Source organism: Zootoca vivipara, chromosome 3 (assembly GCF_965207765.1).
Source record: "Zootoca vivipara chromosome 3, rZooViv2.hap1.1, whole genome shotgun sequence".
NCBI classification, from domain to species: domain Eukaryota; kingdom Metazoa; phylum Chordata; class Lepidosauria; order Squamata; family Lacertidae; genus Zootoca; species Zootoca vivipara.
The window spans coordinates 94,900,903-95,031,302 of record NC_142586.1 but is presented as its reverse complement, the minus strand read 5'-3'; the positions used below and the strand labels follow the sequence as shown (position 1 = coordinate 95,031,302).

General features: G+C 43.9%; 3 protein-coding genes, 1 long non-coding RNA gene and 1 pseudogene across 5 annotated transcripts; 2 read left to right on the top strand and 3 right to left on the bottom strand.

Annotated features, from left to right (window-relative positions):
• Positions 1 to 15,842: 15,842 nt before the first annotated feature.
• On the bottom strand, positions 15,843 to 17,041 carry LOC148686355 (uncharacterized). The gene is made up of 2 exons (XR_015949138.1): positions 16,778 to 17,041; positions 15,843 to 16,164 (listed from the first exon to the last, which is right to left on the bottom strand). It is a non-coding gene; the product is annotated as an uncharacterized LOC148686355 (long non-coding RNA).
• Positions 17,042 to 17,347: 306 nt separating this feature from the next.
• On the top strand, positions 17,348 to 60,037 carry PPP2R5A (protein phosphatase 2 regulatory subunit B'alpha). Its single transcript, XM_035111284.3, has 13 exons — positions 17,348 to 18,501; positions 36,457 to 36,653; positions 43,498 to 43,599; positions 44,963 to 45,055; positions 46,022 to 46,152; positions 48,724 to 48,783; positions 50,358 to 50,466; positions 51,847 to 51,900; positions 54,777 to 54,827; positions 55,117 to 55,236; positions 55,317 to 55,444; positions 57,590 to 57,691; positions 58,719 to 60,037. The coding sequence occupies exons 1-13, from the start codon at positions 18,348 to 18,350 to the stop codon at positions 58,873 to 58,875; spliced, it is 1,458 nt and encodes a 485-aa protein (XP_034967175.1). The 5' UTR covers positions 17,348 to 18,347; the 3' UTR covers positions 58,876 to 60,037.
• Positions 60,038 to 60,679: 642 nt separating this feature from the next.
• Positions 60,680 to 86,416, bottom strand: PACC1 (proton activated chloride channel 1). 2 transcript variants are annotated; one of them, XM_088666713.1, is made up of 8 exons: positions 86,349 to 86,416; positions 76,931 to 77,030; positions 76,090 to 76,293; positions 74,039 to 74,193; positions 72,973 to 73,115; positions 65,928 to 66,072; positions 64,063 to 64,167; positions 60,680 to 61,824 (listed from the first exon to the last, which is right to left on the bottom strand). In XM_088666713.1, the coding sequence occupies exons 3-8, from the start codon at positions 76,199 to 76,201 to the stop codon at positions 61,663 to 61,665; spliced, it is 822 nt and encodes a 273-aa protein (XP_088522839.1). In that variant the 5' UTR covers positions 76,202 to 76,293; positions 76,931 to 77,030; positions 86,349 to 86,416; the 3' UTR covers positions 60,680 to 61,662. The 2 variants fall into 2 exon arrangements, with proteins under 2 accessions (XP_088522839.1, XP_034967176.1); XM_035111285.3 differs by lacking the exon at positions 86,349 to 86,416 and adding an exon at positions 83,537 to 84,009.
• On the top strand, positions 84,994 to 89,532 carry NENF (neudesin neurotrophic factor). Its single transcript, XM_035111286.3, has 4 exons — positions 84,994 to 85,176; positions 86,153 to 86,213; positions 88,176 to 88,279; positions 88,559 to 89,532. Exons 1-4 carry the CDS (start codon positions 85,015 to 85,017, stop codon positions 88,733 to 88,735), a joined length of 504 nt encoding a protein of 167 aa, XP_034967177.1. The 5' UTR covers positions 84,994 to 85,014; the 3' UTR covers positions 88,736 to 89,532.
• Positions 89,533 to 101,009: 11,477 nt separating this feature from the next.
• Positions 101,010 to 101,439, bottom strand: LOC118083158 (protein S100-A6 pseudogene; annotated as a pseudogene).
• Between the last annotated feature and the right edge of the window lie 28,961 nt (positions 101,440 to 130,400).

The following is a 130,400-nucleotide window of genomic DNA, read 5'->3' as shown; positions in this document are numbered from 1 at the left end:
GATTCTGGTGGGGACTGTTCCAATCTCAATGCACCTTTCAAAGTCAAAGCAAATTTAGAAGGATCAGCACAGGCAGGTGTGAGACTCGTACAAGAGAAATGCTTGTTTGTTTGGAGAGCCCAAACTTTTTGTTCTGAATATTAGAAACTGGTTCAAATTTCTAATTGGCTGTGAAGCTCCATATATGTTATTGGGTCTCATGATAACCTACTATTTTTTGAGTTCTTGGGAGACACCTCCGTTGATTTGAGCACCTTAGAGAAAAGCTGAGGACAACTGTAAACAGCACTTTTCCTATCCCCCCCTCTTCTTCAAGAGTCTTTTCCTTGTCTCCACTTATGCAACAGGGAGCAAAGCCAGCCATGGGGGCAGAGACTCCTTTCCACCTGCTCTGGGCCAACACAAGAAGCTTGTTCTATTTACTCTGGCTTTGAGCTAACCATCAAGACAACAAACCACAGAAAGAATATCTGCCTTTCTAGTGGAGGGGGAAACAGCTGTAGTTAATGTAAACCATGAATTAGAAAGCAAATATTAAAGACAGATGAAAGGTAGCTGAAAATGTGAGTGCTTTATGCCAATCTGTGAGCATGATCGGTGTCAAAAGCCAAAACATGAGTTTTTGTTTTTGTTTTTAATAGAGATAGCAAAGCTATGAGGCAAAATATAAAAGTAGCATTGTCTGTTTGCAGATTTAAAATAAAATACTTTGTTTCTCTGTTTTGAACACAGACCCAACGATAACACTGCGGCCCCTTGTTCAAAACATGAGAAATGACGCTCAGAGTACACAATGAAAGACAATCAGTCTTTAGCTGTGCTTAAATATTCTGGACCTGGAACAAAATGTCCTAATACATCTCAAAACAAAACCGCCTAGCTTCTAACTGACTGGCTGCAACAGGTGGGATTTCTCTTCCGTTCGAATGCCCATTTATTAAAAAGGAAGAAAGCAACATATTTGCTGCTCTGCAGGAGCTGGTAATTGTGTAAACAATTGCGACTCTCAAGATTTGATCTTTGGGGCTGGCAGGAGCTGACGAGTGTGCCCTAAGGGCAGGGGAGCTGGAGTCTGACTTAGGATGGGGGGCAGTGGTTTGTGGGGCCTTGTACAGCCACGAGGCACGGATCAGAGGCAGGGGAAGCTTAAGAGCGGGAGGGTAGAGCACAGGATCGATGGGAAGAAGAGGAGGCAGAGGCAAGTCAGACAAGTGAAGGGCCAGGTGCTTCCCCACCCTCTCCTGCAGCACTGTCTCACAGAACCAGGAGGGGGCTGAAAAGGGAGGAGCTGAGGAAGCTTCCAGGATGCTCATTCTCCCTCCTTTTGCAGCCAGTCCTGCCACGATGACATCTCCAAAAGGCAAAAAGGTTTTATAGCCTTGGCTTGAGACTCAAATCACCCTAAAGTCTCTGCCTGTGGTGTGGATGAGCTCGAGGCTTGTTCCAGCACCCTGTCCTGTGTAGGAATTTCAAACGGGAATAAAGCATGAGTTGATTTCGCTCCATGTATGGTCCTGTTATAGATTTATTTCCCTAATAAATTAGTCCTATTCTAGAGTTCAGTTGAACCCACAAGAAAACTTGTTTCAATGTGGGGCAATAGAGTCCCTAATCTTTAGAGAGAAGCAATAGGGGAAGATTATGCCTGTTCTGTCAGATTTACCTCAGAACACCGATATTACTGCTATTAAGCTCATTTCATGTTTTAATTCGGTAAATACACTGTCAGAAAACATGTCAAAGGAGGGGGACTCTATAATTATTTATGGGAAGCAGAACTAGCCTTGCTGTTCTTTTCTTCAAACAAATCCCAAGTACAATACACTAAAATACAGCAGCAGCCAGCTTTGGTATCTCCCCTTAGGCTTTTTCTGAATGTTGGCAGAGGCTGGAGGGAGTGGCGTACATAAAGTCACTGCAATCTGTTATGAGCAGTTGAATGCCTATTAAGTCTTCCGTTAAGTTTCATTTGGAACAAAACAAAATGCAGCCAGCAAGCAACTTGCATATTCTTGTTTAGCAATACGGACGAGAGGTCTCAAAGGTATTCGCCCCGAAACCTAGTGCGAGACAACTCCAATTTAAATAATATTAATATTTGAGGCTTCAAAAGGCACTGAGGGCTGCTGAGAGATGAAGGTATGAAGGTTGAAGGGAGGTGAAGCATTCTTATTCTGGCCCAGGGCAAGCCGCCATCTGTAACTGTATACCGGCCTATGGGGAATTAAAAGAGACTGGGACGGGTGGGGGCAGGGGAGAGGCCCAGAATGGTGAAATTCTGGCCAAAAGTCCATCCTCCAACATTTGCCATATAAAATTAGGCATGTTGTGTCGTCGTGAGAGAATGTACCTCCCCACAGTGGGCCTGAAAGTGAACATTGGGTTGGGGGGGGGAGCAACTGACAGGCCGCCATTTTGAAAGGCTTCATTTCAAAAAATTCCTTAGCATTCCTCCCTTCTGATTAGAAAGCATATATTTACGTATCTCTTTTAGATGCAACTACCGGTAATCCATACACATTTCAATCTGTGATATAAATTTGTTTCCAAAACACTGTTGTTTTCAAATCGATATACATACACACAGCTTTCCCTTTGCTTACTATCTGGAATTGCTGAGAATTGTGAACAAATTGGAGTGTAGAGAAAGGCCTCTGATTCACACATGGACACACACACGTTACTGCAAATCTCAATTCAGCTGTAACTCTGTGAATGCCCTGTAAGTGTGTGTGCCATTTTGCTTTAGTCAAAGCAATGAGAGCATAATTGTAATTGGAACCGCTGTAGGTTAGCCAGCCTTACTGTCAGGTCACACCCTGCCCCAACTAACTCCGGAATCCGGTGCTGTATCTAATGCAAGCTACACCCATATTCAGACATTAAATCAAGTCATCATCGCTTGTGACTGAATAGTACCCAACAGGCAAGGATACTCTCCCTTAATTAAACGAAGTACTCCTCTTTGCAGTTGTATGACAGATATATAAAGATAGGCTTGATTTATATTGCCTTAGCCAAACTATTCACAACAGCTTTAAACTGAGCTATCTTGTTTAATATCCAAATGTGTTTTCACATAATGAATAACCATTGACTTTTACCACTAAGCAAGACAACTCCTGCAGGTGCTTCCTAAGTACTTAGCAATTACCCCTCTTCCTGCGGGTGATGAGTCACACCTCTCTAAAGTTCTTTTGTCTAGTTTGTAATGTAACCCAGGACTGTTTGGATTGGCAGAGAACCACATTACTACCGGAATTAAGAGGCTGGTGCTCAAAACTGAGGGTGTGATTTTCCTTTAAAGAAACTGAGCGCACACAGCCTGTACGGATAGTTTTGCTATCTAGGTTTGAACCCTTCTGCCTGCATAAAATGTATCAAAGAAAACTCCCTGGACCATGACAACCTGTGTATATTGTATCCTTTAATATCTAACATGCTATTTTTGTGTGCGTTGGCCTGTATGCCTAATGTTATGGTACATGTTTCCTCTAGTGATCTGCTTTGCTTTTGTTTAACCCATTTTGCTTTGGGGGATTCAAAAGCAGTGTCCTAAGTCCACGTATGCTTCGGTAAGCTTTGTTCCAGCTCACTTTAATGACTAGGAAAAAGCCCTTGTGCTAAATGGGCTTAGAGTGTCGGACTAGGACTTGGAAGGCCCGGGTTCAAATCCCTACTTGGCCAACAGGTGATATGCTGTCGCCCTGTTAACATTTTCCTCGATCCTCCACTGGCTACCAAATGAAGGAGCATGAATCCTGGATGTGATGTCATGTCACACATTTAAAGGTAAAGGTAAAGGTACCCCTGACCATTAGGTCCAGTCATGACTGACTCTGGGGTTGCGCGCTCATCTCGCATTACTGGCCGAGGGAGCCGGCGTATAGCTTCCAGGTCATGTGGCCAGCATGACAAAGCCGCTTCTGGCAAACCAGAGCAGCACATGGAAACGGCGTTTACCTTCCCGCTGTAGTGGTTCCTATTTATCTACTTGCATTTTGACGTGCTTTGGAACTGCTAGGTTGGCAGGAGCTGGAACCAAGCAACGGGAGCTCACCCCGTCACAGGGATTCGAACCGCCGACCTTCTGATCAGCAAGCCCTAGGCTCAGTGGTTTAACCACAGCGCCACCTGGGTCCCTGTCACACATTTATTTTACTATTAATTACCAGCAAGGCATGTAAGGGAACTATGTCATTGTCTCATCCTCCACATGTACTGGTAGTTAAGTCCCCAAGATCTTGTTATGTGTGGTCTCTGTCATTTCCCGACGGAGCTGAACTTAGCGCAAAACCCGGAGCTTCCGATCAGTGTCTGTCCTTCTTAAAAGGCAATGCATTTTGGGGTTCATTTTTCATAACAATCTGCATATAATGAGCTTCCTGTGTGATGATGAGGGACAGCACTGTGCGTATAAAAGCAAGCACAATGCCTGCTCTGTGTTTAGCTGCAGCCAACGATGTCTTTAATAAACACAATGTATGTGGACAGATTTATTAATAGGGAAGGAAAGAAAGAGTTAACAAAGAGCCCTCCCTCCTGCTCCAGTAAAAATAGTTATGGTAATACATCTTGCATATTCTTAACAAAAAATGTCTGTTTGTTTTAATTAGGGCTTGTCATCTAAATGCCAAGGAGAATATAAACAGTGGTAAATGGGTTACAAGCTGGGCTACAGCATCACCTTAGGCTCCAGGACTGCAATTGACTTAATGCAAGTAGACTTCTGCACCTGTAATGAGCAAAAGGCAGAAATGGGGTCAAAGAGGGACAGACCTTAAAGCACTTATGCTGCAGTTTATCTAGGTGGGTTTGCAGAATTAGGAACCCAGGTAGGAAAAAGCCCTGGTTCTGTTAACCCTTTAGAAACGGATCAGGCAGTGGGTGATTGGAAAGACTAGGTCTTTCCATGCTCTATATTTTCTGCCCCATGTTTAAACTGCATGAATTGGAAGACGACGACCGAAAAATGTCCATTAATCTGAGAGCGTTAAAAAAACCAAAAAACCAAATTGACCTCTGTGGTGGAAAGGCTGCCTGCCATATCAAGTATATCACATGTTCCAAAAGACCTCACTTTCAAGTCTGCTCTTTTGCTTGACAGTGAAGGACACATTTTATACAGTGCCGTGGAAAAGAGAGGGGCAAATTCCATGCTGGGGGTCTTTAGGAAAGCCTTTGAAAATAAAATTGCCAGTGCTGTAATGCATTCATATAAATCTACAGTGTAACACAGTCGGCTATATAATTCTGGATACCGCACCTCGAAAATAATATTATAATGCTAGGGAAAGGGCAGGAAAAGCTACCAGAATGACCAAGGGGCTGGAGCAATTCCTCTGTAAAAGTTACAATATCTGTAGCTTTTTAACTTGGAAAATACCAGTTACTGAGGAACATGAGCAGGAAAGCTTGACCTGCTTGTGCGTTTCCATAGGCATCTGGTTCGCCACTATGAAAATAAAATGTTGGTTAGCTACCCTTTGGTCTGATCCTACAGGGCTCTCCTTATTTTCTTATTGTAGTATATAATGCTATGCATTTGACATGTCTGGGGGTTTTTTGGGTTTTTGTTTTTTTAAAGCATTCCCTCCAAGAGCCATGTTTAGTATTATTTCCTGTAGGCAATTTGTACACTAGAACACTTTGGGTTAAATGGCAGAATAAATACGAGAACTAAATAAATAAATACATGCTGAAGCCACAGAACACTGGCCTTGTTATCTGAGCTATTTTGGTTTCATGATATTATTGCGCAACAACAAAATGTTCTTACTATATTTACCATAGAAACATATTAAATCTCAGTCCTTGTTAAAAATAAGATTTTCTTTTTCTTTTTCTTTTGGTAACTCATTACATTTCCATAAAAACAAATAGCTGTTAAAAGGCATTAGCCTTCTGAACTAGGCTCGTATAAACGAATCTTCTTTTCTGCCTGATAGTGTGTCAAAAACGTTAAAATGACTTATAGTCCACAGCTATAAGGGAAAAGATCAGTGGTTAAACATGTCTGATTTTTGCAGTTAATTCAAATGGAAAAAAGAATCCAGGTCATTGGCCTTTTTAAACAGGCCCCCGTGGCGATATTTACTCCTCCATAAATAGCACAGTCACATGAAATACAAATGGCAGCTAGTAAAGCCAGCAAAACAAAAGAACTAGTTTGCAGACCCAAATGCAAAATGTCGCAGTTAAGAGGATTAACTGAGCAATCTTACACCACAATTACATCGTGGCACAGTAAATAACGGGAAATGGCACAAAAGGGCAGGCACACACCCAGGATCCATAGAAACAAAGACTGTGTCATTGATACCTACGGTATATACAATACACACACACACACACACAGCCAATGAACTGTGGTCAGTGGGGACACAGACTCATACAGGCTCCATCACAGCACACAATGTGATGTCACAGCACTCCCAAACCATCAGTCCCAATGGCACAGGCAGCAACAACCCCATCCTTGAAAGCAACAATGGGGAACCTGTGGCCCTCCAGAGGTTTTTTGCACGGTCAGGCGGAGTCCCCCCAAAACCCCTGAGCGGAATAACGACACCAGACAACGTTCTATGGGATTAAAATTGGCCACAACTTTATTAAGATTCAGATGTAGGGAGACCTTGGCTCAGGCATTTGGCGTTTATCCTTCCCAGCCCCCAGCCGGGGGTCTGGGTAATTTCAGGGTTATCCAGCAATTGGGGGGTGGGGGTTTTGGGCTAGCTCTGGAGAACATATGTTCAAGCAGATAGCCTGCTCCCCTTTTCGCCACCGCTGGAGGGGGAGGGCAATGACAACCTCTGGGCGTATGGTCAATGCCTCCCCCCTAAACCCCTTTAACGAGAACCCTGGTATCACCGCCACAATGGGGGCAGGGGGTCACCTCCCCCATGCCCCCTCCCCACTTTGGTAAATGACTCACGGATTCCGCCCAAGGCCTGCAACCGCCAAAGTTGTGACGAATTGCTACGGGAAAGGCGAAACCTGCCAATGCAGGGAAAGTCATTTCCGGCCCTTCAACAGCGGCCTTGTCGTAGCAGCACCTGCATGCGTGTTCGTCTGCGGAAGTAAAGGGGTTATCCTGTAATATAAGCAAATATTTTGGGAGTGGAGGGTGGGAAAGCTCTGGAACCTTTGGCTGCTTCCCAGGTATGTCTCGCCTTCTGCTGTGTGCACTGGATGGTTACCTCCTCCTACCTGGCCAACCCCCCCTGGCAACACCTTCCCCAGCTGGATTGGACGGCTGGCTGTGTGGGCGGAGACCACAGGTACCCAGCCCGGGAAGGTGATGCCAGCCTCCGAACTGCTGAGGGCTGCCCCAGGGTTCCCAGGGACTGCGTGCGACCGCGCAAAATGTGCACCCCTTTTTATATGGGGAACGGTCATTTTGGATTCCTATCAATCGAAGGCATCATTGTGATGAGTCTGGCGACCAGCTGGCTCTCCGACAGTCTGGAAAGCCATAGGCTATAAAGCAGTCGGACTTAGACTAGAGTGTAAGGGACACAGATCTTGTTCCGACGCTGACTATTGCACAGAATTGTGCCTCACGTGTTACCTCACGAGTGAGCAGCAAAGAAGACAACTTTGCAGCTGCGTTGCACCTTCAAACAACTGACCAGTGGAGCTCTTTTGGGTGGTCCAAGGGTTGTTGACTCCCCACTGAGGGGGAAGGACTTCAGGAGCCATTCCAAGACCTGCCGTGACCAACTGGCTGTGGATAAAGTTGTTTGGCTTTGGAGGCACTTTGATTCAACCGCTGTTTCATTTCTGACCCAAGTGCCTAATGCCTCAGACTGTGATGTATTTTGGGATCATTTTCAGCCTCTACAGACTGATGAGGCAGGTGAGATGCTCACGGACCTGTGTAACCTCTTGACCCCTGCCCTTCTTGCTTTATTAAATCTAGCAGAGGGGGCTTGAATGGTGGGGTTCAAGGTATGAGGTGGTACTTCTAAAGCCACTTCTAAAGAAGCCAGCTTTGGACCCATGGGTTTGGACTACCTGCTGACCCAGAAAGGTGGAGTCGTAGTGGAGCAATCTGCAGACATTCTTGAATAATATAGATTTTCTGGACTCATTTCAACTTGGGTTCATGCCTGGTCATGGAACCACATTGGCCTTGGTTGCCCTGATGAATGAATAGTGGCGCATCTTCCATGAAATATATTGCGTTCTGCTGGCATAGTGGGGCTTCCACTGTATCCTAAGGCCCCTCATCTGGCATAACTTGAGTACAGAAGTCCTCTGTATTTGAGCCCACTGCATGGCTGGTGCTTCATGAATGTGTTCAGCTCTGTGGGAAGCTGAATCAAGACAGCTTTAGTGTTTCATCTGCACAAAGCAGAATGTAATAGTAGTATTCCTTTTTGGGGGCTTGAGAGCCCGAGTTTCTTCTGTAATATCAGATTTTCTGTGGTAGTAGCAACTGATACTGCATTTCTTATCATCAGGATGTAAGCCTATGTAAGCACTGTATTCATGAGTGGTTCATAGTCAGTGTTGGAAGGGGGAAGGAAAAACCACTTGTAGGTACTGTTTAGCTTAGTCTTTTAGACTCACCAGCTCATTTTATTCTTACTGTTTAGCCCCGACCTTCTAATGTTTCACCATGCCCCAGTTTAAATAAATGTATGTGAACATTTACATTATATAATGTATTCCAAAATCTGCTCTGAAAGCCACATGACAAGAAGCTAGAATACAGTATAGGATGCTTTTTTCCTCTCCCCAGTGGTTGTGAAAAATCCTGTTTTCCATCACATCTCATGCAGGAAAGATAAGTAGAAATGTGTGCATTGCTCATCATATTATTCTTTTCTTGCATATGCAAAGTGACAGCCGTAAAATGTCTGCAGCAAGCTGTTGACTGTAGTCTATCATGGGTTCAGCTGAGGCAAGCTGTGATTTGGTGGCATCTATTTATCATGAGGCCTGATTTACATTTGATGCTGGGAAAATGTAACTAGGCAGTAGCTCCATATAGAAATGAGGTGAGATTCTGTTCATGTTTTAATGCAAACAAGGTTTGCATGGTTCATGGTTCTGTTCATGTTTTAATGCAAACCTCCCTAATTCGCACTTCCCAAACCAAATGGCAGCTTTTGTTTGAATGTCACACTTTTCTGAATTTGCAATATAGCTCTCCAACCAAAACAAATGTGTAGGGGGGAAAAAGGTGGAAATGTGCAAAAAGGAGTGTATATTAGTGAAAATAGTGTACAACATACAAAATTTTGTGTGGAACTATTTGCAATAAATAAATAAAATCACAAACTGATAACAAAAAGGGGGCAAACTGAGCATAATATATGAAAAATGAATAAGACAGAATCTGAAATTAAGAGATTCGCGAGTCTCTACCTCCATGCAGTCATCATCTCATTTAAAGTAAGTAAGTCATGTGGCACCGGCATACCAGAGTTCCATGACCCATGTGGGAACTCTTCTGTTACGCTAATGCTGAACACATGGCAGCTAATGGCAGAATTTAAATGAGACACCACCAGCATGGAATGTGACATGTGCATGTCTCTCCCATGTCCAGAATCATTTAAAAATCTTTTCTGTATGTCTGTTTAATATAGGGCACTGAAACAACACACTATAGAAATAATTAACCACTAATGATGTCTGCTCATCTCGAATCAAAAAATGTCCAAATGAACCTGGTAATGGCATGAAATATCAGAAACTTTGGAGCCACACTTCTCCCTCCCAATATATCAGCCTGAAAAGCGAGATGAGTGCCACACCCTACAGTCACATTTGACTGGACTTAACCGTCCAGGGGTCATTTACCTTTACCTTATACAGTGGTACCTCGGGTTACAGACACTTCAGGTTACAGACGCTTCAGGTTACAGACTCTGCTAACCCGGAAATAGCACCTCGGGTTAAGAACTTTGCTTCAGGATGAGAACAGAAATCGTGCGGCGGCGGCACAGCGGCAGCGGGAGCCCCCATTAGCTAAAGTGGTACCTCAGGTTAAGAACAGTTTCAGGTTACAAACGGACCTCCAGAACGAATTAAGTTCTTAACCCGAGGTACCACTGAACAGAACAATAAAGGTAAAGGTAAAGGTAAAGGTAAAGGTAAAGGTAAAGGTAAAGGTAAAGGTAAAGGGACCCCTGACCATTAGGTCCAGTCGTGACCGACTCTGAGGTTGCGCGCTCATCTCACATTATTGGCCGAGGGAGCCGGCGTATAGCTTCCAGGTCATGTGGCCAGCATGACAAAGCCGCTTCTGGCAAACCAGAGCAGCACATGGAAACGCCGTTTACCTTCCCGCTGTAGCGGTTCCTATTTATCTACTTGCATTTTGACGTGCTTTCGAACTGCTAGGTTGGCAGGAGCTGGGACCAAGCAACGGGAGCTCACCCCGTCACAGGGATTCAAACCGCCGACCTTCTGATCAGCAAGCCCTAGGCTCAGTGGTTTAACAGAACAATAATTTTACATAAATGATAGGCAGTCCCTGTGTATCCTAAATAATGGAGACTTTGTTAATGAGATCCACTGCATTTGCTTTGTACTGTATTAGTTTTGTTCACCGGCACTGCATGTTTTCCAGCTGGAGATTATTTCAGGCAGGTATTAAACTCATGGTAAAAGCTTGCTAAGAAGCTGACAGGATGCTAACCATTAAGTTTTCTGTTAAGACTGGTTTCCTTTTTATGCTTTAGCAAGTTTCTTGAAATATCTGTGCTTCCTAACCCTTCTGAGACAGATTAGTTGACATACATCATTTTCTTTTGTGGCTTCTGCACATTACAAAATTGCTGGTTTTCTACAGATTCCAACCCCCCCCCCCCAATAAAAGGCAATAAGGACTCATATGTATTGTCCCAGTATTGTCTTTCAGGTCCAGCCTCTAAGCTCCTCAAAGCAACCCTGAGTGAAGGAGGCTAAGAAGCATTGATCCAAGTCAGCCATTACAATCATGGCTCAATATACTGTGGTTTGTGAAGCTGAGATTGTGGCATCTGCATCAGGTCTATGACTTGCCTGAGGCCATTCAATGAACTTTACAGCAAGATGGAAGAATTATACTCTCAGCTTCCCACAGCCAAGCCCCACTGTCACCACCCTGGGTTGCTGGCTTCTGTTGTCTTGTTTTTACAAACAACAGAGATGGTGAACTACCAAATATGTCCCTGTCCCTGTTCAGATTAGGGATGGGAAGAATCTATTTCTGATCCACACAACTTCTGCTTGTGTTCACCCATCAGTAGATTTCATCCTGCTTTCGCATTAATCTGTAATAAAGAAATATGCACAAAATGCCCATTTAAATACATGTCGGTACATATTTTCTTTCAAAATACACATTATTGTTTGAACTTTTGGTTTGTGCAAAAGCAACTGGATAATTAAGTTATGATCTGCACATTAGTCCAGGAGATGCATATCAGAGTTTGTAACATCCCTGTTGAGGCTGACAGGAGTGAATACTCCACACAAAAGAATTTCCTGCATATAGAAAACCTGGCAGGGAAAGGGAAAGGCTTGGAGAGAACCCATTTGGCTGCCCCTGCTTTATCTGCTGAAGGTCTAGGCAGCTATGTAGTTAAAGGTGGTTGTAGAAAAATCACTATTTTAATTCTAAATTGAATAATATACCTTTATTAAATTTAACAGATTGTCAAATGATTCTATATCTTTGATGTGCCGTTATGGGTTTCCAAATTACACCACATTGTTGCAGGTGTCCTGGGACCTTGAAATACCGTGTTTCTCCTAAAATAAGACGGGCCTCAAAAATAAGCCATGGCAGGCTGTTCAAGGGTAGAATAAATATAAGACATACCCCGAAAATAAGCCGGGGGGGAGCAGGTCTGGATGGCGCCAAGGAAGAGGAAAAGGAAAATGAAGTTTCCTGTCGGCGCCCAGAAACAGATGTTGCTGCCCCGCCAAATCGCCCAGCAGCGTGTCCCACGTGGAGTCACGACTGACCAGGAGCCGGCAAGAGCTGCAGCAGGACCCTGCGAGAGCCGCAGGTCCCGGCAGTACAGCGCGCCGAGCCCCGACCAAGCAGGACCCCACGAGGGCTGACCCGGGAGAGCCGACAACAGCGCGCCGTGTCGATCCCTGACCCAGCGGGACCCGGCGAGAGCTGTAGCGTGAGCCGCACGAAGCCCCGATTGAGCGGGAGCAGGGAAGAGGTGCAGTGCTCGCCGAGCCCCGACTCAGCAGGACCCGGTGAGAGGCGCAGCACACGCCGCACCGAGCCCTGACTGAGCGGGAGCTGGCAAAAGGTGCAGCGCTCGCCGAGCTCCGACCCAGCGGGAGCCTGAACAGCGCGCCTCCCCGAGGTGAGAGCCGGTGAGACCCGGGACCCGGTGAGAGCCAGCAACAGCCCGCCCCGACTGAGCAAAAGCCGGCAAGCGGTGCAGCGCTCACGGATCCGAGCCCCAACCTTGCCCACTTTACAAAATGCATGGTTAATAAAAAAAATACTTAATAAAAAATAAGACATCCCCTGAAAATAAGCCGTGGTGTGTTTTTTTTTGGAGGAAAAATAAATATAAGACGTGTCTTATTTTAGGAGAAACACGGTAATTGTAAACAGTCAAGGGCCAGGATAGTCAGGGTACATTTGCTATTTATGTACATGACATATTCAGTTTTATATCTGTATGAAGCGTTTGGCATATGAGCGTTCCACAAAGAACTATTTTTAAAAATGGAATGAAGAACCCCAAAGAGAATAGCCACAACTGTAACTGACAAATGCACACTCCTAAAACTGAAATATTTCCCTGTAGTAGTAGTTTGTTATTTACAAATAGGTTTCAGCACAATCTAAGCTGAAGGGCGATCTTACTTAGGAGTCCCTAAGTTCCTCCTAAGTACCTCCTGATCTCAGTTCCAATCCCTCTATCTCAAATCCTAAGATGCAAGGGGGAGACAACAGATGGTCTCTCGGACAATTTGTTCCAATGTTATTTAAGGACTCTCATTTATTGAGTGCCGGATAGCCTGTGCAATTTGCAGTGAATGAGACAGGAGTCTTGCCATGCATTTGAGCAATAGGATAGTCCCACTTGTGAAAGCAGACTGAGTGCTCGTGAAGCCAAACAAGTACAGTAGCAAAAATGTACACCAACATTTCATTAACTTTTTATGCTGTTTAATTTGTTATTAAGTTTGTTGACACATAAAAGTAAATGCACTTTTATTTAATTTCCTTAAAATCAATGAATCAAAAGGGGCTGCAGCTTATTGTTAGAGGATCTGCTTTGCATGCAGAAGGTCCCAAGTTCAATCCCAGGATTCTCTAGAGCAGGCATGTCAAACCTGCGGCCCTCCAGATGTTTTGGCCTACAAGTCCCATGATCCCTAGCTAGCAGGACCAGTGGTTGGGGAAGATGGGAATTGTAGTCCAAAACATCTGGAGGGCCGCAGGTTTGACATGCCTGCTCTAGAGTCTAGGTAGGGCTGGGGAATGACTCCTGCCTGATATCCTGGGAATTTGCTTCCAGTCACTGTAGACAACCCAGAGGTAGATGGACCAATGAGCTAACTCTGCAAAAGGCAGCTTCCTATGTTCCCAAATATCTTAAAGAACTTGAGGCAAAATAGACAAATATTCAATGTTTTCTTCAATATCAACATTTTTAAGAACAAGAAATCCAAGAGACTATCCTGATTTCACAGTTGCTGAATTATGAGGCAGACTCCCTTTGGAGTTTGTGGACTGTCCTTCACTGCAGGTTTTAAAGCAGAGGTTGGATGGCCATCTGCCGTTGCTTTAGTTGAGATTCAAGCCTCAGGGTCCCTTCCAACTCTACAGTTCTATGATTCTAGGCTTCCAGAGAAAGGTAGGAAAATATAGTGAAGGGAATGACTGATGGGGAATTTGTGCAGTTGGAAAAACAGCTTTTTTTTAAAAAAAAAAAAGCCCTGTGACTGGCAACTGATGCCTCTGGCTCCTTTGGCTGATGGCTGGGACCAGAGAGGCCCTTCTTCTTGCTTCTGCAGGGCAACCAGCAGTTGGGAGTGTTCTTTATGACAAGTCCTCCTTTGGTCCACTGATAGGGCTAGGTAGGTTTCCGTCTTGCTGTGATGCTGTTGCTAGAAGGCAGGGGGAGTGGCCTCCCAGTGCCCTTGTCATTATCTAATGGCAGAGGGTGCTGTCCTCAGGTTCATATTAATAAATGTATAGAAGAGAAATTTTCAGCAGGTGGAGCATTTCCTGTCAAAGTAGTGCAGCAGCAAATACTATAGCTTCTAAGCTATTAAAAACCCTGGAGCCAATACTATAATCCCGCCAAAAGGTAATAAAAAAGGTAGTGTATAAATGGAACAGTTCAGGCTTTTTTTTCATAAACAGTTACCCATCATCATGATCACAGTATACAAATGCATCAATTTCCTGACACAATCTTGCTAGTGTGGCAATTTTCCAAACTCCACTCTGACCACTTAAAGGCATCTGTTAGTACTGAGAAGGAAAGAGTATTGATTTACATGTGCATGGCTGAAAAACTGAATCTTTGACTTCTCATTTGTTCGCTCAGCGGGAGCAGAGGTTTATCTCTACTGCACCACTCACAGAGATTACCTGCCTCACAAACTGCTATTAATTGGTGATCATATTTGAGCAAGCACATGAGTTGTCCTTTAAAGAAGGCGTAAGGCATGAGAAACCGCATGGGAAATTGGACTTAACCAGTAGGCTGCAGCAATTGCAGGGATACTGGTTTCAAAGGAACGGAAGGGTCAAAACAAAAATTTATTCCTAAAATTAAATGCCAGTTATTTTTAGGATTAAATAATTATTTGCTGGGTCTTCTTTTCTCAACAATTTGGGAACCACCCTTCTTTTAACAAGATGAAAATTGAGGATATGGCATAATAAAAGGCCGCGGATGCAAAGCCATAGCAAGGACAGCAAAGACGTGTTAAACCTTAGGGGGTTTAACATTCAGATTCAGCATCTCCATTAACAACTTTTGAGGGAAGGAGAGTTATGTTGATGGAACCTCACTGAGGTGCAGACATGACAGAAGCAAGGAATCTTGTCTCTGTTCCAGAGTTCTTAATTGATGCAGTAATCTAATAAAGAATCTGAAGTAGGATTGGCTGAGCAAAACAGACTAAAATTGTTTGACTGCACAAGACTGCAGGCCTGCAGCACAGTTGAACAAGTCTCTGCACAGCTTCTAGAAGTTGATGAGATGCTGCATACACAACAGTAATGTAGGCTCTTGAAACCACTACACAAGCTTCTGAGCTGCACGGTGTCTATGATTAGATCTTAATCACATCTCCTTGAATGGGAGAATTAAGAACGCTTCACACATTTGTTTGGAATATGGCATAGCAATTCTTTCTCTTCCATGCAAAGGTGCTCAGGTGTGAAGAACACTGCACACATGCATTATAAATGGTCAGTTAGTAAATACAGTCTCCCAGAATGTGTAAACAAGACCCATCCTGTGTGTATGTGGCTTTAAAGAGAAGCTCACGGCTGCTATTCCTAACATACCAATAATGAAGCTTCAAAAAGTTTTCCCCTTCTGAAACAGCTGCTATTTGCATACTTATTTCCAGGCACTGTTACAACAACACAAACTGAACCTCTTTCCATAATTTGGACTGCTATGCCTCTCCAGGGCTAATACACTTTAAAAAGTTGTATTACAGGCCAATATTTAAGAGGTCAAGCCTTTCCCTCCTGCCTCAAGAAATGGGCTGAGGGGACAGATGTGAAGGTCCTATTACACCTCACCCAGGGAATTTTTTTAAAGGTGTTTTTTTTCAGAGGACTTTTTGCAAATATTTCCATCTTAAAAACTGACATATTTTGAAGGACACTGGATAAAAACTATTAAGTATGTTTTATTTTAAGAAGTACAGCATTAGTGCACTGGCAAACACAACACTTCAATCCAAAATGAATTTCTGTAAAGTATTATGGGTGCAGTAATCTTCGTTAGAGGAACATGCAGGGCCTCTGTCGCTTCCGTCTCCTAGTCACCTTTGGTTTAGTCTGTAGATACTACTACGGTAGCAATCATCCTGTTTCTGCTGCCCTTCTGACCTGTTCCCTCCTTTGTGGTCAACCTTTTCACCTTGCCCCTTGAAGGACACAGACACACTGCTGCAGAATGGGAAACAAACAAAGCAGCTTCTTGCTTTGTTTTGCTGGGGATAAAAAAAAGGTCAAAAGGCAGTGGGGCAGAAACTGCAAATAGGGGTGTGAGCTTTACCAAGACCCACAGAAGGAAGTGGACTGTGTGGGTATATTGTTATTACTTGGTACATCTATAGTCTTAAGTTTAATAAATATGCCGAAGGGGACAATTTTATTCTACCCTAGCTTTGGAACAATACATGTTATGTTGCTAAAGCAGCAACATATATTTGGGGTTGATAAGTATTGCATATATGTTTGTGGAATGCTCTCCCCAGGGAGACTCACCTGGCGCCTGTGTTACATATTTTTAGGTGCCAGGCAAAAACATCCCTCTTTTCCCAGGCCTTTTGCTGATCCTATATATATATATATATATATATATATATATATATAATTATTATACCCCGCCCATCTGGCTGGGTTATATTTATATAAAAATATAAATATATAACACACACACACAATTTCTCAATTTTTCTGTTTTGTGTGCACGAAAAAGCTGTGCGGGGAGAAGGGGAAATGGGTTTTACTTCACACAGCTTTAAAGTTTTCTGGAAATGTTACATCTCCTTAGGAGCGGTGGGGAAGAGGGAAGACAAAAGTTAGTAACTGACTGCTTACCCAAGAGTAAGCTCTACTGGTTGAACAGGGTTTACTTGCAAGTAAAGATGAGTAAGACTGGGCTGCTAAAGTTTCTTGTGGACTCTCCCCTCTCCCTCCGGCCGCTAGGGACCCAAAAGCCAACAACGATGACCTTTCCCGGAAGAGCAACCCAACTTCACAACCCCCGAAAGCTGCCGGGTGGGATTCTTGCCCTCCTCGCGCCCCTCTGAGCTCCCACCTCAAAACAAACCAACGAAAAAGTCCTGATCGCAACTCGTCATTGGCTGCCCGCTCGTCCCGCCTCCGCTAACGTAGACCCAATCGCGTCCGTCGCACCACACCCCGCCCATGACCTCCTCGCATTGGGCAAATCCTGGTGTCACTCGCCCGGTCCCCCAGAGGACGCGTCGCTTGGCTTCCAGCTTGCCCCGCCTAGCAGAATGCAATTCGCCTTAACCACCGCCACCACCCGCCCCGCCGCCTCTCCGATTGGCTGCTGCGCTCCTGTCAATTACCCTCCGGCCAGTGTCCTCCAACTGCTGTTCCAACCGCCTCCCTGCTCCTGCTCCCCTCTACCTCCTCCCCTCCCCTCGCTGCTGGCCCCGCCCCCTCCTCCGAGTCGGAACTCAGCTGCCCTTAACAGCGCGCTCGCTTCCAGCAAGTTGCGCGCCGCTTCTCGAGTGGAAGGTTCGCCGCCTCCGCGCCCCTCCCTCCCCCGCTGTTACGTTGCGCGCGGCCTCTGAGGAGGAGGAAGAGAAGCGGCGGCGGCGGCGGCGGCGCTGGCGTGACAAGATGTTGGCGGAAGAGGCGCCGGGTGCTCCCGACGGTGGCTGAAGAGGAAGCTGCACGGCCCTGGCCTCTCTCTCTCCCCCTTCCCGCTCCGCCGCCGTTCTTCCCTCAGGAGTCGCCGAGAAACCCCGGCTCATGACAGAGATCGCCTGGCGGGGCGGCCCAGGCGACAGCGAGCCTGGCTGAGGCGGCAGGGGGCGGGAGAACAGCGCCTCCTTCCTCCTCACGAGACCGCACGCCGCAAAAGTTTGCTGCTCGCGGGCGGGCGGCGAAGAGACGTCGCTGGCGGGAGGAAGAATAAAAGTTTCCTCTTCTGTTTTTCTCCTTCGGCGGCTCGGCTGATTTGGAGGACGCAGCGGGGGCGGGTCTTTGCTGCGTGCCGCCCCCCCCCTGGTTTAACCCTCATTTGGTCTCTTCCTCGGAAAAGTATCCATTATTTGGAAACCCCTTTTTCTTTTGGGGTATCGGATTAAGTGTATCCCCTTCCTTCTCAAGGGTGTCGGATTAAGAGCCTGTCTTTGAGGTGTTGGATAAACAGCCTCCCCCCCGCCCCTTGGAAGGTGTTTGGATTCTTCCCCCTTTCTTGGTTTTTTTTTTGGTCTTGGAAGACCACCACCCCCCGCGGCCCCTAATTCCTTGGTGCATTGGATTAAGTGTCTTCCTCCTTCCTTGGCTGGTGTTGTCTTCTCGCCCGCCGTCGCTTGCTCTGCCTTCCTTCCTCCCCACCCCCACCCCCCCGGCGTGATTATATGCTTCAAGGGAGAGGCGATCCCCCCTCGTGCCTCCTCTTTTCCCAGCCATGTCGGCGACAGCGATCTCCGCCGCAGAGAAAGTGGACGGCTTCACGCGGAGGTCGGTGCGCAAGGCTCAGAAGCAGAAGCGGTCGCAGGGGTCTTCGCAGTTCCGCACCCAAAGCAGCCCGGTGGAGCTCTTCCCGCTGCCCCAGCTCAAAGGTAATGTATAAATGTATATCCCAGGGAGGAATCGAGCGAGCTGCAGCTCACTTAGCCCCAGGCTACAGGTGCTGCTGCCTTCTGCGGGAAGAGACTTCCTCCCGCCTCTCGCTGCCGCCTACGTGCTGCTTGCTTCCTTGTGCCAACCCTCTAAATTTCGCGGCAGCCCGTTTCACTGCCCTCTGTTACTCCATGTTAAGCCGCAACTCTTGTTCCGAAACTTCCTCTCCGCAGCCTTGTTAAAACCCTATTATCCCTTTCCCCTGAGAAATATGGTGCCACAGGTTCGCATTTGAACAGCTTTCAGGGGATTAGCTGCTTTCCTGTTTTGAAGACCTTGCACTTTTAAGGGCCTTGTTCCCTGAGCTGCTGGGATTTCATGCTTTCCTGCCCTGCCTTAAGGAGTTGGCGATGTAAAATGTTGGCTTCTTGATGCATTTGTGGGTAGTACCAGGGACAAAAGAGGACCCCCAGGCCAACACTGGCTGGGAGCATCAAGGTTTATGGCATAATCTGCAGAACTTGCTCAGAAACAAGGTCATAAATTTTAACCTGTCCTCCCCTTCCTCATTCTTCTCTGGGTTTTGTGTAATCTCCTCCAGGATCTGTTACTGTTGTTTAAATTAGTGTAAAAAGTATCATTCCCTTTAAAATTGTGGTACTGTGTTACTTTCACCCCCTGGAATTAGAGTGCTCACATGATTAGTTAGGCTTCCAGAAGTTCATAGTAGTAGTGTTTAGCAAGTGTGCAAACTGTTTTTACCAACTCTGATGCTAATTTGAAGTACTGGAATTCTTACGTGCAACTCAACACTTGTTTGGCTGTCTAAAAAAAGTTTTTCATATTTTTTTTAAAAAATGGGGAGAGGATGAAGAAATGATAGTTTGAGCTGAGAGGGGTTAGGACTGACATTTGTGTAGTGTTGTGTAATGAGTTCTGTTTGTTTTTTAATACTACCAATATGAGCAGTATTGAGACTTGCACTGTACTAGCATGACTAGAAAATGAATAAAATATCACGTCTTTTGAAGGGATATTTGACCATCCAAAGATGTCACACATTCTGGCAGGGTATCCTATGCGTTTCAAATAGTGTCTTGAGCAGGTGGTGCTAACTTAATTATTTCTAGTAGTTGAACAGGAAGCCCTTTAAAAGGCAGAAGAGAGAGGCCCCTGTGTCTCTTCTTTAGATTTCTCTCTCCACATCAGGAGTGGGAAACCTGAGGTTCTTTAGATGTTGCTGGACTAAAATGCTCATCAGTCCCACCCAGCCATGGCAGGGTTGTTGGAAATTATAGTGCTACAACATCTGAACATGTTCTTCATCCCAATTCTATGTTTTCTACCAACTGGAATATATTTTTGGATGGAGAAAAGTAGGGTGAATTAATTGAAGTAGGAGGGGGATAGGACTAGCTGAAGCGAGTTTCTCACATTATCTGTGTACAGTCATACTTCGGGTTACGGCCGCTTCAGGTTGCACGTTTTCGGGTTGCGCACCACACTGAACCCGGAAGTCCCGAAACAGGTTACTTCCGGGTTTCAGCGCTCACACATGTGCAGAAACACTAAATCACACTTTGCGCATGCGCAGAAGCACCAAATCATAACCTGCATGTGTGCAGATGTGGCTCTGTGGGTTGTGAACGTGCCTCCTGCACAGATCATGTTCGCAACCCGAGCATCCAGTGTATATACTGCATGCCCATCAAAAACGATGACTCATAAGGCAGGTCCTGAAACTTCAGTTGGTGATGTTTTCCAGCTGAAATAATTTCTAAGGTAATTTTTTTTACTAAACTAGAAACTGTTGGAAGGTAGCGATACCTGCAAATTGGATACCAATTTATATAATTAGCAGCATACACAATATATAGGAAATGTATTTATTCTTTTGTTTAAAGTAGTATACCACCTTTCATTAAAAAATATCTGAAAGTGTTCCAGAATAAGACATTAAAATACAATAAAAACAGGAGCAGTGAACTCAGGATAAACTAACCATGTTGATACCGGTAGTGATGGTAAGTAAAATCCTCCGAAAGATATTCTAACAATATCAAGTCCTAACAACTTGGGCCCAAAGTATGTGAGGTATTGTCTGCTTCCATATCAACTTATCTGAGTAAGATCACCCAGGGAGACTCTGCTCTTGGTGACATTACCAAAAAAAGAGTTTGAGGGCAAAGGTGCATTGTAGGGCCTTTTCAGTGGTAGCCCATGCGTTGTGGAGTGCTCTCACTAAGGTGCGTCTTGCACTGATACTGTATAACTTTTTTGTCATGTCAAGGTGTATCTCTTTGCCCAAATTTTGGTGGGGTGAGGTGTTGTTTTGTCAAATTTATCTAATTTTGAGTGGTGCTTTTTTATTGTACAGATAGCGCCCATTTACACGGAGTTACGTTCTGAGACACTGCACACGTCAGTGAAATCATATATCATTGAAGCCTACAAATACCCTGTTCTGCCCCCACCACACCCTTTTAGAGACATTTCAGTGATGTCTTTATGAAGTTTCTGGGTTGCTTCTGCGTTCGGCGTGTATACAAGGTCGCACACATACTGAATTCACATAAATGGCTGTCTGTATTTTTTGTGGATTTAAGTATTGTATTTTTTAATTGTATGTAACCCAACTGGGGACTTTTGAGTGAAGGGTGGGTAAGAAATTAAACAAACAAATAGGTGTGGAGAGAGATAGTGAGGGAAGGAAAGAGAGAAGCAAGTGCCATAGCAAGAATATGTGCAAATACCTGTACTAAAACCTTGTGTCTGTAAGAGTGGAGGACTTTGGGCAAATGTACACACTACATCACACATATAGAAAAAGAGAGAGTGTGTGTATACTTCCTTCTACTCTGTGTATGTGCCAGTTTATTGTCTTTGTCAACAGTGCACACTGGAGAGAGATGGAGCTCCTCCTCCTCTTGTCTTGTAACTACCCATGTTTCTTTTCCACATACCCAGCACAGAGATACATTTTCCTGAATTTTATGTGAATTGTGGGGAAGACGGGACAGTCTGTCTTCACCTTAGGTCCTGGCAACGTTTATTTCACTGTTTTCTGCAGGTCAGAGAGAAGAGGGGGTCTCCTTCCTTTCCCTGTTAGACTTCTACCAAAGTAGCAAGGTGTTGCTCACAGCTTTTCCAAAACGCCATTGGTAGGGAGATAAACCACCTTTCCTTTCTCCTTGGCTCTCTTCATGTGCCGAAAACCTCAGTAAAAGAGAGAAGAGAGTGGTTGATGGTGACTTCAAGTAGTAGTTGGCAATTAAGCCTAACAAAAAATTGTAGACAACTGAGCATGCTCTACATATTGAGGAATATTTCCAGGTCTTGGGACATTGTTGTCTTCCCTTTTGTCATTCTGAAGTATGTGCTGCTCTAGCTGGTGATACTACAGGTAGTTTGTGGTCTTTAAAATGCATGACAGATAGCTGTTATTGGTTATCTTGTACAAGTTATTTGTTAAGGAGTGCCTGGCATAAATTATCAGTTTTCATTCTCTGTAAATTGAAGGTTTGAAGGAGAATAATAGATGGATTGTCTTAAATATGCTTTTTCTATACTAAGTGTTTATAAGGAATAGAATTGCAAAGCAAATTGAAGGACCTTGTTCAGATATGTATGGGAAAGCACAAGCACAATGGAACTTATCCCTTATTTTGCTGATCTGCAATTTATGTGCCACATTGCAACAAGTTTTTTAACAGGACTGTGCAACATATGACCCACTTAGCTGAATCTAATCCAGCAGCTTTGTATTGTGCCCAGTGGGTGCTTTGTAACTTCCCCTGCTTTTGCAGTTCTGGGCAAATGGCAAAACTACTTGCTGTTGGACTTCATCCAGGTGGTGGACAAGGGATACTAGTTATAATCATGTGATCAGATTTGCACTATGATGTGTGGGCACTATGGACTGGTAAATACTAGACGGGAAACCTATCGAACAGGTTTTTAAATTTCAATACCTAGGAGTTTATCTCCAACACAACATGGGTTGGAAAGCACATATTGCATATACCCTAAATAAGGCCAAAGCCCTTTCTTTCGCGCTTTTGCGCTTTTTCTTCTCTGACGGGGCTCTCCACGTTCCATCCGCCTTGAAGGTATTTAACAACAAAGTGATTGCGAAAATGACCTATGCTGCCCCACTATGGGGGGCCGCAGTAAATTTAAGGCCTTTGGAGGTAATCCAAAATCAATTCATGAGACGTCTATTAAAACTGCCTCAGTGTGTCAGTAATTCAGCCATTCGCTTAGAATTAAAAATCTCCTCTCTAGAAACTATTTTCTGGAGGCGTATTCTATGCTATTGGCTGTCTCTGTGGTACAGGCTTCCGAATCGTTATTTGATTCAATGTCTTTGGCGAGACGAGTTTCCTAGTCCCTGGGCAAAAACGATCCATACTAAAATTGTGTCCTATGGACTGTCCCCTTCGGACTTGTTGAAACTAGACCTTGCCACAGCTAAAAGAACCCTCAAGCAAAAACTAGAGGAGATGGACCTCCAGCAAAATGTCATAATGGGAAGTGGTACCTGTTCACCATCGAACCTCGGCATAGTGCCCTCCCCGCAGATTCCATCTTATTTGACATCCCTATCAGTCGCGGCCCATAGGTTTGCCTTTATTAAGGCAAGATTTAATGTCTTTCCTTGCAATGTTGTGAATAATAGGTTCTCGAAAGGCCAGAGTTCAGTTCTGTGTGCATGTGACAACAGATCCATAGAATCCCTCCATCACATATTATTCTGTTGCCCCTTGCACATGGTCCCTCGGACCAGATTTTTATCCCCCTTAATATCTGAAACTTTGGATAAGACTTCGGAATCCCAGTTAACATATTTGTTACAGGATAACGAGCCAAGTACATCACTCCCTGTAGCTAGATACCTGATTGCAGTTCTATCCTACAAGAGGAAAAATGGGTTAGTTTATGATTATTGATTTTTTTTTTGCCCTAATGTTTGATTTATAGTGGTGACCAGATGATCTAAGTGATATGTTTTACCTTGTAATTGTAATTTTATAATATTTATAGGGATAGGATTTTTATGAATGGAATTGATTTTGTTTACTTTTGTTTTGTTTTGTTCTGTTGTACGATGTACATTGTTTTGTGTTGATAACTTGATATGGGCCTATGGCCGTAATAAAGTACTGTATCACTGTATGGACTGGTAAAATTAGGGGAGGAACTGCTTTGTGCATTTATATTACAGGGCATACTAAATTGGGGCTATTATGATTCCATTTAAAGCACTTGCTAGGTTTACCCTTATAATTTAGACTTAAAATGTTACTGTCATTTTTGGTCCTTGTTTGATACCTATAGAATATCAAATTAAGAAAGCATGTTGCTGAATGAACATAGAAGCACACGTGCACCATGCCACAATGTGCTGACGTTATGATATGATGATGTCACGTGATGGTGCATGCGCTTCAGCACTACGGCGTAGACTGGACCAGGACATTGGAGCAGAGGTGCAGGCCCCAGTTCAGTCGTTGCCATGGTGCCAGAGCACAAGAAGTAAGGTGGTGGTCATGGCGTCTGGCATGTGGTGCACAGAGGCAGCCATGGAGGTGACACATGGTGGCCGCGTTGTGTGGAGGCGACCATAGAGACAGACGGGGTAGAGACTGGGCACCCACAACAAAAACCCTACGGTAGGAAGATGGTGCCTATGTTAGATTAAATACCATTAGGGAGTTGATTTCATAAAGTACTGCACCCAGTGGGAAATCTGTAGTTAGCACCGTGGAAACATTCAGATTTTCAACTCTGGAAAAGAAAAAGATTTTTTTAAAAAAAACACTGAAATCAAATCTGTTTATTTTATATTGTTTTCAAATGAGGTTGACTCCTGGTGGAAACGTATGCCCTTTATAGTGAAAGGATTGGAAGTATGCCAAAGAATTTCAAGATTTGAGAGAGGTTTTTGAGGCTCAGTTTTTTTCCAATTTAAAAACTGAGTGTCCAAATATGGATTCAAGAATTTGCGTGACAGAAGTGTTCCGTACCTCTTCTACTCTCAAGGGAGATAATTCTGATATAATTGCAAAGCAGTTATTTTAACCATAGTTTTACAGTGGGCAAACTTTTCAAAAACTCTTATCAAATGCTGTAGTTTGATAAATCCATCTGGGCTAGATTAAACTTAAAATGTAACATGAGTATTATACTAAATCTAGTGTAACCTAGTTAACCAGATAGGTGTTTAATGATTTCTTAAAATGAGACACTAGGAGAGGATCCAGTGTAGTGCTATGGAAAGCATTGCATCAACACAAGCATATCAGCTTGCCAGACAGAACAACCCCCCCCCCCGTGCATTGTTTTGGGGGTTCTGCTGACTACCCCAAGCCACTTTGGGGCAGAATGGAAGGAGGGAGGGGGGGAAAGCCCCATTGTGCTAGCACAAGTCATTACATGGCCTTTTGCTAGCAAGACTTACGGTATTCTTTGAATCTCTGCTTGTGACCTCATTTGCCTAGCTTGGTAAGCCAAACTGTGGCTTGTAGGGACTGCGTAAATATGCAGGATCCCAGAGAGGAGTGCTTAGTTTCTCTCCAGTCTTTTTTCATTCCCACACTCTGGTGAGCTAAATCAAGGTTTAGCTTAGCATGCCATTTGAACCTGGGCTCTTGGCTTAGACTTGGCAGATGGCTAGCATGCTCACTGGAGCTCCAAAACCTGGCAATACAAAAGTGCTGTGGGTGCATGGTTCCCTCAATTGCCTGCTTTGGATGGGGCCATACTTTCCCTGAAGGACCAGGTTTGTAGTCTGGGGGTGCTGCTGAATAATCTCTGCTAGAGGCTCTCAGTAGCTATGAATGTGTTTTACCAGCTTGTGCTGGTAAGATGGCTATAGACATTTCTGGACCTGGGTAGCCTGGTCAATGTGGTAACCTCCAGGTTAAACTACTGCAATGTGCTGGGGGGGGGGCTGCTCCTGGGGTTGAACAGAAGTGCAACTAGTGTAAAACGCAGCAGCTTGACTGCTCCCTGGGCAGACTTTTGCCATCACATTACACTGTTGGTTATCTACTGGGCAAAGTGCCAAATGCTTGTACTGGTGAACAGAGTGCTATACATATTGGGACGGCAATACATAAAGGATAAGCTCACTCCTTTATATATGCAACCAACCAGGGTGGTGTTCTGCAGGGAGAGTTTTCTTGCAGATTCTATCTTATCAGGAGGTCCATTTGTATGATGTAGGAATTGGGCATTTGGGGTGTGCTCTCCCCATGGCCTTTTCAGCATCTGTTCAAGACTTTGCTTTTAAAATGAATCTTTTAAGCACATACTTTTATCCCAATTTTGAGTACAAAAAATAGTTTTTAATATGAAATTGTTTTGCATATGTTTAAATATTAAATAATTTTGATATCTTTCATGAGAAATAAAAAAGTTGAAAGTTTGTTGATTTCAGCTGAGCTTCCCTATAAATATGCTTAGGATTTCAACCAAAGCTAGTCTGGTTATGTAACATCCTACACCTTCTGTCATATGTTCCATTCAGCATCTGCAGATCTATTCCACAAATTGTTCATAAGGACCAGGGTCACCTTAATTGTTGCTTTATACCTTTTACAGCTTTCTAGTACTTTTAGCCACAATATTGAGTGTTTTAGATGAATGGGAAATGCTTGGCATTTTAGATAAGGGTTTGAAATTGAACACAATGTGTATTTTGCTAATTTAGTTGCTGCAGTGGAGCTATCAATCTATGTTTTGCTTTTATCTTGATAGACTTTGTCCCTTTTTTGTGTCCTGTTGCTTTGTTTCAGTAATGATTAGTTATTATGTTAATTGTTTTTAATGTTAGCCTCTTGATTTCTTAAGAAAAGGAAGGAACATATACATTCTTAAATTTTAGAAATGTGGATCAACAACTACTGTATTGTGTTTTTAATATGTAGGCTTTTAAGGTATTTTCAGTTTTATTAACACAGCTTTCACATAGCATTGCAAAGTTTCCATGTCTTCTAAACAAAGATACTATTCATAGCTTAAGTTCTTCAAGATGTGACCTCCCTAGAATGTCTGAATTAAAAAAATACACTTTCATGAACAGTAATTGCTAAATATAGTGTCCATTGACAGTCTTCACATGCAGAACCTTTCTATTTTAATCTTCAGCATCTTTGTGCCAGCATAGTATTGAATTTCTTTTTCCATGTTTATTGCATTCAAGTTGAGTCAGATTCTAGTTGTGCAGGTGTTAAATTGAATAAACTTATTTACTTGAATAGGAGAGAAATATTAAATATTGTTGAAGGTTAATTGACTTTATCTGGTCTGAAGTCTATTCATTTATAATATTTTAAACCTGCCTTTCATAGATAAAAACCTACGGGGGGGGGGAATCCAGTCCAACCTACTGACTGGCGGCAATAATATTTTTAAAGGGTTTTGTTTGCAAATCTGTTGTCCATTTATCAGCAGATCTTTGAGGCCTAGTTCACACAGTATTCCATGTTATAGAGGCTTTCTGCTGGCTAAAGCAATAATTGGTTCTGACATTTTCTATACATGCTATGAGTGCTCCTGTTCACCTCTCCAGATGTTAATTATAAGTGGAGATCTTATCATCTGGGCTTACATGTCATCATCTTTGGAAGTTAAGTCTTGTGCAGTATAGAAGGAATCCAAACAAAATACCTAATGATATTGGTTGCAATTCATATATTCAGCAGGGAGAAATGCTGCATGTGTGGTGTTGGAATAATGTGACCTCTTCCCTTGCACTACAAAGTACAAGAGGACTTAGAGAGTTCAGCAGAATGTCAGTTTATTATTTCTAATAATTTGTAATATTTGTTACTATAATTATCATAGCCATCACCTTGTTTATATATTTATATTTTATTTATGTGCTGAGTGTTGTACAAAAATAAAAAACCCAGATCTTTGCCTGCCAATTCACAATGCAAAAAAAGGGGGGAGGGAGATACAAGGGGAGGGATGTTAAAAGAAGAGGGGAAACTTGAACAAGTTGGGAGAGATTTTGTTTGTTTCTGAAGCAGTGTACTGTCCAGGGATCCCTCTTCCTAGTTGCAGGTGGCAAACAGATGGAGTGATGTGTTGAGAGCCCAACCCAATGAGTGCATGGGTTTAAACTCAGGACAATACACAGCACTGTTTCCCCCTCCCTTCATTGTTGGTTAATTCTGTCTCTCATGAAGCAGTTCACTGTGAGGTGAGATTTTATTTGTCTTAAAACAGCTAATGTGAAGTTATTGCAAGAGTAGCCAACATAGTGTTCTCCAGATGCTATTGGGAGTCTACAGCATCCTTGACTGTTGGCTAGCCTATGTTTGCTATCCTGTGTTAGTGTATATAGTCACAAGCCTTGGAACCAAATTTTCTTTCCTTTTTTGTATTTGTAGTAACTTCTATTTGTTCAAAAGCTATTTAGAATGTTCCCTTACTTAGAAATTAGCTAGTGTCTCTTGCCTACCCCCACCCATCCTATGCTAGTTAAAATATAGACTATGGACTCAGGTACATTCATAAAGATAAAGTGCTTTATATGTGTTATAACACTGATGGTGCTATAGAGTCCCATCTTTCATCAATGGGATGTCCCTGTATGAAGTTTAGAATGCATTTAACTGAATCGCTTCTGTGATGTTTCTAGATCCAGCCTTCAAAGTAATTGTAATGTTTGAATTGTCAGTATGCTTATACAAATATAGTAGGATTGTTCCAGAAGTGGGTTATTCTTCTTTTCTTGAAAGACCCTAAGTATGCACTTAAAACTTACATAAGAACCTTTTTTAGCCTTGTGAAACTGGCTGGTATGGCTGTCTAATTAGTGCCACATTATTCTTTCAGTAAATACATCATATTAAACAAACACATAATGAATTGTAGCCCAATTTATGATTATCTTTCTAGGAATATGGTGAGTTTAGAAATAATGTGTTGCATCCTTTGAACTGACTTCTAGTAGGACACTGAGACTTTCTGTGCCTCTCTGCTGTCCTGTGTGCTCCTCAAATCTGTTCTGGAGAGTTGAAGAACTCTGAGCAGATTTTGAGGATGGTGTGGGTCTGCAGAGGGAAGAGAGGAAGGGGAATCCTTAATGTACAAGTGGAAGTCTGCTCACATGATTTTGGATTTCACGCAGTGCCCGATATATTATCATTGTTACTTTTATTCCCCACAGTTCCTGTTCCTCTTGGAAAGAGCACAGTGCAGCTTTCAAGAATGAAACCTTAAGCAGTAAAACAGTGAAATATAATATACAATAAAAATACAGTATAATGCCCATTAAAAAGTTGCACATGTGTGGGCAATTCCACTATGAACTGAAGGCATGCAGAAACAAAAAGGTTCCCAATTGCTAACTGAAAACAGAGTGAGAGGGGGGGAAACCAAATGTCTACAGCGAGGGTGTTTCATTAACAGGGTGCTCTGCTATATGTAGTTGCCCTATGGACTGTAGTCACCAAAGGGTCTCACAAGCAAGGCCTGCCTTGCAGAAATCAAGACTGTAGGCAGGTACTGGGAACCAGTAATGTAGGCTAAAATAAATTTATGTCTATATTTTGAAGTGTTTGCAATGTGTGGAAAGATGCTTGAGGAGAGTAGACAAGCCTGTCGGTGATAAATCTTGCAGCCAAGATAGTTACAAAATGTCACACTGCAGCCAGGGTGTCCTTAGACCTTTGATAGAGGCAAACTATGTACCATCAGTTGTGAGTGATAGTGTTTCTTGCACATTGTTGGTCTTAAAATATTTGCTAGGATGCAGGATGCAAAACAATCTGCTCAGGAAGGCAGTTCTTATGAATATGCATAGGTGGTGTGGTAGAAGTGAGAAGGGCTTATATGAAAAACTCAGCAGCCCTCTTGTTTCTAAATCGTAAAAAGCTTCTTTGCAGAACAGACATGAACACTGCACAAAGCCTATGAAGGTGCTGCTGATGCCTTGTGCCAAAACACAAAGGTTAGGTGGTCCCAACTCACAACTCGTAAATAAAAAAGAAGTAAAGGGATGGATACTAAAGATCAGTGAATCATGTTTGTCCATGTAGCCTCACATTATGCTGCCATTTTTGCTATGGTTCTACCCGTGTTTCCACAACAACATCTAAAGCTACAGAAAGTTGATGTATAACAAACCTATCTCAGTTTTTAAAGCAGTTAACTTACGTAGAAGTTTAATGCTTGATTTAGAGTTATAAAGGTCTTTAGAATACAGTATTTGAATTTTATTTCTGTAGACATGGATGAGAGCAGCAGACAACAAGAAGAATTATTCCAGTGTGCCATTGCAGTGGTACCTTGGTTCCCAAACTTAATCCATTCCTGAAGTCTGTTCCAAAACCAAAGCATTCCAAAACCAAGGTGTGCTTTCCCATAGAAAGTAATGCAAAATGGATTAATCCGTTACAGAATGTTAAAAACAATCCCTAAAACAGCAATTTAAAATGGATTTTACTATATAATGAGACCATTGATCCATAAAATGAAAGCAATAATCAATGTACTGTACTATAAAATAAATAAGACAGTATTGTAGATGATAAAATTTTTTTAAAAAATTTCTTGTGTGCACTGATGATAGTCATTGTTTGGATGGGGGGCTTTTATCCATTTCTGCAGTCACACAATCAATCAGTAGCTGAACTGGGTTCCACACAGTCACAAAAATGAAGCCACAAGCCACAGTCACAGTCTAAAAATCGAAAAAGCCACACAAACAAAAACACAAAAAATTAGCGAAAACAAAAGCTCCAAATATCACCTCTGTGTTGCGTGGGTGCTTGGGACTCAACAGCCGACAGACTCAACAGGAAGCCTCTGATTAGCAGCGGGGGACTCGATTCACAAACAGAACACACTCAACAAGAAGCAGAACAGGTTCTGCTTCCAAGGCAAAATTCACAAACCGGAACACCTACTTCCGGGTTTGCAGCCTTCTGTTTCCAAGTTGTTCATAAACTAAGCTGTTCTAAAACCAAGGTACCACTGTACAGCAGTGTCTAAAAATGGAAAATGTTATTCAGTATCTTTCTTTCAAATGGTAAAGAGGTGACTAAAGCTCTTAAGCCTTAAAACCCTCATAACATAGGCTATGAGTCTGGGACAAGTTATGTTGAGGTGCAAACACTTCTGCAAGAATAGCAACAAAATGCATGATTGCTACTGCTACCTATTCTTTTCCCTATCTGACTGCTAGCTCTGCTTCTTCCAGCTTCATTGCTCAGCAGCTTAATTGCACATGAGAAATCACAAACATCTTTAACCACCTCCCCCAATCCCCATCCTCCAGGGCCCTACAGATTATGCTAGCTTCCAAGTTAACACCTGTCATGTTCTCTTAGGCCTTGCACATGTCTAGAAGCTCTGAGGGAAACCAATTATATCAGTAGCATATTCACAATAAGTTGAATTGCTAAGTTGACATGTGGATAACAGGCCATAGATTTGGTTTACCTAATGTAGCCTATGTTCAGGAAATTTGGTAGGTAAAATTCAGCAGGATTTACCTTGAGCTTGTTACTGACAACATTAGTGGACAAATTGTAGGATGTCAAAGTGGGTATGAAATTGTAAAGCAAGCACTTCTCATTTCAGTGTGTTGAATAGGATAATTGTTTTGATATATATCAAGTAAGGACTTTTAAACTTGCCCAACTATTCATAGATGCATTAGGCATTCAGTTTGCCTTGGCAATAGGAAACTATGGTTTTGTGTGCTATCTTTTGTACAATTGTAACTTTCAGAACTTTGGAAACTGAAATATTCAAATCTTTGTTGATCATTTTTAGTTACTTGCTTTATACCTTGCATTTTTTCTGAAGAATGGTAGGGACAGCCAGGGAAGATCTTAATAATATCCTAATACACTTTTTTGAAGTAGGCTTGTGAATAGTCACATTTCACACACACACACTGTATGTATTTATGGTCTATTTGTGACTACTGAAAATAAGCTGGAGCACTGAGAGAAGTAAAGGCATAAAACGGTGGTCAGCCAAATTAATTGGCAATGAATCCATAATGGTGTGAAATGGCATAACTTGGGAAAATGCCCACATCAGTGAGAATGTTCAACTTTCCTGTATCGTTTCTGCACTTCTGTTGTGCTGGGTAATCAGACTGAGAACATGGCATTTCATATTCCATGCAGAATAATTATTTCTGGAGGAAATTCATTTGAGTTGGAAAATGTATATAATGAGAAGGTTATTCCAATTTCATTGTTCTTCCCACTTGCAGACCATTCAAATGCTTGTCCAGTGTTTCTGCTATAATTGAATTCCAGCTAGCATCACAGGTCAAATACATGCTAAGCTTAGTCTGCAGTCCTTGATACTGCACAGTCCAAATAAGAAAATAAATATAGGTACTGTATTTAAAAGTATGACTTGTGGTATAACCTTCTTAATTATAAAAGATTTCTTCCCTCAAATGCCGCCAACTGTGTAATAAAGAATTCCTACCACATTTCCAAGAGTTAGTATAATTTTTATAAACCTTCAATTACCTAAGGGGTGTCTGATACTATTGAGCGCAATACACCAATCCCTACCTAGTTAGTGGAGGGGGGGGAATCAAAGGCAGACAAAGAACCAAATCAAAAGCCTTCTTGGCCTTGAATCAGCAGGATAAAAGGGGTGTGGCATTTTAGTTCCACCTGCTCTGCTTTCCATCTTTAGCTTTCCCCCTTCCTTCCCACTGGCTTCCATAGCTACAAAAAAGAGGCATCCATGATTAGGCTTCCTGCTCTGTAGGCAGAGATGGAGAGCTACAATCCTATGAATGACCCCCTAGAACATTTTCACAGGGGCCATATGGTTGCACCCTAAATGAATTAATGACATAGACATACCAGATCCAGGTGTTCTGATTTTCTAGAGCATTTCAATCAGTGGTTTGGCCTCTCTGATGTGGTCCAGAGGAAAGCAGAGCAATATGTTAGCACCAGCTTGGCTGCAGGAGTTGCCAGAAAGAGGCGTACAAGGTGCCATCCAGCTGTCTTCAGGAGTTTACTCTGGATGTGTGTACGGTTTACTCCTTAGCCTTTCGTTCTCTCAACGATATCCTGCAAGGCAGCAGGGGTTTAGGATAAGAGTTTCCCTTCTCCTAGATGGACTACCTTCCCAGGTTGACAAGCCCCATCTGCCCCGCACTTCCCTCTACAGCAAGTGCAGAAACCACTTTCTTGACTGTTGGACCCATTCTTGGTCTCATTTGCTCAATCTGCTGGAGCCTGTCTTTGCATGCAGGGGAAGTCCCTAATTCCCTGAGGTTTTGAGACCCATCAGCTACCTCACCTGGTTTGGCCAGCCAGTCAAAGCAGTTTTCCCAGGGTGTGACCACTGCCAGTGTTGACAGCTTCAAGGAGCCACAGGTGCGGGGTGTGGCCGCTGTCACTTTTGGTAGCTTTGAGGAGTCAGAGGTGAGAGCTAAGTGCAGAGATGTATATTGTTCCTTTAGCAGAAATGTAAGAAATGATAGCCAGTGCAGCCGAATGTGTTTTTAACTAGCCAAGTTGTGTATTCCTGGTAGCCCTGCTCTAGGAGTGTACACTTAGCTTTTTTTGTCTGAATTTACATTTTAAAATGTTCTTATGGAAGATTTGGATGTCTTTAGATCTGTCTAACTGCATACCTAAACAACCAGACTATTGCAGGGATGGCAGGAGCAGACAAGACACAAGATCAATCAAAGCATTTTAAAGAGACATTTAGGTAAACTCGGGGCAGCACTCCAGAACACACCAAGATTGGTAGGGATGACTTAATGTGTTATTAAATTAAATTATTTAATTTAATTAAAAGTTGTTTAGAGGCGAATCAACTCCATTTCAGTGGCTTAAGAAACATGTTCTGTGCAGTTACAATCTCCAGAAATTGAATGCTCAGAAGATACATATTGAATCTGCAGAAGATAGTCAGTTATAAGAGACACACATTAATAAGGCAGAAAACCTCCTCTCTGTTTGTACCTCAGTACTTCTCCATTTTTCTGGCTATCCTTGGAGGATACTTTACATAGGATATGGAAGTATGCTAATAGTTGTCCTCTGAGTATTTTATATGTTTTTCTTGTGTTGTGCTAGTGGAAGAAAATGAGTTCCTCACATTGTACTCCTGCAGGCAATATCTGCAGCATGTCAAGGAAAATTAATTGCTTTGAACTCTCTATCTTTTTATGTGTTGCTGGAGAGGGTTTTAGGATAGGTTGGGAGAAATATATGAATTTGCCTGGATTCTATAGAAATTGACTTGAGAATAAAATAGAATGAAGGTTTACTGGAGGGGCTGAAGAAAAAGGCATTGTGGTTTGAATTCTGGATGCTGATAAATGTTAAATTTGTACTTGAATATTTGCATTGCATTTGGTTTTATGTTTTTTAATTTTATTGTAATGTTTATTTCTTCTCATGTTAGTGTTTCTGATTCCACCCTAGGACCCTCAGATAAAGGGTGGACTATAAATCAGTTCATTAAATAAAGCAAAATGACTACATGAACTCGGATTTGATATTGCTTTGTTCTCTGCATCCTCTTCCTTGAGGGAAACATCTAACCTTGCAGATCTGTACTGGTAGAAAAACATTGGAAATATTAATTTAGACAGGGCTCCAGGCAGCCACTGCTGACTTTTATTACATGTCGTAAGTTTTCATATATGCCTACTCAGGTTCTACTACTTTTCTAGCATGTATTTAAAAAAGAATGGAAGCTTGATGAATAGAAGCCAATGAGGGACCACACAAATTCACTGATTGGCACCCACCCTCTCTGTGCCATTGTGACTGTTTACTTTATGTCACAAACTAGAAGGAGGAGTGTAGAAAAAGGCTTGAAATGAACTGTATACCAATATATTTAGAATATAGAGGTCTTTGTATGTTGTGCTCCTTGGAAAGCTGGTTGTTAGTACAGTCGTACCTTGGAAGTGAAACGGAATCTGTTCTGGAAGTCCGTTTGACTTCCAAAGCTCCTGCAGCCAATCAGAAGCTCTGTCAGACATTTGGCTTCCAAAAATAGTTTGCAAACCGGAACAGTCACTTCTGGGTTTGCGGCGTTTAGGAGCCAAAACATTCAAGAACTAAGCTGTTTGAAAACCAAGCTACAACTGTATTGGTGAACTCTCTGAAAATTTATACAGTATTATGTTGCTTGGGAGGGAAGAGTAGACTATAGGCAGAGATGGGAATTGGGGCCCTCCTCATAGGAATTTTTTACCCCATGGAGTGCTTTACTTGAATTGGTTCTCCTCAGCATGGTGATATGTGTTTTAACCAGTGTTAGAAACTGAGATGAAAGCTAGGAGCTAAACGACACCTTAAACCTAGGTTATGGGCACAACAATGGAATGTCTAGGACTCTAGGTGCACTTATTTTATAACCAGAATACAAAGCTGAAAATCAATGAACTGCAGCTAAAATATTATGTTCATTTTTCAAATGGTCTAGTCCTTTTCCCACCCACCTTTCTAATATTCTCAAGATGGTCTCTTTTCCAGTGTTCAGAGAGTAGCTTGGAAGTGGGGAGGCAGAAAAAGGTCCTCCTTTCCTTCCACTGCAGTTTTATTCTAAAATCTTAGGCACAGTACTGCTCCCAGAGCTCAGAAACTGCTCGCACTAATGAAATTCCCCATTGCAAAATGCGCCGAGAACAATGGGAGTTTTGAACACTGGTTTTAACGTTCTTTATGGTGGTCCAATTTTTAACAATAAAGTCTGTTGGCAGTTATTGCTCACTGTGCTACACTTGTGATGTTCTCATGACACATTTGTACAAGTTACTCTCTCTCATAATTTCCTTAAAGTGTGGTGATATAGATATGTAAACATGTTATGAGTGTTTTGGAAGATAACTGCAAAGTGATTGACCCTGTGATTTTTAGCAACAGTATTATACTGTATTTGATCCTGGGTTGATTTTTTTGTTTGTGTAAGAACTGTAAAAATGTAAATTGATGATAAACCGAAAGGGTACTTCTCTGCTTAGGACAGTTTTAATGGCATGTTACTAGTAAAATTAGTTGAGAATGCATAGCAGCATGTCATGAAGTAGGACATTTTTATATTTTGCATGTGATACTCAGATTCAGTTTAATCTTGTTTGTAGGTTAAACTGAGAGGGTGTGACTGTCCCAAATTGCCCAGTTAATTTTATGGCTAGGCAGGAATTTTGACTGGGTTTATCCAGCCTAATTTCAATACTCTAGCCCAGTGGTTCTCAAAGGGTGTGGTGAACCACACTGATGTGACAGGAGAGGATGACAAGTGTGGCCAGAAGATTCAAGGACAATCAAAGAAATATTTAAACATTTCAGCACAGCACAGTATAATATAGTATCAAACTAATATTTTTATTTGCAGAATATGTAGCTGCATTGTTTTATACTTTCTGGATGTCCTGTGATAATAGTTGTGTTCTGTGTTGTAAATCAAGCATTGCTAGGAGTTCTTCCATTTTGTTTTCCAATGTATTTCTTATTAATAAAAAATCAGCGTGGCATGAGAAAATTGTTATTCTGCAAGTGTGGTCCAGAGAAAATAGTTTGAGAACCACTTCTCTAGCCAGTAGAAAGCTGGTTCTGCATTCCTCCTCAAGAAAGAACCCTTGCTCACTAAATGCATGGGCAATTTGCACTGGCTGACTTTGTAGCAAACCTAAGAGCATTTCCTAGAACCTGGGAATACTGTACAATTTTCCTCAGGATCATGGAAAGAGGACCATATCAGAATTAGAAAAATTAAAACATATAAATATGTTACAGTTCAGCTAGTGCTGCTGAAGAAGGGGCTCTATACATAAAGTAACAATTATATGTCTGCTAATAGAACATTGGATTTGATATTTCCTGCTTGGTGTTAGTTTGTTGCTGTTGAGATGGAAGTTATATTGGTTTCTATAAATTCTACAGGAATTAAATTCTAATTCTGCAGCCTTTTTTCCTTTATAGATGCCACCTCAAATGAACAGCAAGACCTCTTCTCTCAGAAGTTACAGCAGTGTTGTGTATTGTTTGATTTCATGGACTCTGTCTCTGACTTGAGAAGCAAAGAAATTAAAAGAGCAACACTGAATGAACTGGTGGAATATGTTTCAACACATCGTGGTGTGTTAGTTGAATCAGCATATTCTGATATAGTAAAAATGGTAAGTAAAACACCTGAAGTATACTCTTCTTGCAAACATTTAAAAATGACACCCAATATTTTTTGCTAAGTATAGTCTGTGTTCTGTATTAATTTTTCTATGGCAGAACAAATTTTTTGCTGACACTACCTGTTAACTTGCTGTTAAATTGTAACGGATTAAAATTGGTTACATTTAGTTGCATGACAACCATAGACTCCTAGGTGACATGGATGTAGGAATGGGTTCATTGTTTGTCGCTCTTTTACTGCAGAATGAAGGATTAGAGCTCAAAGGTTATAGCTGGAGAGAACAATGGCTGCATTTGGATGTCACACTAAACTATGGTTAAGTGGGCACCACACCCAGGAGGAGGAGGAGTTTGGGAGCTTTTGCTTTACCACAGCTTCCTGTGTTAGCTTGACCTAGAACTGTAGTTAATTTTAATTGTGGTTACTTTCAGATAAGATAGCTTCAAAAACTACAGATTGAGTTCTCTTGTTTGAAGCTAAACATATTTTATATTACTACAGTTTGTTTACGCAGTCTGTACAAAAAGCTTCTATTAAGCAAGCACAGAAGCAGAAGCTTCTACTTCTCCTGGCCACACAGGAGTGGGAGAGGTAAAGGTGTGTGAGAGCCAGACTAGGGCTGTTCCATGTCTCCTTAAGCCGTAAGAGGCCAAGAGAAAGTTGCTAAACCTCTTCCCATGTTTCCAGTTCTATGTTTTCCTGAAGCAGGAAAAGTTCACATCTTGATCAATAGATTGCTTTTGCTCTAGCTACTTTTATACCTCAATTTTCTCCCAGCAATTTCATACCCTTTAGAAGTCTCTTCCTATATATAGAATTGTGTCTCAGAAGAAATTGTAGCTTTAAACAGTCATTTCTCTCCCTCCAACAACAGCAATTTAGTTTGCAGCTCCTTCTCCTGACATCACATTGACCCTTCATTGTTAGTGCAAAACAGACAGTGCAAAGGAACAAATGCTGGTGTAAAAAATGTTTGCTTGATTTTTGAATGTGCACTTGTTCAGGGAGGGGACTGGCACCAGTCACAGGGATGTGACAGGGGAGGGGGGCGATGCCTCATGGGTCAGGACAGGGTGGGGATGAACCGGGGTGGGGTGGGGAGGAGGGGGCAGAATAGGTCATGGGTCGTGACAGAGTGGGGGGGGGAGTCACAGGGATGAGCCAGAGCAACGCGTGGCAGGGCCAGCTAGTGTATAATATAAATGTATGGCTGCCCACTAAGCACCACAATATTGGCTTCTAACGATTTGCAAAAATGTTTGTCCCTTTTCCTACTTAATATGTAGGACTTTGTAGCATGTTAGTCACACCTGTAAAGTTACTTAGGCTGTGCACACATTAACAGCCTAAACCCCCTCCCAACTGTATTTCAGATTGCATTTCCACAGTGTTCATCAGTATAGTTGGATGTGTTTCCAAGTCACCTGCTTTCTCTCCACACCAATGGCTGGAGAAGGAGCGTGGATGTCTTCTTGTGTCTTGCATTTTCATATTGGATCAAAGCTGGTTTGGGGGCAAATGCAGAATTTCTCAAGAAGTGACAGGATAGATGAGGAATGTGGCTAAAGTTGTGTGTACACAACAAACCAGCAGTTGGAGAGCACTGAATACAGAGTAAAAAGAAGTATGTACACCACAACCTTAGCCTCAGTATAGTTGAAGTGCACATATTGATCAACTATCGTAGATAGTTACTTATCTTAAACTATCTTAAAGTGCACATATTGGTTAACTATCTTAAATGTAATATTATTGAGCAATGGTCAGCTTTTATTCCCTTTTAGGGATGACTATTTAGAGTCCAACAACATTTTATATGAAACATGTCAATTAAGATATGACACTTCACAACTTAATGCTTGTAAATGTATTGTTGAAATCTTGCTTGTGGTTATTGAAGTTAATGGTAAATCTGTTGTTGATTTTATTGGCTGTGGATTGCACCCATTGTTTATATAAATTTACAAGTTTAATCTTTGTCTTTAATTTCCAGATGGGTAGCACAGTTAGTCTGTTGCAGCAAAAAAAAAAGAAAGTGCTTTGGCATCTTGAACAGTAACAAATTAACCATGGCATAAACTTTCATGGATTAGAGTCCACGTTATCAGTTGCTTTATCTTTAGTAACTCTGGCATTATCATTTACAATTATCATTGTCTCTGTTCCTGGAAAACAAGTGTCCAAGTATACAGTGGTAGAAAAGCAGGCAAACTGCAATGTTTCTCACTATGCAATGTGGATGATGCTGGTCAGGAATCCTGGAAAAAGCTTTGTTGACCAAGTAAAAACATAATTAAGATGATCAAATAAAGATGTATTGTTCCTAAACAGTAATCCAGATTTCAAAAATGTTGTAAAAATGAATGAAATCAATTTTGGTAGCAGGCTTTTCAGGATATCTCTTAAGAACATAAGATTAGCCTGCTGGATCAGCCCAGTGGCCAACCAGATAGATTCCTGTGGGAAATATGCAGAAAATGAGCATGAGCACTTTCCCCTTCCATGGTTTCCACCAACAGTCATTCGGAAGCATTGCTGCCTCCAACATTGTGCAGACAGCGGCAGTCGCTTCTCGAAACGCAATAAACATGGTGTTTACTTCCGGGTTTGTCATGGTTGTGACTTGGAATGGGCCTAAGTAGAGTGGGACGTAAGTAGAGGTTCTACTGTAAAAGGTAAAGGTAAAGGACCCCTGACAGTTAAGTCCAGTCGCGAACAACTCTGGGGTTGCGGCTCTCATCTCGCTTTACTGGCCGAGGGAGCCGGTGTTTGTCCGCAGACAGTTTTTCCGGGTCATGTGGCCAGCATGACTAAGCTGCTTCTAGCAATCCAGAGCAGCACATGGAAACGCCGTTTACCTTCCCACCAGAGCGGTACCTATTTATCTACTTGCACTTTGGTGTGCTTTCGAACTGCTGGGTTGGCCGGAGCAATGGGAGGGATCGAGCAATGGGAGCTCACCCCGTTGCAGGGATTCGAACTGCTGACCTTCCGATTGGCAAGCCCTAGGCTCTGTGGTTTAGTGCCACCTGTGTCCCGAGAGGATCTACTGTAGATCAATGTAATACCAATATGAAATGTATAGTTCTGGACCAAACCTTTTTGTAACTTTTGGGTATATGCAATTTCATAGTGCATATACTATGATTAGAATTTCATTAATTCTAGAAATGGCTGAAAACCAAATTAGTTTCCCATGTGTTCAACCCTAGTCTTTGAATTAGATACCTATATTAGTTTATTGCTAGGTTAATTAAACTTACTTAAAACACCCTTGTGACACCTTGAAGATTTAAAGCTTGCTCTATAATAAATCTTTTAGTCTTTATGGTGCCCCAGCTGTTGTTTTTGCTTCAGCAGACTTAAAGCTTTTCCTACAGTAAATCTGTTAGTCTTTAAGGTGCCTTAAGCTATTGTGTGTGTTGCAGCAGACCAACACAGCTACCCCTCTGGATGTTGACAGGTATTCAGATTATAGCAGGACTGGTCCTAGCTCCTTGGTGGGTGGGTGTGATCGTGTGTGTGTTTACAGCATACACAAAGTTAAAGATCTATAATGCAGTGCAATGTTAGATTATTAATATGTATTCAGTGAAGACCTGCAAAATATGTAAAAGACCTATTACATTTTTAGAGCAAAGCAGCTCCTTCACAAATTAAAAAAACCAGAACCACTGAGTCAGGTCAGGCCTGCTCAGTTCACCCACCAAGGCTTCAGTAATACACACCATGTCAATTGCTTCATGAGACTAGTCTTACGCACTGATCTGCCATTCAGTAGCAGCACCAGGTAGGAAAAGTTGCCATGACATTTCTGGCTAAGTGATAGCTCAGAAAAGATCATGGCTGCCAAATGTCTTTGACCTCTTTTCCTAACCTGACAAGTAGTTAGAATAAGGAAAATGAGGAAAAATGGGGGGGGGAGAATAAGGAAAATGTAAAGATGTAGATTAGGTATGCAATAAATACAATCATAGTTGTCATTAAAGGTGGACAGAGGTATAAGTGGCATGCGAGTCTCTAAGGTGCTCACTCTTGTCAGTCCATGGTCTTGCATTTAATCTAGCATGATGTCTGAACTGTGCTCCTGTCTCTACCAGTGCTTTCCTTGGATGTTCCAGAGATAAAGCCAGTAATGGCCAAGTGAGACTCCTACAATGTTAGGAGCATATCCAGCATTTCTGGATAAATTTCTAGGGCAGGTGAAACCAATACTTTCATTCCTAATGCCCCCAGACAAATAACATGTAAGATTCTCTTTCTGAACAGATATTTTCCTGAAATTTTAGTTCTACATTTGACCTTTCATTCCTTATCTTCAAAGATGCTTTTAACAACAATTTCCATGAGAGGTCTGGGAATTTATTATTGTAAATTGTAAAGCAGAGGCACATTGTGCCTTCACAACAGCAGTGAATGTATTCCATTAAAACAATAGTTCATCATATTGTCCTAAGTAATATGATCTTGGGGAGTTGCGATGTGTGTGTATGTGTTTTTGTTTTTGTTTTTATGGGATGGCATGCAATCTCGTACTATGTACAATGACAATAAAGTATCTGTATCTATCTATCTATCTATCTCTTTGTTTCGCAGCTGTAGATTAATCAGCTTCTTTTTAGCACCATCTGTCAAATTCACCTTGAAAGTGCTCAACCCTTATGATACATGTGAATAACATTTACATGTATTTAATATAACATTCAGCTAAACTTTATACACTTGGAACCTCTGTGAAATTTGAAAGTTGCCCACTTAGGCCATAGATTTATTAAGGTTTTGGTACAGAAACTAGAAGGTTTTTGCTCCTGGCATTGCAGTATAAGAAGAAAATGTGAAACTGGCAGCATGAGAATTCTTTATCAAATCTTGAGCAGATAAGGAGACTGAATGTGTGTAAATACCATGGCTAAGTCAAAATAATAATCTTATTGTCTGACTCTGTGCCCACTGTTGAACAGAACTTGATTTGAACTGCTCTATTCAAACCAGTAATCCATGACAACAAAACCTACCATTTTTCTTGATCACTATTTGTCTTTTTCCCTGTAGACAATATGTTAAATATCAGCCCCACAGTCTATGAAGAGAAGCATCTCAAATAGTCTCCTTTCTAATTAATGTTTAAAGAGCATGCAGGCAGCATTTGTTTCAGGTTTCAAAACCAGGAGAAGCAGAAGTATGATCACTGGACAAAAGTGGTCACTGGGGCTTCACAGACACATGGAAGTAGCAAAATGCCATCTTTAATATCTTCTGTTCCCTACCCTTTACTCCAGTGGCTCCTTCCTTTGTTGGCTGCTTATTATTAAAAACTTCTTGATACATTATTATTTCAAGTGTCAATTTTTGATGCTGTAGTCACTTCCCATCTTCCATAGAATACTTCAGAGTATACTGGATGGGACTGTTGCTACAGGAGCTTTGACACCCTTTTCATTACTAGCCTCCTCCCCTGGGCTTGTCCTTTATCCTGCTTTCCATCCCTACTTTCCTTATGTTCCATCAATCTCTTGTTATAAGTTTTCCACTGGGACACTTTTGCCCTGACCTTGATTCCAGTGTCTACTTCTTGTTCCTTTTATTAATATAATGTGCAGAAAGGGGGGGGCTGCATTATTTGAAAGATTTTTATAAAGATGGATGACCACTTACCATCAAAGAGATGCAGATTCAGTTGGGAACTATGGAAATGCCATGGCTATTAAGTTACCAATTAAGGTCCCTTTTAACAAATTCCCAGGTTAAAAATGAAGCCACAAGATAATTAATGACATATGAGAAAATAATTGTTGAAGAAAATATAATGACAAAAGGATTAATACATTTTTTCTATAAATCTATTATAGAGATTCAGTTTTGCCCTCAGCGAAATTTGAGAAGGTGCTGGTTATTGAATTGGAAGTTAAAAACTGAAGAAACATGGAACTGTGTAGGGGGTAAAAGTGCCATATAAATCTATATTGGCAACAAGAGAAAGAACCCTTAAAATTGTACATGACTGGTACTAATCTAAAACCAAACAGATCTCCCATGCATTGGAGAGGATGTCCTATTATAGGGACATATCAGCACATGTGTTGGGAATGTCCAAAAATGGAAAGGTTTTGGAAAAATGCATTTACATAAGTATTTTAATTACAAGGCAAAGTTTTCATGACTTCAGGACTAGCTCTACTTAATTTTTATAGTTTTGATATGTTACAAATTAGAAATAAAGAATTTATAACACATCTATTAACCATTGTAGAAACAACCATTGCAAGGACATGGAAAGCACTACAATTATTGACTATGGATCAATGGTATAATGTAATTTGGTAAACAGCATTATTGGAAAAACTGACACAAAAATTATAAGTAGCAAGAGGCCAGAAGAAACACAATAATTTTTCTGCATTTTGTGATTTTGTTGATTATACAAATAATGAGGTATATGGCAGAACAGTACCCATAGTTTACTGTTTGGTGTGCATGAAGTATATATTTTAACTTTCCTTTTTCTCCCTTGCTCCCTATAAATTCCTATAAATTATTTTTTTTTATTCAAAATCCTTTTTACTAATGGTCAACAATCCAAACATATACACTATTATACATCATTTCATATCTATAACAATTTACATCATAACACATCTTGCTAATGTAGTCAGAAATGTTTTTTTCTGAGCATATACTGTTGTTTTAAATTAATTCTCACTTCATGTAACTCTTGCATGTCATATGTCTAAATGCAATAAATAATTAAAAATATATAAATACATTAAAATAAATATTTGTGCCCTATTTTAGGCACAATTAAATTAGCTTAAAACATATCTATATTGTTCCAGATTGGTTCTAATATCTTCAGGACACTTCCACCAAGTGATAATCCGGATTTTGATCCAGAAGAAGATGAGCCTACGTTAGAAGCTTCATGGCCCCATATACAGGTATATTGTTCCTTTGTGTAACTACTGTATGTTGTTGTTGTTGTTGTTTAGTCGTTTAGTCGTGTCCGACTCTTCGTGACCCCATGGACCATAGCACGCCAGGCACTCCTGTCTTCCACTGCCTCCCGTAGTTTGGTCAAACTCATGTTCGTAGCTTCGAGAACACTGTCCAACCATCTTGTCCTCTGTCGTCCCCTTCTCCTAGTGCCCTCAATCTTTCCCAACATCAGGGTCTTTTCCAAGGATTCTTCTCTTCTCATGAGGTGGCCAAAGTATTGGAGCCTCAGCTTCACGATCTGTCCTTCCAGGGAGCACTCAGGGCTGATTTCCTTAAGAATGGATAGGTTTGATCTTCTAGCAGTCCATGGGACTCTCAAGAGTCTACTGTATATGTATTCCCAATTCATGCGGTTTCTGTACAGTGGAACCTTGGTTTTTGAACGTCTTGGCTGCCGAACATTTCAGAAGCCGAACACCAAAAACCCAGAAGTGAATACTTCCGTCTTCGAATTCGCCTTGGCAATTGAACGGCTTCTGTGGCGTGTTTTTCCATTTTCACCATTCACTTTGCTGATAGCCCTTTGATTTTTGGTTTTCAAATGTTTCAGAAGTTGAACGGACTTCCAGAACTGATTACATTCGAAAACCAAGGTTCCACTGTATTAATATTTCATGCATTAGTATGCTAGTAGTATGCTAGAGGGTAGCAGTTTTGGAAATGATATATATACCTTTCATTCCTAAGTAACTATATAATATTGATTTCCCGTCTACCTTTCACCTCCAAACTCCTCGAACTTGAGGTTTACTCCTACTGCTTTGACTTTTCTCAGTCACTTTCTGAACCCACAGCTTTCATTCTTTAATTTCATAGAATCATAGAATTGTAGATTTGGAAGGGAGCTCAACTGAACCTGACCCTCACAGAATTATTGATTACCTTACTGTCAAATCTATATTTGCTCTACTCTCTACATTTATCTTGATTTCTTTGCTGCCCTGGCTGCACCTAACTGTCATCTCATGTTTGATTCTTTTGTACTTTGGCTTGGATACTCTGTATACTCCTGCTGGCAGGATATGGCTCAGAAGCACTCCTGGTATCTTAAGAATGGTTAACAGGAGATCAGGAAAACATTCCTCTGCACCAAGCCTGAGAGAGGCTACGCTTGGCTGCTGAAATATCACAGTAGATCAGGAAAAGAGGTGCTGTCTCTTTAAGAGCCAAAACATTTACTTTTATTCGGAACACACTTCTGCTGGCCCTTTATATAGTGGATAAGCTTTTTGCTACTTTTAAATTTGTGAATTTATTGCATTTAAAGGTATATTTTCCTAAAGTGTCTGTTTTACTCTTTCCTAGCTGGTGTACGAATTTTTACTAAGGTTTTTAGAAAGTCCTGATTTCCAACCTAGCATCGCGAAACGTCACATTGACCAGAAATTTGTACAACAGGTAATAGTCATCTGAAATATTTGTAATTTGCTAATTTTGTATAAAGATAATTGGTTGTATCTAAAGAACCTTTTCCACAAATGGAAGGACTTCTTTAGTTTGCAGGAGAGCTTCAATCCAGTCTATGCTTCCGCTGGCAGAAGAGGGAAGTTGTCTTGAAGGGACCCCCAGTTATCTGGAGTAGTTTTTCAGGAAGCAGAGGGAGGAAGACTTAAAGCAGGAGCAGCTGGTTCTGCTTATGGGAACTCTGGATTTGAGCCAATGTTGCATGTATCATTGTGTAGAGCAAGAAACAAAACTCTGGTGGAGAAACTACATTGCCACTGAGCGCTTCAGCTAATTTAGCAACATGGGGCTCATTTCATGGTTAAATTGACCCAAACCTGAGTCATACTGAAATAATGTGCATTAAATTTTTTAACTATGCTTAAGACTTATTTTTAGCAGGATTTGCTTATGTAACCTATCTTTGGTTTTGGGTTGTGCTCATTCATTTCAGAGGCTTAGGTGGGCTTAGATAGGTGTAATTATAACCAGTTTTAAGGAAATGTTTTATGAACTTATTACATGGCAGTAATATTGTTCCTATTCTCTAAAATAGGGAAATACTTTTATTAGGACCAACCGAAATTTGACACAACATTGTGGTTTGGTTGTTGCCAATTAAAGGTATTTCCTTGCAGTAGATTTTGTGTGTTCCCCTACCTGCCCGATGAATTGATGTAACATCTATGCTTTTGCTCTTTCTTATGTAATGCTGTTTATAAAGAATGAATTCACTGAGAGCTTCCCTGACCTGCATTTATGTGTGAAGTAATTTTTGACAACATGTCACTGAATCAATCCAGTGCTTAATTTTGGTATAGTTTAGAGGGAGGCGGGAAGAATGAGGGTCAAACTTGTTTCTATTTCCATTAGGGATTTAGTTACTGGGTATTGAAGTAATAAGCAATGCTTTATTAATAGCTGCTGGAGCTTTTTGATAGTGAAGATCCACGAGAACGCGACTTCCTAAAAACAGTGCTTCACCGAATTTATGGCAAATTCCTTGGATTAAGAGCCTTCATCAGAAAACAAATCAACAATATTTTTCTCAGGTATAATATATGTAGTGTTTGTTTGTTTGTTTACTAAACATACAAATTAATCTTGCAAATGTGTTTTAACAAAAATAAAATTACTTGGCCACAATTTTTTACTAGGGTGCTTATCCACATGTATGGGGATTTAAACAAAACAAAAACAATAAAACCACCCTTCTTTTACTCTTGAAAGCAATGGATTTAAAAAGAGCTGCTGCTGGGTTAAAGGACTAGGGGAATATGGACTGTCTCCCCCTTGAGGTACCTTTCCATAACTTGAGAACATTCTTCCTATCTTCTCCATAAATCCCAGACTGACATGTTGTGCAACCTGGCTGCTATCCTCTGCACACATACCGTAATTCCAGTTAAACTTATTGAATTCATTGACTGATGTGAACTCATTCACCCACTTCTGAATAATATATGAATAAAGTGCATCCAAAAGCAGGTTTTTGTCTGTTTTCCTCCTAAAAGATAGGTAGCTTCAGCTGCTTTAAAAGACGGTGTTTTATTCAATGTAGCACTAAGTAGTGCTTTATGTGAGCAAAACAACTTCTGCCGTGCAACAGGAACCCCCACCCCCTTCTCCCTGCACACCCCATAATCTATCCTGGAAGTTTCCCCAACCCTCTGGAGGAAATTAGGGTGTGGCATGGGGGGAGGGGTGGAAGGTCCTGCTGCACAAGCAGAAGTTGTTCTGCTCACATATCCCCCCCCCAGTTGAAAACTGCTGTAAGAAACAGCTCACCCTCTGCATGCCAGAGGAGGTGTGAACTGCAGATAATAAAGCTGACTCTGGCAACAAGAAAGTTTCAGGCATAAAGTATTATATACAGATAGCAGATTCAGCAACCATTGTTTGCAGATTGGAGGCTTCAAGCATGAAACCATAAGTTTGGACTGTTTAAACATCTGGGCATTGGAAGTTTATTTAGCACTTGGAGAAGTGTGAATGTGCAAGGAATTTCTTTTCCTTTTGAAGGGACAAACTTCAAAGATAAGTATACTTTCCCTTGATCAGCTGTAGCTCCTGGGGAACATTTATATTTGCCATAGGTGCCCAGTGAAGTGGTAATTCACATATAAAACAGGCAGGCCTTTAAGTTCTGTCACACTTAAGTTCTGGCCAGGAAAAAGGAGAATGATAAAGTAATGCTAGAAAAGTCACCAGTTGATCAAAGAACTACTATCCATACAGGTTTATGAAGAAAAGTGTGTATGTGTTTTTAAAAAGCTGAAACCGGTAGTATTTCAGTGTATAGAAAGGCTGCTTCACTTTAACTGTACTTTTTAGTACATGTCTTTTAGTACATGTCTAAACTGTACTGGTTTAGATGCACCCCAGCCTACCTCTCTACCTCTAGTGCTAGAGCATTGTTGTACAATATTGCAAATGAATTCCCTTATTTCTAGACTAAAATGAAGCTGACCATAGCAATTTAATATTTTCATTTATTTATTAGATTTAGATTTGAAATTTAGGCAAAAAAGAAAAAGAAAAAAGAAACACTTTAACTGTACTTGCTGCTTGAAATTGCACATTCTTCTTCCAGCCTTGCTGTGCTGTCTTTAGTACTAGACTCCCAGAGCTGGTGCAAGGGGGGCTCCCCCTTCTCCTTTTCCTCTGGCAGCAGCACAAATACCTCCTGCTACTTCAGTGTATCAGCTCTGGAGACATGTGTGTAATTTATATGCAACATGCAAGGGTTTTTTGAGGGAGTAGTATGAGAGAGTGGAGTGTCTGCCCATGTTTGTGGCATTGAATTTTCAGGGATATAATAACATATTCATTCCTCTAGCACAGACGTTTAACTTGTCTTCTTTTCTTTGTGGTTTTAAAAATCAATTTGATGGTTTTCCTCTTTCTAAAATTGTAGAAATTAATCAGGTCTGGTTGCTGATATGGCAAGTTTTATGGATGAATGGATGTTTAGTGATGGTGACTTGAAACCGAATATGCAATATGGCTTAGATCAGGGGTCAGCAAACTTTTTCAGCAGGGGGCCGGTCCACTGTCCCTCAGACCTTGTGGGGGGCCAGACTATATTTTTTTGGGGGGGGAAATGAACGAATTCCTATGCCCCACAAATAACCCAGAGATGCATTTTAAATAAAAGGACACATTCTACTCATCTAAAAACATCAGGCAGGCCCCACAAATAACCCAGAGATACATTTTAAATAAAAGGACACATTCTACTCATGTAAAAACATGCTGATTCCCGGACCGTCCGCGGGCCGGATTTAGAAGGTGATTGGGCCACATCCGGCTCCCGGGCCTTAGATTGGGGACCCCTGGTTTAGATGCACCCCAGCCTACCTCTCTACCTCTAGTGCTAGAGCATTGTTGTACAATATTGCAAATGAATTCCCTTATTTCTAGACTAAAATGAAGCTGACCATAGCAATTTAATATTTTCATTTATTTATTAGATTTAGATTTGAAATTTAGGCAAAAAAGAAAAAGAAAAAAGAAACTCTTGAAGTGTGTGTGTGTGTGTGTGTGTGTGTGTGTGTGTGTGTGTTTATTTTCTGTGTTCCATTTTGCTCATATATTGACTGACTGTAAATGTATCCTGACAGGTTTATATATGAAACAGAACATTTTAATGGTGTTGCTGAGCTACTTGAGATACTAGGAAGGTAGGTTTACTCTTTCACCAGTTAGCCAATCAGGTAGAGGTATTATCATTATTGTTACAGTTTATTACTCATCAGAGCCATCTGCGCTACATTCAAAAGATTTGGTGGATTTTGTTCTTGGTTTTGCTCCCTGAGTATGGGAGCAGCAATTCCATGTATGTTAAACACAGAAAGAGGTGGTTGGGAAATGTAACCATAAGTGGAGCTTGCTTGTGATAAATGTAGAACCAAATCCCTGGCCTCTGGCAGCCGCTTTCCTCTTTGTAGCTTTTCTCGTTGAATGAAATACCCCTCAGCCAAGCTCTCATAACAGAAGTGATCTTGGTTGGATATAAAAGGCTTGATGAAGGGACTATGGGGTGATAAATAGTGGACACAGAAAGGGTTTAGCATCCATCATCCATGCTCCCTTTCTGCTGCTAAACCTGGCCCTTCTCTTTGTATTTGGAACTCCAGCCTTAGGTAAATCAGGACTGCCATAATCATTTCTGGTATGGCCCAGAATAATAATAATGTTTCTCCTTTGTGTTAGCTTTTATGCCTCAGGTTGCATTTAGCTAATGTACTAACACATTGTTCCAACCCGGCCTCAGGAGCATCCCATAACTGCAGCATTGCCCTGGTATGTTGTGAATCCTTTCCCTTGCTTCCTGTTAAATGATTTACACCATAATCTAAAATTGTAGAAACACCATGTGATGCTGCAACTTTGGGATAACTGCCAGGAACCGAGGTTGGCTGAATATGATGCCTGTGACAGCCTGTCTGTCTCTTCCTTTCTCCAAAGCATTAGTTTTATAGTTAAATTCTTAACGGGGTGACTTTCACCAAAACCATTTCTGCCAGTTCAACTATCGTCCCATCTAAACATTGTTAAAGCAGAGAACACTTTTTCAAAAGAATTCAGTAAGAGGATTCCTCATGGTGACTGGCAACTGGAGCATTGCCTAATTTGGGAAGTAAGGTGCTTGAGTTGAAGCCCATCTTCAAAATATTAAAAAGGGGCACTCCGAGGCTCACCCCAGTTGCTATGACTTGCCTGTTTGGAGAGCTCTTATCTAAACTAACCCCCTCCCACAGATCTGTTTCAATGTTCGTACATCCAATATGCACATGCCGTGGAATAGGCTTCTCTACCCTTGTCATGGAATGATCATCATGCAGTTGCATGTTTTTCCTTCTACTGAAGTGTGTTTCATATGGAGAACAAAAGTCAAAAGTTCTTAGAAGTTGCACTGAGTTGATACAAACTTAGCTACATTGATTAAGCTCTGGATTGATTTTGTAGGTTTTTTTGGTAACATCAAAAGCACTTGCTGCCCCTAGTTGAAAGGATGGTCATCTGATTGCTGAAGCAGGAGCAAGCCTGATAAACAGTTCCTGAGATTTGCTGCCCTGTAGTCAATGTCTTCAGCAACAGGATTAATGCAATAAAACCTTACAGTCCAGAGAAATTTTGGATTTAGTGCATTGATGGATTGATCTTACGCTATGTTTTTAATATTAACTGTACATTTTTACCTTTAAAACGATACAGTAATAATCTTTCCTGTCTAATTTCTCCCCCCCTACAGTATTATCAATGGTTTTGCATTGCCACTGAAGGCAGAACATAAGCAGTTCCTTATGAAGGTTCTCATCCCTATGCATACTGCAAAGGCGCTAGCTTTATTTCATGCACAGGTATGTCTGTCTGTAAATGCTACTGGATTTTAATCTTGATTGGAATACTCTAGGCCAGGCATCCCCAAACTTCGGCCCTCCAGATGTTTTGGACTACAATTCCCATCTTCCCCGACCACTGGTCCTGTTAGCTAGGGATCATGGGAGTTGTAGGCCAAAACATCTGGAGCGCTGCAGTTTGGGGATGCCTGCTCTAGGCTATGCAGATATGACCACATGATCTTATTTTTATTTGTTATTTTTTGAAAAAGTTAGCTTACTTTAGTTTAAGGTTTTAGAAATATTTCAGATTCAAGGCAACCCTCGTCACAAGCCTGGCAAATCTGAAACTATACTGTACTTGACGATCTGATGAAATTGATAATCTTTACTTGGACTCGTGTGCAACTACTCACCTTATATGCCTATTTTATAGTTTCTTGCCTTTTATTTTTTGTCTGTTATAATTGTTTTCTCTGTTTTATATACTTAATTTTCTCATGTACTTGATTGATTCTAGGAATGTACAGGATTTGTTACAGTTGACCTATATATTACAGTTTAGAAAAGTAAAGCATGCACCTGGGAGACATGGCTTTAAGTTGTTGTTGTTGTTGTTGTTGTTGTTGTTGTTGTTGTTGTTATTTTATTAAATTTGTATACCACCCTTCATCCATAGATCACACAGGGTGGTTCACAACATTAAAATACAAGATAAAAACACAAAATACATAATAAAAAGAAAGATGAAATAACACAATAACACCAATAATAATAATAATAAATGCCACCCATCCAACTGAGTTGCCACAGGTCGATAAAATGGGTCTTTACCACAAGTGTCCTCTTGTTAGGGTTTTTTTCTTTTTTTAAATAGATTTGTTCTTGTTTTTAATTTTCTTATCTGTAAATTGCCTTCAGACAGTGGTTTAGAAGGCAATTACAGTAATGAATTCACTACTACTACTACTACTACTACTACTACTACTACTACTACAGACAATGTCAGCAGTGATGCTCATATTCTTCTTCTTAGTATATAGTTTCTTTCTCCCGCCCCCTTCCCATACTTCGGTTGCATGCTCCTGGCTGTCTTACCTTGACTAGGAGGAAAGTGGACAACCAACTTTCACTAAACCAGGAGATCCTCTATTTGAAGCTCTCCTGGACCAGTTGTTCCTCTCCCCTCATAGCAGAGAAGAATGGAGTGCTCGAGATCTGAATTTGAATCCAGATCTTTCAGATCATAAAGTTTAGCCAGAGTTTTATATTAGTCTCATTTTCTGTAGATTTAGTAATCACCATGTATGGGCCACATGCTTAATTGCCTTTTAAAACAGTGAAAATATGTGCAATATTATCTTTTTCAACAAAACATTTAAACCTTTATCTGTGTTTTAGCTAGCCTATTGTGTTGTTCAGTTCCTGGAAAAAGATATGACGTTAACCGAACCGGTAAGTGATGTATGTTCAGTTTGAAATTTTTTGGTGCACTTGGTTTAAATAATAATAATATTGGTTCCACTATGTTTGTTCAGCTCCCAAAGATTCGTAGGAGATGAAAACATGCCCACCTTGTCTACATGTGCCACAGGATTTAGAAGCAGGGAAGGGTCAATGTGACTACAAATAATGATTTGGCCACTAAACCATGCCAAATTTTGCAAGCATGACTGCTTGTTAATAGGAATTGCCTAAGTCATAGATCTTGACTTTGCTTGAATTCTGAACAAATTAAAATAATTGAATTAGCAAGAATCTCAAGATTACTACAGTATACTTTTCGCCTCTGGGAATTTTACATTAAGCAGTGTTTATGGTGGACCAGATCTGTTTAACAAAGCTGATATTGATAAACATTTGACCTACATGAAAAAGTGGAGTTTAGTACAGATATTTCTAGCATTACATGTATTTCTTGTCCCGAAATGAGTAAGTATACCAGTAAAATTTGTATCCCACATTTCTGTTAATATGTGCAATACAGACAACAAAATGAAACCTGAATAAAGGTACTGTATTGTTAAATCAATTTAAGATTGAAAATTAAGGAATGGCGTATTCCTTTGGTGTTTGTTGAAAGATCAGTGTTTGTCCAAATAATTGGGAAGTGGGAAAGACTCCTATTGGTAGCATGGTTCTGACACAGAGTGAGCTAGATGGACTAATGGTTTATCTGACTCCTTGTAGTTTCTTGTGTAATGTGTAAATGGTTTTTAAAGTTACCATGTACATTTTTGTACAGATAGAAAAGTAAATTCAGCCTTTTAAAAGCCTTGGGTTGAATTCCAAGAGAATAATATAAGATTTGTTGTTTAGTCATTTAGTCGTGTCCAACTTCGTGACCCCATGGACCAGAGCATGCCAGGCACTCCTGTCTTCCACTGCCTCCCGCAGTTTGGTCAGACTCATGTTGGTAGCTTCGAGAACACTGTCCAAACATCTCATCCTCTGTCATTCCCTTCTCCTAGTGCCCTCAATCTTTCCCAACATCAGGGTATTTTCCAGGGAGTCTTCTCTTCTCATGAGGTGGCCAAAGTATTGGAGCCTCAGCTTCACGATCTGTCCTTCCAGTGAGCACTCCTTCCAAGAGTCTCCTCCAGCACCATAATTGAAAAGCATCAATTCTTCAGCGATCAGCCTTCTTTATGGTCCAGCTCTCACTTCCATACATCACTACTGGGAAAACCATAGCTTTAACTATACGGACCTTTGTCGGCAAGGTGATGTCTCTGCTTTTTAAGATGCTGTCTAGGATTGTCATTGCTTTTCTCCCAAGAAGCACACGTCTTTTAATTTCGTGACTGCTGTCACCATCTGCAGTGATCATGGAACCCAAGAAAGTAAAATCTCTCACAGCCTCCATTTCTTCCCCTTCTATTTGCCAGGAGGTGATGGGACCAGTGGCCATGATCTTAGTCTTTTTGATGTTGAGCTTCAGACCATATTTTGCACTCTCCTCTTTCACCCTCATTAAAAGGTTCTTTAATTCCTCCTCACTTTCTGCCATCAAGGTTGTGTCATCAAATTTAAAGGTTGTGTCATCAAATCTTAATTCCGTCTTGCGATTCATCCAGTCCAGCCTTTCGCATGATGAATTCTGCATATAAGTTAAATAAGCAGGGAGACAATATACAGCCTTGTCGTACTCCTTTCCCAATTTTGAACCTATCAGTTGTTCCATATTTAGTTCTAACTGTAGCTTCTTGTCCCACATAGAGATTTCTCAGGAGACAGATGAGGTGATCAGGCACTCCCATTTCTTTAAGAACTTGCCATAGTTTGCTGTGGTCAACACAGTCAAATGCTTTTGTGTAGTCAATGAAGCAGAAGTAGATGTTTTTCTGGAACTCTAGCTTTCTCCATAATCCAGCGCATGTTTGCAATTTGGTCTCTGGTTCCTCTGCCCCTTTGGAATCCAGCTTGCACTTCTGGGAGTTCTTGGTCCACATACTGCTTAAGCCTGCCTTGTAGAATAACCTTGCTAGCATGTGAAATGAGTGCAATTGTGTTGTTGTTGGAGCATTCTTTGGCACTGCCCTTCTTTGGGACTGGGATGTAGACTGATCTTCTCTAATCCTCTGGCCACTGCTGAGTTTTCCAAACTTGCTGGCATATTGAGTGTAGCACCTTAACAGCATCATCTTTTAAAATTTTAAATAGTTCAGCTGTAATACCATCACTTTCACTGGCCTTGTAATTAGCAGTGCTTTCTAAGGCCCATTTGACTTCACTCTCCAGGATGTCTGGCTCAAGGTCAGCAACCACACTACCTGGGGTGACCTTTCGGCTTTGGCCCAGCTGCTTCATCAGCTCTGAATCTACTTGTACTTGTCCTCCGCTCTTCCTCAGTAGCATGTTGGACGCCTTCCGACCTGAGGGGCTCACCTTCCAGCATCATAACTTTTAGATGCCTGTTGTCTTTGTCCATGGAGTTTTCTTGGCAGGGATACTGGAGTGGCTTGCCGGTTCCTGCTCTAGGTATGATCACGTTCAGTCAAAACTCTCCACTATGACCTGTCCATCTTGGGTGGCCCTGCATGGCATAGCTCATAGCTTCTCTGAGTTGTTCAAGCCCCTTCGCCACGACAAGGCAGTGTTCTATAACACTAATAAATGTATGAATTATCCTTCGAAAACACGGAGCTAAAACAGTTTGAGATACGACTGGAATAGAACTGCACTCAAAGCCAAGATGCATTTATCTAAATTTTTTATAATTATAGTACTCAAACTTAAGTTAGTCTTTCTGTGCATTGTGGGTGGCTGAATGTATGAATCAGTCTTAACGGGTGTGTAATGACTCCTATTAAATTATTTTTACAACCTAGGTTATCAGAGGATTGCTCAAATTTTGGCCAAAAACATGCAGCCAGAAAGAGGTCAGTTCTTATTAATTTCCATATATTGAATTGCAAATAATAATTAACAGCATGTTGCAAATAATAATTAACAGCATGTCTGAACGCTGTTTATTCTAGCTGTAATATTGCTAATAAGTAGGATTCTACTCATATTTTAAAAAGAATTGTCTTAGCACTGAAGTCCACCCCTGGGACATCCCTCTAGTGCTCAAGAGTTTGGTTACTAACTTACTGTTTGTCATAGATCTGTTGTGTAGCCACTTCTGATGTGACTAGAATCAAGCCCACATGCTTTTCTTTATAACAGGTCATGTTTTTAGGTGAAATTGAAGAAATCCTGGATGTTATAGAACCAACACAGTTCAAAAAAATACAAGAACCTCTCTTTAAACAGATAGCCAAGTGTGTGTCAAGTTCACATTTTCAGGTATAACATGGCATTTTCAAATTTTATAACAGACTCTATGCAACCTCATGGTCCTGATAATTCTCATATGTATATTTCAGGTTGCTGAAAGGGCTTTGTACTTCTGGAACAATGAATACATTCTTGGTCTGATTGAGGAGAACATTGATAAAATTCTGCCAATTATGTTTGCTAGTTTGTACAAGATCTCCAAAGAACACTGGAATCCGTATGTATTTTTTAGCATTCAGTCTTTCAAAGGTTCCTTCAGATACTCATACATTAACTGCTGTGGTTTTGGGATAGCTTAGTTGGTAGAGCATGAGACTCTTAACCCATCGGTCATGGATGCTTTCGTTTAGATACCTGCATTTCAGGGGCTTGGACTGGATGACCTTTGGGGTCCCTTCCCACTCTACAATTCTACGATTCTATGATCTCAGGGTTGTGGTTTTCAGCCCCATATTGGGTGAAATATTGCTGCATTGCAGGGGTTGGACCCATCTAGTTCCGCATCTTGTTCATACAGTGGCTAATCAAGTCCCTATGGGAAGCTCACAAACAGGACATAAGCACAACAGCACTCTGCTGCTCCTGCTTCATAGCAGCTGGTGTTCATACTGCCCCTGATAACTGTATGTAGAACAAAGGGTACTACCGTAGTTATGATAGTTTATGTTCCAGGAATTTGTTTAATCCGCTTTTAAAGCTGTCCAAGTTGGTAACCATCACTACATCTCACAGTACCTGTCAGCCTGCAACTTGGGTTCATTTAACTTGTGCAAATTCAGCTTTAGGCATGTGGAAAAATTTTTGAAAGGGGGGCGAAAGGGGGTGGGGTTCTGGGAAAAATGAGTTTGGCAATCCCACCTGGCACTGAACACAATGGGTTTTGACTCTATGCGATTTTGGTTTCAGGCATCATCCCCAGAATGCAACCCCCACGTCAGTTGCAGACCTACCGTGCTGAATTCCACCATAGATTTGTATAATGGCACTGTGATGTCTGCATTTTTATTTTCAATCCTTTCATAATTCCAAATGTGGAATTGGTCTGTTTTACACATTGGGTTGGCATTTGTATCAAGCTATCTGTCATGGCCCCAATATCTCTTTCCTGGCTAGTCAGCACTAGTTCAGACCCCTATGAAGTTAGAACTTTTTTGGCCCCAAATGGGCATCACTTTGAATGTGCTTGCATTGAATTGCAACAGTAATTTTTCTGCCCATTCAACCCAGTTTGGAGGGATTGGTTTGTAGCACCTTTATAACCTTTCTTTCTCTCCCCCCCCCCCAACCTGAACAATTTGCTGTCAGTAGCAACCTTGGGCACCTCACTGCTGACCCCTAACTTTAGATCATTTACATTTACCAGTCCCAATAAAAATCATTGGAGGGAACACTCTATTGGGAGTCTTAACTGTTTATTCCTGCCCTCTCCTTCCTGTTCTTTAACCAGTTACTGATTCTTAAGAGGATCTGTCCTCTTACTCCTTGACCGCTAAGCTTAACCCAGGTGAGGGATGTTACCAAGAGGTTTTTTTTGTTTTTGTTTTAGTCTTCAGTACACAATATCTGTTGGAACACCCCATTCACATGCCTATTGATTGTCTCAAAGAACTCAAATAGGTTAGACAGGATTTAACCTTGCAGAAACTGATTCAAGACTCTGGCACCATCTGCACTATACATTTCACGGAATCATAGAACTGGAGAGTTGGAAGAGACCCCAAGGGTCATGGTGGCTCTTGGTTATCACTGGCAATGAGTAATGTGTGTGTGGGGGTGTGTGCGCAGATTATGAAAAAATAGTGTTTCTCTAGAAGGCGTATACTGTAACAGAATGAATGAAAGACTGAGTGAAATTTGTAGACAAATCTGCTCAGAAAGCACACAAAAATTATTCTCGTTTCTTCAAATGGTTTTAGATAAACATAAGTTCTAACTTGTAAATGCCAGCCATTATGAAAGTGCTTGCTTTTTTGCAACTGTGGCATTTATAACACTATTTGAACATAGGAATTTGTTGAAAATAGCATTCCCTATTTTGATGTTACATAGTGACGCATACCAAATGCTTCCAATATTTGAACTATGTAATATTGCAATGGTAACAATCAGTTCAGATGGATTAGCTGGAACTCCTTCCCAGTGTTTTGTAACTTGATTGATCAAAGGCAAACATCCCCAGTGCACAAGTTGAGTCGTGAAGCTGCAGATATTCAAGAGAGAGCATCTGTTTTAAACCTAATTGATTATATTGCTGCCTTGTATTTTATACAGAATGGAAACTAAAGTCAGACATTCAAGACAAATGTTGGAACACAACATCTCGGTCTCTTAATTTAACATTCTACTTTTCCTTTTCTTCTAGGACCATTGTGGCATTAGTATATAATGTGCTGAAAACACTGATGGAGATGAATGGGAAACTATTTGATGAACTCACAAGTACTTATAAAGCAGAAAGACAAAGGTATTTACTTACTTCACCCACCTCCATTTTGACTATACAAAATGTGCCTGAAAACATCCTTTAAATTAATGCTAATTTGACATTATGGTAAATTTGTAGCTAAATAGCCTCATCAAGCAAACCCAATGCTGGTCAGGAAGGCAGCTCTGTGGCCTTGTCCTACCATGCCAGCGTTGCCTGGTAGAGACCTTGTAAAAGCATCCTGGCACTGTCAGAACTGCAACTAACAATGACATGACACAGGGCCTTTTCAGTAGCAGCACCTAAGCTGTGGAACTCTTTCCACTAGGTAATCTGTGTGACTCCTTCCACTACAGTCAATACTCTTTAAAAAACCTTTTTGTTTCGCTGGGTCTTCAGTTCCTTTTTTTATCTTTTGTTTTTCCTGTTGACAGTTCCTATATGTGGCGTTTTGCTGCACCTGTGTTGATCAGTATATTGTTTTATTATTTGCATTATGATTTTGAGTTTACACTGAAAAGCTACCTTGAAGGATGTTTTGGGCAGAAATGCGGTCTAAAATATTCCTTATACATCTATTCAAGGAATGGATAACTTTTCCATCCAAGTTGCTGGGGCACTGAGTATTCGTCTCATAACATTGTCACTCAGTCTCTCCTCCCCTTTCCCAGTCCTCTCAACATTAAAGGAAAGGACATTCCTCTAGTCTAGGGCATTCTCTTATTTCAGAGAGGGCAGCTTTTCTGCTGCCAGCACCTTTTTCTGCAGTGGATTAGACAGTCACCCCAGAGCCCTCTGGGCATCTCTCACTACTAGTCCAGCGACCTGGGAAGAAGTGCCTCACATGATGCTGTTGAGCCAATCCAGGAGCTGTGTACGAGGTCCACTTCAGAACTAGTAGATGCTGTGGGTCAGATGTGGCTTGTAAGCTGCCAGTTAGCCACCAACAGGCAGTGAACACCAGCTCACGCTATGATAAACAGGACTTCTGATACGCTTGCTTTATCAAACTCATTGAGTGCACAGCGACCAAAGACTCACATTGCTTTACTGTACTTTTCTACAGAGAGAAGAAGAAAGAGCTGGAACGTGAAGAACTGTGGCAAAAGCTGGAAGAACTAAAACTAAAGAACGCTGTGTCTGACCAGCCAAGCAACACGTCCTCCGTGGCAAATGCACAAAATGATCAAGTGCCAAATCAGAAAGAGAGCCTCTCTTTGTGAGGCATGTTTTATACACATTTTTTAAAAACTATGTAAAAATGCAAAAGAAAAACCTCATCAGTATATTTGAAATGGCCATTTTTTCCCCTCTGGCAAAATGTAAATGATTTTTTTGAACTTAAATACAATAATTGAATGTGACATTATTTACCACAGCATATTGTAAATTTGTCTCTAATCATTGATATATTGTCACTTCTGACATTTCATAGAAATGAATTTTATCATCCATGATGTGTGTGATTTAATTATGGGAGTGGTGAAAATTATGACTTGAATTTTTCTCTTTTTTATTGTGTTGCACATAGGCATAGAAGTCAGCTATTTACATTTCCCTCCCGTGTGCTTTCACATTACTCCAGACTTTGGCTGAGATTCTGGAAGAAACTTCTAGGTTTTCTGTATTTTCTCAAATTAATTCTGTAGCTGTATTCCTACTTAAATGGGAGCTAGCCCCATTGAACTTAATAGGGCTTGCTTCTGAGTAAATGTGTCTAGGATTGAATAGCAATCTGTATCTGAATGAGATATTCATAATCTGTCCACTACAGATTTCAGAGCTATTCCTACATAAAGAGGTTCAGAGAGCAAAGCGCTATGGGGATGGAGTGTAAATGAAGCACAAGTTAAAAATACAATACAGCACATGTGAGTTCTGTGATTGGATAAAGAGAAACTGTCATTGGCTTCCACTCCAACAGTTGCTGTGCTGTGCTTGGCTCTCATGTCTCTATTTAGTGAGAATTCAGTCATTATCTGTCTGGTCCTGTAACTGGGGGTGGAGCCAATCAATGGAGCTCCTAACTTAGCTCAGGACTCCTCGTAGAGAGCCTAGCAGCTTTTGCTTTCAACTTGGCTCTTCAAGATGGTCCAGTCTCTTATCAAAGGTGCAATTCCTATTCGGGTATAGAAACATCTGTGTGACAAAACAGTTCCTTGTTTCGCTTTAAGAAAAATACAGTGTGCTTATTTAAGATGGGAAGCTGACTCTAGAAGTCTTGTCTGTTTTTTACTTGATCAGGTGGGGTGTTTAATTTTTTTTTTTGCAGAACTTTCTATCAGAGTACCATTCCAGTCTCTTAAATTGCAATTGTGCGGAAAATGGTTTTGTATTGAAAGATTGAGGGATTGAGCAGCATCAATAAAGTCTTTATGTTTGTAATTAGTGCTGTATATTACCATCTTTGTAGCTTTACCATGCCAGACAGAAGGTTGGTTGTGTTTTGGGGGGTGGAAAGGGCTCTCAAGAAAGGTATTCAATTTTATGTAAAATATAATGAAAGGACTGAACAAAATATGGGCTGTGAAACTGAAAAGGAGAGAAGTTGGCAGAAGAAATGAATGTACATAAGTCTCTGGTGTAGTTCTAAATGAGCCTTTGTCCAGAGAACACAAGGTGCGATTCAGTGGAAGCAGGGGGTTCTTTGGTGACTATTTCCCCCACCGCCACAATAAAAAAAACCAGCAGGAGCTCCTTGTGTACAGTGTTTATAAATATGCACGGATTTTCTATTAGGAATTTCTCATGGTGGTGGGCAACTGAGATAGTTAACAATGCTTCTCTAGCATTTTGACTAACTGGCTAGGTTCTGCTCATGTTGTAGAACCAATGAAGGCAAGATGTTAGTCTAATATTCACTAGCTTTTCAGTGTGCACTTTTGCTTCTGCAGCCGCACAACTCTCATTACTATCACACAGCAGAATTGTACCCGTTGTGCCCTGTTCTCATGCAGGCAAGACAATGAGTCTGAAAGTTGGAGGGCCCTGCCTGTCCAATGGACCAACAAGAATAGTTTGAAAAGGTAAGCATAGGAGACAGGTTTAATTTTACTCAAAAATCTTCAGAACACAAATACATTTTAATCCAATAGGAAAGCTTGATAAAATTCCAGTGCTTCTGTTTTGCGGAGAGAACCCCTTTCAATGCTAACTTCAGTGAAGGTCAATCTAGTCTATTTGTCATCCTGAAGCAACTGCAAGTTGAATGTGAATTAGAGGCAGGCACTGTGGAGTTCATACTCCTTCAGGAGGGAATGCCGAAGGCTGAAACTGCTATTAATACCATATAGTCAGCCACTGTTGACCATATTAATTTCCATCACTTGGGTCAGTCAAGAGATTAACACTGATCCAATACACAACTAGTGCCCAGAATTTTACTAGTAATATACTTTCATCCGTTGAGGTGTGCCTCTCTGCTAGAGCAATGCTTGGGGAGATTTCTCTGCCTTAAGATTCAGATAATCGTTCTTCTAGCACAATACCACCCACTGACTGACAGCCTATCTTAAACCAGAAGTCCTGTAGGCCCTTAAAGCTGGAGTCTTTTCCCCTGAGATATTAACTGAAGACCCAAGAGACAAAAACTGTGCCTTGGGCATGCAACATGACTTACTAATCTTAACTCTGAGGCAGACATCCCATTTTAACATAGGCAGAAATGTGTTTAAAAGAGGCCAGTTCTGTTTCCCTGCAAACTAAGGGCCCTGTCAATCTATCCTCCTTGTGAGTTCTGTTAAAATAGGGTTAAATATAGTTTTGGGAATCTTCCTAGAAGTTCAGAGCTTAGTCAAAGGAACTCAGGTTTCTAGAAAAGAGCATGGATTTAGAAGGAGCTTCTTATACAGTTTTCTAAAACTTCCAAGTGTCCAGTGTATTGTACTCCAGTTAAGCAAGTCATCCTTCTGCCATTGCAGCTTTTCTGTCCAAGGTACCTGAAGGCTAGTTTAGTCTCAGGCCCACCGGTGTTCCCCAGTGATAATAGAAAACTCAGTAGCGCTCAGCCCTCAGCTTATGTGGTTCAAGGCTTGAGTTCTTCTCTGAAGGTGTCGCTTCCGGATTTTTATCATCCACTTCACACTGAGTTTGGCAAAATCGGCTGCTTTGAACAAAGCCAAGAAAATGCCGCACAGAATTGCAATCATGTTCCAAGCATTTGCAGTGACAATCTATTGAGAAAGAAAGAAAAGGCTATGGTTGAGAAAGAGATACGTTTACAATGCAGGTTTTCTTCCTCATAGCTATATATTTTTGACCTTCACTGCAGGTTTTTTAACTAATATTTTGATTTGTAGTTACCGCAAGTGAAGGCTCTTCATAGCTTCAGCCTCCCCCCACCGCATCCCAGCCACCCAAGAGAGAAAAGTTGCACTCACTCCAACACCATTTCCCTCCATGCACAATCCTACATGTCCAGGGGCTGGGAATAAATTGCCCTCTTGGGATTGTAACAGCCCCACTGATCAGATAAGACAAAAACCTATCTGATCCAGCATCCAGTTGCCACTGTGTTTCATAGCCCTTTCTTGTTCTTGTTCCCCAGTAACTTGTATTCAGAGCCACGCTGCCTCTTAATACTGGAGGCAAAACAGAAAAAGCTGTTTCTCTGAAGAACCTTTCCCAAAAGCATCAAGGCTTCAAGCAGTCTTTCCAAGCCTGCTATCTGGTGATCCTTCACCATCAATGATTGAGGCAGGAACCTACGTACAGGCATAGTTTGCATATCAAGCTAAGTCAAAGTGTGGGCACTTCTGGAGATGAAACAGAGCCTACTTTCTTCCTCCCGTGTGTTGATGGAAGGGGGTCATAGAGTTGTGTGGGCTAATCCAACTCCCAATGCCAATAAAATAAAATAAAATTCCTTCAGTAGCACCTTAAAGACCAACTAAGTTTTTATTTTGGTATGAGCTTTCGTGTGCATGCACACTTCTTCAGATACAGTGAAATGGAAGTTTCCAGGCACTTATGTAGAGAAGGGGTGGGGAGGGGTGGGGATGGGGAGGGGGGATCACTCAGAAGGGTGCCAATGGTGCCAATGGAGGGGTCCCAATGCCAATGGTGGTCATTCTTCTCCCATGCCATGTGCAGAAGATCTGTATGCAATTACCGTATTTTCCGCTCCATAAAACACACTTTTTCCCTCCTGAAAAGGAAGGGGAAATGTCTGTGCGTCTTATGGAGCGAAGGCACTGGACGGCAGTGGGATCCCTCGGCTGCCGCTGCAGTCGCAAGCAGAGGGGTGCCTCTGCCACCGGAGCCATGGCTCCCAGTGGCGGTGGAGGAACGAGCAGCCCGAAAGCAGCCCTTTCGGGCCGCTCATCCCTCTGCCGCCTCTGCCGCTTGCAAGAGCCCGCATAGGAGCCGCGGTTGGGAGAGGCACAGCGCAGCACCCCTCCCAACCGCACCTCCTGTGCCTGCCCCAGCAAGAGGCAGCGGTGGGACCGGTTGTTTATTAAATAGTTTAGTACAACATTTGATTCAGAATTTTTTTTCTTGTTTTCCTCCTCTGAAAAAAACTAAGTGCGTCTTATGGTCAGGAACATCTTATGGAGTGAAAAAATACGGTAGATATAAGCTCCTTCACATGGGGGGGTGCTAATTGGTCTAGGGGGCCTTGCTTGTGTGGAGAACTTCTACACACATACATGGGCACATTTGTATTTAATTTATACCCCTTGCAAGGAGTTCAAGGTGGCACATTTCAGTGGTCCTTCCATATTAAAAACAGCGATGACATTACTTGTACAAACATAGCATTTAGCATCAAGGAAAAGTTATCCTAACCTTGTTTTGGAATGTGCAGGTAGCGGTGAGTAGTGAGCATTCACATTTTGCCTCAAATGCAATCCTCTTCCATGATGGATCCTCATACTTTTAAAGCTGAGAGTCACCAAGTTAGGATAGAGCATGATGCTCTTAATCCCAGGGTCATGAGTTTGAGCCCCCCATTGGGAAAAAGATCCTTGCAGGGCAGGGGGTTGGACTGGATGACCCTTGCAGTCCCTTCCAACTCTACAATTCTATGAACAACCCTAGGAGGTAGATTAGGCTGAGAAGCAGTGACTGGCCCAAGGTCACGCAGTGAGCTTTCTGGCTCAGTGGGGATTCGAACCCAGGTCTCCCAGATCCTAGTCTGACACTCTAACCATTACACCATGCTGGCTCTCCCATAGAGCCCCTTCCCGTGCCTGTCAAGTTTTGGACAGCAGGGGAGAGGGATGGCTATGGCACACATTGTCATGGGAACGGGACTAGTCCATACAGCTTCCCAATTCCCACCTTCCCGGTCACGCATTCTTTAAACAACCCCAATTAAAGCCATCTACTCAATTTCCAATCGTTGTGGACATTTCTGTTTGGCTTCTTAAGAGAAACAAACCAGAAAACCTTGCATCTAGTTTACTCACATCTTGAACTTCCTGAATAAAAGGGTCTTTCCATTCAAATACAACAAAGAAGAGTTGGTCACCGCTTGCTTTTGCTCTTCGTTCAATGTAGTTCACCACACTGATCTGGCGACAGGGCAAAGGGGGGGGGAGAGTTTTGCCATTAGTATGTCATATAATCCACTCCAGAATACATGTTCCCTTTAAAGGGTTGTTGTTTAGTCGTTTAGTCGTGTCCGACTCTTCGTGACCCCATGGACCATAGCACGCCAGGAAATCCAAAAGCCGGAACACCAAGAAGAAAAAGGATATCAAACTGATGGGCTGTTTTGAGGCTAGACTTCAGTGAACAAAATCAGACTCTGAAGTTGCCATTGAAGAACACTGCTGGGTCAGGCTAATGGTCTACCTAGCCCAGCATCCTTTTCTCACAATGGTGGTGGTGATGATTTATTAAATTTGTATACTGCCCTTCATCTGCAGATGCTCATGGGAAGCTTGCAAGCAGAACTCAATTGCATCGGAGATCTTCCACATCTGCCATTGACAGAGGAGGCAGAACGTGGCCATTATGACTGATAGCCACCAATAGCTTTATCCTCTAGCATCCTCTGCCTCTTGCCATGTACTTTGTAAAAAATGAGGGGTGCTGATTTTATCACGTTCTTCCAAGGGACATGTAGCTTTTTCCAAACATGCTACAGATTCAAGACAGAAGCACGTGGGGAATTCTAAAAAACAGTCATTCGGCTCACAAAGGAAACTGTTCCCTGGCATCCCTTGTGACTATTTACTTTTGGCATTTTGTTACCCAACCTTTTCTACTCCAATACGGGAGTTCAAGGTGACCTAAGTCTTATAAAAACGATACCTGCACCCCACCCCCACCCCGCCCGGGGGAAATGCATTAAACCACTGAGTAAAAGAAAACAACAGCAGAGCACATCCAAAACACAAAAGGGGGAGAGATCCAAGAACTGCTGCATCTGTTTTTTCACACACACATTACTTAATGTGAAGACACTGGCGGAAATGCACTGAGTGCAAAGGAGCTGAGGGGTGGCGGGTGGCAAGGGAGAGAGGAGTTATGCCCAGTCGCTTTGCCCTTGCTAAACTGGAAGGATGGGCAAGAGAGATTAACCTTCCCTAAAGGCTGCGAATCTCTTTCTGATTTTTTGTGAAACATCATAGCCTTCAGCAAGCAGAGGGAGCAAAGTGGGAACAGTTGCAGGTTGAATTTAAAGAGAAAGAGAGTCAAGACTTTTAAACAAGAGTTCAGTGCAACATTTGCTCTTAGTATCTGCTCTTAGTAGCTTCTTGCGTTCAGTACCTGCTTGCTTCCAATCTGCTCTACTTGTCTATATTCAATCAATCTGCAATGCAGAGCTCGTGGCCACAGCACTCAGCCTGGCTTTTTGTCTCTCCTTCCATTGCCACTCCCCGTCTCCCTGCTTTTGGGTTAACATCCTTCCTGAGGAAAAGTTTTAGGTGAAGCCTACTTGCTATTGATCACTTGGTTAGTCCTCATCCTTGCCTGGCTGTGGATTTTGGATTTCTTACAAAAGCTCTTACAAAAGCTCCAGGAATCTCTGGGGCTCGCGATCATCCAAAAGGAAAATCTGTTCTCTAAAGTGCTGCCCGTGAACCTCTTGACACTCTGGAAGTGGATGAGAATGAATGTGCAGGATGAAGAGTCACTAAAGAACAAATGCTGAGCTGCATCCTCTCTCACTCTGATTAGTCTCTGGCACCGTGTCCCTTATGGGAGCAGAAGGAGAACAAGGGGGCACGACATCTAGCACAAAGCGCTCGCGGAATCGCGAACCTGCGTGGTGTGAACACACACACACCCCAGCAATAAAAGCTGTGTTTTGCTGCCTCCTTACCTCCTGCCTGAATTCAACCGTCTCCCGGCCATCTTCTTCTTTCGTTTTCACCAGAGACATTTTGACCCAAGTTCGGAAACCACTGGAAAACTTCCAGCTGGAGTAGGAGCTCTCACAGGCCTTCATAAAGTCTGGCTTGTTTGGACTGCGGTAGAAGGAGGTAGTGTTAGTGTGGGAAACGAAAAGAAGCTGACAAGTTCTGTTGCAAGGACTTGTTACCTTGGTGGTGGGGAAATTTAGCAAGTGGTAGTGTTGGCTTTATAGGCCTTGGTTATCGGTTTTGCTAGAAGACCCCCTAATTAACTATACAGTGGTACCTCGGTTTATGAACACAATTGGTTCCGGAAGTCTGTTCATAAACTGAAGCATTCATAAACTGAAGCGAACTTTCCCATTGAAAGTAATGGAAAGTGAATTAATCCGTTCCAGATGGGTTCGTAAACTGAAAATTCGTAAACCAAGGTGTTAATAAACCAAGGTTCCACTGTACTTATGGTCCATGGGGTCATGAAGAGTCGGACACGACTAAACGAATAAACAACAACAACAAACATTTATTAAGCCTTTTTGAGTGTTCAGGGTGCGTATTATCCTTACAATACCCCTCCTAAGTAAAAAAGGTAAAGGACCCTGGATGGTTAATTCCAGTCAAAGGTGACTATGGGGTTGCAGCGCTCATCTTGCTTTCAGGCTGGCTTTTGTCCACACACAGCTTTCCGGGTCATGTGGCCAGCATGACAAAACTGCTTCTAGCACAACGGAACACCGTAATGGAAACCAGAGCACAGGGAAACGGTGTTTACCTTCCAGCTGCAGCGGTACCTATTTACTTGCACTGGTATGCTTTTGAACTGCTAGGTTGGCAGGAGCTGGGACAGAGCAACGGGAGCTCAGCCCGTCACGAGGATTCGAACCGCCGACCTTCTGATCAGCAAGCCCAAGCGGCTCATTGGTTTAGACCACAGCGTCACCTGCATCCCCGATAGCCCTCCTAAGGTAGGGCAGTGCTATTATCCCAATAATGCAGATGTGGGAATGAGAAACTGAGTCTGCCTAAGGCGGTGAGTTCACGCAGAAGGCAGATCTGGATACTTCATGACTTGTAGCTTAGTCTTTTAGCTAACATGCTCTTTGAGTCTTGAATTCATCATCAATGACTTGGATGATGGGCTTGAGGGCATCCTGAGCGTGGTTGCCGATGACACCAAATTGGGAGGGGTGGCTAATACCCCAGAGGACAGGAGCACACTTCAAGATGACCTTAACAGATTATACAACTGGGCCAAAGCAAACAAGATTAATTTTAACAGGAAGAAATGTAAAGTACTACACTTGGGCAAAAAAAATAATGAAAGGCACAAATACAGGATGGGTGACACCTGGCTTGAGAGCAGTACATGTGAAAAGGATCTAGGAGTCTTGGTAGACCACAAACTTGACATAAGTCAACAGTGTGATGCAGCAGCAAAAAAACCAATGCAATTCTGGGCTGCAGACCTCACCTGGAATACTGTGTCCAGTTGTGGGCACTACAGTTCAAGAAGGATACTGACAAGCTGGAACATGTCCAGAGGAGGGCAACCAAAATGGTCAAAGGCCTGGAAACAATGCCTTATGAGGAACGGCTTAGGGAGCTGGGTATGTTTAGCCTGGAGAAGAGAAGGTTAAGGGGCGATATGATAGCCATGTTCAAATATATAAAAGGATGTCATACAGAGGAGGGAGAAAGGTTGTTTTCTGCTGCTCCAGAGAAGCGGGCACGGAGCAAAGGATTCAAACTACAAGAAAGAAGATTCCACCTAAACATTAGGAAGAACTTCCTGACAGTAAGAGCTGTTCAGCAGTGGAATTTGCTACCAAGTAGTGTGTTGGAGTCTCCTTCTTTGGAGGTCTTTAAGCAGAGGCTTGACAGGCATATGTCAAGAATGCTTTGATGGTGTTTCCTGCTTGGCAGGGGGCTGGACTGGATGTCCCTCGTGGTCTCTTCCAACTCTATGATTCTATGATTCATGACTTGTAGCTTAGTCTTTTAGCTAACATGCTCTTCGAGTCTTGAATATAAAAGTGGAATTCTACAGTGACCACTTTATTGTCAGTTAAAACTGAAAAGGCACATACAGTGGTGCCTCGCTAGATGAAATTAATTCGTTCCACGGGTCTTTTCTTATAGCGAAAAATTCGTCTAGTGAATCGCATAGGAATGCACTGGATTTTTTTCGACTTTTTTTTTGCCCGTAGGAACACATTAATTGAATTTCAATGCATTCCTATGGGAAACCGCGATTCGCTAGACAATTTTTTTGTAAAACGCATTCATCTAGCGAGGCAAGCTCCGCTCGAAAAATCCTTTCGTTAAGCGAAAATTTCATTAAGCAGGGCATTCGTTAAGTGAGGCACCACTGTATTGAAGGTGTGTCTCCAGCAGCTGTGAGATGTGATTTCAGTGAGAATGCCTCGAAACACGTGCAGAGTGGCTTCCCTTGGTGGCTACATAACCATAGCCAGGCCTAAAGCACCTGAAATTTGGAAGCGCATAGGTACAAAACATGGGGGAAATGGAGATGCTGGGCTCTCCTTCACTGGAGGTACTATAGCAGAGGCTGGACAACCTTCTGTCAGGGATGCTGTACTGAGCAGAGGGTTGTCCCAGATGACCTTTAGCAAGCATCCCTCCTCTCTACCAATGAGGTGTGAGTTCCCTCTAGATTCCAGCCCCTGTAGGGAAAGTCAACTACAACAGCCTCTGGAAATACATTTGCAGACAAATGTACTGTAATGGGCACACCAAAAGCAGGGAGATGAGAGTTGCGGCATTCAACTCTTCCATGACATCTGAAATTGATTTTCCATTCTGTGTTCTTCCAAGGCATTTAGCGTAACTCGCACGAAGACCCATTCTGACAGATACATATATATATATTTTCCACAGCTCAGTAATAATCCACTGCATGGTCACCGACAGCACGAGGCTCATATTTCATAAATAGCAACGGCAGGAGAGTCCCTGCTGCCTTTGCTGCCATACGAGTCTCCTTGGGCTGGATGCTGTAGAACAGTGTTTCCCAACCTTGGATCTTCAGCTGTTTTTGGACTTCAACTCCCATCATCCCTAGCTAGCAAGACCGGTGGTCAGGGATGCTGGGAATTGTAGTCCGAAAACAGCTGGAGACCCAGGGTTGGGAAACACTGCTGTAGAAGCTGTAGGGAGTCCTAGCTATAAGCTATAGTAACCTCCTCAACAGCACTTTGTGCACAGACCCAGCATCAGCACCTGCAAAGGTGCCCTGGAAGGAACACAATGGCAGATCTCTTGCCTGGGCATGGGGGTCAGGAGGGACACACAAAGACACACACACACACACTGTAAATCTCTTCTCCCAAGGCCTGTAGGAACCTGGAGCCAGCCGTTTTTTAACAGGATGGTTTTTTAGAAGGAAGGAAACTGGATGCACCCCGGGGAATTGCTCTGGCAAAGGGGAGTTGCAATACAGCACAGACCATTACCGGAAGACTATAAATTCAGCAGGATTTCTTATGCAGCTCATGTGAGCCTGAGATCATGCCGGCTGTTTCAGAACAATTTAACATGATAATATTTAATTTAACAGAGTTTTGTATGAGAGGCAGTGTGGTGTGGTGGTTAGAGGACTGGACTAGGACCTGGGAGGCCATGGAAGCTCACTGGGCTAGTCACCTTTCTCTCGGCATAAAACCTACCTCACAGGGTTGTTGTTAGGATAAAGTGGGCAGGAGAAAGCATGGACTGCCACTTTGTGCTCCTTGGAGAAGACGGACAAGATATAAATGTAATACCGAAATCATTAAACTATATCTGCTTCAAGCTGGCATAGCATAAGCAGCAGGCTAATGATGCAAGGGAGGGTACAAATACTTGCAAAGCCCATAAATTGTTGTGAATCCAAGAGAATTCAGCATCCTGGGGAATCTCTACCTTCGTTTAAGAATAAAGCACGTTTCTAGTCTTTAGGGCATCCTGAGCAAGTTTGCAGATGACACCAAATTGGGAGGGGTGGCTAATACCCCAGTGGACAGGATCACACTCCAAAATGACCTTAACAGATTAGACAACTGGGCCAAAGCAAACAAGATGAATTTTAACAAGGAGAAATGTAAAGTACTACACTTGGGCAAAAATAATAATAATGAAAGGCACAAATACAGGATGGGAGACACCTGGCTTGAGAGCAGTACATGTGAAAAGGATCTAGGAGTCTTGGTAGACCACAAACTTGACATGAGTCAGCAGTGTGATGCAGCAGCTAAAAAAGCCAATGCAATTCTGGGCTGCATCAATAGGAGTATAGCATCTAGATCAAGGGAAGTAACAGTACCACTGTATTCTGCTCTGGTCAGACCTCACCTGGAATACTGTGTCCAGTTGTGGGCACCACAGTTCAAGGATACTGACAAACTGGAACGTGTGGCAACCAAAATGGTCAAAGGCCTGAAAATGATGCCTTATGAGGAACGGCTTAGGGAGCTGGGTATGTTTAGCCTGGAGAAGAGAAGGTTAAGGGGTGATATGATAGCCATGTTCAAATATATAAAAGGATGTCATATAGAGGAGGGAGAAAGGTTGTTTTCTGCTGCTCCAGAGAAGCGGACACGGAGCAATGGATTCAAACTACAAGAAAGAAGATTTCACCTAAACATTAGGAAGAACTTCCTGACAGTAAGATCTGTTCGGCAGTGGAATTTGCTACCAAGGAGTGTGGTGGAGTCTCCTTCTTTGGGGGTCTTTAAGCAGAGGCTTGACAGCCATCTGTCAGGAATGCTTTGATGATGTTTCCTGCTTGGCAGGGGGTTGGACTGGATGGCCCTTGTGGTCTCTTCCAACTCTATGATTCTATGATTCTAGTCCTTATGGCTTGGAAGTGTTGGGAGTCAGTATTCAGCGTTCTCCCAAAAGGCAGAAGAATGACCAAAAAATTAGAGCCAGAAGGGAAGTGGCTCGCTGAATCTAGCACTAAAGGTAAGGTCCAATGAAAAATGTGTGCATTTGTTGGGGACTTAATGCATTGTTAATATAGATCAGGGGTGGCCAACTCCCAAGAGACTGCAATTTACTCACAGAGTTAAAAACTGGCAGTGATCTATCCCCCCTTTTTTGGGTTCCGGTCAAAATTGTTGAGCTTTTTTTAGGAAGGAGGAAGGCCCATTTTGGGGTGGGGGTTCCAGGTCAAAGTTGATGAGTTTTTTCAGGGAGGAGGTAAAATGTTGAGCTTTTTTAAGGGGAGCCACAGTTGTTCAGCTTCTTTGGGGGGAGTCAATGATCTACCAGGGATCTACTGCAGATGTCCAGTGATCTACCGGTAGATCACGATCTACCTGTTGGACATGCCTGATATAGATGAATGCCTGTTCTGGATCAAAACCATTCATTTTCCCTTTCTTTTTAATTCTGCCTCTACCCCACCCCCTCAGAATGTCTTCAGCCTTGTCCATCACTTTGTCATGAAACTCTTTCAAGATGGAAGTGTATGGCCCTAAAGTGGATTTTAATTTTTTACCTTGAGGACAGGCTTTCAAAGCCTTGCAGACAACAGAAGAAGGTTTGTTCTTTAGGGTGTGTGAGGGGTGGGGGTTGGCACTAAGCCATAGCTGCCAAGTTTTCCCTTTTCTCGCGAGGAAGCCTATTCAGCATAAGGGAATTTCCCTTAAAAAAGGGAGAACTTGGCAGCTATGCACTAAGCAATAAGGAACTCCCATAGTTCCTTCCAAAGCAGAAATAAAGAATCACAGCCAGGAAAGGGTTTTTATTAATATCACTGCTAGATGGTTCCTTTCCTCTCCCACTTAAGTTTCCATGGCAGTTATTGACTCAAGGAGGCTTCTGATGGAAATATAAATGCTTCCCCTCCACTGTCTTGCGGAGCCTCTTTTGCTCCATTACCAGGCCTGGCTGGGCCTCCTAATTATTCAATCTTACCCACTACAGTTTCAAAAGCTTCCACATTCACCAGCTAATTGTGGGTTACCAAGGCAGCCAAATACGCTGTGTGGAGAACCCAAAAGAGGAAGTGCAGGATTCTCAAGTATGATTCACACTAAGCTTAATTTACACGAAACACTTCTAAGCAGGCAATTATGCAGAATTCACTTAGATGCAGGGCCTCAAAGAGAGACACTCAAAGTCTAGTTTAAGGCCTGTCTAAACGGATCGCATGCTACCTCGTTGCCTGGAGGCATGAATTTATCTTTGCGTGCAACCTAGCACAGAGGACAAATCCTGCTTGACTTCAGCCAGGCATGGCCAAACTTGTCCCTCCAGCTGTTTTGGGACTATAGCTCCCATCATCCCTAGCTAACAGGACCAGTGGTCAGGGATGATGGGAAATGTAGTCCCAAAACAGCTGGAGGGCCAAGTTTGGCCATACCTGACTTAAGCCCTGTACAGACATGAGGAGGGGTCAGTGGGGACAAGCATGCTTGCTCCATCCTGTTCATTGCCTTCCATCTGCATGGTCTTCGGAAGCAGAGAGCCTCTGGAATTCATGAGGCAAGTGGAAGAAACTGATTGCTCACCTGTGGATCACTTAAGTCTTAATTACTGGACTCCATCCTCTTCCTACTTGGTTGCTAAAAGACTTACCAGTGCACTGTAAACTCACCAGAGTTGTTCCTTTTGTTTCCTTCCCTCTCCCTTTTACTCAATAAATCCTAGCTCTTGTTTTTAATCTATTCTGTAAAGTTGCCCATTGGTTTCTACCCTTCTTTCATTCAGGAAATGTAGGGGGTTGGTGGTCTCTAGGTACCACGGGGGACCCCCTGAAATTCATCCCATGACTGTGTGAAACCAGCTCCCATAGTTCCTTCCAAAGCAAGCAGTGGATGGGAAGAATCACTGAGAGGGAACACGGGCTCACGCATGTTTCTCTCTGGTTACGCTGAGAGGCAGAAATTGGCCTAATGTCACCCGGCGAACTTCACGGGCAAAGGGGGATCTGAACCTGGGATGCCTTAGTCCAACACTCGAACCACGCTGCTCTTTACTGAACAGAAATTATGAGGAGAGCAGCTGTACCTCTCGAGGAAATCCTGGAATGAAGAAAAGAGAAGGTAGTCTATTGCGCTGAAATCCTGGTCCGTTTCATTGAGGTAGAACTGCATGAACACCAGTTCCTGCTGCTTCACATCACGAGGTCCTTCAACGATCACCGCAAATTTCTACGAGTAGAAAGGTCAGAGGAGACATGTGGGAAGAGGAGTAAGACGAACAAAAGGGAACCTTTTCATCCTGTGTCAATATGAGTGTCTCTGGATTGATCAGGATATTTTCTGGTGTTAGGACAGGGATAGCCAATGGTCAAGGATGATGGGAGTTGGAGTCCCATCTTCTGGAGGGCACCCATTAAGCCACCCCATCCTCCAACCTCACTTTTCTATGTCAGCTGCGGGAGTAATAACAAAATACTTCAAAACGAAACCTAAATGAAACATCAACACCTCCACCACGACACCGCTGCCTCTTGACTAGATGACAAGAGAACTAACCCTTAAGTTACAAAGTGAAGGATCCCTGCAGCGGATCACTTCCAATACATGTGCTATCGTTTTCTGTTAAATATCATGCTCCCAAGACCTGCCCCAGGAAGGGCTCCTCTATAATTAACAGACACTTGCTTAGGTGTTCAAGCAGAGGATGGACACAGCCATCTGCTGGGGATGCCATAGCTCTGGACTGCCTGCATCAAGGAGGAGTTTGGAACAGGTGGCCTACAAAGCTCCCTCCAACTCTGCGAACTACAACTCCCATCAGCCACAGCCACCAAGACCAAAGGCCAGGGATGATGGGAGTTAGGGCCCAATGACACCTGGAGGACCACGGGTGGTCCCCATCCCTTCTCTAGCAGCAGCTATGACAACAGCTGTCTCAAACTCATAGAATCCTAGAGTTGGAAGGGACCCAAGGGTCATCTTGTCCAACCAACTGCAATGCAGGAATCTCAGCTAAAGTATAAATTGGAGCCAGTCAGTTTCCCCGCTCTGTCACACAGTGGCATTCCAAGATAAGTGACATTGTCTGATGGTGGGATTGCAACCGCTCAAGGGTTTCCCAACTGACTTGAGTCCTTCCTCTTAATGATTACCTTTGTTCCATTAGCAAAAGGATCTGTGTAGTTGATTCTCTGAGTAGTGCATTCAATTTCTCCTGGCTGACCAGGGTTTACCAGAGGTGGGATGTAATTGTGTAAGTGGTGCTTGCAGGTCAGCAGCTCAGCCTTGCCTGGGTAGAGGGCAATACCTGTTTGGAAGAGCAATGTTACATTTCTAACGAACGGGATCAGCCACGGACTGCTGCAAAACCATCACAGATACAGCATTGCTTACACATCACACAGAATGTGGTGTGAGAGTCAGGGTGGGTAGAATGTTGGGCCAGACTGACCACAAAAGCCACAAATTTTGGAAGCAGCCTCATAGCGCTTTGGCAGAAAGTCCAAAGTTTGCATGCAGACAAAGTTCAATCCCTAGCTTCTTCAGACAAAGGATCATAGGGAAGAGAAAAATCTCTCCCCAGTATCCAGAGTCCCCTGACAGTTGAAAAACAATTAAACCTAGGCTGAGATTCTTCCCCTCCTTCTACACTTTTGCAGGACTGTGCATCCCTCTGTCCTCAGCACCCTCAACGGCATTCTTGCGACAGAATTCCCCATGGCAACAACACTGTGTCGTGACTTGGTGTCATTCCCAAAGGCCTCCTGGGGGCAGGGAAAGATGGCTGACGGCACCGTCCACTAAGACTGAATCTGCATAGCCGCAACTTGTGTTCCGTTACTTGGTCATGTTAGAGATTGTTGGGGGAAAGGGGACTGGCTTTTACAGAAGGAGAAAAAGACCCAAAACATCCAGATTCAACTTATGGGCATCAATGGCTTCCACAAGCAATCCCCCTGATTTTGTTGGCTGCTGAGAAAAGGATGCCACAGCACCACCTTCTGGAACCCGACAGGTGAGAACGGAAATGCCATAAAGCAGTTTCTTCCACACACATGCACACACATTCCTATTCCATGCAGGCAACTCAGAGAGACATTGTGGCCAAGGGCATGAAAAGCCACTGAAATCAATATGTCAGCTCCCACAGTCTTTCTCCTGATACACATCATCCACCAGAGCAATCAAGGCAGCACTGATGTGAATTTAGATAATTTAGTTCAACCCCAAACTCCTGAAGTTGGTAAGTCACTGGTTGCTAAAGGCTAAAACAGGTCTCGAACTGCCTGGCACAGGAAGAACAGTGAAAGGTCTCTCATGCGACAGTCTTGAAATTGCTTCTCTTAAAACATATGGACCCACTCCTCCCCTCAGTGATTTGTGAACCATTGGCACTAACCAACTTAAGAGTCTCCCTCCACAAACCTTCACCCTCATCCAGCAGGATTCTTCTTAGATGCTTAGGAGAATGAAGCATTACAAGAAACATTTGCCACCCAAATTCATGGAGGGAAAGTCTGCCCATGGCTACCCAAAGCCACAGCTCCATGTCCACTTCTTCCTCTTCTCTGCAATGCTTATTGCAATCTACCATGCGTCTGGTCCTCATTGCACACTCCTATCCTCACAAGAAGCAGCCAGTGCCACAATGTCAGGCCATGGGGAATGTTGCGCTGGAAATGCACTACTGACTCGAACCATGGACAGCCACTGCCGGCAAGAGTAGACCTTAGTGAGCTAGATGGACCAAGAATGTAACTCGGTGAAAAAGCAGCTTCTAATCTCCTACCAAGTATTAACAGGGCAAGAAGTGGGGGACCCTGCATGGGGCTAAGGTAGTCCTGAATCTCGTGCAACACTTAATTCCACCCTTAAGAGCTCTGAATAAAAGGGGGTGTTTTCACAGAATAGGTAACACACAGCTTATTGTTGTGGCTTCAACAAGTGGCACCTGCAACCTCCAGCATCTGCAGAGCCACAAAATGAGGGTTCCTTGTGTTCCTCAGAAGAAGCTTCTGCTGACTTAACTGCATAAGGCTTAAGCATCGACAAAGGCAGCCTAGGTCCCACAACCCAACAGTGCGCAAGCCTGAGAGCTGGTAAGCAAAGTGGCAGCTGGCCACAGATTTGTGGAGGCCTGAAATGCAACTTCCAACCTTGCCAGATTCCCCCCAAAAGCTCATCGTTCAGTTTCCAATCTTACCAGGTGCGTCGTAAGAGGGCACCTCCTTGTAAGAGACCGACATCACGGGGTGCTTGAGTTTATCCCTGAAGTCAGCAGTGGTTTGGTAGACCAGGAAGACAGCTACAGCCATGAGCAGCAGGTATATGAAGAGGAGAAAGACCGAGAAGACGTTTTTCAGGCAGGACTTGCTGAAACGCACCGAAGGGCTGTTGCTGTCTAGGACTGGAGAAAACATTCATCTGAGACTTTTAACTCACACTGGAACATATGGTGTCAGAATTTAAATTTGCCCCATGTTAAGGAGGAAAGAACCAAAGACTGATTTCTCCCCATGTAGGGAGAGTAGGCTGCAGAGGGACCTGCTGGTGGCAAGTGATGGTTGGCCAATGGAGGCAGTGATGGCTGCTTGACGAAGGCAAGTGTTGGCTGCCTCATGGAGGTGCTTCACTTTTTCATAATACAGTTGTACTTCGGAAGTTGACCAGAATCTGTTCCGGAAGTCCGTTTGACTTCCAAAACTTTTGGAAACCAAGGTGCGGCTTCCAATTGGCCGTGGGAAGTTCCTGCAGTCAATCAGAAGCTGTGGAAGACGTTCAGGGCATTCGGGAGCCAAAACATTCGACTTGCAGGGCGTTCGACTTCCGAGGTAGAACTGTACCAGGCGCTGCTGCTCTCAGCACATGTTCTATCACAGCCAGAGAACTCCCTTCAAGAGAGGCTTTCCTGCACCTGTTGCAGGAAATCCCCCTACCCTGCGACATGCATCACTGCAATATCTCTTGTCAACATGAAAACAATACGCGCATATTCTCATGCAATCACATTTAAAATCCAGCTACACAGGATCAGTAGATCTTACTTGGAAGGATAGTTGAGCTGGCATCATCCAGATCCTCTTTGTCTACTTGTTCCTCTGCAGGTTCCAAGTTTGCATCTGTGTGCTCCACATCTTCACTCAGCTGCAAATATAAAATACGGAAACAATCAAATCTGTGTAGTGGGTACAGCCCTGAGCTTCTACAGGGGCTCAAATTCCATGCCACGTTCTACCCTGAAGATGTATCTGAGGAGCTGATCCAGGACATTGCAAAGAAGCTGTTCTTCCTAGTGGAATTCAACCACAAGACACACACTCAGCGGGCTACTCTCACTCATCCTACAGCCTCCCTGCTGCATCTGCTCTGCACAGTGTTAATCACACAGCCCTGCCCACCTGTGAAATTTGGCCCACCAGGGGCCAGGGGAATCATTATTGGTACTCCCAGCCAGAAAGAGGTTTGCCAACCCGGCTCTAAATTGCCTCTCCATGTATGCTCATGGCTGCCAATGAACTGGGAAGCATGAATGAGCACTCCCTCCAATAGCAATCTCAGGCAGTGAATGAGAACAGAAATGGAGCCAAAATGGAGCTACTGAGAAACCGAGAGGGAGCTCTCAGCAATGCTAGGGGAACCCCGTGAATTTTCAGAGGTACAAATTAAAATGAAACGGTGGAGGCAAAAGACCAACAGCCCAATGAGTACTGAGCATGTTCATTAGTCATAGAATATTGAGTAGAGGGGGTAGGGAAACACTTCTGGCAAACCATAATCTCCGAGTATGTGGTTGTGCATGCGCGCCTGTAAAAGAGTGGAAGGAACATAGGAAACTGCCTTACATCAAGTCAGACCATTAGCGCATATAGCTCAGTACTATCTGCATTGACTGGAAGCTGCTCTCTCAAATGACTGCCTAGAACCCTGAACAAGAGCACTCCTGTTAAAGAGGACAAACTGGAACATTTGTTGTAGATCCAACCTGTGGCTTCTAATGCTGGATCTAGAGGCTGCTATATAAAGCTAAGAAGCAGTGTTGGTTGTTTTTTAAAAAAAAGAGCAAGCCAATTTCTGGTGCTCACTGTTGTGGAAGAAAATGAGAAAATGGAGTAGGGAGTTTCTGATAAAATTTTAGAACGGCACTGGTTACGTCTCCAGTCTGGGCTGCAAAGTATTCAGTGGAGCATCTACACCTCTCCCCGACTCTCCATTCTAATGTGCCTTCTTGCATTCACAACCAAAAAGACTGGATTTATCCCTCTGTATGCAGGTGGCGCTGTGGGTTAAGCCACTGAGCCTAGGGCTTGCCGATCAGAAGGTCGGCGGTTCGAAACCCCGCAATGGGGTGAGCTCCCGTTGTTCGGTCCCAGCTCCTGCCAACCTAGCAGTTTGAAAGCACGTCAAAGTGCAAGTAGATAAATAGGAATCACTACAGCGGGAAGGTAAACAGCGTTTCCGTGTGGTGCTCTGGTTCGCCAGAAGCGGCTTTGTCATGCTGGCCACATGACCTGGAAGCTGTACGACGGCTCCCTCGGCCAATAACACGAGATGAGCGCTGCAACCCCAGAGTCAGTCACGACTGGACCTAATGGATAGGGGGACCCAGGTGGCGCTGTGGGTTAAACCACAGAGTCTAGGGCTTGCTGATCAGAAGGTCGGCGGTTCAAATCCCTGCAATGGGGTGAGCTCCCGTTGCTTGGTCCCAGCTCCTGCCCACCTAGCAGTTCGAAAGCACGTCAAAATGCAAGTAGATAAATAGGAACCGCTCCGGTGGGAAGGTAAATGGCGTTTCCGTGCGCTGCTCTGGTTCGCCAGAAGCAGCTTTGACATGCTGGCCACATGACCTGGAAGCTGTCTGAGGACAAACGCCGGCTCTCTCGGCCTATAGAGCGAGATGAGCGCTGCAACCCCAGAGTCGGACACGACTGGACCTGATGGTCAGGGGCCCCTTTACCTTTATGCAAATCCCGGAACAGCTAGCAAAGGGATTTCCCAGACATCTGACTGCCAACCACCGCTTGCAGGAGTGTTGAAGTCTTGTAATAATAGCCACTGCTATGTTATCCTTTGGTTCAGCGGACCAGAACAACAGTCAACTGAACACCTTTCAAAGCAGCAAAACAGACCAGATGCTTTCTTGAGCCATCACTCAAAGCGCAAGGCCTAAACTGCCAGGCCATTTTTGTCAATGTCACAGGCTTGTCACATCTGATAGACATGATCCCCGCAGGCTGCGCAGCATCTAATCCCAGAACTGACAGGAAAATAACTAAAGGCATAGCACAAAGGATTCTGCTTCCTTTTGTTCCCTCCCTCTATCTACAATTTTCTTTTTGTCTCCTGGCGTTCCGAAGCAACCCTGCAGATTGCAGATCGCGCGTTCCACTTCTTCCCTTTCCCAAACTGAATTGGTTGTTTTTTATTTATTTAAGTCACTGTTTTTGCAAATGAAAACATACTTTTTCAAGTTCAGTTGACTACCAAATTTCAGCCGTCTGCTTTATTTTTCCACCGATGGGCCTCAGACCCAGAAATATACGTAACTGGGCACCAACCAAACCCCCAACCTGAGAAAGGTTCGTTCATCCAGTTAGAGGTGGTGTCAAGGCAATTTCAGAAGCCCCTGAAGCCTCTGTCAAGATCTGCCTCTATCAAAGGGGGAAACCCACAGAGTGGGTCAGCTCCCGTCATCCCCAGCCAGCATGGCCAATGGTCAGGGACAGCAGGAGTTGTAGGCCAGCAGCATCTTGGGGACACCACAGAATAATAGAATTGTAGAGTTGGAAGGGAACCTGAGCATCATCTAGTCCAGCCCCCTGCATTGCAGGAACATGCAGCTGCCCTGCAACCTTGGTGTTATCGGCACCACGCTCTAACCAACTGAGCTACCCAGGCACCATGCTGGCTACATCTGCTGTATTATTTAAACAGATAAGGCTATTATTACAAGACTTCAACACCCCTTCAAGGTGATAAATGGCCCTCAAAACTAAAGCAAGCAACAGTGAAGTTATCAGCTGTCTTGGGAAAACCCCAAAGGTTTGCAGAAGTACGTACGAAAAGGGTGGGGAATAAAGGAGGGAAGCCAAAAGTAGCCCAATGAGAACTGAGCCTGCTCAGTGGCCGCGGAATGCTAACTGGTGGGGACTGAATGGAATGCTTAGCTGACTAGAAGCTCTCCACACTGCAACACTTTGTTGCAGGTCCCATGGCACTGTAAAGACATGGCACTGTAAGTCTCTCATGCTTTCCACTCCCTTGAGAAGACAATGCATGCAACAGGCTTCTCGGCTGCTACGTGTGTACATGACCGCATGGCTGCAGCTCCTCCACAATGAATACAGATCAACCTGGCACAGAAGCCTTGGCACACTGTTAGGAGCAGGTGAGCTACAGCGATCAGGTGGCTTTCAGGTGTGTCCTATTTCAGTATTTACTCAGATGTCAGACAAGGCGGCAACAGCAGGGGAAGCTATGATCTACAAGCCACTTAAGCTATTTATTCACATTGGCTTCAATGGGGCTACGTCTAAAATCCCGAGGAATGGATGATTCACACATGCAAGTACATCGGAACTGGAAAACTTTGGGTCTTTCCGCGTGGCCCTTGGCACTCTCCTTAGCCTGAACCCCTTCTCCTCAAGACATACCAGCTCTCAACAGTCCTGCTCCACGCCCTCCTGGAGCGCTTTGGCGCAGCTGAAATGTAACTTACTAGATAAGTCATATCTGTTGTTCCACTTTTGCCCACCACTAGCATGTCTGTTAGGGGTCTGTTAAGGGTGTGGAGCTACAATATCGAGAATTCGCTGAGAAGCATTGATGGCTAACCCCCACCCCTGAGAATTATAGCTCTGGGTGGGGAATGGGCCTCTCCTGCCAACTCCCACCAGTCATCACCCTTAACAAATTAAAATTCCCAGAAGAGGCCAAAGACCAAACAGAGTGTTTAGGGAAGGAGGGAAATCTTTTATACATTACTTAGTTCTTCAACACACATTAACCTCCTTCAGGGAACTTTTGGTGTTTTTTTTTTAAAAAAAATGTCATTTCTTTCCAAGTCCATTTAAAGAGCAAAATGGCAATCCCACTAACACTTTAGGTCACTTAACTCAGAAGGTTTACAATCACAAAAGCAGCTGAACATGTGATTGCAAAGACGTTTCAAAAGATTTTGAAAAAATGAGTAAAACCTGTAGTCTCCAAAACAGAGGAACATCTTGAGAATATATTATAATGGCAGGGAGCCTCGGGCCTGGGAGCCAAAGGTGCCGCTTAAACCTCTCTACTTGGCCCTTGGAATTCTCATCAGAATCCCAGGCCACAAACCTTGGCTGGCACCCTGGACAGAAGCATTCCCATGTTACAACATTTTGCTGCAGTCCCCATTTATAAAGGAGATTATCTTTATTCATCTGTACTACCAAATGCAAGAGCAGAAACCCGTGGCACTCCCGATTTCATGGGACTACATCTGTGATCATACCTGACCATTGGCTATACTGGCTGTGGCTGGTGACTGCTGAACACCATCTTGGAAGACCAGAGGTGCCCTGCCACTGAGCAAATTCAGGAATTATTCTTCATCTGCATTAGTGAATGCAAAAACCACAGAGTCTTGTGTCACCTTAAAAAGCAACACATTTCATCTCTGGCATCACTTAGCCCATATAAACTTCTGTCACAACAAATGCTTCCAGGTGGGTGTTTATTGTGGCACTGGGGCTTCATAACCATGTAAGCTCCTCCCCTATCCACACATCAAAATGCCAGCCCACATTCCTGCCCCCCCTCAATTTCATCTCGATTTCTGGGAAGAATCTGTTAGGTTACTAACAGAAGCATCAATCTTTACTTGATTTCACTAGGACAACCCCTATGGAATCTGTGAATTTGGGAGAGAACCTGGCAATGGTAATATATTGTTAATATCGTAGTATTATTATTATGGGCTGCATCGCAGCTCTCCTGCTAATGCCCCCCCTCCCAAGTAAGGCATGCTATAATTGCATTTGAATGAGCTGAGCTCTCTCAACATCTGCAGTTTTGAAAGAGAAGCAAAGGCAACTGCCATGAGCCAGAGTTAAAGTTGCACCAGCTGGTACATTGATATGCAAAGGAGGTGAAACCCTCAAAGCCTGGCAAGGGGGGGGGGAGTTTTCATTGCATGGCTAAGACCAGTTTGATAGCACCATAGCAGAGCACATTCAAATGGATAACCAATTTTCTGGATTTGCTTTAAATGCCTTTTAAAAAGTGAGATCTGGGAGGGTTTGTTTATGCCAACAGCCATCACCACCCCTTTCCCTTTCCTGCCAGATTAACTCCATGAACACAAGAGACCTGGGCTCCAGAAGAAAAGAAAAAAGATTCAAGGGCAGCACTTGTGAGAGAGTCTGCAGGATATCCTTTTGTTAGAGAGAGAGAGAGAGAGAGAGAGAGAGAGAGAGAGAGAGAGAGAGAGAGAAGTTCGCTCAGGGGGAATAAAAACAGGCCATTGTTGACACTACAAAATGGACTTAACTTGGTGGTCCGGCTATCTTTCTCTGTGGCATTAAACAGAATTCTGAGAATCAGAATTAACGGAGGGCGGTCAAATTCCTATATTTAAATATAGGAATAAAGGCAGGAGTTGATGTAGAGACCCTGTTAGGTTGCAAACTGGGAAGAGAATTAAGGCAAGAGAGTCCTGTCAACACTACTACTACTACTAATAATAAATTATTATTAAGCCCCACTGAACTCAGCGGGCATTACATTTGAGCATATAATAAGATCACTTACAACAATAATTAAGAGCTCATTATCACCAACTGCCTTCTAGGATAGCATTCAGCTCATCCGGAGGATTATTATACTATTATTATCATCATTATGAATCAATTGCCGGTGACAGGAGAATCCGCTACAGTCCTGCAGTTTTAAGCGGAGCTCCCACTTCCGATTCTTGCCATCTGGAGTAGCAAACGTCTGCAAAGTGCTGTGGGCAGTGGGGAGGGGGGAGAAGGGGGGCGGGGAGGAACTACTGTGCACCGGAAAGAAAACGCTTTTCCTGCAGAGCCTTCGCTGGCGAGCAAGAAACTTGTGCATGGGTTTTTTTTTTGCAGAATCGCGTGTTTGTTTCCTACTCAGAATAGGAAGCTAGTCCCACTGGGCTCATTGTAAGTGCAAGATTGTGCCTGTTTTACTCAGGAGCAACTCTCACTGAGTTCAATTAGTCTTACTCCTGACTTCAGGGAACCAACAGCAGTTTTCATCTATAAGAGTGGCAAGCTCTACTGCAGTGGTAAAGCGCCCGCCTTACACGCAGAAGAAGGGCTCAGGTTCAAATCCCGACATCTGAGTGCAGAGCTGAGTGCGACTCCTACCCAGAGCTGCTGCCAATCAGTGTGTAGGCTATACTGAGCTAGATGGGGTAACGGTCAGACTTGGTATGAAGCTGTTCCCTCTGTGCAAAGCGCTAAGCATGCATCGGATCTAGCTGCGTTATGTCTGCCCATACCCGGGCTGCAAGTTTTCCTGTTTGTTTGCCACAGCAGCAGAAACTGCTCAGATCGGCCAAGAAACAAAAGCAGCGCGTCAATCGCGCTTCGCGAAGACGATTTCGGAGCAAGATCTCCGCCACTGCCCCCCGACCCCCAATACAATACCTCTTGGTAAGACGACGAAGTCTCTTGTCTATTCATGGCACCAGCAGCGAAGAGAAAGGCAGTGGAGAGACTTGATCAACAGGCAGCTGCAAAAGAAGCCGGGATCTGGCGAGGCAGCTGCGGAAGCGACAAGTGGATCAAAGAGCACCGGGCGTAACGGGACACACATTCTCCGGCCGGGAGGCGCAAGGCGCAAGCGCGCGCGACCCCACTGTTTCCTCCAGAAACTTACTTGCGCGCTCCCCGTACCTCGGGTCTGCACGGTTTGTTGCTTACACCGAGGTGGGGGGGGCTGTAGAGAAGGGGACGCTGGGGAATGTAGTTTGTGACCTGGAAGCATTGGGCTGGACTCGGGGCTTCTGGGGAAGCGCCGGGTTCGAAATGTGCCGAGCAAGGCGGCAATCTTCCGAGATGCTCGTTGCACGGGGAACTCACTGCGATTTCGTGAGCCCCCATCCCCCCAAAAACCCGTTCCCCTCTGTTGTAGGGCAGATGTGTGCGCTCCATGTAGTTTATTCTGAGCTCCCTAAGCCTAAAGTGAGTCATATCTGCGTTAAGACATTTAAAACGGCATAATACCACTTCTAACAGCCGTGACTTCCCCCACGGCTGGAAACTGTAGTTTGTAAGGGTGCTAAAAGAGGCTAGGTTCATAGAATTGTAGAGTTGGGTGGTGGACCATGGGGGTTAACTAGTCCAGCTCCCTGAATGCAGGAATTTTATTGCTCAGCGTGGGACCTGAACCCACGACTCTGAAATTAAGAGCCGTGTTCTACCGACTGAGCTAGGGGACTCCTTTGTTCTTGGAGAACTATAGTTTTCAGAAGTTTAAACATCAATCCCTCTTCTCAGGGAGCTCTGGGAATTGTAGCTCTGTGAGGGGTTTAGGGGGTTTCCTAAGTCTCGGCATCCATACGAACTACAGTTCCCAGGATTATGGGGCCCTCGCCTGCATAGAAATGCAGTGTCGGTTGACGGATTGGATAAACAACTATAAAACAGGCAAATGTTTAAATAGTTTCCCTTGATTAGTTGGGCAGTTTGTTTGTTTGTTTTTTAAAATGAATGCATTTAAGCACACGTGCCTTTCCAGGGTGGTGACATGTTTGTAGCACTGGAAAGCAAAGTTACACGCATGTCTTCTGCAGTGCAAGTTCTCATTTTAAAACGTAGGAGTGATGTTAAAGGCTCGTGAAGGCAGTTCACGCCATGCATCTGAAGCGCATTTCTGTTTCAGAGTGCTGGGAACTGTAGCTTTGTCAGGAATATAAACTACAGTTCCCAGGAGTCTTCGCGGGGGTGGGTGGGGAGCGTGCGTGCTTTGGATGTATGGCGCACAGGCGGTCTGGTTGCAGCGTGGAAAGGAAGGCGTAGAGAAAAGCAAGCGGGAGAAGTTTGCTTTCGAGAAACCCGATCCCTGCGGCTCCTTTTCCCCGCCCCTCTAAGTCTTGGCCCCCATCCGGTGCAGGAGGAGCGCCATGGCCGGCGGCTTCGCAGCGGCGCTGGTCGTGCTAGCCTCGGCCCTCCTGGGTTTCCGCGAGGGGCGGACCGAGCAGGAGCTGCGCTTCAAGCCCGCGCCCCGGCAGAGACCCGTGCGCCTCTTCACCGACTCCGAGCTGGCGAGATACGGCGGGCAGCAGGTACGGCGGGCGGAGGGAGGCAGGGAGGGAGGGAGGGAGGGCGCTTTCCCGGGAGAAGGCGGCGGGCCAGGGCCAAGCTGAAGCTGGGAGGAGCGGCTGCTGGCCGAGGATTTAGGGAGCAAGGGCGGATTTTGCTGGCTTTGAACGATCCGGCGCGGGAAGCCAGCCGAGATTGAGTTTGCCATTGGATGTTTGGCTTGCAGACGCTGCTAAAATGTGGGCGCAAGAGTATATAGACGGAAGAGTTTTGCACCTCTTGGTAGGATCCGGATTAGAGCTCAAAACAGCGACGGGTGCCGTTTTGCCTCGCATTTGGTTCCCGTTGCTATGAATGGAAGGGCGTTGAGTGCGAACCCATTGAATGAACGCGGTGGGTTTTCTGAGTAAACAAGCCCCCACAGAAGCAGGCTGCTCAGCGGTGCAAACTTATACGTGCTTGGGTCAAAGTCTCAGCAGGATATGTTTCCTCCTTCTCCCAAGTAAGCATGCCGTAAGGAATTCACATTTCTTTTCTTCTGTCTCTCTCAAAGTGTGTGAGCTGCAAGTTCATGGCCCATCCCCCTGCAGCCCAACTGCAGATTTCTGCCCCCCCCCCCAAGGAGACAAGGCTGACTCCTTCCAGGTTTAGTACCTGGAAGCAAAGCTGCCAGCCCATAGCTGCCAAGTTTTCCCTTTTCTCGCGAGGAAGTCTATTTAGCATAAGGGAATTTCCCTTAAAAAAAAGGGAGAACTTGGCAGCTATGTGCCAGCCTTCCCCCAAACTTGTGCTCCGTAGATGCATTATCCTAAAACTCCCATACTCCTTTAGGGATTTTAACGGGTTTTGTCAGACAAGGCTTTCTCTCTTAACTTGATTTGCACCATTTTTGGATTGTCTGGGGGAAAGAAGCGTACAAAATTATTTTGGATGATTTAAAATATATATATATATCATAAAAATGAGTCTTATTTGGGGGGGTGGGAAATGTCTTTTCAGGAGGATCAGCCTATTTACATAGCTGTGAAGGGCGTGGTGTTTGATGTCACCTCTGGAAAAGGTGAGTTAGCTTTCTAAGCAGAGGGTCCCTCCCTCTCTCCCTCCCCATCTCTGGCTCAGGTTCAGAGGCAGAAATCTCAGCACTGCAGCCTCGGCTACTGTAGGGCATTCTTAAGAAAGCTCTATATTTCCTAACCTGGCGCCCGCCAGATGTTCAGGACCACAGCTCCCATCAGCCCCAGCTAGCGTTGTCCTGGGATATTCTTGAAAGAGAGAGGAGAACAAAAGATTAGTAATATATAACCACAATTGAAATATCTTCCAGTACCTTCCCCTCTCCCACCTCCAAAGTTATTTCCTCTCCATCAAAAAGTGCTCAAAGGATTCCTCACAACTATAATAATATTAATATTAATAATAATTTATTATTTATACCCCGCCCATCTGGCTGGGTTTCCCCAGCCACTCTGGGCGGCTTACAACAGAAACATTAAAACACACTAATTTCTTAAACATTAAAAACCTCCCTTAACAGCCTTCAGATGTCTTCTAAAAATCTGGTAGCTGTTTTCCTTTTTGACATCTGATGGGAGGGCGTTCCACAGGGCAGGCGCCACCACCGAGAAGGCCCTCTGCCTGGTTCCCAACTTGGCTTCTCGCAATGAGGGAACTGCAAGAAGGCCCTCAGAGCTGGACCTCAGGGGGCGTTCTGACCAGGCCTAGTAATGTTCCCAGCTTTGCTGTCTGTGGCTAAACTTGCCTCTGGAAGGAAGGCATGTTTTCTCCCCATCAAGGCATCGAGTTCCTGTAAACTGCTTTGAGCGTGGGTTTTTTTTGTTGGAAAAGCGGCATACAAATGAAATGACTGTATCTTCTCAGCAGCCATCTGCACAGCTCAGGCATGGAATATATATATATATATATATATATATATATATATATATATATATATATAAAATTCTGCCTGATGCTAGTCGGAGAAGGGCCAAGCCGGGTGGCTTCAGTTGCCGCTGACTTCATTTACCCACAATGCCTTTCGGGTCTGACTTAAGGTTGCTATGTTTGAGGGAAACAAAGGAGACATCGGGGGAAATAAAAGGTGCTTTTTAAAGAGTGGGCCTTAAAAATACGGTAAATAAAAAGTAAGCCAACACACACATACAAAGGATGCTGAAGCAGCCTCGTTGGCACCTGCTGGAGTTTGTAGGCCCTGACATTTGCCCAACCATTGCTGGATGCCAATGCTGGGCCTGGTGGTTACCTCAGCCAAAAACGCACATTGCCCTCTCTCAGCGGATCACCATTTAAATCCACTTAGCTGCCTCCTAGGTGATTAGTTGGTTGCCACCTGCCGTCATCTTCTGTGCACTGAGCCTCATTATTTAAAATACTGGATGCCCTCAGATCGTTTGCAGGTCTTCTGTTAGTGCTGTGTTAGTAATATAATTTGCTTGTCACTTTCATGGCCAGGGAGGCTGATAAGTGCATTAAGTGGACGTCTTTCTCATCTTGTACAATGGAAGCTTAAGTTCTTTTGTATTGGAATCTAATATTTTTTAGGTTCTGGCACTGTACAAGGAAGATAAAACAGACAAACCTCCAAATGTTGTCCAGAGACGAGATATTTGATGCGCTCAGCTCCTGAGCCATCAGATGTTTGTGGGATTTTTCTCCCCTCATGGTTTTCTAACTTGTCCATTGTTCTAAAAGGAAATAGGCTATTTTTCTGAAATACCATGGTCATAATTAAATACAGTGGTACCTCGGTTTAAGTACACAATTTGTTCCGGAAGTCTGTACTTAACCTGAAGCGAACTTTCCCATTGAAAGTAATGGAAAGTGGATTAATCCGTTCCAGATGGGTCCGCGGAGTACTTAAACTGAAAGTACTCAAACCGAAGCGTACTTAAACCGAGGTATGATTGTATTAGAAGTACCATGAGAGGTTTTTTGTTTGTTTGTTTAAAGGGTAATGAATTTTAGCTTAATTTCATTGAGACCTTATTTTCTCCTCCTTGGACAGAGTTTTATGCGAAAGGAGCACCGTACAATGCGCTAGCTGGCAAAGATTCCACACGAGGGATTGCAAAGATGTCGCTTGATCCGGTGGATCTCACACATGATACAGTAAGAAAAAGAGAGATGTGTTCTTTGTGGCATGAGCTGAGGCCACAATCCTGCACATCACTTTACTTGCATCTGGGCCTAAGTTGTTGTTGGCAGCTAGCTGTTGCCTCAAACACTTGCAGGATCAAAGGCACCTGGTGGGTGGGGAAGCGATCTCTGGTCCCTCTGCATATCTTCCTCTCCCTTTTGAATAGTCACATACGGCACAGTGAATGTATTTGCTCTCTCTTCCCTCCCTCCCCTTGCACAGACCTTAACTCACTTTCATACTTCATTTAGGTGGGCCTTACGGAAGAGGAGTTGCAGGCTCTGGAGGAAACCTTCCACAATGTCTACAAAGCCAAATATCCTATTGTTGGCTATACTGCCCAAAGAATTCTCAATGAAGATGGCAGCCCTAATCCAAACTTCAAACCTGAAGATCAGCCACACTTCACCATTAAGGATGAGTTTTGACCCAGTGGCGTTGCAGTTCTAAGAAGCTGCGGATATTCTCCTGCATTACAACGGAAAATAGACAAAAGCAGGATGTATGGCTGAAAGCGGGACGAACCCTCGGAAAAATGAATGGCATAGCATGCCTGTGACAGGGTGCATTTTTTGACATCTTTAAGGGTAAAACTAGGTACCAGACGCTTACTATTCTATCTTGGCTCTGCAGCTGATGAGCCAGTAACATCATGGTAAATGTGGATTTTATTTTAGTCCAATGCTCTCCTCCCCAGTGAAATATTCCATGCCTTTCTATCTGCCTGTCACTTGGCTAACTAAATAAGAGTATTTATGAGAAGGGCAGTACTTGCAAAAAAAGGCTGCAGCATGGAGTGTTCCTAGTTCAGGGTGCCTTCCAGCCATGCCAGCTTGAAGGATATTCCATTCCACCCACCCACTGTTCTAGCCCCCCCTAGCAACAGTAAATTGGGATTCTGCACCCACTGACCATGCTTCATCTCAGTGGACTGTGCTTGTGGTTCTTTTCTTTCTACAAACTTTGCAGTGAACCAAGGCTGCTCATGCTCTCCCTCTTGTTTTATATTCATTCATTTACTGCTTCCTAAACTGCATAAGATTTTCTTGGGTTGTGGACAGGACACAGAACATGCCTGCAGGTATGAACCTTGCACTGCGTATTTTGTTACGGTTGTTTCATAATGACTTCAATATTTCCAGTTTCTTTATCCTGAGATTAATTGCATCTGGGTTTTGTCATCTTAGATATAAATTGGGTCCCCTGTCTTTTTTGTTAACTGTCACTGCGGCTTGGTCATATTTTATTTACTTCAGTCCTCTGGAGAGAGGGTTGCGTTGTGGTTTTTTGTTCCCCTCCCCTCCTATTTAACCTAATTTACATAATCTCCAGTTTCTACCAAGGAAAGACATGCCCTTATCCATCTGTCAAGAGTCCTATTAGGAAATCTCTCAGGCTTTAATTTGCATAGCTCTTGGAGAACATGCATGCTTATGCTAGACAAATTGATGCTAACCACATAGGTGCAATAGCCTAAGGAGATTGTGTCGTGTTATGTTGATTTACCTGAGAGGCTAAATTAGCAAGATGACACTGAGCAGCCGCTTCGGATTCTTCAAAGATAATTTGTTCTGTTGCATTAAGCTCCCCACTGTTTGATTTCAAAGAGCAGATGATTATACATCCCTCTTGGGGGAGGTTGTGTGTTATACACACTAAAAAAGAAATGAATGAAACTAGTTGCCTTGCATGCAGAAGGTTCAAAGTTCTGCCCCTAATTTCTTTTAGTTAGGGCTGGAAGAGATCTCTGCCTGAAACCCTGGAGAGTCTCTTCCAAACACTGCAGACATTACTGAGCTAGTTGAAGCCAATGGTCTGACTCGCTATAAGGCAACTTCCTGCATTAAAACTGGGTTTTGATTCAGGAAGTCCCTGCCCTCAGGTACCACTTTGGCCATAGGAAGCTGTTTTATACCTGGCCAGACTGCTTGTTAGAAACTCTATAATATATAAGCTATTGCCAAATGGAAATTTAATCCTAGGTTGTGGTGGTCACAATGGAATGTCTAGGCACTCCCCCCCCCCCTTTTTGCAATGAAATTTATTATTAATTTCATTTCTATACCGCTTTATATTTTAAAGGAAAAATCTCAAAAGTGGTTTACAACACATTAAAATATCAGATAAAACAATCCAGAATAAAACTAATTCAAGCTTCAAGGAAAAAAAATTCAGATCCTTCTCTTGACATTTTGCTTTCGCCAGTTGCCAACCTGGCGTCCAGAAATCTCCATGTGGTTGCAATTGGACCTGCGCCAGTCACATTAATTAGTAGCAGGAGAGAACGCAACCTCAATTGTGGTCAGCATCCGTCAGCAGAAGAAATTTTCTTCCAGGGTTCTGCCGTCATATTGTGGAAGCGAAACTCGGCAGAAGCCCTTTCAGTTTGCGGTTTGCAGAAACGGGAGATAGTACAGAAAACAGTGCGCTTTGCTCCCATTTCTAGGAATAATAGCTGTGGAAGTGTTATGAGCAGCTATGCCTTGGCAAATCTGGGAAATAGTTCCTTATATCCCATTCCCACATTTCTCTAAATTTAAATTTCTGTTATTTTACCAATGACTACTCAAAGCAGCTTACGGGCAAAAACAAGCCACCCATTAAATATTAGTTCACAATAATAATGAAAAACTGAATTTAGACAAGCAATCAATAAAAGCAATTCATTACCGGTACTAGAAAGGGCAGTGAAACTAATTAAGAGCCTCTGGGTGTGCACACCTGAATCCATGTCCACACAGAAAGCTTTGGGACATCTGTGTCTTTACAAAGGTACAAAACGAATGGGTATTGTAGTGGCGCAGAAACAAAACACAAAAGCTGTGCCAGGTGTGTGTTTTGCTGAGAATAACCTATTGATGGGGCATTCCATGGGACAAGTACAAAGATTCATTTCGGCAGCCACAGATGCAAGGGGTTCCCATTTGTCTACAACCCATTCCATCCAACCTGGAAATCCTGTTGTTTCATTTCAGGCTGTGGCTTCTCGTGCAAAGAAAAGGCCTTCCGCATGCCCTAGAGCTGAAAACTAGTGCGTCCTGGACAAGAACAAAAAGGGAAGGCATGAAGGGAAGGCATTTAACAGTGCAATGCCCCCCCCCCCCTCCAAAGGCCTGTCAATGCATTGCAAGATGTTGATTCAGGTGTGTGCTGTAGTTAAAGAATCTTCTTCTATTGTGGAATTTATATGCAGTAACAGGCGTTCGTGTTTTTATGCTCCTTCTCTATGAGTTTCATTCATTCACAGGTAAAAACACTGCTGCCTTAAGGAGCAATCCTATTGTTTTAGTATTAGAGCAACCCAGGGCAACCCAAACAGACTTAACAACTAGACAGTAAACTTTACATAGATACATTAAAACCCAGAGGAAAGAGAACTACGTTAAAAACATCCCAACCATTTCTAAAAGGCCACTTCTGAAGAAGTGTGCATGCACACGAAAGCTCATACCAAAATAAAAACTTAGTTGGTCTTTAAGGTGCTACTGAAGGAATTTTTTTATTTTAAAAGGCCACAGATAGTTAAAAGTCAAAGGCCTGGTTATAGAGAAATGTATGTTGGGTACCAATCTCTGCATCAGAAGGACCATGTCACAAAATGCAGGTGTTACATCAGTGTTACAGGAAGATATGTAGGTGCAGATGTTTTAAGCATGGTAATGAAGAAGGTAAGATGTTCTGCTTGAAGAAGGTTATCTGAACCATCTTCCTCGCCTTTTGCTGGGAGCTGTGTGCATGCCTGTTTTTGCCACCAGAGGGCAGTGTGGGTCAAACAATAAGTGGACAGCCACCCAGGGTTGGCAAAAGTGGGCATTGTGGCACTTGGCGGTATGGAGAGGCGCAGGTTTCAACACATGCCTGTGACAAGTATAAAATATGAAAACCCATTAATTTAAATAGATATTTCTCGGGAGTATGCAAAGCCTCAAAGCAAATGTACCCAAAGAGACGTGGTTTGGTTTGCTGTAACACATCCATTTCCGGAGATTTCAGAAGCCCAGTAGATGGGAGAGCTGATATTCCACTGTACCTCCCTATGCCATTTTATTGTTCTGCAGGGTAATAATCTGCATTGGGCCAGAAGACCGCTTTACTGTTTTGCAGTTGGTGCTAAGCAGGTCTGGGCCCATATGTTGCCACATGGGGAGACTGTGAGAGAAGGCAGCAGGAGCTGCTTTGAATTCTAAGGGAGGGGGTGGCATTTGTGTGATGGATAAATGTATCGAGGAAGGACAGGTGAACTTGAGTTAAATGCATGTATCCATGAACTCACATATAGATGGGAATGTTGTCTAAAAAGCTTGTGAACCCCACTCTAAACTGGAAACCAAATTCCACAAAAATCTGCCAGACTCCACCACAATCGCTCCCTGAGAACCTCCTTTCTCAAACTCGCAACTCTCCACAGGCCTTGAAGGTTGGTGCAAAAGCTCCTGGGATTGCTAGCTCTTTTCACACATTTTTTTTACAATTTCCCTGCTCTTTTTGTGGTCATTTTGGCCCTTTCCTCGCCTAAAAAAGAAAAGAAAAAGATTTATTTAATTATTTGCTGGCACTGCACGTATACAGGGTCGCATGCGAGTCGAATGCTTGTAACAGCGGGGACGCCTGTATTTTGACTGCCAGGATTTCAGATAGGGGCCATTTCCGACTGTACCTAGAGATGCTGCGGACTAAAACTGAGGCTTTCTGCATGAATGCATGTGTTCTCCCACTGAACCACAGGCCTTCGGTTACCTTCCAAAAGATGCAGCCCCTTGTTAGAGATAGGATTACACCAACCAGGACTGAAAAGCAGCTCACCTGAATGGGAATTGTATGACAAAGGTGTCCCTCTTCCCAATGGTCCTCCAGATGTTGTTGGACTACAACTCTCATCATCCCTGCCTGCTGGCTATGTCCGCTGGGGCTGATGGGAGCTGAGAGTCCAGCAACATTTGGGCCACAGGTTCCCCATCCCTGCCTTAAAGCAACCTGATGACAGATGTCACCATACCAGGCTTCCGACTGTCTTAGACCACAGTGAGACAAGGCTCCATTTTGGCCAGATTGAGGCAGCCCCATAAACAAAGGGAAAGGGGCTCTGTGTGACTCCTGAGCACGTTTCACCCAGTATGAAGTTATGTAAGCGGCTTTCTAGATAAAAAGAAAATGAGGAAATAAAACATTCCTTCATTACCGCATGTTGTTCCCCACAGAGTCAAATGATCCATCACATTGTGCTGAATCATGCCAACCAGCCTTGTATTGGAACATGTCAAAAGGAGGTACGGTGGGAAAAGAGGAGGAAGAGGAATTCAAAATCATATTTGGTTTCTGGGCAATGCAAAGCCTCATATTTAATTGCACACTATTGCCACGTTTCATTTCAGTTGTGTTCCTTGTTGTGCTAATGTCAGTGCATTTTCTTTATGTTCCTTCCAGAATTGCAAACTTCTTTTCAAACTACACTCGCACAAATGCTGCAAATTGCTCCATGGTTTTGTGGATGGTTTTGTGCGGTCCTCCCTCTTTTGTTGGCATTGTGTATGTACAGTCATACCTCGGTTTAAGTACGCTTCGGTTTGAGTACTTTCAGTTTAAGTACTCCGCGGACCCGCCTGGAACGGATTAATACACTTTCCATTACAGTACTTTCAATGGGAAAGTTCGCTTCAGGTTAAGTACAGACTTCCGGAACCAATTGTGTACTTAAACCGAGGTACCACTGTAATGAAATTGGGGTTAGATGATTTAGGTTTCTGGGGTCCCTTCTAATCCTGTCATTTTTACCTCTGCAAAATAGGAATCTGCAGAAAAAGGAGACAGCTGACATAGTTGGGCCCAGCTCTTTTGTTAAGTAAACAGCCCTGAACAGCTTGGTTAAGTATCTGCTTTGTTAAAGGTAAAGGGACCCCTGACTGTTAAGTCCAGTCGCGGACGACTCTGGGGTTGTGGCGCTGATCTCGTTTTACTGGCCGAGGGAGCCAGCATTTGTCCGCAGACAGTTTTTCCGGGTCATGTGGCCAGCATAACTAAGCTACTTCTGGCAAACCAGAGCAGCACATGGAAACGTTGTACCTTCCTGCCAGAGTGGTACCTATTTATCTACTTCCACTTTGACGTGTTTTCAAACTGCTAGGTTGGCAGGAGCTTGGACCGAGCAACGGGAGCTCACCCCGTCACGGGGATTCGAACCGCCAACCTTCTGATTGGCAAGCCCTAGGCTCTGTGGTTTAGACCACAGTGTCACCCATGTCCCACATCTTCTTTGTTATGTAACCTTAAATCAAAAGTGCAGCCATACAGGAAATAAATTGCTGAAGACACTTTCCCAAGGTGATCTGAAGGGGTTGTTGCCAGGATGAAATGAGGAGGGGGGAAAACTGTTTACATCACTCTTTGGAGGAATGGTGGGATACAAATGTACCAGTAATATATTTTTTTGAAAAGGTACGATCTGTCTCCTTGAATTCTGCTTGGAAATGGACCTGGTAGCCTTTCCAGTCACTGCCATTAGCTGCCTGGTCAAAAAATTTTTTCCCTCTTTTTAACTTCAATAGAGTTGGAAGGGAGCCTGAGGATCATCTAGTCCTGCAGTGCAGGAATGTGCAGCTGCCCCATTCGGGGATCAAACCTGCAACCTTGGCGTTATCAGCACCACACGCTAACCAACTGAGCTATAATGAGCAAGATAGTGTTACCATGTAGATGAGTGCTATGGTGCTGTTATGCCACTAATATTTTTGTTTGTTTATTAAAATATTACAGCTGGAAAAGCACTGGAGCATTAATTAAAAGACTGGCATAAACAAACAAACAAACAGTTTGATAAAGTGGTGTCCACCTCAAAGGTTATCATGAAAGTTTGCTGAACTTGAAATGGCTGCGTGGGTGAACTAGACCTTCCTCGCCTACAGCTATTTATTTATTTGTTCACATAATTTCTTACCCGACTTTCATCATGAGGTTGTAGGGCTGGATACAATGGCACAGCATACATACCAATGGTTCCCAAAGTGGGTGGTACTGCCCACTGGGGGGTTACCCAGGAGGGAGCTGGAAGTATAAAGGACTACCCAACTTTGAAAAGCTGGTATCGCTGGATCAAGTTCATCAGCTTTGTTGAATTAATGAAACTACCGGTAAATGGTTTTGCCTGGATTTTTGCACTTAATTCTTCCTGTTACGAATTTTATTGTGTTACAGTGGTACCTCGGGTTGCGGACCCGATCTGTTCCAGGGTGCCATTCACACCCCGAAAAGTCCACAACCCGAGCACCCGCCTCTGTGCAGACGCATGGCGTCATTCATCGCGTCTGTGCATGCACAAAGTGCGATTTCACGCTTCTGTGCATGTGCACGGGTTACGGACATGCTGAACCCAGAAGTAACCCGTTCCGGGTTCGGCGCGTCCGTAACACGAAAAGACGCAACCCGCAGTGGATGCAACCCGAGGTATGACTATTATCTTCTTTAGCGGGTTGTGCAAACAGCTATTGTGAATCATGTTTTTTATAGGCTAGGGGGCTCTGAGGATGAATTATGGAACCAAGGAGGGCAGTGGCCCAAAAACGTTTGGGAACCACAGGCATAAGGTAAAGGGACCCCTGACCATTAGGTCCAGTCGTGACCGACTCTGGGGTTGCGCGCTCATCTCGCATTACTGGCCGAGGGAGCCGGCGTATAGTTTCCAGATCATGTGGCCAGCATGACAAAGCCGCTTCTGGCAAACCAGAGCAGCACATGGAAACGCCGTTTACCTTCCCGCTATAGCGGTTCCTATTTGTCTACTTGCATTTTGATGTGCTTTAAAACTGCTAGGTTGGCAGGAGCTGGGACCGAGCAACGGGAGCTCACCCCACCACAGGGATTCGAACCGCTGACCTTCTGATCAGCAAGCCCTAGGCTCAGTGGTTTAACCCACAGAGCCACCTGGGTCCCACAGGCATATTCTGTTCTAAAAACAGATAAAGCCACTACCAGCACACACATTTCCAAATGGAGCAGAACAGTATAAATTCAGGGGGTCACACAAAACAACACTGTCCTGCCCCTTGGTGTGGGTGGAATGTAGCAAGATAAATATACCCTCTACATCATGGGTAGGCAAACTAAGCCCCGCGGGCCGGATCCGGCCCAATCGCCTTCTAAATCCGGCCCACGGACGGTCTGGGAATCAGCGTGTTTTTACAGAATGTGTCCTTTTATTTAAAATGCATCTCTGGGTAATTTGTAGGGCATAGGAATTTGTTCTCCCCCCCCCCCCAAAAAAATATAGTCCACCCACCCCCCACAAGGTATGAGGGACAGTGGATTAGCCCCCTGCTAGAAAAAAAATTGCTTACACCTGCTCTACATTGTGGGAAAGCAATTCCACTGTTTGCAAATTTCCCTATACTGCCCTTGGGGCGAGATTCTTTTGTGAGTGCTGATAGCTTCTTGCAAGCCTCACCTTTCAAGTCAACCTTCCTTGCTGCTTAAACATTAAACCTTAAGAAACCTTAAGAGACACATCATCTATGATGCAAATTCTGAAACACCAAGGATGAGTGGCCAAGTTTCCTTTCTTCTGAAATGCTGCAATGTGTGTGAAACGTGCTACAGTGGCTGAAGCAAAAGGCGGGCAATAGGAATACTGTGCTGAGTCATATGATGGGGATTTCCCAGGTGTTTTGTGTGTGTGTGTGTGTGTGTGTGTGTGTGTGAGAGAGAGAGAGAGAGAGAGAGAGAGAGAGAGAGAGAGAGAAATATACCCTGCAAAATGCACAAAGGATAAAACAGTTTACACCAATTTCATCATCTATAATCACGCAAATGGAATCCTTTTCTTCTTCTCTGTGACTGAAAATAACAAAGATTTGAAGAATGCCTAGCCCTGCAAATATCAGTTTGCACAGAAGGCTCATAGTCAACATGGATGAAAGAATCTTGTCAGTTTTGCTTCTCTCCGTATTTCATTTTTCCAGCCTTTAAGTTCAGTTCTCCACATGTCCTTCAGGGATTGTCATTTAGGCCTGGAGGGCAGTCCCACAATGCCTGCCCCTTTCCCTCTTGTCACCCTAAATCAGAGCTTTCCAAATTGTGTGACATGACACCTTAGTGTGTTGGTGTGTCGCACAAACGCTCCCCGCATCTCTCCTGGAGCTGGGAAGGGATTAGTTTTAAGCTCTGGTTTGCTAGTGAAACCAAATTACTGTGGCGCAAAATGGTGCATGTCTAAGAAGTGTGTCATAAACATGGAAAGTTTGGAAAGCTCTGCCCTAAACAGTCTGCTGTTGCAAAGATAGCTTTGGGGAAGGGTTGGTGCTTTGCAGAGTGGAAATGGCTCTTTGCCCAGAGATAACCCAACTCTCCAGTTCCACTTCCCTACACTATGTTTGCTGTTATCACGGCTTCTGAATAATTGGTACTTCCACCTAATGCCCATGATACAAAGCACATTCCAGTCACCCTTACAAAACACTTCTGTAGCAATAACAATTATGGAAGGAACAGGATTCCTATGAATCATTGGCTGTGGAGGCACCACACATTTAAAGCACATTTCCTCCCCCCCAAAAAAAGAATCATAGAATCATAGAATCATAGAATCATAGAGTTGGAAGAGACCACAAGGGCCATCCAGTCCAACCCCCTGCCAAGCAGGAAACACCATCAAAGCATTCCTGACAGATGGCTGTCAAGCCTCTGCTTAAAGACCTCCAAAGAAGGAGACTCCACCACACTCCTTGGCAGCAAATTCCACTGCCGAACAGCTCTCACTGTCAGGAAGTTCTTCCTAATGTTTAGGTGGAATTTTCTTTCTTGTAGTTTGAATCCGTTGCTCCGTGTCCGCTTCTCTGGAGCAGCAGAAAACAACCTTTCTCCCTCCTTTATATGACATCCTTTTATATATTTGAACATGGTTATCATATCACCCCTTAACCTTCTCTTCTCCAGGCTAAACATACCCAGCTCCCTAAGCCGTTCCTCATAAGGCATCGTTTCCAGGCCTTTGACCATTTTGGTTGCCCTCTTCTGGACACGTTCCAGCTTATCAGTATCCTTCTTGAACTGTGGTGCCCAGAACTGGACACAATACTCCAGGTGAGGTCTGACCAGAGCAGAATACAGTGGTACTATTACTTCCCTTGATCTAGATGCTATACTCCTATTGATGCAGCCCAGAATTGCATTGGCTTTTTTAGCTGCTGCATCACACTGCTGACTCATGTCAAGTTTGTGGTCAACCAAAACTCCTAGATCCTTTTCACATGTACTGCTCTCAAGCCAGGTGTCTCCCATCCTGTATTTGTGCCTTTCATTTTTTTTGCCCAAGTGTAGTACTTTACATTTCTCCTTGTTAAAATTCATCTTGTTTGCTTTGGCCCAGTTGTCTAATCTGTTAAGGTCATTCTGAAGTGTGATCCTGTCCTCTGGGGTGTTAGCCACCCCTCCCAACTTGGTGTCATCTGCAAACTTGCTCAGGATTCCCTCAAGCCCATCATCCAAGTCATTGATAAAGATGTTGAACAAGACTGGGCCCAAGACAGAACCCTGTGGCACCCCACTAGTCACTACTCTCCAGGATGAGGAGGAGCCATTGATGAGCACCCTTTGGGTTCGGTCAGTAATCCAGCTACAAATCCACTGAATGGTAGCATTGTCTAGCCCACATTTTACCAGCTTCTTTACAAGAATATCATGGGGCACCTTGTCAAAGGCCTTGCTGAAATCAAGATAGGCTACATCCACAGCGTTACCTTCATCTACCAGGCTTGTAATTCTGTCAAAAAATGAGATCAGATTAGTCTGACATGACTTATTTTTCAGGAACCCATGCTGACTTTTAGTGATCACAGAGTTTCTTTCTAGGTGCTCACAGACTGTTTGCTTAATGATCTGCTCTAGAATCTTTCCTGGTATTGATGTCAGGCTGACTGGGCGGTAATTGTTTGGGTCCTCTCTTTTCCCCTTTTTGAAAATAGGGACAACATTTGCCCTCCTCCAGTCTGCTGGAACTTCGCCTGTTCTCCAGGAATTTTCAAAGATTATTGCCATCGTGGGCACTGTGAACTGCGAGGGTAAACTACAGTTCCTATCAATCTGGGTTTGCTTTAGATGTTTTAAATGTATGGTGTATACACCAGCCCCTTCTCCCCTTTATTAAAGAAAGACTTCTTTTAAATGTGCTTATAGAGGGGTTATTGTTTTGTATTTTTCTGTTTTAACTATTTGTGCATTTATCTCATGTTTTCATGTTGTGAACCGCCCTGAGACCTTTTGATGAAAGGCGGTATATAAATCCAATGCTTTTCTAGGAAGATGCAGGGGGATGCATACCCATAAACATTTTGTGAATCTAATGGGAGAAGAAACTTAAAATATTTTAAAAATTAGTTTCTTCTCTAGCACGGTGAATCGTCAGTTCCGCTGCTACCCCCGATGGCGGCCTCATTTTCTGTCACAGTGTTTCCTGAGTCTCCAGACGGAAGTGGGCGTTTAATGTGTGAAGTAGGAGTTGGAATCTAGCACGGTGATTGGTCAGTTTCATTGTTACCACCTCCAATGGCGGCTTCCTTTCCTTTCCCGGTGTAATGCATGTTCTTCGTACTTTTGTCCATTTACTGTATTTATTTCCCCCGATTCGAACTATAAAATGCTGTTTTTCTTGAGTCAAAATGAGAGTACCCCTAAACATTTTTAAGGGAAAAAAGCACTGTATAAATCTAATAAACAACAACAACAACAACATTTATGCAGGAGTAAACCCCACATTGAATTCAGTGGGGCTTGCTTCAAAAGAGATACGCGTGCAATTGCATTTTTACAAGAGCTGAACTTTGATTGAAAATGCACTCTGTGTAATTATTGTAGCTGTTTATTAGGAAAATAGAAGAGGAAAGGGCAAAAGAAGAGGGGAAAGGCTATTCTTTTAACTTCTGAACATTTCAGGCCCTGCCTTCCTTTAGAACAACTGTGTGGGTTGTCTTCTTCCTTTAAGTTCACAATTTCTTAAGGGCTGTGTTGACAGTTTTTGTGCCTATGACATGCAGTGTGCTGTAACAATGACAGCCATCCTTGCCTGAAATAGCTGCATCACACGGTCCCTTCTTCCTCCTTTCAAATCTATTCGTGGGCATTAAGAAGACCAAATAAAGCCTTCTTCCATAATTCCTTCATTCACAGTGGTTTCCTTCTGACATATTTATAGACTGACCACTATAGTGATGTGTTTTTTTCATGTTGCACAGAATAGATACACGTAACTATATTTAACATCACCACACACAGTGGTGCTGTTAGGTAATTTTAGATTTAATGGTCTTATGGAGCGGGCGGTAATGTGTAGTTCTCCCAAATATGGTAAGTCAGCTTTCCTGCATTTGAGGGTCCATCTGCGCATTTTGCTGAACAGGGCCTTGGTCTCCTACCCCAAAATCTTGCCTGGGTCTCAGACTCACACACACAGGAACCTGTCCACTTTATTACAATGTCTCGCGTGATTTTCCCTGCTCTGTCAGGGGGGGATTCACATGAAGAATATCTGGCCAAACCCCTCTCCTAAAGTCTGATTGCATGTGGTCTGAAACACAGGGGATCTGCTACTCCCCTTTGCTCTACCTATATGACCTTCTGCAAAGGCAAACGAGACATATCCCATGTTTATGATGCCTTGCCTAGAGTGGTGATATTCAACTTGTTTTGTTACCTGCCTCCGTGCCTGCGAGTCACTAGAACAGTGGTTTTTTTGTTTTTGTTTTTTTTACAAAACTTATATTTTATTGGACGTGAAACCGCCTACAGAGGTATAATCCCGAACCACGACACCTCGCCCCACCGGGGTGTACATTTACGAACTCAAAGCTTTGTTGTAAATCATTGCCAGGGCAGCCAGGAAAGTGGCATCTTCCTGGAAGTTCACCAGTTGGTCCCCATTGTGGTCCAAATCTTTCATTAATGCCTGTATGTCTTCGTCCTGCAGTTTCGGTCCAATGGTGAGCTCCTTCTGTATCAGCTCCTTCAATTTCTTCTTGGATAGGGTGTTCTTATCGCCATCCTTGCCGGCGTATTTGTGGAAGGTGATAACCAGCATGCCAATAGCTTGGTCAAGAGGTGCTGCCATGGTGAGAGATCAGAAGCAAGATGGTCCAGTGCTGAGTGGCAGGAACGGAAGAGATGGGGAAAGTGGTCTAGAACAGTGGTTTTCATCCAGTGTGCCCTGGCACCCTGGCCCTTGTCCCTCTTTACTTCCCTCCCTCCTCTGATGCCCTCTCACATCTCTGCCTCCTAAAGGCCTGCACAGCTGGCTGTTGCAGCAGCTCTGGTTACAAGCTCCCCAAGCGAATGGTGCCTCTGGGGTTGGGCAGGGGGTGCTCCCCAGGCCCCTGTGGGGCAGTGTGAGGAGGCGCCTCTCTTTGGGGCGGGGGCGGCAGCTGCGGCCACCCAGAGGACTTGCAAGGAGAGGGGAGAAGAGAGGAGGCTGAGGGAACACTCCCCAATGGAGGGTGTTTGGTAAGGGGCTGCCAGCTCCGCAGGCATGGGGTGACATAACTGGGCTCCTGAGCCCCACAGGGGTGCTGCAGAAAGAATGTAGTTGGTCAAGGGAGCTGTGGACTCCCTTGACCAACTCCCTTGACCTCCCTTGACCAAGGTTGAAAACCTCTACCTTAGAACATGCCCCCAGAATCCTTTGCAAGCAAGGTAGTGCAGAAAAGAATTTCCCCAAGGCAGGAAATGTGAAAACTACATCTGTTTTCTATGAAGCCCACCCCCCATGAGACATTGCACCAGATGCTCTCAGTGTTTATGTAAGAATGAAAGCACTTGAGCATTCCTGTGGGTGAATGGCGGCTTTGTGTGAGGCAACCACAATGACTAACAATCTGTGTGCCGAGGAGGAAAAAGAACACACTTGCAGCAGAAACTCACTGATACCTGGATGGAAAGTCGTTCATATGTGGGGAGGATCTGCGCAGGCATGTATCCCTTGCTTTGAGCATATGAGGGGGGGGGGAGAAGAGAGCGAGCCAAATATTACCACACCCCTAGCGATTTTGCCGCTGTCAATTGAAAGCTGGCGATGCTGACAGAAGAAGGAATTCCCCCGTATTTCCTAGTAGCGATTTGGTGTTTTTCAGCGCCTCCCCTTGCCCCTTGCAAATTGGCACCTTTCAGAAAAGAGCGGATAGGGAGCTTTGGCTAAAAAAGGGTGAAATAGCACATCTCCCCCTCTCCCCCTTCTCTTCCATGGGTAGAGGCACCTGCCATATCAAAAACCAGCCTTCAGGTTCCTTTTGAACACATTTTTAAAAGGTAACTCTCAAGACTTCCTCCAGGCAGTGTTTTTATGGTGGTTGGTTTTTTTAATGAATTGCCAGTATTCATATATTGATAAACGTGCCGTGAGTGCCAGCACAAAATGGCTGCCATGGGTAGCAAAAAGGTGCTGATACTCCATAACAGTGCATTGTTATTGGCAACTGTTTGTGTCGAAAGACAATTGAGTCAAACCACTTTGTTAGCAGCACCGAACTGTCCTCCCTAGGGTGCAAGCCTGGGCTGCGCCGATGACAAGATCCCCCCTCCAATCTCGGCCTTGCTAATGTGGTCCAAAGGAAAGCAGAGCAATATGTTTGGCACCATCTTGGCTGCAGGAGCTGCGGGAAGGAGGGGTACTACAAGGCGCCATCCAAATATCCTAGGGACTCCACTCCAGATTTGTGTAGGGTTTACTCCTCTGACATTCTCAGAACAGCTAACAATACACTGATACACTAGCACACACCCCTTCATTTCTCTATCAAAATACGCACTTACACAGTCGTCCTCATTCTGTGTGTAAAAAGGTAAAGGACCCCTGGACGGTTAAGTCCAGTCAAAGGCGACTGTGGGGTTGCAATGCTCATCTCGCTTTCAGACCGAGGGAGCCAGCCATCGTCCACAGACAGGTTTCCAGGTCATGTGGTCAGAATGACTAAACCGTTTCTGGCACAATGGGACACCGTGACGAAAACCAGAGCGCACGGAAATGCCGTTTACCTTCCCACCACCATATATTTATCTACTTGCACTAGTGTGCTTTCGAACTGCTAGGTTGGCAGGAGTTGGGACAGAGCAATGGGAGCTCACCCCATCATGGGGATTCAAACCATTGACCTTCTGATCAGCAAGCTCAAGAGGCTCAGTGGTTTGGACCACAGCGCCACCCGTGTCCCCTCTTTCTGTGTGTATATGTATCCTGTTTGGGCTGTCCCCAAAGCGCTCCCTCCAAAGCGCTTCATTCCTTTTATTCAAACTCCCATTCCAGAGCAAAACAAAAGCCTAAGAGGCTCAACCAACCACAAGCAAACCTGCTGTATCCAGAGCCAAGCAGCTAAAGAGAGTGGGTGCCACATACATATTCCCACCCACCCCCTCCTATTTAAGCGTAAGTAATTTGACCTATGACATTGTGCCTGCATCATAATTTCATTTTGCCATTTTAACGTACAAACTGTGATTGCTGTGCGAAACCCCCGGGTTCCACAAAAACAGCATCAACAAGAAGGTAGTGGCTTATGTCACAAAGAAGCGGCTTCAGTTTGTCACACTGCCGTGGCACCATTAGCGCATCAGAGGTGGTAGTAAAAGAAAACACCCCCCCCCAAAAAAAACACATTTCTGGTATAAAAAGTTTTGGCATACAGTCGTACCTTGGAAGTCAAATGGAATCCGTTCCAGAAGTCCGTTCAGCTTCCAAAACAGTCGAAAACCAAAGTGCGGCTTCTGATTGGCTGCAGGACGTTCCTGCAGCCAATCGGAAGCCGTGGAAGACCTGTCAGATGATTGGCTTCCAAAAGAACGTTTGAAAACCGGAACAGTCACTTCCAGGTTTCAATCATTCGGGAGCCAAAACATTTGAGAACTAGGCTGTTTGACTTCCAAGGTATGACTGTATTTGCTGAAAGCTACAGACCATGGCGCTGTGGGTTAAACCACAGAGCCTAGGGCAGGGGTCCCCAAACTAAGGCCCGGGGGCCGGAAGCGGCCCAATCACCTTCTGAATCTGGCCCGCGGACGGTCCAGGAATCAGCATGTTTTTACATGAGTAGAATGTGTCCTTTTATTTAAAATGCATCTCTGGGCTATTTGTGGGGCATAGGAATTCATTCATTCCCCCCCCCCAAAAAAAGTCCGGCCCCCCACAAGGTCTGAGGGACAGTGGACCGGCCCCCCGCTGAAAAAGTTTGCTGACCCCTGGCCTAGGGCTTGCCAATCAGAAGGGTGGCGATTCGAATCCCCGCGACGGGGTGAGCTCCTGTTGCTCGGTCCCAGCTCCTGCCAACCTAGCCGTTCGAAAGCACGGCAAAGTGCAAGTAGATAAATACAGCAGGAAGGTAAGTGGCGTTTCTGTGTGCTGCTCTGGTTCGCCAGAAGCGGCTTTGTCATGCTGGCCACATGACCTGGAAGCTGTACACCATCTCCCTCGGCCAATAACGCGAGATGAGCACCACAACCCCAGAGTCGGTCACGACTGGACCTAATGGTCAGGGGTACCTTTACCTTTACAGACCATGCACAGATGGCTGTTTATGCCTTGTCCCAGGAGGGTGGAAACCAATTTGAATGCAGGAGCCCATGTGACCACCCTGAGAGCATCAAGAGTGCAAATCAGCCGGACGACACATGAAAGAGGCTGCCTGGAGGGGCCCAAAGACTAGATCAGTTTTCTGCTGTTTTCCTCGGTCCTAGGCAGGAACTAGACTTGTACAAGGCGGCAGTTGTGCTTGGGGCTTTAAAATACATTGCGGGATGACTTCTCTCCTCAGGGCAGTTTCTTTCCAAATGAGGAATAAGAAGGGGAAGGGGAAGCAAAGGTATGCATGTGTATTAACGTAGGCTAAGGGAAGGGCAAAGATTGCAGAAGGAAGGGACTGTTACGCACACATCTTGCAAGTTCCTCTGTTCTCTACGCTTCCGATCTTCGCCTGAAGGGACAAGTGAAGGTCATGGGTGGCTATAACGTAACAGGAACCTGCCTCCTGTTGAATCAGACCCCTGGTCTATCAGGACCATCTCGATAGGGAGCAGTCTGATAGCCAGACCCCTGGTCCACCTCGCTCTGCATTTTCAACAGTCTCCAATTTCAGGAAGAAGACGGAGAGCTTTCCCAGTGCTACAGGGACATGGCCAGGAACTGAACCTGGTAACTTTTGCAGGCAAATTTCCTGCTCTAGCCCTGAAGGACCAGCCCTTCCCCTCTTTCCTCACTGATTTCACACAAGCCCTTTTCTCCGGAAGAGACACCATTCATTCATTCATTCTCTCAGTGATTGCAGAGTATCCCAATGATGCAACTTCCAAAACCACTGCAGCTCTTTCGCCTGTTGTCCCTGCCTTCCTTTTTAAAGACTTGGTTTGCTGTGATTTTCTCTAACTTCAAATGTAATTGCAGCTGCCAGCCTGCCCAGTGCAGACTTGCAAAGCACTTTCAGTGCAGCGCACAATCCTAGGACGTTGGCCATGTAGTAGGCGAAGTCCTGCTTTTTTCTGTGCAGCGTTTCCTGGGTTCATTACCGTGTACCGCTATGCAACCCATAGCTCCATTTTGCCTTCTGCTCCTCCTTTGTGATCTCATCTCCTTTTAAAAGTGCATGTGCGATTAATACTTTTAAAATTCATTTCCCCTTCACCCCCAAGCACAAGTGTGCTAATGAAAATTAAACTTCTTAAAATGGATGAACGAACAGCGGAGGGTTCTATGGCTGCAGAGAAGAAACAACTGAATAATTTGAGGTCTGTTTTGGCAACAGCTGTGGATGAGAAAGAAAGGAAACTGTGAATTAAAGGGCAAGTTTTCGGAAGGCCAGGGAGTCTGGAAGGGTAAACTACAGTTCCCAGGATTCTTTGGGGGAAACAATGTGCTTTAAACATATGGTGTACTCAGCCAAGTATCATGTGGAAGCAGTTTCATTTATACTAACAGCAGAGAGGAATGGCAATGCCTCAGAAATGCTATAGGGCACGGGTGTCAAACACAAGGCCCGGGGGCCTAATCCGGCCCGCCAGACCTCATCATGTGGCCCGCGTAGCCGCTGCTGACAGTAGTTGCTGACAGTAGTTCTGGAGCCTGCGATTGGCCGAGGGTCAAAACCGGAGGCGGGGCTGCAGGTGGAGGCCGGGGCGCTGGAGCCGCGCTGACGGCCTTGGCCAGGGAATTTCAATTTCGAATGAGGCTGAGGGAGGCAGTGGCTCAGCGGCCAGATGGGGAAGTGAGATGCAGGAGGAGGAGGAGGAGGAAGCCCGCCAAGGAGGTAGGAAAGCCCTACAGGCGCCGCCGGCAAAGTTGGTGCCGGGACAGAGCAGCGCTGGATTTTTTTTTTTGGCGGGCTTTGTTGTTGTCTCTGAGAGCGAGTGAGGCGGCACTGGGGAGCCGCCGCCTGCTGCTTCCCTTCCTCTCCTCGGCTGCATCCGGGAGGTGGGCGAGCGAGCGGGCGAAAGGGACACGGAGTGAGCCTGAGGGGGAAGTAGGCGAAGCGCAACAGTCACTCTCTTGATGGAGCCAGGTTTCTCTTCCCTCTTCCCCCATTTTCTCCTCATAGACACTCGGGAGGGTGCCTGGCTTTTGCTCTGCCCCCCACCCCCGAGCCGCCCTTTGGCTTCTCAGTTCCGGCGGAGCTGCTCCCCGGGGGGCGGCCGGGAGGGAGGCAGCAACGACGGCACAGGTTCCTGCTCTTCCCGCTCTGCCGCCGCCTCCTCTCAGCCCCTCGTGATGTAGGGCTCCAGATGGAGTCGCCTCGCGGTTTGAGTAGGTGGGAGGGGAATTTTTTTGGGGGGGGGGAGGTTTTCAAGCCTCCTCTGCCTGCAGTCCCGGTAGGGAGAGGCGGCGGCGAAGATGACAACAGCGCGGGTGGGGGGAAGAGCAGCTCTGAGGCGAAGATGCACATCCTCTGGGGCTGCCGCCACCTTCCTCCTCGGGAAATCCGCTGCCCTCCCTCAGCGCGAGGGGAAGGGACTCTGGCGCTGAGGAGGGAGGATGCAAAAGCAAAGCAGGGAGTTGGCGCTGCACCGCATGTTCCTGCCCCTCTCCAAAGCATGGGGTGGGTTGCAGCGTGTGGCATCCTGCCTAGCGGGGTTTGGGTGTGCGCAGGGCGGGAGAGGGAAGCCGTCTTTCCATCTGCAGGTTTTCAATCCCAGCAGTGGCTTTCTCCTTCCTGCCGAAGGTTTAGTTGAGCCCCCCCCCAAGCCGTCGATCCCCACCTTTTGTTCAAATTTCCCTCGTTTACATCCCCTCCCACACACGCGCCACGACGCAGGAATGTGATCCGCGTGGGGGTGGGAATGAGCTTACATTATTACAAAAAACAGTAATAATTGAATGCAGTGACAATAATTTATGATAATAAAGAGTGGACACATAGTCCTACAGACACAACCGGCCCTTTGAAGGTGACCAAACTGCTGATGCGGCCCCCGATGAATTTGAGTTTGACACCCCTGCTATAGGGTCTCTTCTAGACTGCAAGTGTATTGAATCACTCATATACCGGCAAAATTGGTTTGCACACTTAAAATGAATTTGGCACTCTTGCACAACAAACCTACTTCCAACTTAGCACACACAACTGCAGACACAGAAATTTTGTGCTAAGAAAAGCGATGGGAAAATGCAACGGGAAGTATGTGATCATGGGATGCTATTCATTTATTTCCACCCCATTACTCTATAAAACATATTGAAGGGATTTAACAATAAAAACATCAGCAGCAAAAAATTCCACATATTAAAAGTTTCAGATCAAGTACAGATACAGAGGTTAAAATAAAAATATCCAAAACAAAATTATCTTTTTAAAAAAATCCCCAGTGACCTCATATAAACCTCCATGCATTTTTTATTTTTTATTTTTTTAATTATTATTATTATTGCAAACAGATTGGGACAAATGCTTAATAAACAGATTCTCTGCAACAGCCCAGACAGTCTGGGAGAGAACCAAAGCCTCAGGCAGAGGTTTTTCCCAGCCTCCTTATCTTAACAATAACATTTGTACAGTACTGTGCTTTCAGTGTTCAGAGCTCTTCACATGCACCCTGTTTGTAATCCTGACAACAAGTCTAGAAGGTAAATCAACATTATTAACCTGAGGCCAGCTAGTGAGACAAGGACAGGAGTGAGATTCAAAGTGGAGACTTCCTGATACATAGCTCACTCTCTTAACCAAGATTTATGACCCATCTTTGCATAACAAAGGTTTCCCCAAGGCGAATAACAAGAATGCAAGGGGAAATATTGTGGATGTGGCCAGATGCTGTCTTCAATAATATATAATTCTCAGGCTGATATGGTATGTATGCAACATTCATTTAAAGCAACCTCCCCAACAAGAATCCTGGGAGCTGTAATTTGCGAAGGGTGCTGGGAACTGTAGTTCTGTGAGGGGTTAAACTACAGTTCCCAAGATACTTTTCAGGGGAAGGAATGTGCAGCACCTGTAACAGTACCAATTCCTTAGACCAAAGAGGTCTAGTGCGGATATATTGGCCAAGGCAATCTTGAGAATCCAATTAATATTGATTTGAAAAAACAACAAGTGTTCTGATCACAAAGCAATGGAGTTGGAAGCCCGGTCAAAGTTTTATTAGGCTATTCATCTGATTACACTGTAAACATAATAAGATAGTGATTATACTATGTATTGCCATAATACCTGCAGAAAGTATCAAAATCTATCACCAGGAGCAGTGTAAATGTGATAATAAAGGTAAAGGTACCCCTGACCGTTAGGTCCAGTCGCGGATGACTCTGGGGTTGCGCACTCATCTCGCTCTATAGGCCGAGGGAGCCAACATTTGTCTGGAGACAGCTTCTGGGTCATGTGGCCAGCATGACTAGGGCCGCTTCTGGTGAACCAGAGCTGCACACGAAAACGCTGTTTACCTTCCTGCCGGAGCAGTACCTATTTAACTTGCAGTTGACGTGCTTTCAAACTGCTAGATGGGCAGGAGCTGGGACCAAGCAATGGGAGCTCAACTCGTCACAGGGATTCGAACCGCCGACCTTCTGATCGGCAAGCCGTAGGCTCTGTGGTTTAGACCACAGTGCCACCCACATGATCATAGGTGACATAAAAATTGAATATGAACTGTCATGCTGTTGGTTCTCTAGTTAGTATCGGATAGATTTAGGTGCACCTGGTAATTCAATAATCAGTACTCAAACCTCAAGAGAGCTTGCATGTTTTTCTTCCCTCCTGAGATTTGTTTTATACTTCCTGGTTATGCATCAAACTTTCATCAGCTTCCCCTTGGATTACAGCAAGGTGTATCTGGGCAATAGGCTGCTACCCTTGAGGAAACACAGAGTGCAGCCCAGATACACCTCCAGGTCAGTTTTGTTGCATGATCCAAGCATCTTTTATTTTAATTTGAGGCACACCTTCTGCATGTCAGCCCTCAGAGTAGCATTGTTGGGGTGAGAAATCATGCTTTCCCTAGTTTGTTAGACAGCAGGTAGGGGAAAAGGCAACATGAACCTGCCTGTCCTTTACATTCATGATTAGATGCCTTGCTCCACCTGATGCCACCAGTAGAAGCATAGCAGAGGATGTGGTGCAGAGCCTTTTTGGTGGTGGCACCCCAACTCTGGAACATCTTCCCCTTTAATGAAGGATTTCCGGCAGGGACGTACAACTTTCTTATTCTGCCTGAATTTCGAAAGGCTTCAATACCCATTTCTATGCACTGCATCACTATTTAAAAACAAACAAACAATAAAGCAATACAAAATGATAAAAACCAAAACAATTCCATCTTCTTTCTTTAAGATTACATGGCAAACTCACACAAAACCAGACTGACTGTCCATTTTAGTTCTGTATTGCACACCTCTGAGGTTGGGAACCTTAGTGTCATGGACTGGCTGGATGCTGAGGAGTGGTGGGAGGGACCAAATGGGGAACCCTCAAAGGAAGAAGGCTCAGGGCCAGGGGATTGGTAGTGGGATGATGGTGAGTGGTCAGAGGGAGAAGAAGGAGCAGACTGGGAGAAGTAGATGTTGGAAGTTGGAGAGGCAACAGGGTTTAATGAGCAGGAAGAGGCTGTGTCAGAGGGCAGTCCAGAATCAGAGGCTGGAGAGAAGGGTCAAGACGCGGAGATGAGGTGGGCTCCCTGAGAAGCCAGGGAGTCTCTCTCTCCTGCTGTGACCAGCTCCCCTCCCTCTGGTTTCCCAGAATCCACAGAGGTATGAAGAGGACGGAGCAGAGACAGGGGGGTAGGCAGGAGTCTTAGTCCTCGCAACTGTCTCATTGGGGCAAGATCCACTAGGAAGAGGTGCTGTGCTCACTAGGCCTGAGCTGAATAGTTAACTCTGAATAGTTAACTTCCTTGACCCCTTGTGAGTTATTGCTGACCTGTTCCCAACTCCTACAACCCTTCCACACCTCTCTATCAGGCCCTTTACATGCTCCTCCTCTCAATGGCCCCGCTCTCCACTCTCCTTGATGGCTTTTACCAGACTGGAACGTGTCCTTGAACTGTGATGATCCCTCTTGCTTGCCTGCATAGGAGACGGAGAGATGTGTGGTGGGCTCTACTGTATGTCTGTATGCAGAAACCTCAAACTGCTACTATTCAAAGTCAAGAGTCACGCCTGCTCCTCTGCGCACTTTAGCCCCTGCCTGCTGCTGGCATGTGCCCCTTACTGAAAGGTTTCCCATAATGCAAACCTTGAGCTAAACAATAACCCCCCTCCCCCAGGCTGTGTACAAACACTATACTTTTAATGCACATTCAAAGTGCATGCTCTCCTTCCCAGAATCCTGGGCATTGCTGTCCGATAAGTGTTGCTGGGAATTGTGACTCTTGAGGGTAAACGACAGTGCCCGAATTATTTGTGACAGATCAGCTCCCTTGCATATACGGAGATCTTCCCTATCTTCTGATACCTGGCACCTTTAATTAGAAACCTGGTATGTGGCAATTGACCCCAAGACTTTTTGCAGGTAAATCACGTGCTTTACTGCTGAGCTACATCCCCATCCCTTCTGTGGTCCTGCCCTCTTCCAGGCTACAGAGTACAGGTGGCATTTCATTCAAACCTTCCTGTGTATATAACCAATCAGAGCTCCAGAGGCCTGCTTTATACTGCAGGAGTTTCTGTTTCTCCAGATGCAGGGAGATGGTTTTGCAATCTAAACAGGTCCCTCCCTCTCCGGCTCAGAGAGCTGTTATCTCAGAACGCACTTCAGCCAGTGCTGCCACAAAGGCAGATAAGAATATTTTATGGCCCTTTAGCCTTACAAGAAATCATAAGCGAAAACAAGACTGATGGGCAGTGGAGACGGGTGATCAAGCTCTGTGTCATTGTGCAAAGTGGGGAGGCAGGAGCAATTATGAGCTCCTGTTACCAGAACTAGGAATGCTGCTTTCGATCTCCAAGCAAAAGGAAAATAAGGCTGCTTCCCTTTGCTCGGTGCTAACCTTGCCAACTGTAAATGTAAAATCACCAGCAGCAGGAACAAGGCAAAACAAATATTAATTCATTTTCTTATGCAAACCTCAAGGGGACTCAAACGGCTCGCCCTTTCCAGAATGGCCAAGGACAAAAAGCCCTTGCAATCTGAGCAAAAGGTTTCTGCATTTAAAACACATGGCTTCCCTCCCCAAAAGAATTCCGGGAAAAATAGTTTTTAAAGGCTACACTGTACCTGTAAAGGGCATTCAAACCACATTCTTGCCCACAAAAGAATTCTGGGCCCTGTAGTTCCCCACTCACAGAGTTGCAGTTTCCAGTAACCCTTAACAAACTACAGGGCCTAGAATTTTTGGGGGTGGGGAATGTGCTTTAAAGGTACAGTGGGTTGCACAGCCTGTGATGGGTAAATGACAATTTCCAAACATGTATTATGTGGATGTGACTACAAGAACATCTGACTCCTAGCCATACTGTTATAAGAATTTTAAGGTCATATATATATATAATAATTGTTCATAAAACATGTACATGAATGTACAGAAACATGTCTGAAGCAGCACAGGAAAACAGGCCTGACTGACACCATTTTGACTCTCTCTGACCAGGTGTTCCTCTGCAAGGAAGAAGTGGGGTGGGGGGAACCTTCTCATTGTCTCAGGAATTAAAGTGATAATCCCTGGCATCCTGATACCTGAGTGCCAGACAAAAGGGTGTGATTAACTTGGCTGGGAAACAGGGAAATGTAAATATCTCTCAATTTTGTTGATTAGGTTTTGGGGGCAGGGGGCAGGGTCCAGACTGCTCAGATTACTGCCACCAGACCTCCCCGTTCATGATGTACCTATGATGAATCTAGGGAGGGGGGGTCTTGGGCTACACCCCTTCTGTGACATATGGATGATGCTTCTGGGGGGGTGGGCTGAAACCAATTTCAAATTTCTTTTTAAGGGCAAGACCTCTTTGTTTGGGGTTCCTTCCTTGTTCTCCTGAGTGAGAGGAAGGACCCTGTTGCAACAGCGAAAATAAAAGTGCCTTGCTTCGTACGTCCTGGTTTGGTCTCTGTTATTTGGTGGGCAGGAGACGCTTAAATTCGTCTGCTTGCCTGGATCCTCGGGCTCTCCCTGGGTCAAGATCCATTTCTCTGGGTTCATAGGAACCAGTCTAAATTTTACTTCAATACCAACTCAGAAGTAAGTCCCACTGAGTTTAATGAGACTTCCAGGTATATGCACACAAGACTGCAGCCTGATTATTGCAGTACTGAAGACCCACAAATCCAATCAGGGAGGGGCAATTAATCCTTTCACTCGTGTTATTTTCCCACTGCATCTCTCCGCCACCTCCCAAGTTGCTATTTGCCTTGTAAGGGGAAATATTCACTTGTGGGGCAAATAGCAGCTTCACAGGGGAGGTTTTACTGGGAAGTTGGCTGACCTCCCAGCAGGTAGATTCCAACTGAGATCCACCCCCACCCCCACCCCCACTGTGTTTACCACTAAATATGGCAAGATATCCAACCACAAATCTCTAACTATTACTGGTTCACTTTAAAGCCATGAAGCCACTGGGTGACTTTGGGCCAGTCACTGCCTCTCAGCCTAGCCTTACCTCACACTGGCCTTGCCAACAGGTGACCCATTGGACGGTTGTCCAGAAACACAGGCGCCGAGTTGCGTCCAACATTTGGGGTGATGGTGGCAGGTGTCATGTGCATGATGTGCATGTGCATGAAGTCATGTGCATTGTGCATGACAACTATAATAATAATAATAATAATAATAATAATAATAATAATAATAATAATTTTATTTATAACCTGCCCATCTGGCTGAGTCTCCCCAGCCACTCTGGGCGGCTCCCAATCGAATATTAAAACAATACAGTATTAAATATTAAAAGCTTCCCTAAACAGGGCTGCCTTCAGATGTCTTCTAAAATTAAGATAGCTGCTTATTTCCTTGACATCTGATGGAAGGGCGTTCCACAGGGCGGGTGCTGCTACCGAGAAGGCCCTCTGTCTGGTTCCCTGTAACCTCACTTCTTGCAATGAGGAAACTGCCAGAAGGCCCTCGGTGCTGGATCTCAGTGTTCGGGCTGAATGGTCACATTGGGATAGGCCGCCAGGCCTCCTCCCGATGCGACATTCACCTGCCAGGTGTGCTGGTCTGTGTGAGATGCTGTGCAGTCCGGGACAACATCCTGCCAGGCCTCCTCTGCCCCTTCAAGACTGGGGGGAGGTTGAGCCGCGTCCCAGCGGACATGGGGGGGGGGGTTGTAGAGGCCTCAGCCCCATGGAGTTGGCGTGCCTACCCAGAAAGCAATGTGGCTGGAAAGGTTTTCCCGCCCTTACTCTGCAATCTGAAAGAAAAACCTTCAGGCCATCTTACTGGAGAAGATGTTGCTACCGTAGGTCAAGGTGCAGGCCTCTGGCACAGGTTTACCTATATGTATACGGAGGTGCCTCTGGGAAATCAAGAAGTTTCAGCTGAGATCTCAACAGCATTGCACTTCACAGGGTGCTGAGCTATCAGTTGCAAGCAGCTACTCTCTCTCGCTTTCAGTTTTACACACATAGACAGACGCCTACCAATCATTCTGGACCAGAAGAGCGAGCTCTTCTCACCCAAAAAAGGAAGGCTGTGTCCAGTTACTGTAACCATGTGTTGATGTGGCATGATACTGCAAATTTCTCCCTGTTTTCCCGCCAACCAGCCCCAAATCCCACTACCAACACAACTCAGGGAATTGGTCTCTCCCCCCCCCCCCCCCGGCAAACAATATTTTTTATTTAGACAAGATTTTTATTTAGTTAAAGTGGTTTTAGGACACTCTTCTGGGCAAATGCTCACCCAAAGCTGTATATGTTACAAAAGAAAAAGAAAACCCCAGTAATACAAAAATATAAAACTGCCACTCAACAATAGCTATCCCTCATCCAGACAAGAAAGAGGTATTACGAGCGCTGAAGTACACATTGCAGCCAGGTAAGTACCGTCAGGGTTTGGCCTGAGGAGAGTCAAGTAGGCTGGATTTTGGTCTCTGAACCTGAGATTTCCCACACCTGTTGTGGAGCATTTCTCCTCTCATAAACACGCTCCCATTAGCACCTTTCGGGAGAGCTCAGTTATATCGATTGGCTCACGTCACACTTCTGACTCTGTGGCAATATGAGATATTGGCTTATAAAACATCATCTCCTCATGAATCTTTCATTGGCTAGCGTGATCCGAGAAGCCGGCAGCAGCCCTCACTCCACACTGGCTCCCTGCGATGATGCCACTGCAGAGACCTCCTTTATTGGATCAGAGCTATTAATCTGCTTACAACAATACAGACCCAGAGAGCCTTATCAAATTCCCTCCTCCCAGGTACAGCCGGCTTACACAAGAGTCATGTGCTCCTTTGGTGAGGACATCGCGGCATTACTCTCCGGTGTAGTAAACTGAAATCATTTCCAATTAGGCACATGACTTGCAATTCCAAGATGAAACACTGTCACCCCCGCTTACGGCATGCTAACCCTTTTACAGAAAGGCTAGGCACAGAAAAACAAGGAGGTTCCAAGAATTAACATTTCCAGTTAATTCCCAAGTAAAATATAAAGTAAGGATTTATTAGAAGGGGGAAGGGGGAAGAGAATACAAAGAGGAAAATCCAAAGAGCCGGATTGCAAACAACACTGCAGTGTTTTCCTTATGAAACTCAATTTATGTGGTCTTTCACCCTGGGACTGGCTTCGACAATAATAATAATAATAATAATAATAATAATAATAATAATAATAATAATAATAATTTATTATTTATACCCCGCCCATCTGGCTGGGTTTCCCCAGCCACTCTGGGCGGCTTCCAACAGAAAAATAAAACACAGTAATCTATTAAACATTAAAAGCCTCCCTGAACAGGGCTGCCTTCAGATGTCTTCTAAAAGTCTGGTAGTTGTTTTCCTCTTTGACATCTGTTGGGAGGGCGTTCCACAGGGCAGGCGCCACCACCGAGAAGGCCCTCTGCCTAGTTCCCTGCAACTTGGCTTCTCGCAATGAGGGAACCGCCAGAAGGCCCTTGGCGCTGGACCTCAGTGTCCGGGCAGAATGATGGAGGTGGAGACGCTCCTTCAGGTATACTGGACCGAGGCCATTTAGGGCTTTAAAGGTCAGCACCAACACTTTGAATTGTGCTCGGAAACGTACTGGCTGGCTAAACCAGGTGTGGGTAGCCGATGGGTCTCAAACCCTCGGTGAGTTACGGACTTCCCCTGGATGTGAAGATAGGCTCTGGTGGATGAGACCAAGAGTGGTCAAAGAAGGCGTTTTCTGCATGTGCTGGAGAGGAACATGAGGGGCAGATGGGGCTCATCAACCCATCAAGGAGAAGGAAAACTCTGATCCTAACCTTCTGCTGTCTTGAGAGATATCTTGGGGGAAAGAAAACATTAAGGAGCAAACCCTACATAAATCCAGAGGGGAGTCCCTAAAATTGTTGGATGGTGCCTTGTTCAACTCCTACAGTGAAGCTGGTGCCAAACATATTGCTGTGCTTTCCTTTGGACCACATCAGGGGGGCCAAGAGAAAGGTCTTGTCATCTGGGCAGCCCAGGACCTCCATACACACTGCCCAGGCTTGCGCCCCAGAAAGGTCACTTTGATGCTGCTAATGCAATGGTTTTACTTCATGCCTGTTGTGGGAAACACGGGCGGGAGAGGGCTTTCTGTGCCCATCTGCCTGTCTGCTGTGAGAACAGGATGCCAGACTGAACGACTTTCTGCCTTAATATTTCTAAACCACATTTTCATTAAAATAATGGTTGGGGAAATGAAGTTCATGTTTCGAAGGCTTGCCTGAGTGACATCTAAAAAGCCAGCAGGTATGATTACTGCCAAGCTTCCAGTGGCAGGGAGTTCTACAGGGCAGGGCTTGGCGACACTAAAAGCTCAGGCCCTCGTAAAGGCTTGGTAAAAGCTTATTGCCTGTGGGGCAGTGCTTTATAACTGCCTTAAAAGTTAGGGCCAGCATTCCTGTCCCATGAAGCCTGCAAAGCAACTGTGGTTTCCTGTCACTCCTGAGTTTCTATTGCCATTCATTGTCGGCTGATTGGAGCCTGATTACCTACAGCAGAGCAGGGCATTGTGGGAGAAGTGCGACAGAAAGGTGCTATAAAAAGGCCTTTGTTGAAACCAGTGGTTTCACTTCCACTGGTTTATTAATAAGTTAATCACTGGTGTGTGGGTGGCATGAGAAAGGGGAATTGGTTTTTGTTTAGGAAAGCAGGAATAACACGGTGCTGCTTTCAGTTTACACAGTGATCGACTTGCTATCTCCCAATCCAGGTCGAAATATTACAGGCAAACACTGGCTTGAGGGCAGCCTGATGGATGAAACACAGCCTCTTAGGCCTAATGAGCCTTCTCATCTTTCCACAGCAAATAGCTGGAGGGTGTTAAACCCTGTTTATGGGCTGGTGGTGTAAATGAGTTTCCAGCAAGGATCAAATTACCATCCTGCATTTCTGAAATTTTCTCATGCCTTGTTTGAAACACCAGATATTATACCCCTAGGCTCATCACAAGGTGCTTAGGAAACAACAGAGGCATTTAACAGATCACCATGCATATCTTACACCTGTTCATGCAGACTTCACTAACCTGGTGCCCTCCATAAATTTTGGACTACAATTCCCATCATCTCCAGCTGGCACAGCTTCTGGTCAGGGACGATGGGCATGTGGAGTCCAGCAACCCTGATTAAGGTATCTATTAAGATCACGGAAATAAGTATTAGGATATGGCTGTTTCAAACTAGAACAATGATAAGAATTCATGTTTAGTTACTCAAGGGGGATCTAGGCTCCTTACTATACAGACACACCTGTTGTCATCAAGCAGGCCTGGATGTTTTCCTGAATCCCCGCCCTCCACCTGCTGCCTTTATCATGGGGGGGGGGGGAGAGAAACGCAAGAGGAGAATAGGTTTGGGGAGAAATCCCATGTCAGTTGGGTGAGACAGGCATTGTGTGAAGGGAGAGGTTTGTTTGGAAAGATGGGTGCAAAAGAAATAGGATACGGGGAGTTTGCTTTATCTGCAGAAGATACAATCTCAACCCCCAGCACCTCCAATTGTAGATAAAATGATTAAGCATAGGTGATGGGAAAGACCTCTACCTGAGACCCTGTTTCTGCTGGTCTTAGAAGACAATGTTGAGACAGCTGGTGTACAAATAGTCTGGCCTGGTGTCAAACAGCGATGTTCGGCTGAGAGCGGAAGTCAAGCTGTTAAACCAAAGGCTGCATGGTAATGTTGGCTGCCCAACCTCCACAGCCTTCGGCCCCCAGCTAGCAGGATTTGGCTTGCACCCTAAGTTAGAAGTCAAACTTACACTGTTTGCAATTTCTTTTCTTTTTTTAAGGCAACCCGTGAAATTCAAGTTTGTATTGGCTTCCCCACCACCATCAATAGGGAGTTTTTCAGGGTTCTCGTTGTTTTCTTTAAAGGGTTGGGACCAAGTGGGAGAAGGGGTAGGTCTGAGGTGGGAAAGGAAGGGACAGGACAAAGCACGCACTGATACCCTGTACCCAAGGTTCCCCAGAAAACTATTCCTTGCCTGAAAGCCCGGAGAGCTGCTGCCAGCCAGTGTGGACATTCCTGGGCTAGATGGACCAGTGGTCCGACTCGGTAGATTAGCAAACACAGTAGAACAAGTCATTTGCATCCCTGGCTGGAAACTGGTTGTTCAGCAAATCATATATGCTTTTACCAAGCCAGGGAATTTATGCGGAACAGACTCCCTTGGGTTTTTAAGCAGAGGTTGAATAGCCATCTGTTGCGGATGTTTTAGCCGAGATTCCTGCAACACAGGGGGTTGGAATAGATGACTCTTGGGATTCCCTTCCAGCTCTACAATTCTATTATGCTGATTCCTAGGAAACTGATTATATACTTCCATATACTTCCTGAGAACGCAAGTCCATGAGAACGCGAGTCCAAATCTTAATAGAACTTGTCTAGCATGTCATAAAGTGTCCTTCCTCTCCTCCCCACAATTTTTTTTATAAAACATAAAGGAAGTTGTAAATGGGGGGAATGCTTAAAAACCAGCTTTTCTTTACCTTGGTCAGGAAAGGGCAAATGCCAAGAGGCCATGTCAGATTTTATAAAGGTCAAATACTTGCTCTGTTTTACTTGGAAACTTGGTTGCCTCACCTCAAAAGGAGCTAGGAAAGGTTCAGAAAATGGCAACCAAAATGATGAAAGAGCTGGAGCAACACACCTATGAATAATGGTTATGGGGTTGGGGCTTTTTAGTTTAGAAAAAAAAGACTAATAAGGGTGGATATAGATGGAGAAATTTGGTAGGAAGAAGGTTTTCTCCATCTCCCATAATAATACAACTGGAAGTTATTTCATTAAGCTGAACATTGGGAGATAGAGGAAGGACCAAAGACATATAGTACTTCTTTACACAACATAGTTAAAACTATGGAATTTGCTGCCACAAGATCAACTTGGATGGCTTTAAAGGGTTAGACAAATTCATGGAGGACAAGGCAACCCTTGCTGTTTTAATAGGATGATAAACCCTTTTAAGGACAACTTTGCTGGGAAAGCAGCATAGAAAATGAAATAAAATGAAATAAATTAATGAATAACTTTACCTCTGAGTACGAGTTGCTGGAGACCACGGGTGGGAGAGTGCTGTTGCATTCATGCTTTACTTCTGGGTTTCCCATAACCATATGCCTGGCTACTGTGAGAACAGACTTGGGCTAGTTAGGTCTTTGGCCTGATACGGCAAAGCCCTTCTTATGCTCTGCTATAGAAATTACATTTTATAATTAACATTCAGTGTGTCAGGTTTCTGTTTTCATTGCTAATATGTAGCTGCCTAATGGTATCTTCCAAAAAACATGTACGTATGGGCACACGTATGAAGCTGCCCTGTAGAATCATAGAGTTGGAAGAGACCACAAGGGCCAAGCAGTCCAACCCCCTGCCAAGCAGGAAACACAATCAAAGCAGTCCTGACAGATGGCTGTCAAGCCTCCGCTTAAAGATCTCCAAAGAAGGAGACTCCACCACACTCATTGGCAGCAAATTCTACTGTCGAACAGCTCTGGAATTTGTTGCCAAGGAGTGTGGTGGAGTCTCCTTCATTGACATGTCATTAGTCTACCTAGCTCAGCATTGTGTATTCTGACTTGCAGTGTCTCACTTTCTTCACAACAGATCAACTCTACAAGTCTATGATTCTATGAGCTTTTGCTCCACAGGTGGCAGCTCTCTCTGTTGAAGAAGCAAGCCAGTGTTCAGCTAATACCTCTTTGGTGGTCAATCAATAATGCAATGATAAATGCAATACCAAATGGTCTATTTAGCTTCCATCTTCTCCAATGAACCCACACAGCTGCTGGTGCATCCCCAGGAAGCCACATCATATTCTGCAAAGCATCATTCCAGTATGTTTGATCCACATTTACTTGGAGCAGACAAAAATACAAAATTCATATGATTCATGCAATTTACAGAGAAAAGAGAGTATTTTCTATGACTCACTATTTTTAGCAAGTTCCCATAAAGGGTCCAGTGTTAATGCTTGTTAATTATAGCTTCGGTTGTTGATAACCAAGAGGGAGCAGAGCAAAAATAATGGAGTGTTTCTTTTTGCACAAATGCTTAGTCACCGCTTCTTTTCGCTGTGTCACACACTGCTCTTTGTTTCCCTACCTACCAGAAGCAGGAATCTTCAGAAGTCAACATGTCAAGAGTCATGCTCAAAAGACAGACAATTTGATGACCTCAGCATCTCTCTTGTACCACGAGTCACATGGATTTGTGGTCATGATTGGAGGGAAAGTTCTAAGTGTGGAAAACATTGTTTCTACCAATCATCTTGGGCTATAATAAAGGCTTTCTTCTTTTCTGTAGAACAGACATGAATGTTTCTTTGGAAGGGGCGAAATTAGAGAAGATTTGTTGAAAGCTGATTCATAGCGGCAAAAAATGAGTAACCATGCTTTTTTGTGTATCGTTCACAGGGGGTAACCTGATGGGTGCAATGTAATATACACAAGCCAAGTTCACTCAACTTAAGATTCAAGTCATAGCCTTGGATTTTATATGTTGAAGTTTGTAGCACAGAGGGCTACTGAGAAATGGGAGGGGGAGGTTATCAAAATCAGAAAGCCTCTTCATGATTTTCTACAGTTCCCTCACCTCCACCCATTTTATAGAGATCCTTCCCAGGGAGCTTTCAATGGGTACAGGTAATAGCAGGAGGAACTGGGAAACTTTCCTTCCATGCACTTATCTTTAGCACACTACTGCAGTGCACAATATGTGTCCCTAAAATATTAATGGTCTGCATTCCCAAACACCCATAAAACCTTTCTTTGAATGATTTGCATTCTTCTCACTGATGGTTGATTGAAAAGCTGATAGCCACTTCCTCAATCTGAAGCAGAGATGGAAAACCTGTGGTTTTCCAGATATACAGTAGTTGGACTACAATTCCCATCATCCCTGAGCATTGGTCATGTTGACTAGGGTAGACTGAAGGTGGAATCCTGCATCATCCAGGAGGCCACAGGGTCTTCTTCCCTAGTGTAAAGATTTGAGATCAACAATAGATGCACCAGAACCTTAAGACTGAACCTGAATCAGGAGACATCAAACCCACCCACCCCCTCTCAAAGTCTAGTTTCTCCACTCTCTCAAAGCCCAGGATGACCTGTCTCTGGCTTGTTCTTGCCTGGTGCTGACTTTAACCAGCCCATTAACATCAGATCCAAAGGGCTTGTCCAGATGGGTGTTTTTCACTTCATCTTACACCAAGTACAGCATGAGAATGTACACCGCACACCACATCCAGTGATATGTGCCTAGTTACAATTCAGCTTCCCAGCATGTGAGAGATCCACAATTGATCCACACAAAACTCTTAAATATCTTCTACCTTTGGCCATTGTCCAGCATCTCCTCTATTATTAGGGCCGATTCCATTTTCTTTAGGTAAACCGTTTTAAGATAGGTAGAGATAGTCATCACTACGTCTGGAAAAAATCTTGTGCAGAAGAAGTCACCTTGTAACAACCCTGAGCACATCCTAATACTGTACAGTATCTTTTTATATTGCCTATTGACAAGCCTTACCAAATGTGCATGGAAAATGTGTTTTGTTTTGTTTTGTTTTAAAAAAACTTAATGTAAGAGTTTAGAGGAAGAAGCATGGATTGTAAAACAAATGCATGCAGGCGGTAAAAGAGAGGCAAACTGGTGCATATATACAGTACAGTGTTTTATAGCAAGGTGGTGAACCTGTGGCTCTCCAGATATTAGAATTCAACTCCCACCAGCCCGGTCAGTATGTCCAATGATCAGGGATGGTGGGAATTGTGGTCCAGCACTCAGGATTGCCAGCACTCCTCTGCCAAAGTGCAGAGCTCAACTACTAAATCCTTATACTGTATTCCCATTCAGATTCAATAGCAGCCATTGTCTGGCCCTTAGGTGAAGTTGCAATGAGTTAAAGAGGCAGTACTGTAGTTTAAACTGAAATCACATGTACATTTTGAAGTACATTGGGGAATCTTTCCTCACTTCAGTTCATGTGGCCTTTAAAAACTTCAGCTTTTCCCTCTTTAAAGGTCATGACACTCCTCCAGCTACTGCAGAAGTCATTGTCCTCCCCTGTCCTCATTGCCTACACTGGATGTTTGCCCATGCTGCCCTATGAATGTACTTGGATATAGTCCCATCATGACATGGCTGGTTACATTAATGCCTTTCTGTACTGATTGCCTGCCTGTCGCATATTCCTTTTTGGCAATTTAGCAGAGATGCAGTCTCAGTTTCTTCAGTGCAGTATATTTATTGTGAGCTACAGTATATACAAATATCTACAAGCTATGATACACGAACAGTTCATACAAACAAGCAGAGTACCTGGCTTGCACCTTAAGGCATGTAGGAAGACTTCTCTCTCTAAACCAGGGGCCGGCAACCTCCGGCCCATGGGCCGGATGCGGCCCACGAAGGCCGTTTATCCGGCCCACGGGCTGCCCGTGAACCAAGCCGCCCACTTGGTGAGTCCCCTGCACGCTGCGCTAAACCAGCGCAGCGTGGCACAGGGACTCGGCGAGCAGCGCCGGAAATGGTGCCTGCACCGACGTCGTAAATAGCGTCTGCGGATGCCCAGATGCCGAAAATTGCTTCTGCGCAGGCACTATTTCCGGTGTCTGTGCAGCCGCAGAAGCGATTTCCGGCGCTGCGGACATGTGCAGACACCATTTCCGGCGTTGCGCTGTGGCTGTCCATGGCCGGATAACCTTGCCAATGCCTGCTCTAAACCTCTCACTCTATCTCTCTGACCACACCCACTCTCCTATACTCTGCTGTATAGGTTTCCCTTTTAAACCGATGACAGCTGATCATCTGACAGCACATTACTGCTGAGTCATTCTGACCCAGCACTTCTATAGAAAGTATTGCAGGCTGATTGCATCAGCCAATTGCATCAGCTAGTTTCACTTTACTAGCGAACTCAAGCTTACTATCTTACACAGCATTCTGTGGATCCCAACACTGCCCCTCCCATTTCCCTTTGGAGAAATTGGGAAGCCTTGTTAATTTCACCAAATCAATTCTTCTTTCTTTTTGCTGCATAGAGTGTGGTGAAGCATCAATTTTAGCAGTGTTTCCTTTTCTTCTTTTTAACAGCTCCAGTGCAGACACAAATGCATGCCTTTTTAAAATTAGAGGAAAACTCATACTGGTGAAAATGATAAGAATGATTTTGTGAAAGTACAACAACACATTCAGATTTTTTAAAAAAGGAAACTGCTAATAAGACCCCAAGATTTCTACATTCTGGGTGGTTGCAGTTTGGTTTCGGCCACTGTTGCACTGTCCTTCAGCTTCTGTCACATGAATAGCTACTAGAATAAAACATTCTCAGTAGATTCCAGTAGACTCACATTTTGTCTGGAGTGGAAAAGAGCTGGCCTGCAAGATTCAAGTTAATGTTCAACTTCCGCTCCTGATATGAGCATGTGGATCTCCAGTTTTCTGCTCTTGGAAACTAAGAAATGAGAGACTCACGTGAAAACTCTGAGATCTTATCAGCACTGTCTTTTGTCACAGAATTGAGAAATAGGGACTAAAATTAGAAGAATCACGGGTGATCCAAATGTCCATTCTATTTATGTAGCCAGGAACAGGAAAGAGTCAATTACATCAACATAATAGCTCCTAGGACTTGGCAATCCCAGAATATTACATGTGGAAAAATGAAGTTTTTCATTCTCCTCTTCCAAGCCCCTGACCACAGGCACATAAAGGAACCAAAAGAAAATGTACCCAAAACATTATTTCTTCATGGAGGACCAAACCCTACTGCAGCTCTTGACAACAGAAAAGAATGAAGGTTGAACAGGTGTCTTCAGAAGGATTTGTCTTAAGAAGTATCATAGGGGCTGAATAGTGTCACACACTTTGTAGGGGCTTCATCACTAATTTGGGAACACTGGCGGTGTAATTCTATGCATTTCTTACTTAGTATTAAGTCCAATGGTACTCATGCCCTAGGACATACCTTAAGGATTGCAGCCTTAATCTACATGAATCAGCAGTCTGTCTGGGTATAAAGCAGCCTCTGTTGGATGAAATCCAAGGCTGCTGTCCCACTCACAGAACAACTTTTGATCTAACAGATCCATTCACTAATGTTAAGCAGGAAGGCAATTTTCTCAATTTCCCCCTTCCCACTGCAGACCCTCTACAAAACCTGTTCCAGACAGTTGAGGGGTCCTCCAGATTATGTAAGATAGCTGAAATCCATGAGAATCACCTCCTCTCCTTTTCTGTTGGCAGACACCACTATTGGATCAAAAGCCATTCCATTAGTAGAATTACAACCCTGGATTTCATCCTATGTCCTTATTATGGGGCACTTCTCCTTTATTCTTGCTGAATTACAAATCTCTTATATACCTATTTTACATGTTATTACATAGCATTTTTTTATTGACAAATAAAGGCCCCCACAAAGTGTCAGAAGCAAAATGAACAGCCCTTGACCAAGAAGCCTTGCTGTTCTGATGCCGTTTTCAATTCATCTGTGGTTAATATGTATTATTTAAAGACATGGCCACAAACATAGATTTATAGAGCTCAATATATCAAGCAAAATTAACAATCACATCCAAGGAAAGCAATTGGAAAAACTGGCAGCACTATTCCCCCCCTACTTCTAATTCTTTTTTAAAAAATCAATCTTTTCAATTTGGTTAGAAATAATTTGTTACTTTTATAGTCTATCCTGGGAATAAAAGTAAGACATCGAAGCTCCATGTTTTGCACAATTGATTAACCAACCCCATATTGAAGGATCTAACTGGCTCTAAGACATCAACAGAGCAGGACACAGCCATAAAAAATGTAAATCTAGGAACCTTTATTATTACCCCTTTATTGTCTTTTATGCAAATGGACCTGCACTATCCCAAACACTTACATATAAATCCCATGTCCTATCCATTTCTTGAAGGCGTGACGAAGCTGTCCAGATTCAATTGTCTTAAGTCACTACAGGTGGCACATCAAATTAATACACAAACAATACTCCCCATGAAATCAACAGCAAGGCTCACCACCAAGGCACCAAGGCATTCTGTTGGCTCCAAACAATGCTGAAAATGCTTGAGGGCTGAGCCTGAACAGAACACTGGGGAAGCTGACAGTGAAAAATAACAGACAAATTGAATTTGTTTATTTATATAGTCCATGCCTTCAGTATCTATGAATAGCTCCATTCCTTTCTTGAATTTCACACATCTGTGTGAGCCACATGCCACTTATATTTTACACCTGCTTTTCTGAATGACAGAGATAGTAAAAGAACTAAGATTCACTCTCATCAGATTCACCCTAGCTCTTTCCTCTATCAATTTTTCTTCCACTCTTCCTTTCCTAGGATCACTGCTCTTTCCCTTTTCCTGCAGTTTCATCATCCCTCTTTCCTAATCTTGCTTCATCTGACCCCAGGTCCCAAGGTCCTTGGCTTTTATTTCATTTCCTGCCTTCCTAAAGGTCCATTTCTCCTCATGTCTTTTTACAGATGTATACTGACTTAAAATGTTGTAATAAATAAATAATAAATTTTAATATTCTGCTGGGATTCCATCTCAAACATTCATCACGTGGTACAACCAAACCGATTATAAAAAATTTTTGTGCCGCAAGGACCATGTTTTCCCACCCATAGAGAATGCTGCCAGCGCTTAATGCAAGGCAAATCAGTCATAAGAACGTAAAAGGAACCTGCTGGATCAGGCCAATGGCCCAACTAGTCCAGCATCCTGCTCTCTCTCAGTGGCCATCCAGCTGCCTGTAGAAAACCTAAAAGCAGCATCCGAACATGTGGTTTCCAGCAAGCATTGCTATCTCTAACCATGGAGGCTGATCATAGCCACCATGATGGCTAAGAGAGTCACTCCATTCCCTTGATTATTTTGATTACCCTTCTCTGAACCCTTTCCAACTCTACAATATCCTTTGGAAGGTGAGGCAACCAGAATTATAGAGTCTTCCAAATGTGGTCACACCATAGATATGTTTAAAGGCATATCGGCCCAGAACTTTTTGATTTTTGGTTTTTAATCACACATAATCATCCATTACAAACTTAGATGGTCTCTAAGGTGCTACTGGAAGGATTTTTTTTTGTTTGTTTCGAAATAAACCTAACACATAATATCAAAAATCATTCATATTAACATTTCTTTAGAAACATAGTATACTAAAATATACTTAAAAAAAACTCATTAATCCAACTTTCCACTGTATTTTAGGCAAAAAGAAGCAACTCTTTGACCCAGCATAAATAACTTTGCTTTATACCTTTCCATAAATTAGAACGCAGGGCCTCATCCTGACCCAACTATATGAATCTGCTTTACTATTCCTCCCTGGGACTATTTAAAAAGAAACTTTAAAGTTCTCATACAGAATACACCTAGCTATATATGTGTTATATAATACGCAATACGCATGATGATGCCTTATTATGGACATAAGTAAGCCACCCTGGGACTCTTTGTGGGCTGAAAAGCAGGACAAAAAAGCCCCTCTAAATAAAACCAACAACATGATGGAAGTGTTCTTGGGCATGAGCAGAAGGCCTAAAGGGTTTTAAGGGCCTATTTCTTTTCGTCCCCCTCTTGAGCGGCCTTTGCTTAAGGGGTGTTCCCCCTCCACACCACTCCCGCTCTCTTGCGACCTGGCGCGGTTGCCAGGCAACCTGCGGCCCCCATCAGAGTAAACACCGCTAGGGCGCTAGGCAACAGGCGGGGCGAGACCGAATCTCGGTCGCTGCCCAACTGCCGCCTGCATGACATCACTCACCCTCCTTGGGCCAGTTTATAAATAGGCGGCACTGCTGCGCGTGCGCAGGGAGCTTCCGCGGTCAACGGTGAGTCATAGCACGAGAGAAGGAAACAGGGCTTTGCAGCCACGCCCCCTCGTGAGTCATCACCCGGCGGCGGGCCTGCCAGTTCTGAGGAGTGCGGATAGGCGAGGGGGCTCGTCGCTTGCCGTAGCGCTTGGAAAGCACTCGGGCGCAAGGGACGGTGCGGAGACGGCGCTCTGAATCCTCTTTCCTCCTGTTCCGCGACGCGAATGTTTCTTTGTTTCGAGTCGCCGCCCGCCCCTCTTGTCAAGGACGGAGAGGGGCCGACGCCGACCTCTTCCCGGAATGCCGGTGACGCGCTAAAGAGGGACGGGGAAAGCTTGGAATGTTAGCTGGCGTGCGGCGCCCTTAAAGGGACAGTGACCTTTTCCCTTCCGCTCTGGGTTCCGAATGCAGAAGGAAGCGGCAGTCAGGAGCCTTTGTTTAAAGGAGACGACGTGCCCAATGAAGAGTTTCGCTTGTTAAAGCGAAAAACGAAAGCAGCCTTGTTAAAATTTGTTAAAAACAGGATATAAATACAGGTCTTGGGTCTGTTCAGTGCCTGGATGAGAGACCTCCTGGGAGGCAGTGTGCTGTAGTGGTTAGAGTAGTGGCCTAGGAGCTGAGAGACAGCAGAGTTCAAATTCCTACTAAGCCGTGAAACCCGGCGGTTGACCTTGGGTCGGCCACTGCCCCCTCATTTCTAACCCACCTCACAGGGGTGTTGTGAGGATGAAAAGGGGAGTGGGGATAATACTGGGCACCACCTTGAGTTCCTTGGGGAAACGGTGGTATAGAAATGTATTCATACAATAAAGCCTTAATCTACAGCAGATTATTGGCCAAATCTGAGCCTGGTTACAATGGACACAAGTGGCTTGTGCATTTGACCAAAGCCCCCAGTTTAATTGCACATTCTCTTTCCAATGGTTGCCAGCCACATGCTTCTAGGAAACATACAAGCCTGAGGTTAACAGCCTTCCTCTTTTACCTGCCCCTGGTGTTTGGTAGTTGGATAAAAAAATACAGGGATATGCTGTCCTTGTGTGCCTGGTGTGGGAACCTGTGATCCTTCAGATGTTCCTGGAATACAGTTCCCTGACCATTGGGCATCCCAAAAGAGTTGTGGAGTCCAAAAACATCTGGAAGTCCACAGATCCCCACCCTCCCAGGCCTGTGCTCTACTTAGAAGCCCTTAAGCACCTTCCACCATAAGGTTGCAAATGCAGCAATCAAACGGATCTGAAACCATGGTTTGAAACTGTTTTGTACTCCACCCTTCGGGCATACCATGGTTTGATGTGAAACCCAAACCAACAAAATCATGGCTTGGGGTGTTGCCTTGCCACCCTCAGAGGAGAAGGACTATAGCTCAGTCTATAGCAGGCATCCCCAAACTTCGGCCCTCCAGATGTTTTGGACCAAAATTCCCATAATCCCTGACCTCTGGTCCTCTTAGCTAGGGATCATGGGGGTTGTAGGCCAAAACATCTGGAGGGCCGCAGTTTGGGGATGCCTGGTCTATAGCATCTGTCTAGCATACAGAAGGTATCAGATTCAGTTCTTGGTGTCTTCAGGTAGGACTCGGAAAAGCTTGTACCTGAAACCTTGGAGAGCTGCTGCCAATCAAAGTAGATAGTACTGAACCAGATTAACCAATAGTCTTGACACCATATAAAATAGTTGTTAATGTGAGAGTATATGGGAGTTCTCAGGGTAGGCAGAAGAAAGGGGAAATGATAGGAACCATAGTTTGTCTGGAACACAAATTATTGTTTGCAGTCTAAGGCTAGAATCCTATAGCCACTTACTTGGGAGTAAGGTCCATTGATTCATTGGGACTTACTTCTGAGTAGACTTGTATAGGATTGTGCTGTAAACTACATTGGTTAGAGTTAACTTCTAAAAAGCCCGTTACATTTTCTGATAACAGTGTTCTTCATACCAGTTGGAGGTAGCTGAACAGCCAGCCTAAGATCTATATTATGTGAAATAAACATCCCTTGCCTTCTCATCTTATGAGGGCCATTTGAATTAAAATGGATTTTGTGTACCTATTCCACACTGCAATACTGTGGTGTGTGAGAGGAAAGCAATATTGTCCAACATAGATGAAGTTGTAACCGTCATTCCGTAATTACTCAAAAACTCCACTGACGTTGGGAATGATGCCAAGAATACATTGGCCATGCTGGGTTGTGTGTGTAACCACTCAAGGGTTTCCTTATATAATATGGTTGAAATCAAATGTGTCACAGACATTTGCAGTAGAGAATCCCATGGGGCAGCCAAGTCCAGTGTTACTCTTGTGCAGCGGTTACTGTGGCGGACATGGGCCAGGATGGAAGACACGGGATCAACTCCCTATTCAGCCATGAAGCTTACTGGACAACCTTGGGCCAGCCACTCCATATTGCTTGGCCTAATCTACCTCATAGGGTGGTTGTTATGAGGACTGAGGGAAAATACTCCCTAAAATCCTTGGAAGAAAGGTAGGATATAACCATAAGAAATAAGCATGTCATGGCTTTGTTGCATATGAGTAGAAAACCCAAAGGCCTCTTGACCAGCCCAAACTGATGCTTTTCTGTTTAAATGCTGCTGTTAAAAAGGAGAAAACTCTTTCACACAGCATATAATTAATTAACTGTGACCTTCCAGATGTTTTTGAGCTAGAGCTCCCATAATCCCTGACCATTGGTCATGCTGGCTGGGGATGATGGGAACTGGAATCTGACATCTCGAGAGCCACGGGTTTCCCATCCCTGTTTTATGGGATTGGCTGCCACATTAAGAATAAGAATAATAAGTCACTGTTTTGCCATGGAGACTTACAATATTTTAAGCAAAAATCAAACACGTCCATTAAAACCAGCCACACACACACACACACACACACACACACAAGGTTGAAACATCCCACTGAGACAAAAAGGTCATAGGTAGTTAAAAACCAAAGGCCTGATTAACAAAGAATGCTTTTGCCTGGTGCCTGAAGGTGTGCAATGACCATTCCACTGCCAGGTGAGCCTCCCCTGTTGCACTGGTCATAAGCTTAGAGGACTTTTCAAGCTGGCTAGACAAATTCATGGACAATTCTAGTTGTGATGACTCTGTGCAACACCCATGTTCAGACAGTAGGTCACTGAATACCAGATGCTGGTGAGCAACAGAAGAAGAAGCCAACAACCACAACAGCCACATGTAACATTGACATTCCCCATGTGTTAGAAATA

Excerpts from the sequence above, each read along its gene's own strand:
- PPP2R5A (XM_035111284.3), top strand. The coding sequence starts at position 18,348 with ATGTCGGCGACAGCGATCTCCGCCGCAGAGAAAGTGGACGGCTTCACG. Across the intron at positions 46,153-48,723 it reads ATCAACAATATTTTTCTCAG|GTTTATATATGAAACAGAAC; the intron begins GTATAATATATG and ends GTATCCTGACAG. Across the intron at positions 54,828-55,116 it reads AAACATGCAGCCAGAAAGAG|GTCATGTTTTTAGGTGAAAT; the intron begins GTCAGTTCTTAT and ends TCTTTATAACAG.
- PACC1 (XM_035111285.3), bottom strand. The coding sequence starts at position 83,572 with ATGAATAGACAAGAGACTTCGTCGTCTTACCAAGAG. Across the intron at positions 77,031-83,536 it reads CTTCGTCGTCTTACCAAGAG|CTGAGTGAAGATGTGGAGCA; the intron begins GTATTGTATTGG and ends TTATATTTGCAG. Across the intron at positions 61,825-64,062 it reads TTATTCAGGAAGTTCAAGAT|ATTGTCACTGCAAATGCTTG; the intron begins GTGAGTAAACTA and ends CTTTCTCAATAG.
- NENF (XM_035111286.3), top strand. The coding sequence starts at position 85,015 with ATGGCCGGCGGCTTCGCAGCGGCGCTGGTCGTGCTAGCCTCGGCCCTC. Across the intron at positions 86,214-88,175 it reads TGATGTCACCTCTGGAAAAG|AGTTTTATGCGAAAGGAGCA; the intron begins GTGAGTTAGCTT and ends CTCCTTGGACAG. Across the intron at positions 88,280-88,558 it reads TGGATCTCACACATGATACA|GTGGGCCTTACGGAAGAGGA; the intron begins GTAAGAAAAAGA and ends TACTTCATTTAG.